Below are 127,876 nucleotides of genomic sequence, written 5' to 3' on the forward strand. Positions count from 1 at the left end.
TGCTGCGGTTTTTATATCAAAACCCTCCATGGTTTTCCTTTTCCAACGGCGTAATGCAATGCTAATCTTAACAAGTGTTTTAAATTTAAATTGGACTTTATTTTGTAATTGAAACTTTATGTACGAATTAATGTTGTTGTAGCTGATATTTGCAAATTTAGTAATTGTTTCTAATTCTACTGGCGCCTCTGCTATCTTTAATTTGAATACTAGATTTTTTATTTTTTCGAACGTGTTGTTTGCAGTGACACCATAGTGTTCAATCAAACATCTGCGAAACTTTTTATCACCCGGCTTTAATTTTTCTTCAATATCTTGTAGTCTTTTTTAATATTGTTTGATCTTAGGTAACATTTAAACGAGCATGTCGACTATTTTAAGGCAACGAAGGTAAATAATCGTGAAGGGGTATATTGAATACGAAGGTAAATAGGTAAATAATCGAAACGAACGAAGGTAAATAATCGTGAAGGGGTATATTGAATTGAATAGTTTTATTATTTTTTTTTTTTTATTTTTACGCGAGAAAAAAAAATTATTTGAGTAATTACAATTATAATTTAACCCTTACTCCTTAGCTCCTTAGTATGATTAAACCCAAAAATATTCTTAGTATGATTAACCCAATTCTATTTCACTACGCATATCCTACCTTACGGGGGGGAGGGGTCATTATCGTATTTCGCTGCTGCATTTGCCGTGCGATATTCTCGAATACTTCATACGTCGTCAACTGCTCTCGCCAAACGCCGTCCGCTGCTCTCGTTACTTTTCACGTTCCGCTGCTTCGTCACAACACACTTCTCGTACCGCTCGCTGATAATGTGATGCACTTCTCTTACTGTTCACTTCTCTCGTCGTACACTTCTCTTTCCGTTCACTGCTGTCGTCACACAGTATACTCCTGCCTTCAACCGCCGTCGTCGCACACTTCTCGTACTGTTCACTGCTGTCGTCACACAGTATACTCCTGCCGTCTACCGCCGTCGTCGCACACTTCTCATACTGTTCACTGGCCTCGTGGTACACTTCTCATATTGTGCACTGCACTCGCCGTACAGATCACTACTTTCGTCGCACACTTCTCGTACTGTTCACTGGCCTCGTGGTACACTGTACACTGCACTCGCCGTACAGATCACTACTTTCGTCGCACTCTTCTCATGCCTTCGACTGCTGATGATGATAGCAATCCACCACTCTCATTACGCCCGCTTTTACGCTATTAATTTTCTCACACTTCTATTCTCTCCGATTTTTGTCGATCACTATTTGCCGTGGTGTGCTATTCCCGTACGGTTCTTATTTTTTCTCTCGCTCTTGACACGCATGCGATTTCACCTGACCGCTTGGGAATCTAGTACTGATTCGACGTGATCCTCGGTCGTTGCTCCAAACGTCGGTCAATGTACTCTCAAGCACACTTGCTAGCTTCGGGTTAGCGTAGTCGAGGAATTACACACGTTACCGTTAGACTTAATTTTTTTTTTGTATACCGATGGGTTTTGTTGTTGGTATTCTGTGCACATCCCATTTGATATTGCGTGGATTTATCACAGATTCGTGTCGTCGTTGGATTTCACGATCACGGTCGCCATGTGGTATATCACTTCACTTTTATTGTACAATTGAAGAAAAGGGGTGTTTTGTTGGAACTATAACTTTTATTTTGTACTCTCTATATTTGGACAGAGTTTCCCCTTATAAAGTCTATCTTTTTATGTGACTATCCTAAATCCTATCCCGCTATTTATACTAAAATTTCCCTATCTAAATCTAGCTTAATTCATTTACTTCCTATGTATCCTTAATTCCGTCTTATGCCTAATTTCCTATGCTACCTATTCTATCCTTATCTTTTCGTATTAGCTATCCTATTCTAACCTATACTAACACACTTCTACCAATCACAACTATTCCTATAAATGATAGCTTACTATAATTTCTGCTATATAGCTTACTATAATTATATTCATTACGCCTATGTGTATGCGCTACACTTCAATCGGCCAGGAATCATTGATATCATCTTGGGAGCAACACACTTCTACGAGATCCTGAGGATCGGACGACTCTCCCTGGGTGACAGTATGCCAACCCTTCAGGAAACTGAATTTGGTTGGGTAGTCAGTGGCAGTGCTACCATCACCGAACCCATGTCACCGGTAATGTGTGCGGTGGCAACACACACGAACGAGCCGGACAATCTGATGAAGCAGTTTTTCGCCATCGAAGATCTGAGCAACACACCGAGCTGGAGCATCGAGGAACGAGCCTGTGAGGACCATTACACGGCAACCACCACACGAGAAGAGGATGGTAGGTATATGGTCCAGCTTCCACGCAAGCCAGGGAAGATTGGCAAGCTTGGCGCTTCAAGGACTATCGCACTTCGACGGTTCCTAGCACTAGAACGTCGACTTCAACGGGAACCCGACACCCAGCGTGCCTATGTGGACTTCATGGATGAGTACCTTCGCTTAGGTCATATGAGCAAGGTGGCAGCTTCTTCAAAAAACGATGAATCGTTTTATCTACCACATCATCTGACCGACCGGTTTTATCATCATCTTCAAGACCGACAGCACCACGACGAAGTGTCGAGTGGTGTTTGACGCATCGAATAAATCTTCAACGGGTGTGTCATTGAACGACACACTAATGGTCGGGCCGACCATTCAACAAGATGCCTCTTCTATTTTGCTGCGGTTCCGGACTCAACCAATCGCGCTTACCGCTGACGTCACAAAAATGTACCGGCAGGTTTGGATTCATCCAAAGGACCGGTCACTGCAACGCATAATTTGGCGGATTTCACCCAACGATCCGATTCAGGAGTACGAGCTCAACACGGTACATATGAGACAGCATCCGCTCTATTCCTGGCAGTGCGCTCGTTGCAACAAATCGTAGTGGACCACGGAGGAGTTTCCAGCCACCGCAGAACGGTTCTGTGACTTCTACGTAGATGACTTCGTTTCCGGCGGGCAATCATCTGAAGCGGCGCAGATGCTGCAGCTGCAAACTGAGCAACTTTACGCAAGTGCAGGATTCGAGCTGCGGAAGTGGGCGTCCAGCGACCCATTAGTACTCCAGAACGTGAACCAGGAGAAGTTAGCATCCAGCCCTTATACTACCAGTGGATCTTTTATGTTTGATACTTTTACTTTTTATTACACGTATTACAACATATGAAATAAATAATAAAACACAATGAACAAACGATTAACACTTTAAAATATACAAGTGCGGTCGCCGCGCACCAGCCGCACCGAGCGCCCCTGCCGAGAGCTCCTGCTCGATCGGCTCGCAAACACACTCTAATTGTGCGCTCGGCACACACTAAGCCTTGCGCTGCTTAGTGTGCGACAGTGTGTGTGACACACTGTCTTCCTCCTGGACGTTGACCAGTGGCAGCGCAACAGCCACGGCAAGTCCAGGGGTCGGCACCGCTGCCCACAACAGGATCGAAGGGACTTCTCGCCCCCCTCGGTTTGATTTGGGACCCAGCATCTGACACGTTGCAGTTTAAAATCAACACCCCATACGTGATTAGGGCAATCACCAAGAGAAAGGTGCTATCGTGCATCGCCAGGATCTATGATCCTTTGGGCATCGTCGATCCCGTGAAAGCCATGGCCAAGCAGTTCCTCCAACGCATCTGGACCCTGCAAATGGAGCAGCAACAGCCCTGGGGATGGAATGACGAGTTGCCATATCATCTACAAGGAGAATGGATCAACTTCCACAACCAGTTGATACATTTACAAAATCTACACATTCCTCGTGTAGCCATTAGGCCAGATTCGACATCAAGCCAGTTCCATTTTTTCTGCGATGCATCGGAAAAGGGATATGGCGTATGTTGCTACATCAGAATCCGAGATGACAACGGAAAAATCACGATGCAACTGTACGCGTCAAAACGCGTCGGTTACGAGCATCGCCAAATTGCTGGAAACCATTCGTCGCCAATCGCGTCTCCCAAGTGCAACACCTGACCCAAGGAAGTGTTTGGCGACACATCGCCGGAGTCGACAATCCAGCGGACTTAGCATCGCGTGGTTGCTTGAGCAAGGACCTTCTAGACTAGCGGTCGGCAAACTTTTGAGGCAAAGGACCAACTTTAGTAAATGATAGAGTGCCGCGGGCCAGGTGAATGCGGTATTTTTATTATCGTGCATCGCCTTCTTGAGGTGAATGGTGACAAGTGCAGTCCTGTGAATGTGTAGCTCCCGTTTGTGAACTGTGAAAACTTGTGAAATAGAGAGCTAAGTGTTATTTTGTTTTGTTCTACTTGTACTTAATGTTAGTGCTACCTGCGGTATCATTGTTTAGTATTTGTATTATTGTTTTGTGAATGTAAAACACGGGTGAAGTATCTCGGTCGGCAGCGTCACTGCGTTGTCGAAAGTGATTAATCTTTACTCAGTATGTGTTTGAATTCGTGCTAGACATACGTATCGTTGTCCGTTTGTCAAGACGTGTACACGAGTGTAAGCGTTTGATATCGCAGGCTGTAGTAGAGTAGTGTTTGTGTGCATTTGCTGTTTTCTTTTTTTCATGTCTGTGTGATATTTTTTTTAATTCTAAAACAGCTCGCCCGAATTTTGTTTTTACGGCATGGAGTGTTTAGCATGCTCCGCCGTAGTTTTAATAAACGATGACCCAATTTTGTGTGCGGGGAAATGTGGTGGCAACTTTCATCGTCGCTGTGTTACCCCCTCGCTCTCGAAAACAGCGGCCAAAATAATGAATGAGAATAAGAATGTGCTGTATATGTGTGATAGATGTTTAGAACACAAATCGGGCTTGGCGGGTATGGATGTAGATGTGAGTGGATCGTACGATTTACTCACACAATCCATAAAAAAATTGGAGTCGAATGTGAGTGTATGGATATCGAGTGCCTTGGAAAAGGGAATCGAGACTCTAAAAACTGAGCTCTGCGCACAAGTGGATCGCAAATTGGAGCAAACATTGCGTGAAAGCTTGAGTGCGGTAGAATGCTCAAATAAGGCAAAGGAAGCCTTGCGTGCAACCTTTGACGATACTAAGGCCAGAGAAACAGTAGAGGATGAAAGTTGGGCTACAGTGACTAAGAAAAGAAAAAGGACGAATAGTGGGAACAGTAATGTTCAAACCATTATTAATCGTTTTGACACGGGGAATGTTAATTCGACGCCCAAGATTTCTGACAAGGTTACTGGACCCATTTTAGCAAACAAAAATAAGAATAGTTAGACTCTGGTTATTGTACCAAAGTTGGGTCAATCTTGTGATAAGACAAGAGCTGACCTTCGCGCTAAGCTGGATCCAAGGAAGCAGCAGGTGTCGGAATTCCGTAACGGCAAGGACGGTCAGGTGTTTGTTCAATGTTCTGCTCAGGTTAAATTAGATGAACTCAGGAAGGAAGTAGAAAACATTTTGGGAGATGAGTATGCAACGGATTTACCATTGTCACGTGTAAAGATAATTGGGATGAGCGAAAAATACACTGACTCACATTTAGTAGACCTTTTAAAATCTCAAAATGAGGGAATACCCTGGAAACAGGTCAAGGTCATAGGAATGTTTGAAAATAAAATTTACAAGTACCAAAAATATAATGCGGTCTTGGAAATTGATTATGAGTCTGACCTATGTCTGGCAAAATTAGGAAAAATAAATGTGGGATTTTTTTTATACAGAAGGAACGGCTTTGGCCGTGTTGCTGAATGTGGGATTTGATTGTAAAATTTCGAAATCCGTGCATGTTATGAGGTGTTATGGTTGTGGTCAAATTAATCACAAGAGCACCGAGTGCAAGAATAAACAAGCTTGTTCAAAATGTGGTGATGAACACAAAACGTTTGAATGTACTTCATCTTCTTTAAAATGTGTGAATTGCGTGTTAGCAAACTCTGCTAGAAACCTTGAACTAGATGTAAGACAAGCGGCCAATGATTATAATTGTCCGATGTTTAAAAAACAGATAGAAAGGCGTATGCAACTTTCTCAATAGCAGGTAGGGGAGGAGTGAGGACGGTTCAGAGAGATTTTATATTTCAATGTAGCTGGTCTTTCGTCCAACTACGCCATGTTTCGTGAGACAGTAGAGAAAGTTCAACCGTTGCTGGTCTTAATCTCTGAAACTCATGTGATTGAGGAAGAAGCATTTCAGCAGTTTCATATTAATGGTTATAGGGTTGTGTCGTGTTTGTCCCACTCACGTCATACAGGAGGTGTAGCTGTTTATGCCAGGAGCGAAATTGTCCTAAAGGTGATTTTTAATGAATCATTGGAGGGTAATTGGTTTCTTGGTGTTGCAGTTTCTAAGGGAATGACAGCAGGCAATTACGGGATATTGTATCATTCGCCAAGTGCAAGTGACTCAAGGTTTGTTGACATTTTGGAAGAATGGTTAGATAGGTTCTTGAATTTTAGCAAACTTAACATTATCGTCGGTGATTTCAATATTGACTGGTTAAATGTTGAAAAATCTGCGAAGTTGAAAAGCTTAATGGATTCAGTAAACATGAAACAAAAGGTTGACGAATTCACACGAATTGCTAGGCAGAGCAGAACATTGATCGATCAGGTTTACAGTAGCACAGACTCAATCAAGGTCACTACTGATCCGTTATTAAAAATATCGGATCATGAAACACTTGTTTTGAATATAAACGTGAAACGTGGTGAAACGATTCAACGAAAATTTAAATGCTGGAATAGGTACTCGAAATTGGCTCTTTGCAATCATGTGTCACAAGGATTAAGGCAAGAAGCGCCGAGCTTCAACGAAGCTGCAGACTTGTTATGGAACACATTGAAAAAAGCTATGGGCACCTTGGTTGAAGAGAAGACAATCTTATCAAGAGAGACTAGTAGGTGGTATACTTTGGAACTTAGCCGTGCGAAACGGAAAAGAGACGAAGCATACCAACATTTTATTAGAACAAACTCAGGCTACGATTGGACTGAATACACTAGACTAAGGAATACATACAGCAGGAATCTCAAAACTACTCGTAGAAATTACTTTAGTGGTGAGATATCTAAGCATAAAGGAAATAGCAAGGAGTTGTGGAAAGTGCTTAAAAGTTTACTAAGGCCAGAGGAATCACGCGTTTCTGTTGTAAAATTTGATGGGTTGGTAGAATCGGAAGATTCAATAATATGCCAGAAATTCAATTTGTTTTTTGTAAACAGTGTTTTAGATATAAATCAAAACATAGCTGATGCGCCTGATTCTTTGTTTTGTAATGATGCTCCAGGAAACCAATTCAAATTTCAGAAAATTACAAAAGAGAAATTAAAAACTATTTGTTTCAGCCTGTCCAAAACAGCGGGCATAGGGAATGTTAACTGTAATACTATTCAGGATTGCTTCCATGTGCTAGGAGAGTCTCTTCTTATAGTGATCAATCAGTCGCTGGAGGAGGGTATTTTTCCGGAGACTTGGAAGGAATCATTGGTAATACCTATTCCTAAAGTGAGCGGAGCTGCCAGTGCGGAAGAGTTTCGTCCCATCAATATGTTGCATGTACTCGAAAAGGTGCTGGAATTGGTGGTTAAGGAGCAATTGGTCCAGTTTCTAACTCGAAATGACCTGTTGATTAGTGAACAATCAGGATATCGACAGGGACACTCTTGTGAAACTGCTTTAAATCTTGTACTGGCGAGGTGGAAGGTGTTGATGGATCGAAATGAATCGATAGTTGCCGTTTTCTTGGATCTAAAACGAGCATTTGAGACTATATCAAGACCGTTATTGCTGCAGACCTTAAGGCGTTTTGGTATTGGGGGGAAAGAGCTCAATTGGTTCGAAAATTATTTAAAAGACAGAACTCAGAGAACAGTTTTTGGAAACTCTATATCAGAGCCTATAGAAAATACCCTTGGAGTTCCGCAAGGAAGTGTTCTTGGACCAATTTTGTTTATAATGTATATCAATGACATGAAACAGGTTTTGAAGTCTTGTGAGATCAATCTTTTTGCCGATGATACTGTTTTGTTTATCTCGCACAAAGACATCAAGCAAGCAGAGTCTCTGATTAATTTCGATTTAAACGCTCTGGATGGTTGGCTTAGGTACAAAAAGCTAGCATTAAACGTTAAGAAGACTAGTTACATGATAATGACTGCTGGTGTATTAGACAGTCCCCCATTCATCGTGATAAATAAGGAACCAATCGAAAGAGTCCGTCAGGTTAAATATCTGGGGGTTATTTTAGACGACAGATTGAAGTTCAACACTCACATAGACTGGGTCATCGCTAAAGGGGCATCAAAGTGTGAGGTTATTAGTAGGCTGGCAAAAGATCTCGATTTTTTTGGGATAGTTAACCTCTATAAGTCACTGATTTCACCACATTTTGATTTTTGCTCGTCGATTCTGTTTCTTGGCAATAAGGGACATATTAAAAGGCTTCAGAGATTGCAAAATCGTATTATGCGGTTAGCTTTAGGGTGTGGCCGACGTACGTCGTCTTTTGTTATGCTTCAGTGGATGTCTGTAGAGCAGAGGATTGTGTATCAAACCATGACCTTTATATTTAAACTTTTGGGGGGCCTTTTTGGGGGTATTTAGGGGAACGCATTGTTCGATGATCTGATGTTCATCGGCACTGTACACGCAGAGCAAATGAGCCGAGGGTTCCCAACTTAATTTCACATGGTGCCAGAAACTCTTTGTTTTTCAAGGGGATTCAATTGTACAACAGATTACCCGGAGAAATCAAGAATGCGAGTAACTTGCCCGACTTCAAACGTAGGTGTGCGGCATATGTTAAAAAAACTGTGTAATGTCATATTTGTGTAGAAGTCCTATGTCACTATGTTATGTACAACTGCACTTGTCATCATGAGCTTGATGATGATGATAAGATTTTTCTTGATATATGAAATCAAATTAGAAAAAATATATAAGAAAGAGACAACATAAGTTTGAGACACGCGCGCGTACAAGTGGACAATCGGATTTAGTTTGGGAGAGCTTGCTGTCTGCATGTCTGGGAGGTCACAGCGAGATTCACTCATTGATGATTGTAAGTGGCCAATTCCAGATACACCAGCGGAACTGGCCATATGCATGTTGCAGTGTGCCCTGATAATTTCCAATACATTAGGTTCTGCTGCTTCGGAAGGTAGTGCCCCGGAGCCGGTGTGGTACAGTATCGGACATTAAGATAGGACCCTGGTTTTTTCAACGCACCGTGCACTTGTTTTGCCACGTTACTTGTGTTTGTGTGTGTGTGTGTGTGTGTGTGTGTGTGTGTGTGTGTGTGCGTGTGTGTGTATGTGTGGGTATGTGTGTGTTTTTGAGTGTGGGTATGTGTGTGTGTGTGTGTGTGTAGTAGAAAGAGAGTGTGCTTTTTAATGTGTATTTGCAAGTGCTCTGGTTTGTGTCTGAAAAACGTAGCTTGCCATTATGTCATATTGCGTTGAAAGCATTCTGATAATGTGTGTTATCATGTGAAACATCGTGCGTTTACACTTGGATAAAAGCTAAAGTTTGCATCGACAGTAGCTCTTGTTCCTCGGACGAAAACGCAGGTGTGCTGATTGATGAATGTGCATGCGCAGCGATGCAAAACGGACACGCGCACAATAGCAATGAACTCGGCATTCCCTCACAGGTGTTTCTCCAGTGCACGCCATTGAAAGGCCTTCGTGCATCTCTGCGTTGCACGTTGTGTGCGCATGGGAAACTTTTGTGCGTGCATTGATCTGCGCGCAGGTGTTCTTTTCAATGTGCGTTTTGTTTCATGAGCGCGGCCGTATTCTGTTCTCGATTTTGAAGGGAAGACGCTTACTCGCGTACTCGTTGATAGTTTTTATCCATGCGATGTTTTCGCTGCTCGACAACGATGTAATTCATCGCGTATAGAAGTAGAACGCAGGCAGAGCACGGGATCAGCCGTGTCCATGTTTTTAACCAGCGCGTTCTTGACGGTCCAAGCAAGCAATGTTAGTAACAATGGGTCGAGGTAAACATTTTACCGATTATCAGCGCCATATCATTAAGCGAATGGCGGCTGCTGGCATTAAGCGCAAAACGATCGAGTTCGTAATGGAACGATCGCGCACTTTTGTGGCAAACGCGCTTCGGACAACCGAAACGTGCTTAGACAACCGAAACGCGCTTGGACAACCGAAACGCGCAAGTCAACTGGACGTCTTCAGAAGACCACGGCCGTAAAATTGTTAATATATCGAAAAAACACTGATCGCGAGGGCAGTGGTCCTGCTTATTACATCAAAAACCTAACCAAAAACACAAAAAAACTACTAACAAAACTATCCGAAACGACCTACTTGTGAAACAAACACACACACCAATACACATTCAAACATACACACACACACACACACACACACACACACACACACACACACACACACACACACACACACACACACACACACACACACACACACACATGCATACACACACACATGTACACACACACATGTACACACACACATACACACACATGCACACACACACAAAAACACACAAACCACACATAAACCTGTCCCAACGGGTGCATGCTGCGTTGAAAACACTAGGGTCCTAACATTCTGTCCGATACTGTACCAGTGGAACTGGCCATATGCATCCCAAACGAGTGAAAATGTCACTTTTCGGCTGTTTTTTCGATTGATATTTCGTGCACGATTTGACAAACGAAACAGTGTACGAGATTCAGACTTTTTTCGGCACATAACCACAACAGCGTGCAATGGCATATTTGCTATCTTCATTGCACGTCTAGCGTTACACATTTTGAGGTTAAATAGTTTTTGAATTGTTGGTATTTATATGAATGATACGATACGAAAGAACACAACTGATGCAAACTAAACGTAATACACAAAAAGAAATACACATAACCTGCTTCAACGCTTGGCTTGGAGAGCGAAATGTTACGAATGGAAGAACCACACATACAATCATATATTGCTTGTCAAATTATGAGAGTGTATGAGTTATCGTCCGAAAATTTCCGCTTGAGATGTCGCAGTTATGTCCTGATGTGTTCGATGGAGTTGACCCGTTTTTTCTTGATGAAACTACGTCGGTCGTCTTGGGTGTGTGTATGACTTGGTGATTTCTTTTGAATGACGTCCGATGCCACCACTTGCTCGTAAATTTTTATTTTATTCAAAAACTACCTTAGAGTAATATTATCGTAAAGATCCGTCCTTCTCCAACCTGTGTTGGGGTAAGAGGTGGGATTTATCATCATCATCATCATCATTATTGCGCTAAAAATTATAACATTTTAATCTTTTACAAACAGTTTAGGTATTATTGTTATTTTTTCTGTAATTAAATCATCAAAATACGGTTAAAATTAATGATACCAGCTTTAAAAACGAATTGTAATCTTCGTCATTTGAGAATCAGCAATACATTACCAAAAATTTGATCAGTCAAAAAATAACAAAAAGGGATTAATATCGCTTCTTGAAGACCCCTCCTCGCACGCCGTAAAAAATATGGAATATATTCCGGGGATGATACAAAAGTCTGAACGGTTGAAAAATTATCGAAGCAAACATAGATTCAGTAATTATAAAAATGCTTTATGGACAAGTCAGATCTCATGCCAAGTCAGATCAATTGATAACTGATTCCGTATGAAAAAGCACTTTGACAATCGTTGTACTCGTAAACAGCAACAGTGTGGAATCGTCGTTCTCGTTAAAATAACAGGAGTTTTTAAATATTTGGTTTTGCTTTTAAATACGAATATCCCTAAAATAGTTCAAAGGGAAACCAACTGATTTTTGTGAAATTAAGAAAAAAAAAATAAAAAAAAATATCGCGTGAAAATGTATGGAGCTTTTTCACTATACAGTGAACTAGGCATGGGCAAAACGATTCTTTTCACCGAACGCGAACGAACTAGTTCGCTCACCAAAAAGAACCGAACGCGAACGACGATTCTTTCGTTCTTTGTTTCATGAGGTTTTTATTCACAAAGAACGGTCGTTATCTTTTTCATTTACCCACCATAGACGCATACTGTAGCCAAAGAAGTACTCATTCTGCGGTTGAAACCAATAATTTAAAAACATTAAACACTTGGCTGTCTGTTCAACACAATCCATCGCAAAACCGACTAAAAACTAGCATGTAAAAAACTAATACGAGCAAAAATGTCTCCTGCATATATTGTACCCCATGCCTTATACACACTCAAGGATTCTAAAAAACAAAATTATTTAAATATGGATCAACATGATGAGCCAAACAATGACTAATCCGTTTGAACGGGCTCGATCTATTGAATTGTATAGGTATAATTTCCATACCAACAGAACACAGATCGAACACCAGTTCGAACGCGTTCGATGAATTCAGTTGTGTAGGTACGATTTATACACCAACAGAACACAGATCGAACACCAGTTCGAACGCGTTCGATTGAATTCAGTTGTGTAGGTACGATTTATACACCAACAGAACACAGATCGAACACCAGTTCGAACGCGTTCGATGAATTCAGTTGTGTAGGTACGATTTATACACCAACAGAACACAGATCGAACACTAACGGATCAGATCGAAAGCGTTCGATGAATTCAGTTGTGTAGGTACGATTTACACACCAACAGAACACAGATCGAACACCCGTTCGAACGCGTTCGATGAATACAGTCGTATAGGTACGATTTCCACACCAACAGCACACGTATCGAACACTGCTGGACAAATTCGACGGCGTTCGAGGAATTGAGTTGTATAGGTACGATTTCAACACCAACAGGGTACATTTTGATCTCTGACGACCCGTTCGCACGGTGCGAAGAATGAGCGAGAAAGCAATATGATTTTGCACGTTTTATTCCCAAGTAGCAACCGAAGCTTTTTTCTCCCAGTTTCAACCCCCTCATGTCCACAAACTGCCTTCGCTTACTATTCCTATCCCGTTTCTACATTCTACAACGTTTGTTGCGTTCTCGCTCATCAGGGTGTTTGTCAATTCTCTCTTGCCACACGAAGAGAATTCTCCTGCACACTTCGTGTGTTGGATTCTACCCATCCCTGTTGAACACACGTCATTTTCTTCCATCGCACTCATCAGGGTGTTTGCTCTTTTCCATCCAAGCCAAAGAGCGACTTCAGTGTGCTCTGAACCGTGGATGTGAGAGTGTGTGTTTGTGTGCTGCGTGAACTATTTTTCCTGCGTGAAACACTTTCCATACTGCGCCATCCGCGGTGTTCTTTCTGCTTCATCGGAGGACGAACTTTTATCATCTAATTGTTTGGGTAAGTGTCTTTTTCTAAGTGTCTAGTGCTATGTGACATTTATTCTAATTCTAATATTATTCTAATATGCAATGTTTTGCACATTACAAGTTTCAGATGTGTGCTGCTACCGCTAGCTGTTCCTCAAACTACTTAAAAAGTGTGACACTGTGTGCACAGGCGTTCAAGTTTCAATTGATCCTCAAGCACAAAGGTAAGTTTGTCACATCTTTAAATGAAGTGTAATCTTTTTAACAAAGTGTGTCTATTAATTGTGTATTTTCATCAACAGCCTTCATACAACACCGCGGTTGAGGCGCGCCAAATCTGATGACATCTTTCCTGAACCAAGCAGGCTGAACACGCGCACCACCACGGGCTCCAGCGCGGTGTGAAGAGGGAAGAAGAAAAGGCAGAATTGGAAACAGCCGCACCAGGCTTCCAACCACCGTGTGTGTGTATGTAAGTATGTGAGAACACATGTGTGAATCCTCTTGTGGGAACTGCAAAAAGAAGAGAATAAAGAGTGTGAAGCAGCTAGACTGCCGCAACCAAATCAAGAGAGTGAATTCTCATTTCAATCCGAAAAACTGGGAGAGAGTGATGACATGCGAGAGAGAATAAAACTAGAAACACGAGAGAGGACACGAAGCGCTTTCGGGTTTTTTTTCGCCTTCGCGCACTTTTTGCTTTATGCGCGCGAAAAAGTGAGCCTTGATCAGCGCGATGGCTCCCATACAAAGGCCTTCGGCTTTGCTATCTGGGTTGCCACATTTATATGTGCCGTCGAACACTGAACGGTGTAGTCAGTTTCTTCCAAAAGTCCTGGTCGTTCTTTTTGTTAAGAACCTCGTTCGTTCGTGCACTTTACTGAACTGTTCGAACGGTGCGATTCTCGTTCATTTTACACATGCCTACAGTGAACCCTCTCTTATTTGACACCTCTCCAATTTGAGAAACCTCTCTTATTTGAACATTTTTCACAGTCCCTTGATTTCCAGTACATTTTTGTCCCTCTTATTTGGAAAACCTCTGAAATCTGTATCCCTCTTATTTGTGTATGGTGTTGCCATGGTTATTGAAAGATGTATGCTCGAATTGGCGATTCTGTTCGCAGTTTCCTATAGCAACAGTTAAGGCTGCATACTAAATGTTCTTTTTCTTTCTAGTTTGTATGGACCTTTCATTCACTTTCAACCTCTGTAATTTGAAAACCCCTCTTATTCGACAGTCCCATCGCCTCTCAAATAAGAGAGAGTTGACTGTATTTAAAATTTTGTATTGCATCTTTTGCGCTGGCGATAGTCTAATGCTCTCCCATCAAATGCAAGTCGCATGCAAATCTTTAGATAAATTTATTGTAACCAAGCTTTAGTATATCTCAGCAATATTAAATTTCGTGTGCGAATTCCTTCATTCCGAAAGTCTTATTATCGTGTTGAATCAATGTTAAAATTACATAACGGTTGCATGAACAAAATTGACAAATTCATGGATTTATCATGGGATTATCTTCACCGGCTCTAACAAAACGTTAATTGCACTTTAAATAGTAGTATCCCATGAGGCCACAGACAACCTCTATCAGTCTCCTTACCTTGACACCTCTATCAGTCGAACTCTAACCATGATGTCCAAACAAGTGACATCGTTCGGCGTTCATATTTCGTGAATTTCGGTAGAATTTCAACATGACACCATAGTCTGCAAACTGGAACAACATCCGTCACATGTGTTCCATCGAATTTTTCTGGACCAACATTATGCAAAAGCTCTAGTCTAACAATATTGTAGCGAGCACTTAGGATGTCTATAGGCATGTCTTCATCCATTATCCAGCCAGCCGAAAAAAGGCAATTTTTTCATGTAAACGTTACGGGGATATTGATCACGAGTTCAAACATACCGAACGATCGTTTCGAGAGTTCATCTGGCGTCCCTCAGAGCAGCAACTTGGGACCACAGCTGTTCTCGCTTTTTATTAACGACGTCACACTGGCCATTACGGAAGCAGATTGTTTGCTTTATGCGGATGATGTTAGGCTGTTTCGTATCGTACGGAACACTCGGCTGTTTCGTATCGTACGGAACACTTCCGACTCTCTTTCTCTGCAAAGATCGATTGATGTCTTCTCTGACTGGTGTATCAATAACGACCTGCTAATTTCTGTTGATAAGTGTACGTCAATGTCTTTCTTTAGAATAGCTAGTCCGATAAGGTCCGGTCTATAGCATATCAGGGACACAACTACCGCGGTGCAATACGGTCAGGTATTTAGGAGTCACCCTGGATCGCAAACTAGATTTCCGACAACAATACTGTGATATTTTAGACAAAGCTACCAAAATGCTAGGATTTATTCGTCGACATTCGAGAGAACTCAATGATCGACACTGCCTGTTAACTCTGTATAAGTCCTATGTTCGTTCCATCCTCGAGTTTAGTTCTACAGTTTGGTGTCCGTTCTCTAGTGCTAGTCAATAGAATAGAAGCTGTCCAAAAGAGAGTTACTCGTATTGTCCTACACTTCACTCCGTGGCGTAATGTAACCCCTCGTCCATCGTATCATACTCGTTGTTTGTTGTTTGGTCTGGACACACTTGCTAGGAGACATGATAATGCCCAATGTACGTTTTTGTCCAAACTTATTGTCGGTGTGATAGATTCGCCAAACTACTGGCTAGAGGCAACATAAATGTCCCTCCTAGAGTGTTCCGTAACTACAGACTAATAAGAACTGACCTTACAAGACGTGCATACAGCGAGAACAACCCAATGACTGCGATGGCCCGTAAATTTAATCAGCGTTACATGTTATTTGACTGGCACCTACCTACAAGATTCTGTTGATCCGTTTTGTCATTGTACACTGCGTTAGTTATTTAAGTTCTAGTTTTAATTCAGTGATAAGGCCGCTTGTTTGGCTAATCACTTAATACGATAAACAATACAATACAATACAACACACCCGCAAGTTAAGCAATGAATTAACAACGCCCATGCATAGGCAACACGCATTATATGTATTTTCCCATTAGACAGAAATCCCCTTTAAACCAGTTCAAACAGAATCCAGTTGGAATAGTGCCAACGCAACAAGAATTTAACAAGAAAATGTATGTATCCTAACGGAGCACACAGGCTCTTGATAAGAACACCCCAGAAATTATTAATAAATCGAGTTAGAATTCCAGTGTAATTAACTTAGTTCTTCCTCCAAATTTGTGAGCATTGCTCTTTTTGGAAAATTCGATACTCATTAAGAGTAGTAAGACCTCTTTGGTAAATTCCGTTGTTAGATTAGCGGAAGTTTTCATCAGGGTGCCAGCCTTTTTCAAGGCTTTTCTCGGGAGTACTGCTCCCCCAATTAATACAGTTCACGAGACGGAGTAGGCCGTAGAAACCAACAATCGGTTTAGCCCTATTTGAACCCTGCGGATGTTGGTTGGTGCGCTACTTTTCCAAACCGAGATACTATAAGTTGCCATGGGAAGAACTATTTGTTTATTGATCGCGATCTTGTTCTTGTAGCAAAGACGAGAGCCTCGATTCACTAGGGGATACAATTTTTTAAGCAAGACATTGATCCGAGTTGCCAGCTCTCGGGTATGGTGATGATAAAGCAGCTTGTTATCCATGATTAGACTCAGATACTTTACCCTTGATAACCAAGGGATTGTTGTTCCTCCCGCAGTCAGCTGGTAGCCAATCGGGTTTAGTAGCTGGTGTCTTAGCCGATGTGGGACAATCATGGTTTGTGTCTTTGCGTTGTTGATGCGGATTCTCCATTCAGCAGCATACCCTTGTAGTATGTCTAAGCAGCGCTGAGCGCCGCGTCTGAGTTCTGCTGGTGTTCTGCCCTTAGTAGCGACCGCCGTGCAAACAAAAACAACTGGGCACCGCTAGGAAGAGCAGGTAGGTCCGCCGTGAACAGCAGATACAGAAGTGGGTCTAGAACGCTGCCTTGAGGTACGCCCGCCGGTACATGCTGCACATTTGAAGTATATGGGCCGATGACAACACGGAAGGTGCGTTGCTGTAGGTAATTCTTGATCAGTTTGACGAAGAATAACGTTAGCTTGAACTGGTACAATTTATGGACAAGCCCATCATGCCACAAATTGTCGAATGCTTTTTCCACGTCGAGCATCACAACAGCAGTGGGTCTTGATACTCGTTTTTTTTTTTGCTGGATGGTGTTTTGCAGTCGTATCAGTTGGTGTGTTGTTGAGTGCCCGGACCGAAATCCAAACCGTTCTGCCAGAATAATTTGTAGATCGTTAACCGAATTTCTTAGTCGACGGTATATTATTTTTTCGAATAATTTGCTGAAGGTCCTTAGCAAGCTTATCGGGCAATAGCTGAATAGAAGGGTAGGATCCTTTCCAGGCTTCAGGATTGGGATCACCTTAGCGCTCTTCCAGACTTGCGGGAAGATGTTGAGTGAGAGGCAGCTATTAAAAATCGCAGCAAGCAGAGTCATAGCCCAATTTTGCAGGCGTTTGATGCAAATAATGAAGATTCCATCAAAGCCTGGGGCCTTCATGTTTTGTAGACATTTTATGGTACTTTCAACCTCCGCGACGGTGATGCGCTCTTTGGGTGGTAGAATTGGAGGTGCATTGTCAACCGTGATGTTGGTCGTTGACACTTCTACATCGTGAGGGCTAGTCATTGTAAAACCAAGGCGATATGCCTTAGCAAATTGATTGGCAAGTGCATTGGACTTTTCAAATGGGCGTAATGACTACCTGCGCTGGTAGGTTGCTCCTTAATGGAGGAATTAACCGGGGTTTGTCTTTTAGAATCTTCGCCATTTTCCAAAAGGCTGGCGAGTGGGGTGGAAGCTGCTCAACTTTGCTTGCAAAGTTAGTGTTGCGAATTTCTGCTACACGATCTGAGATGATGGGTGAAAGATTAGCCGCTTGTCGCTTTAACAGTTGATCACCGCTTCTCTGGTATTGGCGCCTTAGTGTGTTACGATGCTTGATTAAGTCTTGGGTATATTCGTCTAAGGTGACAATTTCCCCCTTAATACGCACCTAGGGAACGCATTCGAATACTGCAGCATTAATGGAGTCCTGCAACATTTTAATGGCTAAATCTATGGATTCTGGTGAAAGGAGTACTTCGGTCGACGATATGTCATCAACCGATACCGATCAAACGGGCCCAATTGGCTTTGTGGTTCCTGCGTTTTGCTGGTGGGGTTCTGTTCGGTTCAACACTTAACTAAGTATACACAGGAAAATGGTCTGAGTTAAGTTCGCCGATGGTGCATGGTTAAATTATCACTGTGTTATAGGTATATATGTTGGTTAATCAGGATAATCGATGATAAAGCTTCCGTGCTGTGCGATGTCGGCTAAGATTCTCCCGTTAGAGTTGCTACGAATGTTGTTCCACAGGGTATGTCGAGCGTTAATATCGCCGCCAACGATGGTCCGCATATTGAGATGCGTCAGTATATTAAGGTCTCTTCGGAAAGCCTGTGCTGTGATGTTGGTGCACTGTTTAAGGCAGTAGATCGCCAGAAGACAAACTGATCCCGAGCCTGTTGAAACTTGAATCCCCAATGATTCGATAATAGTAGTATCGAATCGCGGGAGTAATACCGTGGCTGCCAGAGTGATCCGGAGTAGTCCGGAGTGATCCGGAGTAATCCGAAGTGATCCGGAGTAATCCGGAGTGATTCGGAGCAATCCGGAGTGATCCGGAGTGATCCGGAGTAATCCGGAATGATCCGGAGTGATCCGGACTCGGAGTCGATGAGTCCGAGGGTTTTCCCGTACGCACCCCCCCCCCCCCCCCCCCCTTTTTGTATTTAAAAATTGTATTTACCCATCACTAATGGCTACTCCACCGCCTCTAGTACAAGTGCGATCATAAATCTTCAAGCGGTATTCTTTTAGTCCTTACAGACTGTGAATTCCATGTCACAACACGAAAATTACCCATTGAGCAAAAGAAGTTCTCCGATAACGGCGAGTTGTTCTGCCTTGTTGCGACATACAGTGGCCGGCAGAATAAAGTGGCCACTACTTACAATTTTACACTTTTTACATTTTTTCCGTGAAAAATGAAGTTATTGTACTGCTTTATTTTTTGAAACATTGTTCGTGATATGCTTAAGAATGCGCAGTACCATTGCATGACAAAAATGAGAAGTTTGATTCAAGAAAAAAAATTTTTTTTCCAAAATTGATCAAAATCACTGTGCCAAAATAAAGTACCCGCTTTACTCATTCTACAGAAAATTTTATTTTGAACAAATATAACAGCAAACTTATAATTTATACGCGTTCCTCTCGCATTCTTTACATGTTCGAGGATCGTTGGCGTATTTTTTTTCTAATTTTTAAAGGTTTATCTAGTTCTGCATCTAGTTTTTGCATCTGGTTCTTCTCAAGCGTTATTAAGAGCTTTAAATTTAAATTTATATGTGTGTGACACCAGTTTTATCCACCTTCGCACATAAAATCTGCCACAAATTCTCAATGGAACCAAGATTTAGACTTCATGGAGGACATGCAAGGTATTAAAATACGATACTAGTTGAGAAATAATTTTTGTATTGATTGTGTGTGTTGAGGTGTTAGCCTGTAGGAACATGTTTTTAGTTTTCAAACCCTATTTTTATAAAAGAAATATCCCAAAGTAGTGATGAAGAATGTTAAAAAAGGTATCAGCCATCGTTGTACTTTCGATTCACACCAGTTTTCCTGCTACTCCTAAAGGGAAACACCCCCTAGCTATCACAATGCAATTTTCGTAATTCACTGCCCGTTAGATGTAGCGTCCTTCAAGTTCCTCGCCCGAGCTACAGCAAGACTAACAAAGCCAATTGGCTTCAATATGATCAAGAACATGCAGATATATCGTTAGATTGATGAAAAACTGGTATTTGGACAGATGAGTCCAAATTAGAACTGATGTTCAAAAATAAGTAGACGCGATCCAACAAACCAATATGTATGAAGAGTGCAATGTGATGACCAGGGAGGGGATTTCTATACGAGAAGTGGGGAGCATGGTTTGAATCGACGGCATAATGAAAGCTATTACCTATACAAGCATCCTGTGTGAATTTATCTGTTTTCTGTGAAAAATACGGAGTTAGTAAATAAATTGATGTTACAACAGGAAGACGACTCAAGTTATACACGAAGAATTTTTTATTTTATTTTTTCAATCAAATAGAATAATTTTTTTTAATGGCTCCCAGTTATTCTTAATTTTAATTCAATCGCGATTTAGTGTGCAAATTTTAATGCAAATGTAGTGAAAATGACGTGATTAAGAAAAACAAAATATGTTAAAGCTCTGAAATACTCTTAGGAAGAACCAATGCCAAATATGTGCAGATAAAAACAAAATAAATTATGGCAAAAATCATCGAACATGTATAGAATGCGAGAGTAACGCATACAAATTATAAGTTTGCTGTTATATTTGTTCAGAAAAATATTTTCTGTAGAATGAATAAAGTGGGCACTTTATTTTGGCACAGTGATTTTGATCAATTTTGGAAAAAAATATTTTTTTCTTGAAGCAAACTTCTCATTTTTGTCATGCAATGGTGCTGCGCATTCTTAAGCATATCACGAACAATGTTTCAAAAAATAAAGCAGTACAATAACTTCATTTTTTACGGAAAAAATGTAAAAAGTGTAAAATCGTAAGTAGTGGCCACTTTATTCTGCCGGCCACTGTAGTCGAAGTTTCGACATCATCAACGAGTTACTTCTCGTGCTCAGCGATCACATCTATGACGTCATTGTTTTTACCGAAACGTGGCTAAACGAACAAATACCGTCTTCGCTCTTCTCGGGTAACAAATACAACATTTACCGTTGCGATCGCTCTCCTAATAACAGCCCATAGTCTCGTGGTGGTGGTGTATTAATTGCATGTGCAACGGATCTGATCACTGATTTGATTTCATCTCCAGCCAACATCGAGATGGTTTGGGTAAAGATTAGGATGCAGAGAGTATCTCTATTTATAGGCGGCATTTATATCCCGCCAGGTATGATAGCTTCTATTGTTTGGACGCCCATTGAAAACTATTATGTTTCAAGTAATGTACACTCATCAAGCAACGCTCAACATAATGTATTTTGCTACGTAATAACAGAGTGTAGTTTCCGTCAAATCTCAGGGATCAAAAACAGTCTGGGACTCTCAGGTGCTATCGGCTGTAGCACCTTTACTTAGACCAGATGATTATCATCCAGCTTTAGAATTCTCTCTCTCTGCAAATATTCAAAAGGCTCCGCGCTCAGTATCGTCAAATATTCGTAGATATAACTTAAAAAACATGGATTACTCTAAACTTTCAGCTATGCTTTCGAATATTAACTGGTCGTTCTTAGATACAGATATTTCAATTAATGATGCGGTTACTGCTTTTAATGCTAATATTATCTCGGCTCCTACTGTCCTACCTATAAACCTAACAACTCCCCTCCCTGGTCTGAATCTACAATCCGCTCCCTCAAAAGAGATCGCAATCGCACACTACGTAATTATCAAGACCAGCGAGATCTTCATCATAAGCGCATGTTCAAATACGCCTCTAATGCATATCGCATATATAACAGGGCTTGCTTTAGATCTTACGTCCACCGAGTGCAAGCACAGTTTAAAATTCATCCTAAAGCCTTTTGGGGATATGCTGATAAACGTCGTAATTCTAATGATATCCCTTCTCATCTGACTCTTGGCAATCTCTCTGCATCCGGTACTGGCGGATCTGTTCTGAACATTTTTCAAGTGTGCATTCTGAATCAATCAAAACCAAAGCATCAATCTCTAATAGCACTCATAACACGCCCACCGAAGTAATCAACGACAGTAATCTAAACTTACACCTTAGCACAGTTTTACATGCAATAAAAAATCTGAAACAGTCATATAATCCTGGTCCAGATGGCATTCCAGCAGCAGTATATAAGAAATGCAATACTGTGCTCGGTTCTCTCCTATTAAAACTGTACCGTATATCCATTAATTAATGTTCATTCCCGGACACATGGAAATTAGCTCATATTACTCCTATCCCTGAGAAAGGTAATCGTGCAAACGGTACCAATTATCGTGGAATCAGCATCCTCTGTGCAAGCTCCAAAATATTTGAATCTATAGTTCACTCACATATCCTCTTTATTGCAAGAAACTGCATTATACCTCAGCAACACGGTTTCATTCCTATACGCTCTACCTTGACAAACCTTATTTCCTTGACTTCCGTTATCACCTCTAGTTTAGACAGCGGTTCTCAGGTTGATATCATTTACACTAGTGTTGGGTAAAAGAGCACAATTAGGTGTGCTGTGCGCACACGCACGCACATCTCAGTGTGCGGTGCACATTTCGCACTGTGCGCGCACTCCGCATTGTGCGCGCACTCCGCACTGTGCGCGCACTCCGCACTTTTCGCACGCTTCGCACAGTGCGCGCACTTTTCGCACAGTCCGCACAGTGCGCGCACTTTTTGCACAGTGCGAGCACACTCCGCACTTCGCACAGTGGAAGCTTCATTTGCTTCAATTTGCACTGTGCGAGCACACTTCGTACTATATTATAGGAAGTCAGGTGGTGTAATACTGAGCATATTTTGACAAACCGCCTTTTGTCGTACAGGTTCTCAAACCAGGTTGTAAAATACGGGGTTTCTCTAACTAACTCAAGCTTCAACTGTAAGCTTCATTTCCAATTCGTAAAATCCCAATACAACATTGTCAAATGTATGTCGAACGTACACAAAGCAACTAATGACATATCATTAGAGAGAGAGAGAGAGAGAGAGAGAGAGAGAGAGAGAGAGAGAGTGAGAGAGAGAGAGAGAGAGAGAGAGAGAAAGAGAGAGAGATAGAGAGAGAGAGAGAGAGAAAGAGAGAGAGAGAGAAAGAGAGAGAAAGAGAGAGAGAGAGACTGCACTTCATTCCTCGCTCTTCTTTTCCACCCTTTTACGCATGGCAAAAGCGCAGAACGCTGAAACACGCACGCACTGCTGAAATCAATACAATTTAATCATCGTAGGCATTGGGTAGAGCGAGAAACAACATCATTCTTTGCAAGTGTGGATGGCCGGTGCACGAGCACACCGAAACCGCGCGGAGACATTTGCTGCGAGAATCGAATGCACAGAACGCTGCGCTTGACCACCATCGAAAATCCGTTACACTACCACATGCATACAACACACCCAGACAAAAATTTAAAAGCCCAGAAAACACAATATCAACACAGCGGTCCGTAGCCGGAGAAATTATCAGGAAAAATCGGCTGACACCAAGCACGCGTTTCTTTAAAACAACTATGAACTGTGAAGGTCGTAGGTAAACGGCGCTCCAATGGGTTGAGGTTTCTTGCAAGAATCGATCACTGGACTGTGCTCGCACTGTGCAAAAAGTGCGCGCACTGTGCGGAGTGTGCGAAAAGTGCGCGCACTGTGCGGAGTGTGCGAAAAGTGCGGCCACTGTGTGGAGTGTGCGAAAAGTGCGCGCACTGTGCGGAGTGTGCGAAAAGTGCGCGCACTGTGCGGAGTGTGCGAAAAGTGCGGAAAGTGCGGAGTGCGCACGCACTGTGCGAAAAGTGCGCGCACAGTGCGGAGTGCGCGCACTGTGCGAAGTGTGCTCGCACAGTACAAAGTGTGCTGTGCAGTGCGCACATTGAGGTGTGCTGTGCGCACAGTGCGCACTCGCGCACAATGCCCAACACTAATTTATACTGACTTTAAAGCAGCCTTTGACCGTATTCCTCACTCTATCCTTCTTGCGAAGCTATCCAAAATGGGTTTTCATTGACTCACACATTCGTTGGCTTGATTCGTTTCTCAGCAATCGCTCTTTTCGTGTTAAACTAAACTCCTGTTTTTCCAGATCCTTTTCATCCAAATCGGGAGTGCCTGAAGGTAGCGTGTTGAGTCCTTCATTGTTCGTTTTATTTATTAATGATGTTAACTCAGTCATTCCACACGATTGTTTTCTTTGTTATGCAGATGACCTAAAGATTTTTAAATCTATATCGTCTGTTGATGACTATCGCTCCAAAACACCCTACAACCGATTTGCATCATGGTGCTCATCGAACCAGCTAGTTCTATGCCCCGAAAAATGTCATGTTATGTCCTTCAGTCGTTCACGTTGTCCTGTTACGACTGCTTATAACTTCGAGGGTATAGCAATAAATCGTGTACTCTCGGTAAAAGATCTTGGTGTAACTTTCGATAGCAGGTTATCATTCCTCGATCACATTGACGTTACCGTTAATAAGGCTCGTAAAACAATCGGTATGATAAAACGTTTTTCAATCCGCATAACCGACCCTCTGTGTTTAACAGCGTTTTATTGTTCGTTAGTAAGACCGATTTTGGAATACTGTGTTGTTGTTTGGTGTCCCACCTCATTTACATCGATTGACCGCATAGAAAGAGTGCAAAGATCATTTACTCGGTATATTGTCAGCAAAATGCCCGGCTTCACGTCAGATACCCTACCGGACTATGAGCAAAGATGCCAGCTGTTGGGTCTGGACTCATAGAAGAAACGCCGTCACATTTCCCAAATAATGTTTGTTGCCTCGCTCATATCTAATGCTGTGGATTCACACATCATTCTTTCATCCATGCATTTCTATGTTCCAATTCGTTCCTTACGCCCTTGTGCTCCTTTATTTGTTCCAAATCGACGCACTTCAGTTGGTTTAAATGACCCTTTATTACGTGCTGTGAGATAGTTTAATTCCTGCGCACACCTGTTTGACCATCACATCTCCTTACCATCCTTCCGATCCATCCTCCGAGCAAATATTTAATAAGTTTGTTTAAAAGGTATGTTGTTAAGAATTCAATTCAGACAGCAGTTATCTAAAAAAATAAATCTTTGTGAAGATGCTAAAAAGCTCCTACATGGAAAAAAGATACGCTTCAGAAACTGGTGTTGGTGTGTCTGGGGCGTTCCGAGCATTTTCCAAACGCTGGACAAGGGTGATAAAGCCGGGTGGGGTATTTCTTTCAATGTTCAACAGTGCGGTTTGTCTGCTTTACTGTACTGTTGGGTGGTGTAACAGTATGGGACGATGTTGCGGGGGGGGGGGGGGGGGGGGGAGGACGCACCATCGGAGAAGCTGTTAATGAAGCCCTTTCCGTTTTAAGTTCGCAGGCTGAAATTTCAGCCTGTCAGCTATTTGCACTGTATAGCAGTTTATTAATTTAGAAGGCTGATTTTTATAGCTTCTGCTTCTGAATGAAGATTTTAAGAGTTTTTTGAGTATTTGTCAAGCCTCAAGAAAGCTCGTTGGAGCAAAAGTTTTCACTCGTTCTGCCAAAAAGTGATGTTCAAAATTGGTTATAAAAAAATGCTATGAGACCACCTGGACTACATAAACTTTGATTCTAGATTCCACCACCTGATCTCTTTAATGCATCTTGGGGTAAATGTAAACAACGCCGTGTTTTCGAGCAGGTACACTGGTGGACATAAAAATAGGAACATTTTTCTGTGACCGAAACACATAGTTCTTGTCGGAAATATTTGGTAGCCCTGAAAAGGACTGTTTAAGTGGTTGTTGGGAGGTGGTGTTGCGGTGTTCCACAGAGCGGAAACATATTCTAACGGTCAATGTGTTGACCGTTATTCGCTATCACTTCCTCACAGCGTAGGGTCATATCGCCGATGAGGTTACGGCATTCGCTTCTGTCTATGCGTTTCCACATAGCCTTGCAGCGTCTCCATAGCGAATCGGCAGAACGTGCATGCTTGTTCTTAAGCTGACGCTTGAGAGTTGACCACAGATTCTCAATCGGGTTGAGGTCTGGACTCAACGCAGGCCACGGTAGAACTTGCACATCCTCGTTTGCCAAAAAACATTTATCTAATCGCGATGTATGCTTTGAGTCGTTATCGTGCTGAAAGATGTAATGCTCTTCGTCTCCGAATTTTTGTCGGGCGTGTGGCAACATCTTACGACGTAGTATGTTTCTATACCCTTCCGAGTTCAGTGTCCCTTTGATACGGAACAAAGGACCCAGGCCGTGCCAGGAGAAGCAACCCCACATCATTACGTGGCCGCCTCCGTGCTTTAGGGTTTTTATAGTATTTTTTGGATGATACGCCTGTTTAGGAAGGCGCCAGACGTATTTAGTGCCGTCCGAACCATCCAGATTGATTCTGGACTGATCCGAAAAAATTATTTTGCTCCACCAAAAGATGGATGCAGCTAAATGCTCTTCGGCAAACCGAATGCGCGCTTCTACGTGGTGCGGCATTAGCTTACGAACCTTTCGTGGTTTCCGGGCACAGAACCCACCGGCGTGTAAACGGCGCGACACCGTTTTCGCCGAAACTTGCAATCTAAGCTCCTGCTTAATACGATTGCAAGTTTTGAAAGGGTCCGCCCTGATTATCTCAACCATCTGCGCGTCAACGTCAGCCGTTGTTTTTCGCGGACGACCTGTGGATTTATCCGTAGCCTCGCTACGAATGGCGTTGTCCACAAACGTCCGCGAACGGCCGAACGCCTTGCAGATGGTTTTGATAGGCACGTTCTCACGATACAAACCCTGAATATGTTTCCGCTCCTCTGGAGTGCAGTGTTTTCTGCGACCCATGATGAACTTGTGGAATTTTCAAATCGCAAACTTTCACCTTGACCACTGAATGAAGAATGAAGCGCAACACGGTTTGGATCTCTTTTTATACTACCGAAAAACGCTGCCGTTACTCAAAACTCAGATATGTAGCGCACCACAAATGCGAGTATAAAAGGCAAACAAACAGCGATTGCAAATTCAGTACGCCTCGAACGTTAGGCAAAAGAACTCCGCAGGAGCCAAAGCCTCTCTAAACCATACTAACAACAACATACGCCTCGATCTGTTGGCGATAAGAGGCCAACGAACTCCGCAGGAGCCAAAGCCTCTCTAAACCATACTAACATCAACAACAACTGTTGGCGATGACACACCTATTGCACGCAAAAAAAACACAACAATTTTTTTCCTATCTTTTTGTCCACCGGTGTACTCGAGTCTAATTCTAGCTTTGAAGCTAGAATAATCTAGACTGTAAATTGCAGGCTAGTTTTGTGTGTGGTTTTGTATGGAGTGTTTACATGATTTCAGCCTCCAACTGTCAAACTCCATACAAACAACTGACTAGAATCGTGAAGGGCCCTTTGGTTGGGTTGTCACCAGCACACTCATCATTCGTCAGTCGGTCCGCGGCTGTACCATCTATCTGCATACGACACCCCATTGGAGGAGACCATGCAGCGGTTCTGGGAGAGTGAAATCATAGCCGAAGATCCTGTGCTATCGGTTGAGGAGAATGCTTGCGAGAAGCATTTCGCAGCAACAACTGTTCGCCACTCAAGTGGAAGGTATGTCGTTAGTTTGCCATTTAACTCCGACCCTAATATCGTTTTAGGAGAGTCGAAGGAAATAGCCGATCGCAGACTGCGTTGTATCGAACGGCGGTTGAACACCAATGCTACAATGAAAGAAGAGTATGTAAAATTTATGAGAGAATATGAGCATTTGGGGCATATGAAGCGGCTTACCACTCCTGCAAACGATTCGGTAGAGCATTACTACCTCCCACCTCACGCTGTCGTTAAAGAGTCAAGCACAACCACTAAGGTGCGTGTCGTGTATTGAACGATAAACTCTTAGTGGGACCAGTCGATGAGTCGAAGATCTCTTATCCATCTTCCTTCGGTTTCGTTCTCGTGCCATTGCTCTTACTGCAGACGTAGAGAAGATGTATCGGCAAATTTTACATAGCCCTCATGACCTCAACTATCTGCGCATCCGGTGCAGATCCTATATCGGCATTTGAGCTACAAACGGTTACATACGGCACAGCCTCTGCTCCATTTTTGGCAACCAGGACCCTAGAACAGATTGCTTTTGACCACAAGGAAGAGTATCCTTTGGCAATGAACGCGGTCATGAACGATTTTTACGTAGATGCTAACAGGAATCGATGATTTGTCCGAAGTGATTGTCATACAAAGGCAAATCTCAGACATGCTAAATTCAGCTGGCTTCACACTGAAGAAATGGGCGTCGAACCGCACCGGAGCATTGCAGAACGTTCCTTCACAAGATGTGGCGGTACAACTCACGCACGAGTGGAAGAGCTCGAAACAAGTATCCACACTGTAGGCATCGTTTGGGGCCCGGAAACTGATACACTACGGTTTCGTATTGAGATACCACCTAAAACACCCAGCATAACGAAAAGGCTAATTTTGTTATATATCGCCAAGATATTTGATATTTGAAGATCTTCATGCAGCAACTATGAACTCTCAAGATTAATGGAAAGGCATATGACTGGCACAGCGAGCTACCATTGAACTTACACCATGAATGGTCGAAATTTCACTCTACACTATCTTCACTACACAATTTGATAGTACCACGGTGCATATCGCAAAGCACGGCAACAAATCTACAAATTCATATCTTTGCTGGCGCATGACAACTAGCATATGGTGGTTGCTGCTACATTCGGGCTGAAATCATGGGAGGAGTCACCGTTCAGCTGGTAACAGCCAAGTCAAAGGTCGTTGCGTTATCCAATTCACATTCCATAGCTAGATTGAAATTATGTGCAGCGCGACTAGCCACACTCCTATTCGAGAAAGTACAGCGATCACTGAAAATTTCTGCTACCACCATCTGTTGGACCGATTCCATGACTGTCCTGCACTGGCTGAATTCAGCACCAAATTGCTGGAAGCCCTTCGTTGCAAACAGGGTTGCAAAAATTCAGCAAACGTCCGGAATACAATGCTGATGACATTTCGTGAGGTTTAACTCCGGAAAAGTTGCTAGTATGTGAGCGCTGGTGGCACGGGCCACATTGGTTAGCACGTAACTCGGAAGAATGGCCACAGAACACTCCATCACCAAGCGAAGATGAGAGCGCAGAAGAAGAAAAGCTATCATCACGGGTTGCAAGCACAGCACTAATCTGCGAATTTCGAAACAGTTTGTTCTCACGATATTCGATCTACCATACCGCATACCAAGCTTGTTGTTGTTTCACATTGTTTGCAGTTGTTTCAAATTGTTTGCGCATTATACAAAATGCAAAGCGCCGCGTAGGAAACAAGGTGCATTCTAAAGACATACCAACTCTCACTGTAGACGAACTCAAGGCGACAGGAGTGGCGGAAAAAGGGTATCGGGGGCCCTAGGCGATAATACGAGTTCAGGCCCCCTTGTAAATGGTAAATGGTGCTCTGGGGGGGGGTTGGGGGCTTGGTAGCGGCACTAAACTTGCTGTTGGGAGATATAAGTTGGGAAGTTTAGAACATTAAACTTGAAATGCCGGCCCCTACGATCATCAGTCACAGGTTCCAACATCCACTGTCCGCACTACTAGCTGTTTTGATACACTTAAGTAAGCTGCATGCCGCACCACAACTGCTGTTAACAACACTACGCCAACGCTTTTGGATAATTGGCGGTCGTAATTTATGCAAGTCTGTGTACCATAGCTGCCACGCATGTTTTCAGGCCTAACCAACACTTATTAAACAAAGTATCGCCGATTTGCCAACATCACGAGTCACACCTACAAGACCATTTTCAGTATGCGGAGTAGATTATTGCGGACCAATATACATAAAATAAACAATACGCAACAGAAGTCCGATTAAAGCATACATCGCCATATTTGTATGTTTTTCAACAAGAGCGGTACACCTCGAACTGGTTGGCGATTTAACATCAACAGCATTTATCAATGCACTTCGTCGTTTGATTGCACGCCGTGGTCAAATCAGTGAACTGCATTCCGACAATGCAACCACCTTTAAGGGAGCGGCACATGAGCTGAATCGCGTCTACAAGATGCTAAAGTGCGACGAACAAGATCAAGCTGCTATATTTGTTTGGTGCGCGATGAATCAGATAAAGTGGAAGTTTATCCCACCAAGAGCACCACATTTTGGAGGTTTATGGAAGGCAGCGGTGAAGGCAGCTAAAAAGCATATAGTCAGAACAATAGGAACAACAAGCATCACACAGGAGAGCATGCTTACCTTACTTCCTATGTGTTTCAAGACACTGTACTGCCCACTTATCAGACCTCTGCTGGAATATGCTAGCATTTTTTGGTGGCCAGCATCTACTCGGGCAATTGCGCGGCTAGAGTCCATCCAACGGAAGGCAACGCGTTTCGTCCTTCGTGATTGGCCGCGTCGTCTCGACTACAGGACTAGGTGTTTGCTGCTGGGGATCCCGCCTCTCGCCGAACGTGTTGAGCACGCCAGACTGGCATTTATCACGGGAATCTTAAACGGAACCATCGACTGTCCCGAGCTGCTTTCAAGGATTCACCTCTATGTTCCTGCCAGAATACTCCGTCGCCGGCCAATGCTGGCAGTCGCTGAAACCCGAAGAACCTTTGGCTCTTGCAACCCCCTTCTTTGTATGTGCCGTCTACTAAATTCAGCTGACGATATCTATGAGCCTGGAATGACGATAACGGATATGATTTCACTTTTAAGTGTTCGGAATGCGTTCAACGATAACAATATATAAATGTTCTGTTCGTTATCTAATGTCTATTGTAAACACATTTTGACTCGAGAGGGCTTTAAAGTCCATCGATTAATAAACACTAAACTAAACTAAACTACTTGCCCAGGTAGAGCAATGTTTGAATTCGCGACCAATCACACCTCTATCCGATGAGCCGTCGGACACCGGGACACTTCCTCGTCGGTGGCAATTAGTGATGGGCAAAACGGCTCCGAAGCCAGAGCCTGCTCCGCACCAACGGCTCCGGAGCCGGCTCCACACCAAGGCTCCGCTCCAACGGCGCCGGTTTAACACAAAGGATCAAAAGAACACTTTCAATGAAGTTTCAATCGAGGAAATCCGTAAATAGCGGAGTAGGTCATGTTTAAAGGATGTTGGATTTTGAGATAGGCAGAACACACCCGCAAGTTAAGCAATGAAGTGAAATCAATACTGTTGTGATGACACAACGTCATGCATGTCAATACTGCGATCACATCGTGTGTTAGCTTCCACACGTGCGAGAATATATATTCGTTTTTTATTACGCTATCTTACAATGATGTCTCTATTGAACCGTTAGTCCGGAGCCGTTGGTCCGGAGCTGTTGGTCCGGAGCCGTTGATTCCGGAACGGTGGGCTCGAAGCCGGCTCCGCAGCTGTTGGAATGGAGCCGTGAGTGCAGAGCAGTTAGTCCGGAGCCGGCTACGGAGCCGTTGGTGCGGAGTCGGCTTCGGAGCCGTTGGTGCGGAGTCGGCTTCGGAGCCGTTGGTGCGGAGTCGGCTTCGGAGCCGTTGGTGCGGAGCCGGCTCCGGGAAAAAGTCGGATCCGACTCCGGAGCCGTTAGTCCGGAGCCGGCTCCGGAGTCGTTGGTGCGCTCCGAAACGCCCATCACTAGTGGCAATCTACAAGCGGTACCAATCATCGATTACACCGAGACACCGAGCAACTATTTGAGGGAATACCAGTTGGTACAAAAACATCTGCAAACCATTTGGGCTCGATGGTATCCGGAGAAACAGCAGCAGTTACAAGCTCGAGCCAAATATTGCAACGGGAAATCAGCGGTTCTGAAACAAAATCAACTGATGATTATTAAGGAAGACAATGTACATCCTAACTCGCGGCCGATGGAGCGCATCCCAGCTAGCAAAGGCGAAGGCCTTTGTATGGGAGCCATCGCGCTCATCAAGGCTCACTTTGTCGCGCGCATAAAGCAAAATGTGCGCGAAGGCGAAAAACCCCGAAAGCGCTTCGTGTGGCCCTCTCTCGTGTTTCTAGTTTTATTCTCTCTCGCATGTCATCACTCTCTCCCAGTTTTTCGGATTGAAATGAGAATTCACTCTCTTGATTTGGTTGCGGCAGTCTAGCTGCTTAACAGTCTTTATTCTTTTCTTTTTGCAGTTCGCACAAGAGGATTCACACATGTGTTCTCACATACTTAAATACACACACGGTGGTTGGAAGCCTGGCGCGGCTGTTTCCAATTCTGTCTTTTCTTCTTCCCTCTTCACACCGCGCTGGAGCCCGTGGTGGTGCGCGTGTTCAGCCTGCTTGGTTCAGGAAAGATGTCATCAGATTTGGCGCGCCTCAACCGCGGTGTTGTATGAAGGCTGTTGATGAAAATACACAATTAATAGACACACTTGGGTAAAAAGATTACACTTGATTTAAAGATGTGACAAACTTACCTTTGTGCTTGAGGATCAATTGAACCTTGAACGCCTGTGCACACAGTGTTGCAATTTGAAGAGGTTTGGAGAACAGCTAGCGTTTATGTTTATTTGTCTATCGATGGACAATAATGCCCTCTCGAACCATTTTTGCAATGTTTTACAATGAGTTCTTTACAATGGATTACAATAACATAGAACATAAAAATGTGCACTATGGAACCAAGTTTAACACAGAAACACGATCATTAAACTCAGTTGGCGAAATCCTCGGCTCAAAAGCGTCGCTGACTGCGTTGAAAGCACGGCACATGAGTAGGAACGGGTCAGAGGAGCCAAATTGCGTTCTACGGTCGTCGAGGGCCAACATTGCCCGAGTCCGGAGCGGCCTGGCCGGAACGTACAGGTTGATGGCAGCCAGTAGTGACGGAGAGTCAATACGGCCGTCGAGAAGTCCCGTGATGAACGACAACCTGGCTTTTCGTATACGCTCACTTAGGGTGGGTAGCCCGAGTAGTAAACACCTAGTCCGGTAATCGAGCCTTTGGTTCCATGAGCGAAGTGCAAATCGTGAAATTTTTCGCTGGATTGATTCCAATCGAGCTAACGGACGCGCTGCAGTTGGCCACCATACGATATTTGCATATTCCATTAACGACCGGATAAGTGAACAATAGAGAGCCTTGGTGCAAGGTGTATCATTAAGCTCGCGAGTCATATTGATAACTAGTCCTAGCATTCTATTGCTGGTGGCTACTACATGATCCAGCTGATCCTTAAATGATAGTTTTGTATCAAGCAAAACACCTAGATCCTTAACACATAGTTTTCGCACCAAGGACTGTCCCTCAAGCGCATATTCATACAATGATGGGCAGCGAGAACGACTGAAAGTGATGACTTCACATTTATGTGTGCATAGGGATAAAGCATTACGGTTGCACCAACACTGGAACTCATGCAAGGAAGTTTGCAGTCGGGCGTGGTCTTCTGGTTCACGAATAACACGAAAAATTTTCGCGTCATCTGCGTACAGTAGATGATTATCAGCCGGAAGGATCAATGTCGCGTCGTTGATGAAAAGAAGGAACAGCAAAGGACCCAGGTTGCTGCCCTGCGGGACTCCAGAAGATGCATGCACTGGACTTGACATGTACGGGCCTAACTTCACAGAATATTGACGATCTGTAAGGTACGATCTAAGCCACATTATCATAGGGTTTGGGAGACCAAGTAAGTCGAGTTTCGCTAGCAAGATGGAGTGCGATACACTGTCGAATGCTGCCTTGATATCCGTATAAATAGCATCTAGTTGTAAACCGTTATCGATAGATTTATGGCATTTGCTAACAAATTCTAGTAGATTAGTCGTTGTAGATCGCCTGGGTACAAAACCATGTTGATTCACACTAATATAGTTGCAGGCCGAGGCCAACAATGGCTCGTAGATTAGCATTTCGAACACCTTTGCACACACGCTGAGTGAGGTTATGCCACGATAGTTTACAGCATCATTCTTACAGCCCTTCTTGTAGATGGGTGTCATCCAGGAAGATTTCCAAGTGGCAGGAAAGGTTCCACACCTCAGGGACTCCTTAAAAATCTTCATCAGCGAGGGAGCAAGCGCAGAAGCACACCACTTTAGGATAACGGCCGGTATACCATCTGGGCCAGGGGTATATGAGGATTTGACACGTTTGATGGCAGAGATGATCGTATCGACAGTGATGACTGGTAGCATAGGGAGCAGTGCACCAACAGGTGTGTTAGAGAGAGCATCGGCCACATCTTCTGGACCAGTAGTTTGAGAAGCGAAGTTGTCCTTGAAGCGCAAGGCAAACAATTTACACATTTCTGGCAGGGAACAGGCACTGTCACCGTCATAACGTATAATGCTTGGTAGCCCAGCAGATTTTCGTTTTTTGTCCATATAACTCCAAAAGCGCCTAGGGTACTTGCAGAGGGAACGTGCAGTTTGTTTCAAATAACTTCGGTGACAGGATCTATTATATCGGCGATAGAGAGAATGAACTCTGTTGTAATAAAGACGTGACGTGCTGTTTCGTTCTGCTCGTTGATCAGAATAGGCTTTTCTTTTTTCTTTTTTTAATGCATTTAGTGTGCGATCAGCCCATGGTGGTCCACGACGAGGAATTTTAACAGGAGTGCATTCACATATAGCAGATCTCATGAACTCACAAAAAGCCTCTGTGGCATCGTCAATGGTTGAATAGTCCGAACAGTTAAAAGAATTGTCAAAAGATAAAATCAATCGCTCCAATTTTGGAAGGTCAACACGAGCATAATTCAGCCTTTTATCAGCATCAATGGCTGTAGCGATCGTAACTGGGGCTACGTTGTCCAAGTCAAAGTCAAGCGGAGGGTGGTGTTCGTCGATAGTAGTAAGGGAATATTCACAGACACGTATTGAAGAACATGTAGATGCAGCTGGCCAATTTGCGTAAATTAGGTCAAGTATTCGCCCCGATGAGTTAGTATTGGAGTTAAGCTGGTATAGTCCACTCTGATGCAAACCATCAACGAACTGGACACTGCGCGTGGAGCGTGCATGAGGCTCATAGAAATCAAAAGCAGCTCCATTTTCCTCTGATGCCGATGTCCACGATAGCGTAGACTGGTTGAAATCACCAATAAGCATGAACCTGTCTCTCGGACCAAGAGTAGTGCTGATATTAGCAACGAAGTCGATCAATGCACTTATTTTCTCCTCATTCATGCTATGGTTAGGAGGCAGGTAGGCAGCGGCAATAAACAAACGGTGGTCGCATAACTGAATACATACACAAGTGAGTTCTAACAGTTGCGGCAACGTAGGAAGCACATAAGAGAGAAGAGAAACGTTGCATGCAATTAAAACACCACCCCCACGAGAGTGAGAGCTGTTAGTGGCATCCCGGTCGCATCGGTAAACACGATACTCATCTCCTAGGAGGAGAGCGGTGGGAATACAGGGATCGAGCCAAGTTTCAGTGAGTACCAATACATCGTATTCCGTCTCAAGAACCGACAAACGGAACTCATCGGCTTTAGAACGCAGGCCACGCACATTCTGATAGTACACAGTGATACAAGCCGCTCGATCAGTGGGTGCTTGTTGCGTAGTGTTAGTAGGCGCTGTGGTGTTGCAATTGAGCGAGCTTATCGTAGAAGGTGAGTGTATTGTGTTTGTTGTCGAAGGATTTGCTCGAGCCGTATGCGCAAAATATGGGTGCGCTGCTGTAGTGCGGTTACTTCGGAAAAAATTGAACCAGTGTAGTTTGAAGTGTTTTAGAACGTGACGTGGACGGAAGAGTGGGTGAAGGGAGAGTGCAGTTCATATCGGTTGGTGATTGTTCGGTTTGTGTTCGTGCGGGTTCATGGATATGTGCAGGTGAGTATGGATTATTGTGGGGATTATTGTGTTGGGTACAAGGCTGCTGTGGTGCCGGTGAGTGTTGAGTGCGAGGTTGTTGTGGTGCCGGTGTCTGCTGAGTACGGGGTTGTTGCGGTATCGGTGTGTAAGTGTTCGTGTGTTGTGTTCGTGAATGTAGAGATCGCGGCGGGAGTGAAATGAACTCACGCACACCGAGCCCGACCGGCCAGGAGGCTGCGTTAAGTGCCTTACTACGAAGGGCAGCAGGGATTCTGACCTTGAACGATACAGCACTCAATGGGCTAGGAACCGTTCCTGCTTTTAGCAGACTAAAAGCAATTACGTCTGCAGTGTCCAACTGCAAACACACCAACGAGACAACTTGCTCTATGGTGACGGACGCAGCCAACCTTGAAAGATGCAGCCATAAATAATCGGTTCTTGGTGTCTGTGAAACGGTTGGTATTGAAGCGGAGGTTGTATTAGTACTTGTGATTATTGGTGGTAGTGAAGGACGATCGATTCGGTGAGTGTTGTTTGTATTTGTGACGTTTGATATTGCTGCACTGTCAACAAACACGGCATCTGAGGATGCAACTGCATCACGAAATAATCTTCGTCTTTTTCCGTTTGGTAGTGCATCTGGGAGCAATTGATTGCTATGCTGCAAGGATGCCGAATGGGCCGTGGCGATTCCGGCAAAGCCATCCCGAATCTCCTGTATTACCGGTGGGACCAAGCTAGCCTTCATGGCATCAACAGCAGCTGTGAGGGCTGCCTGAAACCCAACCTGCATACCCATGCCCTTGACCGCCTTGCTACGCGGATTCCCGATGGCGTTAGTACACCCAATGCAACTCCAGTGCAGGGAAGCCATCCGTTTCACTTCATCGATGACCGATATAGGCACCTTAGTGCACACCAGATGGTATGTACCCTCACAATATAGGCACGTAATTGACCCTTCAACCGGGCCCAATGCTTCAGAACATGCATAACACACATCCTCCATTTTAGATGCCGCTGCAGATGAACGTCGAAGCAGCCACAAATAAAAGCCAAATATATCGCGAACACGGTGGTTTTCGTCAGGAACACGATGGCAGGGTCACGAGACTACACTTATGGACACACTAAAACTGGTGTTGATTAGAGCAAAACCAGATTACACCAATAAAATAGCGGATAAATGCGGAGCGATAGCAGTAGACACGCTGTGTTGACAACTGTCAAATGTGATATGTGGTAGCAGCACACATCTGAAACTTGTAAAGTGCAATGTTTTAATTAGAATAAATGTCACATAGCACTAGACACTTAGAAAAGGACACTTACCGAAACAACTAGATGATACAAATTCGTCCTCCGATAAAGCAGAAAGAACACCGCGGATGGTCCAGTACGGAAAAGTGGTTTACGCAAGAAAAATAGTTCACGCAGCACACAAACAAACACTCTCATGTCCATGGTTCAGAGCACACTGAAGTCGCTCTTTGGCTTGGATGGAAAAGAGCAAACACCCAGATGAGTGCGATGGAAGAAAATGCCTTGTGTTCAACAGCGATGGGTAGAATCAAACACACGAAGTTTGCAGGAGAATTCTCTTCGTGTGGTAAGAGAGAATTGACTAACACCCTGATAAGCGAGAACGTTGTAGAATGTAGAAATGGGATAGGAATAGTGAGTGAAGGCAGTTTTTGGACATGAACTGAGGGGGTTGAAACTGGGAGAAAAAAGATTCGGTTGCTACTTGGGATCGTTGCAGTACACCATGGAAAGGACGATGTAGTTCGCGTCGTTACACTGCGCACTGCTTCAGGGAAGCAAATTGTTCACGCAGCTAATCGTCTAGCGGTTTTGCCTAATCCGGATGTAATTAGCAATTTAGAGCACAAGGAAACCACTGGCACTGAGTAAAGCGCAGCTGCAAGCCACGCGACACTAGCCGGCATCGCGAATAAATGAACACATTGTAACAGTCGTTTAAAGTTCATTTTGGTTCATTCCGAGTTCATTTGATGTTCATTGCTGTTTATATAAACGATCATCAAAACAGTAAACGACTGCTCGAAATGGCATATAGGCAAACACGGGGTAAAAATTCAAGCAGTATAATTAAACGACTGTTAATTTGTATCGCATACGCTCTTGACAGTCGTTTGTTTAACGACGGCATAGGACCAGTCGTTAAAATTAACAAATAAACTCGCGTTCACGATGCCAAATTCTAGCATTTTTTAACGACTCTGGTTAATTTTTAACGACTGTTAATTTAAAAACCATTTCGTTCGCGATGCCTTCGAAGCTATTAGCTGGCATCGCGAAAGAAATGGTTTAAAATTAACAGTCGTTAAAAATTAACCAGAGTCGTTAAAAATTGCTAGAATTTGGCATCGCGAACGTATTGAATTCATTTGTTAATTTTAACGAGTGGTCCTATGCCGTTGTTAAACAAATGATCGTCAAGAGCGTATGCGATACAAATTAACAGTAGTTTAATTATACTGCTTGAATTTTTTCCCCGTGTTTGCCTATATGCCATTTCGAGCAGTCGTTAACTGTTTTGACGATCGTTTATTTTAACAGGAATGAACAACAAATGCACTCGGTTAAACCAAAATGAACTTTAAACGACTGTTAAAATGTGTTCATTTATTCGCGATGCCGGCTATTGTTTACATTTCGCATTCATGGCAATCACAGAACAAGATACACGCAACACACATTCACACATCTACACCCACGAGCAGTATGATAGGAGATAAGCGTCAGGTTCAAGAGTCAAACTCTTTTATGAACTCATTTTTAAATTTATATTTAGCATGAAATTTCGAGAAGTTCTTCTTTGGTGGCCAGAATGTTTGAATTTGGATAATTATTTTCGAACTTAAATTTGAATTGTACATGAAACAAAGCGTTAGGAAACTACCCGCTGCGCAAAGCGACGGAAGAAATCAAGGCGTTCGGAGAATTTTCTCATGCCATCTTTTTCCCTCCAACGCAAGGACCGTAAATATAACAGGTCAAGTTATAAGCCCGTTTTGACAGCTAGGTGGAAGAAGAATCGACGAAGAAAACTGACAGTTAGTTATCCGCGTTTGGCGAACGTTTCAAGTTCTCCAAGGAATATTTTCATTGGAAATCACGGGCTGTGTTCTAATCAACTAAAATATTCACCCAAATTGATCTCCACCAAATATGGACCATGCAAAACGTAAAAAAACCCATCAATACATATACCAGCGGAAAACCATCTGTCAAAATCGGAGCCCAGGGGGGGGATCGCCAAAAGCGCTATAACTACACCTCGTTATACATTCCACCTTGCTCCAACGGCAAATTTGTCAAGCAGCTCGTCGAGCTTCCCGTCCCTGGCTCCACCTCATACCCCTCGCCTGAGCGATCTGTCGAAGGTTTGGATGTGTTGGTGCGTCAGACGGCCAATCGCTGTCAGCCGTCGTCCGTGCTTTTTCCCTCCATAGCGCCATCTCTTTCTCGCGTGTGGTCAATGCTCGCGAGCTGTTGTGGCGCTTAAAAAATGCCGTTAACAAAAATTGCGGCGATGAAGTTGCATTTTCACAAATCAAACCAAAAAAGCGCAATGAGTTCAAACACTGCAATATAAAAATGACTAAGGTATCGCTAGTTTACGCAGGAGGGTTTGCTGTGCAACGCGCTGAACTCTAATTCGCATTGACACGTTCAGCCCGGCGCTGATTTTCATCAACTTTCCGTTCCGACAGCATCAAGAACGCAAGCTGATTGTGAAACCAGCATTCTGGAAAGTTCACTGGTAGTCCCTGGGACATGTCATCGTGCTGAACGTGTTAAGCATTAAGCATAACTTTGTTACCCTAAGCTTTTGCTTTCGTATGCAGTAGACTACATAGATATCCTGAGCCATCTGCGCGTGGGTGTGAGCGTGCGTGTGTGTGCAACACTTTCGCCAAATGTGTTTTCTTCCGGAATGTTATGATCCATCGGTCAAAGAAAGGAAGGTGTTTATGAAAGGCGGAAAGACGAATTGAGGCCCCTGTAAATGGTAACTGATGACCGGGAGCAGGGGGTACTGGCACACAGCTGTTGGAAGATTGAACGGTATACTTAAATTGCCGGCGGATGGGGGGGAGGGGGGGTGGCCATGGGACCCCTATGATCATCGGTCACAGGCCCTTAAATTGTAGTAGCCATGGGGGAAGGGGAGGTGCAAATGGTTCTTCAGCCACGGAGCCCCAACGACCATCTTTCCGGGGGCCCTTATCGCTAATACTCTGTCCAATTGTAGACATACGGCATACTACAGACTAGAGATCATCGGCGACCGCCTAGTCCGCCTACCGTTAGGTTCGCCGCTGGTTCATGACGGTGTTATTTTTTATCGTGGAGGTGCATCCTTCTCCCTGCCTGCAGTGTATGCATCGAGCAGGAGACAGTGTGGCAGTATGGAAGTTACCCGCTGGATAGGAACGGTCGCGCGGCAACGCCATCATTCCGCACATATGCATGCCCGTCGTGGGTTCTAACCGCGTATAAACCGTCCGCCGTAGCAAGAGGTGACTATCCGGCTACGTGGTACTCAAGTCCTGAAAAGGCCAGCATGATCGCGTAGGCCATTACGCCAATAATGATAATAATAATAATAAGAAGAACTTAGCATAGCAGTCCACACCCGGGGAAGGTTTTTGTTTTGACTTTGGTGCTGCCGGGTCTACCGCTGTGGCGCGACAAATACACGGAATGCACTCGACCAAAACATGAACCTACCGATCCGAACCCATTCCAAGGCATTGCCGGTCAACCGGAGTCATGATAACTACTCCAAACCAACAAGCCACCAGATTCTGGACGGACAGGTGCAGCACCATACGCGCACCGTAATAAACAAATCCAGAATCCTCTTTTGTATGGATTCAATTCAAAATGTTGTTTCCACTTGCGTCCGCTAGCTGAATTGGAAATAAATGTGCAACATATCACACGCACGTTTGCTTCGATCGTGTGTCTTTTGATACCCCCAACAGCAGAGCCGGTCGCAAAGATGGTGCTGTCAATCCAATGGTTGTGTTGTCTCTCAGGTAGCGAGATCGAAAATGTATGGACTTTGTAGTCGCAACGGATGAAAATGTACGCATCAGAATCAAACAGTTTTGGGGTTTCCGCACGCACGCATACACACACACATACGCACGCACGCATACACGTACGCGCGCACGCGAGCACGCACCCACGAAAGCGCGAACGCGACCACGCACTGCATGGACCAACAAAACAACATGAAAAGTGTTTTATAATAAACTTTTTGTTTCTTAAAATGACACCAGAAAAAACGCTTCACTCTGTCGTTTCAACTGTTAAAATAAGCTTAAACTCTGGTATATCGCTTGCTCTTTAAGCCAGTTTTAAGCCTGATCTTTAAGCTTCCAGCAACTCGAAAAACGCTAACTATCTGCTCGAAAATGTCACTTGGGTTCCCAGCGTTTTTTTCTGGTGCCATTTTAAGAATTGTCATCACGTTGTGCACAAGCTACCAAACTTGAAGAAAACATTCGTACTCTTCAAGCCATATCAAACAAAAAGTTTATTATAAAACACTTTTCATGTTGTTTTGTTGGTCCATGCGTTTCCCCGCTATTCTGATACTCCCGGGATCGTGTTTTGGTTGTTGTACACCAAGGACGAAACTAGAAGCTTCTTGTTTGTCTGGCCTCTACCGAAGTTCTGACATAAACTTCAACGCTTGAACACATCATTGTTCACTCACACAGCCATGTTTTCAAGCGTTTATATGAGGCAATGGGTTAAATCGAGCTGTTCAAGAGGAGTTTAAGCTAAAAATGTAGAACAGTTGTCACCTGGGAACACAACCATTGGATTGACACCACCATCTTTGCGACCGGATCTACTGTTGGGGGTATCAAAAGACACACGATCGAAGCAAACGTGCATGTGATATGCAGAAAATTTCTTTCCAATTCAGGTAGGTTAGTGGAAACAAAACTTGAATTGAATTCATACAAAAGAGGATTCTGGATTTGTTTATTATGGCGAGCGTATGGTGCTGCACCTGTCCGTCCAGAATCTGGCGGCTTGTTGGCTTAGAGTCGGTATCATGACGCCGATTGACCGTCAATGCCTTGGAATGGGTTCGGCTCGGTAGGTTCATGTCCTTTGGTCTAGTGTATTCCGTGCATTAGTCGCGCCACGGCGCTTCAAAGTTCTTTTTCTTATTATTCTTGTCATTACGGCCTACGCGATCATGTTGGCCTTTTCAGGACTTGACTTAGTTTACTTAGGGTACTTAGGGGAACTTAGTTCTTGCTACGGCGGACGGTTCTATTGGAAGTAGTGAAGTCAACCAGCTTGGTGTACGGTTAGAAACAGAATGAATTGTATTTCATACCAAAACTTATAACTACACAAATTCATAGATTACTATGATTAAATTACTCATAACCCAAATACGGCTTACTATAATTTCAATACTCCTACTTAAGCCGATTGTTGTGTAATTCCCATAGATCGTCGATTACGTTCTTGTTTGATTCGTTGTAATGCTTTTGTAAGACCATCTGCAACTTGTTCTTCAGTGTTAATGTAATGGAGATTCACAACATTTCGATCCAAAGCATCCCTGATGTAATGATGTCTTATATCGATATGCTTCGTTCGTCATTTTTTGCAATACAGATAGTGCTCTGGTTATCACAAAATATCTGAATCGATTGCTTCTTACCAAATTGTTATAACAATCCTTTCCACCACGATGCTTCTTGTACCGTTGCTGACAATGCCATGTATTCCGCCTCGCAGGTTGATAATGCAACAGTTGGTTGTCGTTTGCAACACCATGACACCGCTCCTCCTTGCATCAAGAAAATATATCCACTGGTGGATTTCCTATCTTCTGTATCAGCGGCCCAATCAGCATCTGAATATCCAGTTATTTGTTCGTTACCTTTTCTGTAATATTTGAGTTTCATCAATGCCGTTCCTCTTAAATATCGCATAAGATGTTTTACAGCTTGCCAGTGACGCGATCCAGGATTATTGTTGTATCGGCTCAGCTGATTAACTGCAAACAGGATATCTGGTCTGGTGCATTGAGCTAGGTACATCAGGCAACCTACAGCCTCTTGAAAAGGCACCGCTGACATCTCTTCCTTTTCTTCTTCTGTCTGTGGCGACATTTCCTTAGTTAGCTTTATGGAAGAGTTCATAGGAGTAGCAACAGCTTTGCAGTCTTGCATTTTGAACCGGGATAGGATAGTTTCTATGTAGGCTTCCTGGTTAAGTGCAATTCCGTCATTTAAATAATTCACACGAATCCCTAAACAATGTTTAGCTGGTCCCAAATCCTTCATCCGGAACATGCTGCTCAATTTCGTCTTCAGCTGATTCTTCATTTCTTCATTATTACTAAAAATCATTAAATCGTCCACATAAATGGCTACAAACAGCATATTTTCATTGCCATTATAGAAATATAAACATGAATCATACTTCGATTGCTCCAAACCCAGTTGTTTCAGTACTGCACCTAGCTTCGTATTCCAGACACGACTTGATTGTTTTAGTCCGTACAACGCTTTGTTCAATCGACATACCATGTTTTGCTTGCCAGGCTGCTCAAAACACGGTGGTTGCTCCATGTATATCTCCTCTTCCAAATCTCCTTGTAGAAAAGCAGTTATCGCATCCATCTGATCCACCAAAAGATTATCTCTGGCCGCTAGAGCAAATAAATATCTCAGGGAACTATGACGAACTACGGGTGAATATGTTTCGTTATAATCTACCCCCTTTCGCTGAGAATATCCCTTTATCACCAATCGCGCCTTGTAGCGGTTGACTTTTCCAGCCGCATCGTGTTTTGTCTTAAACACCCATTTACATTTGATTGCTTTCCTACCTTCTGGAAGAGTTGTCAATCTCCATGTGCTGTTGTCAATCAACGCTTGATATTCTTCTTGCATCGCTACTTTCCAACGTTCTGAATCGCTACGCGACATTGCATCCTGGTGTGTGATTGGATCCTCGCTTGAATTGCTGCACATGATCTTTGAACTGGTAACATTGCTGAAAAGACCAGAGCCATGTGGGATTATAAAATCATTATACCTCTCTGGGATTTTACGCGTCCGACTGCTTCGCCTCAGGATTTGCGATTGAGTTGGTATAACGATAGGTTCGCTGTTCACAGCTGCATCATTATCGACCACTGTTTCGTCAAATTCGTTACTAGTTCCATCGGTATCTTCAGAAGTTTCATTGTTCGCGTCCGTGAAGTATTCGCTGTCGCTGTCCTCGTCCTCATTTTCACTCAAAACTGCCTCCATTTGTGATGTAGCATTCGGTGAAAGAGAAACTGTCTCTTCATGTTCAAGGAGAATCATATGCCTTCTGCTTGATTTTTCTTGGATAGGAACAGCAACACCTTCATTAATGAAATTTACTTCACGACTGACTGTTACTTTCTTCGATCTGATGTTGTACAATCTATACCCTTTGGTAAACTCATCGAAACCGGTCAGAATGCACTCTTCTGATTTAGCGTCCCACTTCTTGCGATATTGCTTCGGAATAAATTTCATCGCTCTAGTACCAAAGATCAGAATATGGGACAAGTTAGGTTTCTTACCAGACCACGCTTCCTGCGGAGTAACATTATGGCCTTTGGTTGGAGAACGATTCAGAAGGTACACAGCAGCAGCCACAGCTTCCGCCCAAAAACTTTTAGAAAGTTTTGCCATGTGTAACATGCACCTTGCACGCTCCACAATCGACCTATTCGCTCGTTCGGCCATGCCATTTTGTTCCGGAGTGTATGCGTTGGATGTTTGATGAACAATGCCGTGCTTCTTTAAGTAGATTGTGAACCCTGTGTTGACATATTCTTTTCCATTGTCTGTTCTGAGTACCTTCAATTTTCGTCCAGATTGCCGTTCTACCATCTTGTGAAAATCCTGGAAAATTTTGTTTACCTCAGCTTCCGACTTGGATTTCATGAAATATGTCCACATCCGGCGTGATTTGTCATCCACAAATACAATATAATATCGGCTTCCTCCTAGAGATTTGACTTCCATCGGCCCGCAAATGTCAGAATGAACCAAATCGAGTATTTCAGCCGCCCGCGATCCTATCTTGCTAAAAGGTTGACGGCTATGTTTGCCCATTGGACATTCTTTGCAATCGGCCATGGTATCTCCAACAATATTCACGCCAGTCACTATTCCATTCGCAAGGCTTCGGACACCGTTGATGTTAAGATGGCCCATACTTTGATGCCATAGTTCCAAGCTCCCTGGTGAAGAAACTGTCAACGCGGTTTTCTCACCTTCTTTACGTTCGTCAAGCTTGAACAGATCGTTGTCATGGCTACCAGTAGCAATGATATCGCCGTTTCGGTTAACCACTTCGCATCCTTCATTGGTGAACGTAACGGAGTAGCCTTTTTTCACAATTTGATTTACCGATAAAAGGTTCACGGATAGATTCGGGATTAGCTGCACGTCATCAACGGGAATTTCACCTTTTTGGCACGAAGGTTTCAAAACACAGGATCCCTTCGCGGTGATTTGCATGTTCTCCCCGTTGGCTGCTACCACAGTTCCACTAGATGTTTTCGCATGCATCAAAAAATCGCTATTGTTCGTCATGTGGACACTTGCTTCGGAATCGAAATACCATTTTCCGTATTCCTTCGATCCACACGTAGAAAGCACTACACAGAACGAATCGTTTCCCTTCGTGCTGTAGCAATCCTTCGCTATATGGCCAAATTTCGAACATTTTCGACATTTCGAAAATGTATTTCGACCCTTAGCTGTATTCGATTTTTTAGTTTGCTTACCAGCATTAACGTGCTTCGTCCTTGCCGCAAACGCAGGTTCAACTGATGTGGGAGGAACCTCTTGTAGAAGTTTCGTTTTCATGATGTCCCCAGTGATGACAATACCGGAGTTTTCAAGGGCCATGATCATTGGGCGATACTGTTCTGTTAATCCAGCCAGTAATAGATTTCCGACCCACTCCTCTGAAATCGGGAAACCAATTCCATTCAGTTGATGAGCCGTTGATACAATACGATTAACATAATCCGACATAGAATCGCATAATTCTAGATCTGTCTTGATTAATTTATGCAACAATCCGACTCGTCTTGTGAGGCCAGAGTCTTCGAAAGCCTTTTCTAGTTTGGACCAAACTTCTTTCGCTGTTGTCGCTTCCTTCACATGAACGTAGTTCACTGGTTCAAGAAGTAAGATGATTTTCGCTCGTGCCTTTCGATCCTTTGCTGTATCGACGGATTCGTAGCTTCCATCGTCGTTTTTCTTCGGCTTTACTGCACACCAGAGATCTTCAAGTTCCAGGAACGTTTGCACGGCAAACTTCCATGTTTCCCAATTTTCTCTCCCGATGAGTCGTTCTATGCCAGGAAGACTTGATGTTGAAATGCTACTACCTGCAGCGCTTGAGGATCCAGTGGAGTTCGGGTTCATCTTAAAACTTCTTCGGAATAACGGCGAAAAGATTCTGCTTCAATCACTGTACGCTTCTGGGTTCTGGGCCCATAACCTATTGGAAGTAGTGAAGTCAACCAGCTTGGTGTACGGTTAGAAACAGAATGAATTGTATTTCATACCAAAACTTATAACTACACAAATTCATAGGTTACTATGATTATATTACTCATAACCCAAATACGGCTTACTATAATTTCAATAGGTTCATACGCGGTTAGAACCCACGACGGACATGCAGATGTGCGGAATGATGGCGGTGACGCGGGCCCGCTCCTATCCAGCGTGCAACTTGCTTACTGCCACACTGTCTGCTGCCCGGTGCATACGCAGCAGGCAGGAGGAAGGATGCACCTCCTCAACAACAAAACACCATCATGAACCAGCGGCGGATCTAACGATAGACGGACTAGGTGGTCGCCGAAGATCTTTAGTCTATAGTATGCCGTATGTCTACAAGTGAACAGAGTATTAGCGACAAGGGCCCCCGGAAAGATGGTTGCTGGGCCCCATTTCCACCGCCTCCCTCCCCCCCCCCCCCCTTCACCTATGTTGGCAAAAATTTTAGGGCCTATGACCGATGATCGTAAGTTTGGATGGCCACCCCTTCCTCCGCTGGCAATTAAAGTATACTGTTCAATCTCCCAACAGCTGTGTGCCACTACCCCCTCCTCCCAGTCATCAGTTACCATTTACAGGGACCTCAACTCGTCTTTCCGCCTAGGGCCCCCGATTCCCCTAGTCCGCCTTTGTCATGAACACGTTCTTTTCTTTGACCGATGGATCATAACATTCCGGAAGAAATTGCATTTGGCGAAAGTGTTGCACACACACGCACGCTTACACCGGTGCGCAGATGGCTCAGCATATCTGTGTAATCTACTTCATACGAAAGCAAAAAAGTTTAGTGTAACAAAGTTATGCTTAATGCTTTACACGTTCAGTTCGATGGCAGGCCCCAGGGACTGCCAGTGAACTTTCCAGTGTGCCGGTTTCACAATCAGCTTGCGTTCTTGATGCCGACGGAACGGAAAGCTGATGAAACTCAGCGCCAAGATGAACGTGTTAATGCGAATTAGAGTTCGGCGCGTGAGCTGGCGATTCCTTAGTCATTTTTACGTGGCAGCGTTTGAACTCATTGCGCTTTTTTGGTTTGATTTGTGAAAATTCAAATGCATCACTCCAATGTGTGTTAACGGTTTTTTAAGCGCCATAACAGCTCGCGAGCATTGACCACACGCGGGAAAGAGATAGCGCTATGGAGGGAAAAAGCACGGACGACGGCTGACAGCGATTGGCCGTCTGACGCACCAACACATCCAAACCTTCGACAGATCGCTCAGGCGAGGGGTATGAAGCGGAGCAAGGGACGGGTAGCTCGACGAGCTGCTTGACAAATTTGCCGTTGGAGGGAAAAAGATGGCATGAGAAAATTCTCAGAACGCCATGATTTCTTCCGTCGCTTTGCACAGCGGGAGATTTTGGTACATTTCCTGCGCAGGAAACTGCTCGAATTTGCGCAGCGGGCAGTTGCAAACCGACCAGCGATAGAGGTGTACACTTTCTTATTCAAATTTCCACCAAATATCGCAGCCAGCCCCTTTTCGTGAATATATTTCACACCTGTATATAAGTGACAATATTTAAACACATCTTTCGAGATGTTGCAATCAAAATCAAACACTAATATTCTTGCACAAAAAAAAAGCCCTGACACACAACATTTCTTCTCAAATCAATCACCACGCCTCGCCCGTGAATGATGTACGCAGGCCTTCAATACAGAACCGTTTTTGCGCCAAATAAGAATAAGAAATATATTAAGTGCAAAATGTGTAATGAGCATAAATGTTAGTGTTGCAAATGCAACTCCGTCGGCTCCTCGACGGCTGCGAACAAAATATAACGACCGTTTCACTAACGTACTAATCTTCAATATATTTAAAAACGGACCAACCGATTATAAAAAGACAAGCTTAGATTTCAGTAGTTTTAAAAAAACGCGATCTATCGTTCGCTAACTTTTAAAGAGACCGTTTGTTCTGCGCACGGTGTATTTATCCCTTTTTTCCGGCGATGGCCGTTGCGCCATCGCGTTACGCAGCGAACGTTGCCCTTTCTTAAATGTTCGAAATTCGAAGATCGATCTTGTCACCCTATCTAAATGTCTAAACCTATCTCCTGTCATTTAGCTTATTTACATTCCGCATGCCATAATAAAGGACACGCGGTTTGTCGGCACGGTTACTCATAACAGTTAGAGGTGGCGTTGCTGCAGGATAAGGTTCAGGCATTTCAACAGAAAGTGTAGATATAGCATGTTCAAGGATTAAAAGAGAAACAAAGGTTGAATAAGAGGATAGAGTGTTTTTAGGTAGAACTATTATTTTAAACTTTAAATTTTAATCACCTTCCCTTATCCGGAATGGATAAGCCTTTTTCTCAGTGTATTGTTGCACCATAAGGCATCTTCTCTCCAAATTTCAGCAAAATCGGTAGGGTGCTTCATTTTTAACAAAATATTCACATCAATATATCTTGATGAAACTGTCAAAAAAAGTGAAAGGGTAGCGGAAGAAGGGGATGTAGGGGTTAAAGGAGCACAAAAAATCATATCCTATACTACTATAAACTGTCTATGTAGCTTAATTGGCTCAAATCAACGTTTTAGTTATATCTTAATGTAAAACATACAGTACATACAGACAAATACGATACAAAAAAGCCTTTCATTTTTATTGATAAGAAGAAGATAAGAAGATGAATTTAATTCTTCATCTTGTATTTGGAGTAACGTCTTACGCGGACATGCCGGACTATATAGGCTTGCGAGACTTAATTCATTATCACGCAGCCGGATAGTCAATCCTTGCTACGGAAGGACGGTATATTCTAGGCTTGAACCCATGACGGTCATATTGAGTCGTTCGAGTTAACGATTGTACCATTGAAGCGCTCCGATGAAGTTGAAGGATGAAATTAAATAACATATTAATTTGAAATAACGGAAAATTAAACCCAATCGTTCAGGTGCCGTTCAACACGGTGATACAATTAATAAATTCTGCTACATGCCTTTTATCTATAGTATTCAACACGTGTCAAAAATATGTGATTTTTTTAAACATTGAAAGGCGAGGCCGTATTGCTTAACCAATTAATTTATTGAAAGCTATAATTTAATGAATTTTAATTAAGCTGTAATTGCAATTGTTCATTGACATTTGAATGATCAAACCCATAGTTGAAACAAGAACTGAAACCTTAAACCTTCGAGTAATTTACATTCAATAGTTAATTTATTCTTAAATATGTTATCTCAGCAATCTGAAACGAATCATTAAATAATTTTGATAGCAAACAAAAGACAAAAATTACGACAAAAATACGCTTTTTCAGGCTAATCGAAGACTAATCCTTACCCAACTACAAAATAGATCAAAATAAATTGTGATGAGAAAAAAAACAATTGTTTAACTATGAATTCACAACCGGTATCGCGAAGCAATAGACACATTTTACACCGTTTTCGGGCCTAAATAAACAATGTTAAGTCGCTTTTGAACATTAGCCGACATCGCGAAAAAATGACACATATTAACATTCTTTTAAGGTTCATTTTGCTTTAACAGAGTTCATTAGTTGTTCATTCATGCGTTTGTTTTTGCAAACATTTAACCACTGCTCAATATCGTGGCAAACATTTAACATTTGCAAATATTTAACCACTGCTCAACGACACATAAAAAAAAAACACAGGGAATAAATTCGAGCATTATAATTAAACGACTGTTAATTAGTATCGCATACACTCTTAGTGATCGTTTATTTAACAACGGTCTAGACTCGAAAAAATTAACAAAAGAACTCAATGCGTTCGTGATGCCAAATTCGAGCAATTTTAACGACTCTGGTTAATTTTTAACGATTGTTAATTTTTCGCGATTGTGTAAGGGCCATCTTTTTCGCGGCAATAGGTTAAACAAAGTCGAGCAGCACAAAAAACGACTATTCATTTGTATCACGTACGCCAGCGGTCGAAAAGTCTGACCCACCGCGACATTCAATCTGGACCGCGAAAAATAAATGCCAGATAGAAGATTTTGAAAGATAGAAAGAACCTATTACTATAAAACATACTGAACATCTTTTAATATGATATTTCATACCGTCGAATTCTTCCAAATTTAACTATCGATTGACGGACTAATCAAAATGATGGAACTCAAGGTTAAATTTCCTGTATATTTCATTACAGGGTTTCGAATCATATAAGGGAATAGTTCAACCACTTAGGGGAATGTTCCAAATCGGTAGGGGAATGTTGCAAGCAAGCTGTGGATGTTTGCAATCACTTAGGGGAGTTGTGCAATCGATTAGGGGAATGTTGCAAGCGTACTGTGGAGCTGTCATCAGACTGTGGGTGCCGGTGTAAAAAGCTACGAATTGATACCGATGATGTTTTTTTTTTTTTTTTAACATCGTTTGGAGTTGTTTTCGTGTGGGATTCTGCTGTACACATGATAAACTAAATAAATCCTGCTGCGGAGCCATAATTAAACATGATAAGTTAGTAAGATTGACGAAAATATTTTAAGGTATTTACAGCGGCACCCACAGTCTGGCACGCTTGCAACATTCCCCTAATCGATTGCACAACTCCCCTAAGTGATTGCAAACATCCACAGCTTGCATGCAATATTCCCCTACCGATTTGCAACATTCCCCTAAGTGATTTAACTATTCCCTTATATGATTCGAAACCCTGTAACATTGTTTCTACATGACAATGGTCCTTTCCATTTTAAAATTGGAACGATTATTAAAATAAAAAAAAATTGTTGTTTTTACGAGTACAACGCTTTCTAAGAGTACAACCATGTTCAAGAAGTATGTTTTGAAAGGTATCAGATATTAATCAGTTTGTCTGGCATGGCATTAGTTATTCGTAAAGCATTAAATAGTTTTTGGTGCTTGGTGAAATGTTGGTGAATTTGTCAAGTACGTTAGCCTCAATATTTTTTCGACCGTAAAGGGTTTTATATCATCCCCAAAATATCCCCAATTATTTTGTAGTATATGAGGAACGGTTCATCAAGAAGCGACATTACTCTTGCTTTGTTGTTTTGATCGTTTAAATATGAATTATTTTGTTTCAAAAATGTTACAAATTCATAATATCGTTGTAAAAATCCTGTATTCTCCTGGCCAACAGCTTTCGATGATTAAATAAATTTGGCCCTCCACCACAACAGTTTGCCGATCGCTGATATTCACTGTTAACGATCGTTTGTTTAACGAAGGTCTAGGACTAGTCCTTAAAATTAACAAATGAACTCAATGCATTCGCGATGCCAATGTCCAGCAATTTTAAAGACTGTTAATTTTTAACCATTTCTTTCGAGATGCTGGCTAATATTGCACTATAGACTACATAGTTTCGATGGTTCTGTACTGGTTGGTGTAATAAGCTCCAAGGGATTTCGGTTGGATGGAAAACTGATCGGGGCTGCTATCGGTGTTAATCCCGTACCACCCTCCATCAGACTATCGAAGTTAAACAGTCCACTCGATGGTGTCGACATTCCAACCGATCCTCCAGCGTCAATTCTAGCGATTAATGGATATTGTGCAGCTGACTTTACATCTAAGCTATCTGGACGTGTAGGGCGACTACCACTTGCTTCATTTGATGGTTTGGTACCAGCGAAACTAACGCCTACGAGGGGAATGAAGCCACTGCTAGTCGGTGTCGGCGTTTCAAGACTCTCGGTGTGTGTATTTGAAATTTTTAGTCTGAAAATAAGAAAAGAATTATTCGTTATTACTCAATATTGCAATGTACGTTTGACGGATCAGTGCTGTACTATTGGCTAGCAATATATCAGCTTTTGAACAAGACAATATAACTATCCAAATCGAGTTTATAATAAAAAATAATAACCATTGAAAGAATATAACGCAAAAGTTCTTTGTCAGCGGTTTAGTCATTAAACCCCTGCACATCAATAATATACAATTGAGTATTGAATTTAATCACAAGGCTACGAATCGCAGAGGAATGAAGTTTATGCTAATATAAGCCGGCATCGCGAATAAAATAACACATATTACAAGTCGTATAAAGTTCATTTTGCTTTAACCGACTTCATTTGTTGTTCATTCTTGTTAAAATAATCGATCGTCAAAACAGTTAACGACTGCTCGATAGCGTATATAAGCAAACACAGCGAATAAATTCGATAAGTATAAATAAAAGACTGTTAATTCACATACATCACATACACTCTTGAAGATCGTTGGTTTAACGACGGCCTAGGACCAGTCGTTAAAATTAACAAATGTACTCGATGCGTTCGCGATGCCAAATTGGAGACATTTATAACGACTCCGATGAATATTTAGCAACTATTAATGTTTAACCATTTCGTTCGCGATCCTAGTTATAACTTTGATAGCCATTGTCATAGTAACATGCACACAATCAAGACAAATAGGACGCGAGAAGAAAAAAATTATCCTATTTGGCTGACTGTGTCATCTGTCCCTTGTCTTAGATCATACATTGCCTGCAATATGTTCTAAGGAAAATGAAGGATTCCTTAGTTTAAATCAATAACCATTCGCAGGAAGAACATTCAACAAATATTTTGCAGTGAATTACAAACATCTGTAACGAATAAAAAACTGAAATCAATAAAAAAAATGATTACACGCGTTTGTGACAGGACACAAACAAAGTATATAAATACATTATGGACACGTTAAATTTTCATAAGGATTATAATGATGAAGATGACCCACCTCTGACCCCTACAAAGGATAAAAATGTTTGAGGTATCATACGATAATTTGATAAAGCTACAAATATTCAAACGAGTAGATGTTGGAGAGCTTTATACATGTTGGAAAGCGCCTACCACAACTATATGGACAGTCGTTTTTCGCAATTTGCGGGAAATCCGAAATGTCGAAGAGAGATAGATAAAAATAGTGAATGTATTAGTAGCGCAGAATACTATTTCACATCTTTGTATATTTTATTAAATTTTTTAACATTTCCACACGCCTTTTTATGAAATATCAATTTATGGTCGTACCATAACTATAAAGACACTTCGAAAAGCAGGTTTTGTGAGCTAACTAACGCATTTGAAATTTGTTAAAAAATATTAATAACATATACTAGAAAGACTTTACAGAAACTTATTTTTAACTATGTTTAAAAAGAATTTGTATAACTTTATTAGGGTTTTTAGAGTTTTATAAAAATAATTATTTAAATGTACTTTTTAACACCTCAAAAGTTTCTAAAAAATATTTTTTCTTTGCATATAGGGTTAACGTAGGTGGTATATATAGTGGTGCTAGTACCAATAGTGGTGGTATTGTACTAAAATGCGTCTCATACGAAAAATTAACAGTTGTTACAGTCGTTGCCGCTAAATTTTGACTCTAACTCACATATTTTTGTCTTCAAGGCACCGATTTTTGACAGCGCCAATCAATTTTTGTCTCTAAGGCATCAATTTTTGACAGTGCGCATCAATTTTTGACTCTAACGCACCAATTTTTGACAGTGCGCATCAATTTTTGACTCGAACGCATCGATGTTTGACTCGAAGTCATCAATTTTTGTAACATGGCATCAAGGTTTATACTTTATGATAAAAATATACATAAATTTGATTCATTAACACAAATAAATAACGTAAATCAATTAATGTCAAAGAAAAAGAAGTTCTATATAATTCAATTAACTTATAAACTAAATAACATAAGTATTTCACAACAGTAATAGTTCTATCTTTACAACTGTGTTACTAATCTTCAATTACTTCTTCATTCTGGCAACGCGGTAGATAATTAAACAGGTTTCTGAAATGATTTTCACAATCCGTTCTTGTAATCATATCACTTCCGTTGTCTATCATGTCAATTAACATTTCCTCATTTACCGGATTTCCTCGTTTAACAATATTCTTCCATTTGCTGAACATGTTCTCTATGTTCTCTAGGGTTCAAAAATGGAGAATAAGGAGGAAGAAACAATATTTTGAACCCTACTTGAGCTTCGATCAGTTCTTTCTTTCTAACGGAATGATGGAATCGAACATTGTCCATTACTAGCACGCCAGTTGTTATATTTTTTTGTGCCAATGTGTCAAAAAGTTCCTCCAAGAACGTTACAAATGAATCTGTGTTAAATGGGAAAGGTTGGGATGAATAGGCAACAATCTCATGCTTGTTTATGGCACAACAAATTGAAATATTCCTGGATCGCAAATACGGTACCCTTTGAACCGCAGGCCTTCCTACCAAAGCTCTACCGTATCCGGATCGCATAGATACGCTGAACCCAACATCATCTATGAAAATTATGTTAGCTTCAGGCATCGCAGCTAAGTGAGCCATATACTCCAGAGCATATGTTTTCCTTATGCTAATCGTAGAGTTACAGTTTCTCCTTTCAGGTATTCTTGATGTGCGTTTGAAAGAAAAATTGAAACCTTTCATCGATCGCTGTATAGTAGCGGTGCTAACTAAAAGGTTGCATTCATTATAAAGCTTAATTTTGATATCCTTTAAGGATAAGCAGCAATCCTCATCCAACCATCTCTTTATAAATTCCTGTGCCTCTTCGCTTACTTTAGACTTGGATGGATTACCCCTTTTCTCTTTGGCGACATTTCCCTTTTCACGATATTTTTTCACAATAGCTAAAACTGTAGTATGTTTAATGTTTAAGATTTCGGAAATTTCTTTGGGGAGCTTTCCGCTGTTATGCAAATGGCACACACGTTCTCTGTCTGCATCTGTTGTAATGTTATTTTTCCTTTTCGTGCCTTCATTAAAGTCCATTTTACTCAACGCAAATTAAAAATGATAAACTGATGTAGGTATTGATAGATGTGAAGAATTTTTCGATGCCAATTTATGCTGGAAGTAAGGTTACATATATTAGAATCGAAGCCCAAATTGAAGAGTTTTTGATACACTTACCAATCACCAAAACCATGCCAATAAAATTGTACGAAATTTCGATAGTTTGTGGTCTATAAAAGTATTAACGTTTTCTCCTTTTCGGCGTGGTTTGTTTGGACTAAAATTTTACTCAAAATATCAACACTGACATTTGACACATACAGTACGTGCTTTTTAATTGCGACTCTTTTAAAATAAAAATATGTTTAAGCTTTGGGGAGTATCTTCATTTTATTCAAGTCGCGTCACGTAATTCTATAAAACTATAATTCTTGATTGTTATTGATTTCTTTGCATCTTGCTATCAATCTAGAGAAATTAGTTGTTTATGAACTGAGCGAAAAAACTTTAGAGCTTTAAACACGTACACATTAAGATACACACAAAAGCACCTACTGTTTATTCGTGGTCCTTTATAATTCGGTTTATAGCTAGCGCGTTGAAAGCTTGAAAACAAGATGCTAAAAAGATATACGTAGACATGCATGATGGTATGATACATAGAAACAAAAAATAAATATACAGGGTATTACAAGTCAGAATAGAATGTCAGCAAAACAATTTCAGAAGCTCAAGATGCAGTTTAGCTGTCAAAAGTTGTTGTTTCACCGCACCGATGCTATTTTCAATAGCGCAATTTGATTTTTAAATCGCTCAAATTGTTTTTTTTAGAGGCCTTTCGCATCGTTTTGCAAATTCAAACACGAATTTTGAGATTATTTGTATACAAATCAATTATTTAGTGCATTTCTAGCGTTATATTTATGAAACATTACGTATTTATTGTAAAAAATGAGTGTTTCTGTGCAAAAAGCTACGAGCACTTGCGTATGTAAACATGTACAATGTTTATGTAGCTTTTTGCGCAGAAAATCGCCATTTTTACCATAAATACGTAGTATTTCATAAATATAATGCTTAAATGAATAAAAGCATTGATCTCAATCATATAATCTAAAAATGAGTGTTTGAATTTGCAAAACGATGCGAAAGGCCTCTAAAAAAACAACTTGAGCGATTTAAAAATCAAATTGCGCTATTGAAAATAGCATCGGTGCGGTGAAACAACAACGTTTGACAGCTAAAGTGAATCTTGAGCTTCTGAAATTGTTTTGCTGACATTCTATTCTGACTTGTAAAACCCTGTAATTATTTTACAGGTGCTTACATAAATATTAACTAACTTATTTTGTTGCAATAATTGCGCTTTTGCTCATAAACATTAATTTATCCAACTTAATCCTCTAAAAAAAGTGAATTTGTCTCGTTTTTCTTATGTCAAAAATAGATGCCATAGAGTCAAAAATACATGACTTAGAGTCAAAAATTGGTGCGTTAGAGTCAAAAATTGATGCACACTGTCAAAAATTGATTCCTTAGAGTCAAAAATTGATGCGCACTGTCAAAAATTGATGCCTTCGAGCCAAAAATTGATGCGCACTGTCAAAAATTGATGCCTTAGAGCCAAAATTTGGTGGCAACGACTGTAAGTTATTTATGATAGTGTGTAAGGTTCGCTAGCCTTTTAAAAGGATTTAAAAATGAAATGGTGCCATTCTGTTTCTTAGTGACCGAAAAATCCATTATTTTGTGAAAGGTATCAACATTTTTCCAAAATCCTTAGGATTTCATAACGATACTCATGTTTGCTAACGTTCTAAATGACCACATAACAACGCAATTATAAGGTTTTTATCATAATTGTTATCAAATGATATTAGCTGGCATCGCGAAAGAAATGGTTTAAAATTAACAGTCGTTAAAAATTAACCAGAGTCGTTAAAAATTGCTAGAATTTGGCATCGCGATCGCATTGAGTTCATTTGTTAAGTTTAACACCTGATCCTATGCCGTCGTTAAACAAACGACTGCCACGAGCGTATGCGGTACAAATTAACAGTCGTTTAATTATACAGCTCGATTTTTTCCCCGTGTTTGCCTATATGCGATATCGAGCAGTCGTGAACTGTTTTGACGATCGTTTATTTTAACAGGAATGAACAACAAGTGAACTCAGTTAAAACAAAATGAACTTTAAACGGCTGTTAAAAAGAGTTCATTTATTCGCGATGCCGGCTATTGTTTTATTCAAATTCATTGGCTTTTGACCATATTTACGTATTTTTAAGTGTTTTTACGATAGTGCCTTTATAGGTACACCAAACAGGCATGTTCCTTTAGTGGCCCTAAATCAATAAAAACAGGTAATTTTGGTTTTTTTTCGACGACATTTTGGACATGTACTGTGTTTATTAAAATAAGCAACAAATATGAGTTTTCTGTAAGTAATTTACCAAACGAAGGCCAAAATTCGCTTATTTGGCTGAGTGAAAAATGGACTTCAAATCAAGCAAACTCTTCTGGGACAGGTGTTATTCAGTATTTTAGTCAATATTTTCATCAACCAATTTCATACATTTTTTACGATCAAATTACGAAAGAAATCTGTATTATGGCAATAATCCTTGCTATTCACACGAAAACAGCTTCAAAACTAAGTTATACTGCGACACAAAAACCTCGACAACGATTTTTTAACATAATCTAAATATTTGCAGTTATTACATACAAAGTTAAGGAATGTACTACTAGCCTGATATTTTTTTCCTCCCACCATCCACTTCAACATCGACGTTCTCACATATCGCTACAAAGTCGCAGGTCAATATTTTGAAAAAAGTGCAGACTCGTATTCTTACTTTCCTCGTATTCTTACTTTCCTCGTATTCTTACCGGCATAACAAATACTCAACTAATACATGTAAATGTAATGTAATGTAATAGTAATGTGGTAACTAATTCACAGTCCTTATTTAGGCTCATAAATAACCTTACAATTTCACGACCAAATTTTACAAGCAGACGGCTACAGGCGACTTAGTAGTGGTCTAAGATGGTGAAGCGGTTGGTGGGAGGAAAAAAATATCAGGTTACGATTACATTCGTTAACTATGTTAACAACAGCAAATATTTATTATTTATTATTCAGAAAGAACGGCTTCGGCCGTATTGTTTAATGTAAGGGTATAATCATACAATTCAAATGATTGCGAGACATTTCCTTCTCGCAATTATGGAAGGACACCTTATTCCGGATATACTCGGACAGTGAATATATTATCCAATCCTAGTCCTTCTCGAATGGCCTAATTTTTCGTAGCAGGGGTCGAGATAGTGCAATTCGTCGTCGTCCAATCCAGTTTGTTTTGTGAAGTTCATTCGTGGCAGGGGTCGAGATCGTGTTGTACGTTGTCATCCGACGTACTTGTCCGGGTTATCATATGGATTGTCTTGAAGTATCCGAAATATCCATTGCAGGTTCGATCTAATCCGTTTTGAATGATCCAGTAAGCGTAGCAGGGGTCTTTATCAGGTTTAGCTTCCAACGCTTTCGAGTGCATCTAGCATGTTTTTAGAGATCCTTTTTTACGAAGAACCTTATCCTTGCCCTTGGCGAGGATCTATATGCCGGGATCGAGGGTTAAAATCTTTGCAAGGACCTCATCCATGCAAAGATCTTCTGTCTCAAGCCGTGCCTGAACCTCCAGCCATACACATCACGCACATTTATTTATACATTCACACATACAGTCATTCATCACAAGCAAACTAGCGATTTACAACATGTAGCACAAGGACAAACAAATGGAGTATGAATGGGAAACATGACTCTTCCGGCCAACCAACCAATGCAAGCCGTCCGACGATGATACACGTTGGCACCCGACGGCACAAGCGCATGCCAACACAGACGACCGACCACCGCACAGCCAGCCACAAGAGTCTTGCCATAGGGATGTCACACAGTTAAACCGTTAGCTCTGCAGAACCCAAAGATAATCCCTAAGAGGCTCCAGTCCGACCCAGCTAGTATATCCCGGATGGGGATACCAGGAGATCTTCCCAGTTTCTCGACTGCATCCAACAAAGTGGGTCGTGCAGCGTCGTATTCCTCGCAAGACCATAGAAGATGGTCTATGTCGTGAAATCCAAGGCCGCAGCCACATGCTTTCGTGTCGACCTGTCCTATACGCTGGAGATGTGCGCCCAATGCGAAATGATTACAAGTCTAGACATCATTCGAATGAATGCACGATCCCCACAGACGTCGCGGAACTATGGTTTCAAAAAAAAACTCTAGGAGAGATCGAGTACAGGAACCTCCCAAGTTCATCCGTGTCCCACAAGCCCTGCCGGCATGTAATACAGAAAGCTTGTGGGGCCCGTAAGAACTCGTGAGGGAGGATAGGTCTATCGTAAAAAGACCCTTCCGAAGCACCCTGGCACTTGGCCAAATGGTCTGTATTCTCGTTTCCTAAGATGCCGCAATGAGCAGGCAACCATACTAGGGATATTCGAAACGATTTTTCAAACAGGGAGCTTAGGACTTTTAGAATTTCTGTTACAAAATAGTCTGGGCTCTTAATAGCCTTCACGGATTTTAATGCTTCAAGAGCACTTAGGCTGTCTGAAAAAATTACATACTGATCCGGAGGGCATGCACTTATCAACAGTAAGGCATACAAGATTGCGGCGAGTTCCGCTACATAAACTGAGTATGGTTGGCGTAATTTAAAATATGCTGTGTTGTATACACCAAACCACGAGTTGTATACATCAAAACCAATGCCCTGCTCTGATGAGGATCCGTCATTGTAAAAATGGTTTACATTTGGATGGCCATGCCTTTCCACAAAAATGTTAGGAATTGTCATCCAGCGAAGCTTATCGGGGATAGTTTTAATTACCTCCTTCAACGAGATATCTACACTTAAAATGGAACTGTAGGACTCTGATAAGCTGGCACAGATTGTATTTGGAGATGTACTAGGGTGCACCTGTAGAGAAACAAAATCACTATAGACCTCCATGATTTTGCATTTAAACCCTATCTTTTGCAGTTTTTCAAAGTTCTCGATTATTAAGGGATTTGATACTGTAGGGCGGACGAAGAGTCGAAGCGAAAGTAGCTCAAAACGCAGCTTTAGCGGCATCACTCCGTAAATCACTTCGAGTGACATGTTGTGAGTCGACTTCATGCTACCTAGTGCGATTCTAAGACAGCGATACTGAATCCTCTCAAGTCGGATTAAATGCAACTTGGCTGCCCAGTGGAAGCATATGCAACCATACTCCAAGACGGACAGTATCGTTGTCTCATATAGGTTAAGGACGTCTTTGGGATGGGCCTCCCACCAGAGTCCGATAATCGTTCTGAGAAAATTGATTCTTCTTGAACATTTCTGTACCAGATAGTCAATATGTTTCTTCCATACAGTTTTGCTATCAAACTAAACCCCTAGGTATCGAAATGATCTGGCAATAGATATCTTTTTATCATGTAAAAAGATATCGACCTTTGGGTTAACCAAATTTAAGCGTCTATTACTCTCAGTGTTGTAAAAGAAAGAGAATATCAGCATTTCCGTTTTCTCTGGATGAAACTCGATATCTAGGTTTGTGGCCCACACTTCTAAATTATTGAGTGAGGTTTGCAAAGGACTTTGAAGGTCCTTTTCGCCATACTCTGAAGCTCCATTAGCGAAGTGGAAGGCTTGAGATTTTTGACATACCTCGGCCAGTATGACCTTTTTTTTGCTTTAAGCAAGTTTTTGCACCTACGCTCCAGGCCTCTATAATGGATGTATAGATCCATGGAACTGGTGTCTCTATACCTGGCAAAAGCCTTCCGCTTCGCTGAGGGTGCCGCTTTACAATCCGCGTCCCGCCAAGGAGTGGGTGGTTTTTTTAGGCGCACTTGTTTATCGCCATAACGAGATTTGTATACTCCTCATTTACGGAGAAACTGGGTTCTACGCGGTTTAGCAAAGCAGTCATTTGGTCGCCGTATTTCGTCCAGTCGATGTTCCTCGTTAAGTCACAATAAACGGGGACTTGATCGGCTGTACGACTCCTCTTGATAAAGGAGATCTTTATTGGCAGATGGCCGCTGCCAAGCGGGTCTTGGATTACCTTCCACATAGAATCCAGCCCCAAGGACGATGAACAAAGAGATGGGTCTATTGCGCTGGGTCGTGCTATAGGTGAGGGCCCCCTAGTTGCTTCACCTGGGTTTAGAATTGTCAAACTGTGTGTGTCGCAGATATCCCTAATGATTGGTGCACGATTATCGTCTGCGTGCAACCCCAATCTGATCCATGGGCGTTAAAGTCGCCCAGGATGAAAAACGGTTTTGGTAGTACCGTTACTAGGATTTCAAGATCATCCTACGCTCATCATCATCCTTGTTGATCTTCTTTGGTTCCAGATTGGCTCCCAGTGGGATATAAATTGAAGCAATATAAACGTCAAGATCCCCTAGCTTTGCCTGGATTACGACGTATTCGATTCCCTCGGGTGTGGGGAGGGGTATTGGAGGCATTAATCATCCAAGCGGACCATCATACTTAGACATGGCCATTTTGATAACCATTGCCTGACCATTCCTCGTCGGAAAGGAAATGCCAAAGGGATCAGCCCGGAAAGGGGTTCCGCGAGGGAAAGGGAGTCTAGAAGGGATTGCATAATCTCTGTCAGGCTTGGGAGGGATTGCCTGGAGAAGGATATGGGTTCACTGGGGAAAGCCAGATTGCTAGGATTGGGTGGGTTACGGGAAGGTGGACGAGAACGAGCATCACGTGGGGGCATGGGACCCTCGGATTGGCGTTGGGTCGCATCAACGTGACGTCGAAGTGCCTTTATAAGGGGAACAATTTTGTTTTTCCGGATCCCTTTGATTGACACCCTCGGTGTAATCGATCTTTTAACTCCTGTTAGAGGGGCCAGATTGGGCAACGGTTCATTACCCTCGAGAAGTTATCGGTTATACAACGGTTATCGAACGGATTCACTTCTGAGGTTATCTTAAAACATCGGCGAATGACCTCTTTGAATTATAAAGGACGGCTTTTTATGCTCGGCCTGCATTTTGCAGTATACTGAGCAAGTAGACACCTCGTGCCATTCCTGTTTGCAATGGACGCACTTTTAGGTGTCAGCCTTGCATTCTGTCGTAGAATGCGGTCCTTTGCACTTACCGCACCTAACAGCGTTGGTACAGTAGGACTCAGAATACCCAATCTGGCTGCATTTAGATCAGGTTGCCACCTTTGTAACAAAGGGTCGACGGATGGGTACCCGCAGACCCTCGAAGTACAACGTGTTCAGCAGTACAGTTCCCTCAAAAGTGATCCGGAGTGAGGAGGTCTCACGGAACACTTTCTTTCCGTCAACAAATTTAGAAGCGTACAATTTTTTCACTTCGAGAACCTTGACACGAGGCGAGGAGTGGTAATGGAATGACACTTGTCCGTACTTAAGAATATCCTCTAAGGGGTATTCAAAGTCATCTACTACACCGAAGACTTCCACCAATCCACCGGGAATATACACCCGGTAATCCTCCCCATAGTCCGGATCAGCCACTGGCCTGCACCCGGTCCTTTGAGATGACACGCAACTTTTTTGGATGCAGTCGAATAACGTCCAATACACTCGGGAATTTATTGTAGATCGATGCAGTGATCGATCTAACATCAAGCGGCTTGTTACGGGGCATGAAGAACACACAATGTGCTCCGTTAAAAGAAGTGTGGTACGCTTTTGCCCTTGATTTTACTTCCTTTTTGGAGGAAGCATATCGCGATGTTGAGGCTAAAGGTTCATTAGAAACCTTTTTCTTCGCTATCTGCCCTGGGTCGGAACTTTTGCGCTTCACTGTAATGAAGCCTTCATCGGATTCATCTATGGGATCCGCTTCCATGGGAGAGCCCGAGCCAACAATTCAACTGCGTGGAGGACAATGATAGTAGGATAAGAGAGGATCACTTACCAAACACAGGACAAACGAGAGGAGAGCGCGCGAGATGCGAACGCACAAAATGTGAGCACGCACAAAGAGTGCGTGCCGTACGCACGTGTATTGTCGCTCAACACTCTCAAACGAGTAACACACGGACAATCACATACACTACACACACTTTACACAGTACACTACGCACTGTACACTTATTACGCACAGCAAGCACAGATCGCTTCACGTTCAACTAAGCGTACGTAAATCTTCGTGGTGTCTATGGTGGGGTCTGTGGCTTGACGCTGGCCGTAATCATCCACCTGGAGTGCGTATAGAGAACGTCCGATTCGCTTCGTGGTTGGCGACAGAATGACAGCTAATATTTAGATTATGCTAAAAAATCGTTGTTGAGGTTTTTGTGTTTTGTGTATCATTTATGGGTATCAATGAATCATTCTATTTAAAAAAAACCCCAAAATTTGCCAAAACTGCTTACATTACAAAGTTAGTTAACATTTGTTGATCTTTTTGTTGACCTCCACCTCCAGATTTTTCCAACTGCTGATTTGCTGATGCTATACCTGCGAGCAACATCTCGATGTGATTCCCCGTTTCAAACATCACGAACAACTAATTTTTGGACAGCCAGAGGAATTTGTTTTGTGTTGTTTTCCATTTCGTGCAACTGAACCAAATTGTCCAAGATTATTAAACGAATCAACTTAAATAGGAAATGCTAATGCATGCAACCGGTCGCTTGGCTAATCACCTCCTGTCAACATAAATAAAACTGTCGAAACAAAACAAATGTACAAATGTAAAAATGTAAGTAGTGGGCACTTTATTTTGCCAGCCCCTGTAACGGTAAGCAAAGTAAGCAATTGCATGGGGGCCCGTCGATGAGGGGCTCCGCGTATCTTTAGTTCAGCATCCTTAACAGTTGATGTAATATGGCACTGTATTAGCAAGGAGGGCCCCGTGGATGATGGACGTTGGGACTCCGTGCTAGACAAACCCTAAGCACATTATTTCATTTCATTTCATTTATTAATTTCAATATGTCTGCCTCTGGTGTTGAACATATAATTGTTTAAAACCTAGTTGGCCCTATTGGAACTAAACTAACTGTAACTTAACTAAACTATGGGGGAAATAGAAAAGGATGTAACAGAATGGAAATCCATAGTGAAAGGAAAATAAGCAGCAGATAAGAATATTTAAAACAAAGAAGAAATTAAGAATAAAAGAGACATATTTAGAAAGAATAACAAACAGCCGGAACATAAAATTAGAAATTAAAATCGCGGTAATGTTCATTGTATTGACGCAAACAAATTGGCCACGGGTCGTTAATGCCAAACGCTGTATTGCGGAAAGGTATTGCAAGAGCAGTCCAATTTCTTAAACACCTGGAAGGAACATACCAACTAAGTTGGAAAAGCAAGTCTGGAGTATCTATATTCCCTCGCTACAAATTGCTGATAAATTACACACATGCTTTAGTTCGTCTAGATTCGAGGGTGTCAAGATTGAATAATATGCAACGATCACTGTATGACGGTAATGTGGTGGTGGAATTTCCAAAGTGGCGACGATATAAGCACCTAGTGAAGCGCTTTTGCACGCTTCGAGTTTCGAAGTTTGTTAGTTTGTCGAGTTTGTTATTCCAACCTGCCCTGTGACAACAATACAATGCCTTAAGGCACCTCAAATCGGTGAAGCCTGAAGTCATGCGAAAAATAAGGCCAAGGTTTGAATAAACTTTACCGATGACCAATTCAAGATGACTATCGAATGATGGTCTTTCGTCTAACATAACACCTAAATCGCGAACAAGTGACACCCTGTTGATAACAGTGTTATTAAGAACATAATTGTGAATAAGAGGGGAATGACGACGACAAAAAGAGATGACGCTACATTTACTAGAACAGAGCTCTAAGAAGTTTGACGCACACCAGGAAGATAGGTAGTTAAGAAGAGATTGGAGTACGCTGCAATCATCCTCTTGCATCACTGGAACAAATGTCATCTGCATATAGAAGGAGGTTAGGAGATAGGAGAATAAAACTAATGTCATTTATGAATAACAGAAACAAGAGGGGACTTAGTACACTTCCTTGAGGGACACCAGAAGAATTGGAAAACGGTAAAGAAAAGGACGATCCATAACTTACATGAAGATTTCTATTAGAGAGGTAAGACCCAATCCAGTGAACGAAAGACGTAGATAAGCCTAATTTAGAGAACTTCATCAACAATAGTTTATGAGATACTCTATCAAAAGCAGATTTAATATCAGTATACACTGTATCAACTTGATAACCTGTATCCAAGTACTGTATCCAACAATTTGGATATGAACGACATAAGGCTAGAGGTAGTGGAACGTTTTGGCATAAATCAATGCTGATTAAACGTTATATACTGCTTCGATAAAAACAAAAGCTCAGAATGAACGATGATTTCCAATACCTTGCCACTAGCGAGAAGTAGGGAAATACCACGATAGTTGCTTACTTCAGATTTACTGGCTTTTTTAAAAATAGGACGTATTGAAGACGCATGCCGGTTACTCCCCGGTAATCAAGTACAGAGGACCTCAAAAATTCTTACTGCATAGGGCACCCGACACTGTACACCCGCCACTACCCAGGAATAATAACTGGGATCACTATGGGATAGAAGGAAATGCAATACGTCAAAATGCTCAAAGATTTTAGTTATGCTTTTTCAATGCGTGGTGGGATCTGACGCTCTCAACACTTCTGGAGGACCTGCCGAATGGAAAACTTGGTAGCTGCCGACGAAATTTGTAACAAGAGGCGCAGGAGTTTAAAGAACAGGATCTGCGACAAGACCTTGTAGGTGGCATTGAGGACTATGATGGTACGAAAACTCGAGCATCTGAACATTGCGAGGGATTTGAACAGATATTCTTGCTTGAAATTGCTTGCAAGTATTGATCATTGTCATCGATCCCACATAAATCATGTTTATTCTTTTGAAATTCCTTAGGAAGTGCACATATTCTTTTTTATTTTAGATTTTTCTAAAATAAATAATAGATTTTAGATAGAATAAATTTTAGATGCTGTTAAAAATGATCGCGCGGTGCTATAATTTTAACTGCTAATTTTATGGGAAAAACTACTTGCCCTCACAGGCTGCTTTATAACTCCAGCGAGGACACTGGAGCTATAAAATTGTATGGAGGGCAAGACCGCATCCCATAAATGTGACATTTGCTCGAAATTATTTTTCCATATCTGTTCGACTAGTACTCGATACGCCTTAAATTGTGGATTTGTCTATGATCAAGTGTGTTGAATGCGCCAAGATTATGTGTATTCGTAAATTAGACGTTCTTCTATCGATAGACGATGGTGTCAAACCTATTTAACATTCAATGATTATGGTTTTGTTGGCAAAAAAATGGCAAATTTTTTGTAACATTATTTTGAAAAATTTAGGTATTTTTTAAGTGTAAAATGACTACGTCAACATTTATAACGATAGGAAACTTCATTTCCAGGCGAATACACTAGAAATCGACGAAAAAATCGCACCCCAATTGACATTTTCGAGTTCTAAAATCGGGGTTTTGAGCAATTTCCCTTAAACTGGCACCATAAACTCCCCTTACACTGCACCAGTTTAAGGGACTTTTAGAACAAGCCCTTTAAAATCGACTGTGCAGTGTATTTTTCGATGTTTTCTTCTTTATTCTTTGGGAAAAAAACGTTTCCAATTCATATTACTGGTTGTGTAATCTTGTTATACAAAAAATAATCGGAATAATAATTTTCACCATTTTTTCTGGCATTTCGATGGTAAGCCTCTCCGGTTCCATCTTGAAATGCTCGGCCGCCAGCACATCGCTGCCAACAGACTTACCAATAAGTCCTTATCGTCTATATCAGATCTCTCGAGGAAAACAAGAGATAAAGAGATGTTTAGTTTTTCCTGATATTTACAACCAGTGCTGCAAAATGTCACTATCAATGTCATAAAAAAATCTGACTGAAACAAAATCCATATCAGCGTCACGTACTCAATTGTGACAATCAGAGGTGATACTCAGAACGATTGGTGTGACTAATACATGCTCATGACATGTTTGCGACCATCGCTTGGTCAGTCACTATATCACGACTTTTTTTTTTTTGCTGTGATCAATTTTGCAAAATGTCACTGACATAGTCATGACAAATTCTGGCTGAAACAAAATCATCTCAGCGTAACGAGCTCTACTGCGTAGATCAGAGGCTAGCCTCAAACAGTTGGTGCGACCATCGCATGGTTGGTAACATTGTGTGCAACCAACTCGTGTTCAATCACTTGGTCGCGACAGTCGACAGTCGGTGATCATCGCGATGGTCACGGGAGATATGCATTGCGTGCGAGTGGTTCCAAGAAACAAAATGAGCATGTTTTCTCGCTCTGTTTGACCCGACAGATAATCAAAACAGATAGAGGGAGAAAGCATGCTCATTTTGTTGCTAGAGCCTACGCGCCAAGTATATTCCAAGAATGTCGCGATTATCGCCGACAACAATGTCGTGACCAAGAGAGTGATCAAAAGTTGGGTGCTAAACTAAATGTCATCAAGCATGTGATTGATTTTCCAACTGTTTGAGTATAGTCACTGATCATCTCAGTTGTGTACGTGATCTGATTTGAGCTTCGTTTCAGTCATGAGTGTTGATGATTGAAACATTTAGCAGCACTGTTCACAGCCAGAAAAAAATCATGATAATGCTTGCGTCGGCATTAAGCTAAGCTTGTCAGTCAGAGTATCGCGTTGGACTCAAGAATTCACATGTCGTGTTCAGCATGTCATGGCGCACTTTTATTGACTATCAGCAATGAGCATCAAGCTACCACGGATATGTTCATTGTTTTCGTTGGTGAACATCTCGTGATGCTCATGATAGTTTGCAGCACTGTTTACAACATTGATATTCATTGACATTTACATAAAAACAAGACGTACTATTTACAGAACGTTATCAAAAGCCATTTAAAGCCATGATCTAAAATATTTATTTGGATTTTTGTTTGTTTTTGCTTTCAACAAGATTCAGCTCCGGCACATAAGGCTTCAATCGTTCAGAATTGGCGAAATATTTCCTGGTGATGGAACATATAGTCATGAAATACAACGAGAATTAACTTACTTTTTAGAAACTGTGCTGTGTTCAGAAGCATCGTTGTCGAGATGATCCTGCATCTGCGTTGCACGTAGATTCTGCCGCTGAAGAATAAATTCTTCATCTGGTTCGGTTTTAATTTTTGGCAATACAAAGGTTGCAATGTTCTCGAGCTCAGTAGGTTTTAAGTCAATGGGACTGTGACGAGCCTGTAGGCGACAGTGCGCACGATGCGATTCAAGCAAAAACTCAAGATCATCCTTCTCTTGTTGTAGTTGTTGGATTTCCTGAGCTAATGATTGGCGCTTCTTCTCTAGTTGATCCGTTTCATCAACAAGTTCGTTTGTGTGGTCCTCGCGACGCCTACGACACCGGGCTGCTGCTTGTTTATTTCGCTCTCGTCTAATTCGTCGTTTTTCCTCTTCTTCTGGAGTGAGATTTGAGGGCTTGTGTGGACGTCGACCACCAACATTTCGTCGTCCTCCGCTACCATTTCGCGCAGAAGGGCCAGAGGTCCGCCTAGTTGTAGTCCCGATTGCGAATGAATTCACTGCGTCCAAAAGCCCCGTCTCCAATTTCACATTATCATCTGAATTACTCGTAGCAAAAGTAGATCGGGAGGCTCGCGTACCGAAAGATGGTTGGTCCATTGATGCAGAAGATTTTGAGTCCAAATCATCACCGTTAAACCCATGTGATCCAGAAACGTGCCACGAGCCGTTGGAGGTTGAGCTGAGTGATTCCTGACTTACACCGCCATCCTGGCTATGATCTTCCATTGGGTAAGAAGGTGGCACGAATCCTGCTTGGTATGGTAAATTAATTTGTGTGGCATTCGTTGCTTCTATGAACGTTTGTTCAATGTTTTTTAAGGTGGTGGGTGTCAATGTTGGCGTAGTACGTGTCGGCACACCACTGTGCACACCGATACCATCAAATGAAGCAAACTGCAAATAAAAAAAGAAAAAAAACTTACATGAAATAGAAGCTTTGCAGAACCAACCAATTCAATGCTTTGATAACAGATGTGACAACCACGGAGCCCCTATATCGACGAGACCACTTATTCCCGTTTAACGTAAATGCACAATACATGAACGTGAATTGAGTTGGATGGAAATCAAATTGTGGGCGTAGGACCAGTCACCATTTTTCAATTTCAATTTCAATTTATACAATATAATTCTCTACTTATATTTCTTAGGCGACGGAATCTCATGCTAGTCTAAGTATAGTAATCATAGTCATATAAAATCGCAAAAAAAAATCAACTTTTTTAATTAAAATGTGATTCCAGCTGATAAAGAATCTTTACTGACAATGTAAGCGTGCTTCAGACACTTAAATCTGTAACTACCTGTGACCCAAACATCAAACAGCTTAGCAATATAGGGGAAAGCGGGGCAAAATGGGCATGTGGGGCAAAATGGGCACCCTCAATTTAAGCATTATTTGACTACAAAGATACTTTCCAATGCTCAAAATGTATTCAATAGAGTGTTCTATGAACACCATGTAAGTTTCATAATCATTGCATAAAAAACAACCAACAAAAATGCAAAATAAGGTTTAGTAGCAAATTTATGTAATTTTTGTCACTTCGAAAATAAGCTTATTTACTGTCACAGGGATGCGTTGAAGTTTTGCATTGTTTATTTTTAAAGATATGATAATTCTATACAACTTGTCTGGAGAAATCAAGGCGATTGAATGCGTTTTTTTACTAATATAACAAAAAAATGCTACACGTGGGGCAAAATGGGCAATTACTCTTGGGGCAAAATGGGCAGATGCTTTTGACATACGGCACTTGGTGAGGCTTTGGTGTTGTATTTGTCGCCTCAATATTTTACATTGTTTTCATGATTTTAAGTTGTTTTCATCTTGTTTGGCAATTTTAATCCATAGATAAAGGGTGGAGGCATACAATAATGAAAGAAAAATTGTGTTTTGTGAGATATTCAAAGGAATATTCAGTAATCTGCTTAACATGCCCATTTTGCAACGCTTTCCTCTACTGCATTCACCTCAAATCACCCTTTAATGGATTCCTGCTCACACAAGTATTTCTTCTTCTTGTTCTTCGGCTCAACAACCGTAGTCGGTCAAGTTCTGCCTGTATCACTTGTGGGGTTGGCTGTCAATGACTTATGGATAACCCTACATAGCAGGATAGTCAGTCCTACGTACAGCGGCACGATCTATTTGAGGCTTAAACCCAGGACGGGCATGTAGTTGAGTTGTACGAGTTGACGACTATACCACGAGACCGGCTTACACAAGTACTAACGGACACAAAATAGCGACAAGCCATTGTAGGACGTAACAACCGGTCTGCTACCAAAACACCCTTTCACGTCGTGGCTTTATTGACTTAGGAAACTTAGCTTTAAAGAATAGATTTGATTTACTTATTGATGCGTATTTTTGATGATAATTTGCTCAAAATCTCTATGAAAAAAAAAATCGATTCAATAATAACACGTTCTTAAAATCGGCGAACCCAACTATATAAGAAGTCCTCATGCTACATACAATAGATCGTAACTGTATACTCTATCCTAACGCGATGTAGGCGTTGGTCTTAAGTTCCATTCGTGTATTTTTTTCATAAGACATAAGACATACGATATAAGGTATTTGAAATAATACTAAAAACCAGAAACAGATAAGTGTAAATATCTTGTTTACACAGACAACAACACACAAATTGAAGACATGATTCATTATAAAATGATACCTAGAATGAAACGATATAGGATATTTGAAAATCTTAACAATAAACATGAAAGGCTTTTTTGTATCGTATTTGTCTGTGTGTACAGTTTTGCATTAAGATATAACTAAAACGTTGATTTGAGCCAATTAAGCTACATAGACAATTTATAGTACAGGATATGATTTTTTGTGCTCCTTTAACCCCTACATCCCCTTCTTCCGCTTCGCTTTCACTTTTCTTGACAGTTTCATCAAGATAAAATGATGTGAATATTTTGTTTAAAATGAAGCACCCTACCGATTTTGCTGAAATTTTAGAGAAGATGCCTTATGGTGCAACAATACACTGAGAAAAAGGCTTATCCATTCCGGATAAGGGGAGGTGATTAAAATTTAAAGTTTAAAATAATAGTTCTACCTAAAAACACTCTATCCTCTTATTCATCTACATCTACACCTATATCTACACTTTCTGTTGAAATGCCTGAACCTTATCCTGCAGCAACGCCACCTCTAACATTTATGCTCATTACACATTTTGCACTTAATATATTTCTTATTCTTATTTGGCGCAAAAACGGTTCTGTATTGAAGGCCTGCGTACATCATTCACGGGCGAGGCGTGGTGATTGATTTGAGTAGAAATGTTGTGTGTCAGGGTATTGTTTTTTTGGCAGAATATTAGTGTTTGATTTTGATTGCAACATCTCGAAAGATGTGGATCAAAAATTGAGTGGGATCGCGAATGGAAGTCGTCGAAATAAACGACGGTTAAAAAAGACATCTGCTCGATTGCAATATTTCATCGTTAAATTAACAATCGTAGCAGGCTAAGAGTAGTTTGTTTTCCAGTTAAATTGAAGTGTGTCTAGTGTGCATTTGTGTACTTATGAATGTGTTTTTATGGGTTAGCATATTCCAAACGAACAACATGCAAGTCATGGGTACAAGAACCGGATGGACCGTGCCTCCATACGTATTCCTTTCCCCACACGGACTTTCCTGCAATGGTTAAAAAATATGTCGCTGAAAGACAAGCCCACTAGTGGTAGAGGCAGGACTTGACCAGCGACAGTTATTGTACCAAAGAAGAGGAAGGAAAAGAAGAAACGATTGTTGAAAGAAATGTTGTACAAAGCTGTAACCGTTACGCAGCCAATTATCTGTAGCCTATTTGCCCACTTTCTTCGTCCAGAGTTACAACTACTGCGCGGTCTTGACCTGTTGCAAGAGTGTCTCAAAACTACACCACCAGACTCCATTTTGACCTATCATCTTAAGCCTTCTTCTTCTTTTTGGCACAACAACCGCTGCCGGTCAAGGCCTGCCTGTACCCACTAGTGAAGTGAGCTTGGCTTTCAGTGACTTATTGTTACCATAGCAGGATAGTCAGTCCTACGTATGGGGGCACGGTCTATTCGGGGCTTGAACCCGTGACGGGCATGTTATTAAGTCGTTTCGAGTTGACGTCTGTACCATCAGACCAGCCCCTTGTCTTACTTGTAAGAATATACTACTTTGAGAAAGATTTATTTTTCCATTCATATGTGCATTATTTTTAAAAAAATAAATCGTTTATAAAAGCGAACTAAGATGTGATGTGGATGTTTAGCTTGGGCCCTCCTTTATTCCGGGAGAAAATCCCCCTCTGCTTACAATAGTTTCCAACTAATACTACCACTATTGCTATTCCAAAATCATTAATTTTCATTAATTAATTTAATTAACCTATAACCACATACGCGGGTATGTTTTGTTGCAATGTGTGTACTTGTATTCATAGATTCTTGTCCAAAAGTTTACTAGCTCCAAATATGATTCTAATGTCATATAGACAGGGTTTTACAAGTCAGGATCGAATGTCAGCAAAACAATTTCAGAAGCTCAAGATTCAGTTTAGAACTGTCAAAAGTTATTGTTTCACCGCACCGATGCTATTTTCAAAAGCGCAATTTGATTTTTAAATCGCTCAAGTTGTATTTTTAGAGGCCTTTCGCATCGTTATGCAAATTCAATCACGCATTTTCAGATTATTTGTATACAAATCAATTATTTAGTGCGTTTCTAGCGTTATATTTATGAAATAATACGTATTTATTGTAATAAATAAGATTTTCTGGGCAAAAAGCTACGAGCACTAGCCTATGTAAACATGCACAATGTTTATATAGCCTTTTGCTGAGAAAATCACAATTTTTAGTATAAATGCATAATATTTCATAAATATGATTGAATTTATGAAATATTAGCTAAACTGAATCTTGAGCCTCTGAAATTGTTTTGCTGACATTCGATTCTGACTTGTAAAACCCTGTATAGAAATACTTGACCCAATAGTCAGGATAACATGGCGGTCTATAAACTATTTATTGCGCCTTAAATTTATTTAACTAAAACCCATGCATCTTTAAGTTATTATAGAAAAATGAGTAAAATAATAAGAATATGTTGAAGCAGCGGCACTAACTGCAAAAATGTTTAATTGATAGCAGTTGATAAGAACTATTTTTGACTCGCATTATCTCACCCATTCAGCTCAAAATGATTGCATACCACGATGATGCAGATGACAAACAGAGTCAAAAAGTAACACCAAGATACAAAGAGAAAAAAAACAAGTGCCGAATAGAGAGAGAAAAATAAATGCTAAGAGACGCATGAGAGAGAGGAAAAGTTGAAAAGACCGATCGACAAAAATGCGAAAAAAACGAGATACAGATAACAAAGTTGAGTTGGTGTTCGGTTATTCGTGTACTTACGATTTTTTGTATAGGTGTCAACGGTGTGATTGGTGGATTGGTATTATACACGTTAAAATAAACATCATTTATTACAAGCACATCATCATCCCTCGTCATTTGGTCGGCTGGCTATGTCTCACAGGATACGTAGCCTCAAAGATTAATAAACCCGCACCACACCACTAAACAATTAACAATACAGTTACACACAAAGAACTAGGGGATATTTATCTTTTAACAAAAAAACAACTAAGCGGTTCGTACAGCACTGACGTCACGTAAACTGGTTTTCTCGTGTAAATGATAACGTAAGCAAGATTAAAAAAAAAACCTATACGTCGGTTCTATTGCCAGAACGTAATAATCTATACTTTCGACTTCGTCTTTGCCACATCAAGAAAAACACACGCTCACAAGTTGTTAGCCACAAACACACAAACTTAGATTTTTTCAAGCAAAATAGTTTGCTTGCTCAATTTGATTGATGTATTTTTACCGTAGTTTTGAAAGTGTTTTCAAACTAGTATTGCAGTGCGTCACTCGGATTTTTGCGAACGCTGGTTAGTTACTCTGATTATAGGGACGCTACAAGTCATTTACAGTATAAGTCAAGTCCCCCAAAATGTTTGCGAACTTTTTTTTATTTGTTTTTATAGATAGTACTGAACCTACTATTTAGCTGTATTAACTGCAAACTAAACTGTACCGATGTTTTGACCGCGTATATATATGAAGAACTCACGCGCAGCGTTCGCTCTGAGACCTACATATACTGAATGTCTATGGGGAATAAGTTGCCAAGGTGCGAACTAACATGAGCGAACACGATCGAACAAAGCTAGCCCAACCCTCTCGCTGATTCTCTCATTTTTGTGTTTCACGCCACCCCTTGCCGATACTTTGGACTATACGGGGACTCATACATTTGTAAGACGTTCCCTACGCAGAACGTTTCCTATACCTTCATTAGCAATTGGGAGAGAGCAATTTGATACGAATGTGCTCTACTTCATTTGCTCTCACTGAAAATGATAGGGGCACTCAGCAAAAGTGAGTGACTCTCAGTTGAGTTACCTTTTTCCACTTCTGTTCTGCCTCATTAGGTGGGAACAGAATTGGAACCAAATGTTACCAGTTTTTTATGGAAAAGTTTTATGTGTAGGGAACGTGTCACAAGTGTACGGGGACGGATACGTAGCAAAACATACCACTCTTAAATATGAGAGAAATCAAAGAGAATGATGCGCGAAAGAGAGTTCACTACGTGTTATGCATATCGTACCGGTTTCCAATTTCAATGGGAAACCCAACAATCCGCGGATCGGATTTTGTCCAATTGTTTAAATAAAGACGTGGAGTAAATGCATCGATAGTTCATCAGTTTAATCAATTATTTTAATGAAATCGGGAAAAAGGTAGGTCCTGTCCTTTTTATCTTTCAATTGGTAGAGTAGTTTTACGAGACCAGCCATCTTTTTAATGGGAATGTGAAAGCAGGCGGCAGAAATAATTTTAACACTCCATTCAAAACCTCAAACCAGCTAACTAGTCTCAGATTTACAGCCTAGATTGTTTCAATCGAGAAGGGCGCTCATGAGTTTTTTTATTAGTTAAAAATAATATTTAGTTGAAAAATGGTTCAAGACTATTTGATTGGATAATTTTAGATGTATTAAAAGTATTGTTACTCATTTCTAACAGAAAAAAAAAAACAATAACAAATAAAATGATGAACATTATTTCACTGACAAGCTGGAATTTCAGCTACCTAATGCAGTTGTAGCACAATTTAATTAACCAGTCTTAGCCACAGGAGGATGGTCCATTCTAGCCTTAACCCACGACGGGTAGATTGTTCTACCTCTATTGTTCTAAGGTCAAAGAGGAAGAATAAAATTGTGGGACTCAATGACAAAAAGCGTACGGGAGCAGAAGCTTGAAATGGGAAGATCCAAGTCGCACTAACCGAAAAAGGCGTTAAAATGATGTAGACAAGATATAAATGAAAAACAACTTACACATCTAGCACGCCACGATGACGAAGCGATTGAAAGACGGAGGCGTAGAGATCTGAAAGGCACATATATAGGTATGCGGAAAAGAAAGAAAGGAGAATAATGTTTCACAGAAAATGTCCTCCAATGCAAATAGCAGGAGCTCTAGTGCGACGAATTTAGATTCATTTTCTTTGTCAACATAAATGCATAGTTTTCGATTTTTTTAAACAAATACCTCTCTTAACGAGTAGAATCCCGCTTTGCACGAGCCATGTAGTGCACAAAACAGATTGCACGAATCATTTTTTTCACTGACCAGTGAAGTAGTGAAAACCGAAAGGTAATGTTACAATATAATAAACCTCTTCAGCATCTAACCCTTCATGGTGTCCATCTTTCCCACATCAAGTGTCTGTTTTACATCAAAGTTAGATTTAAAAAACTACATTTTCAATTGATAACAAATCCAATGAATTTGAAAGAAACTAAAATAATGTTATAAGATCTGCACTATTTATGGTCGCTGTATTTAAACACCTCTAGATCTTTAACATTGTCCTTAACGTGTCCATCTTTGCCAACCTTCCCCTAAAGGATACTCGTTTTGACGGGTTTCATTGTACATAGATTCTAGCAGACCTTATTTCATAAAAAAAGAAATAAAAAACAACACAAACAACCAGCCAAAACCATCTGAGAAATAACGATGACGCATCATGGTAAGCAAGCAGCGTTGTGAGTGCCTCAAATATACTCATTCACAAAACTCCATAAAATGCCTGAAATGAGCGGCACGACCATTACAATACATAAAAAAACTCATCCAAGAGAAATCGAATTCTCGGAAAGCAATGCTTACGTAGCTGTAGTTAAAGAAGCCCCCTTGTGAACATATGGTTGAACCAATGGCAAACGAGTATGACGATATGACGCACTCAGGGATACACGAAGACAGCTGTGCACGAGCGATTTACCCACTATGATTTCATACGCTCGTAAGTCGTGTGGCCTTGATTTTTGCCGGACCTACAACGAAACCATTTAAATTCAAACAAGATAAGCACCCAAGCACCAAAGCATCATCCTTGCTCGCTCTCTCTGCTTTGATGGTCTGTTGAATCGAACAAGAAAGCATGTTGCTTTTGTTGCTTGAACATATACTAAGTTATCACGACAGTTGTACTTAAATTTTACTTTAGTTCTGTACATAATACTGAAGTGATGTGTAATTAACAGCCAAATGTTTTCTAGAACAAAAAAAATAAACATCACAGTACGCTGTTAAGGTTGAAATTGCGCCAAAAACCTTTCGTCTACTAACTGATTTAGAACAGCGGTCGACAAAGTCCGGCCCGCGGGCCAAATTCGGCCCGTGAAAGGTTTTGAATTTGTTTTCATTTTGAAACATGGGAAGAAACTATTCGTATACAAATTACTGAATATCTTTTAGAATAACATCTTATACAGTAGAACGTCGATTATCCGGGCAGCTCGGGACCGCACAGTTGCCGGTTAATCGATTTGCACGGATAATCGTCCGAGAAATGTCAAATTCATATAAAAAATATAAAATTCACCAGTTTTATGATTAATTTACCATGAATTTATCAATTAATCGTTAGTAGAATATTATTTTAATCAATAACAATAGGTTTAACAACTTTTCACGAACAAAACTGAATTTCAAAAATACCACTAGACACTACAGAGCTGCACAAAAAACTGGTTGCTCACTTGACTATCGCTGCAAATGTTCGCTGTACGTTTGAACAGCTGTCACATTTATGCGCACGGTTAAGCCGCCCGCCGGTTAATCCGCCCCCGGATAATCGACGTTCTACTGTACCATCGTACACTTTCAACTTTGATTAAAGTACTGTAGAATGACGGATCGTTCGGTATGTCCGAACTCGTGATCGATATCCCCGTAACGTTTACATGAAAAAAGCCCTTTTTTCTGCTGGCTGTAAAAAAAACTAAGAGACATAATTTCTGTACATGTACATCATTTGAAAGGTAATTATTTAAGCTTCCTTGGACAAATAAATTTAAGACTTTGGGAGTTGCCTTTCATCAGTTATCGCCGGAATTTTCGCCATGATGGACGAAGACATGCCTATAGGCATCCTAAGTTTTCGCAACATCGTTTTGTTAGAGTAGAGTTTTTGCATCAGGTTGGTCCAGAAAAAATCGATGGAACACATGTGACGGATGTTGTACCAGTTTGCGGACTAGGGTGTCATGTCGAAATTCGGCCGAAATTCACCCAATATGATCGCGTTGAGTTTTGTTTGCCATTGCGAAGCCAGTGGACGCGATTTCTGCCTCCTGATATGTGTGTTCATGTTTATCAAGCACTATTTCACTGTTTGGTGGATATCCGGCCCAGATAACCCAGTAATGTAGCCACTTGTACCTCTGTTTTCATTTTTAGCTTCTTTTGGAACCTCAAAAATGAACCTGGGCTCTCTGGCGGTGGTTTGACTGTTACAGGGTGGCCACTCGAATCAGGATTTTAAATTCCCGGTTTTTTCCCGGTTTTTCCCGGATTTTTTGGAGTTTTCCCGGTACACTATGCTTCGCCTGCCGGTTTTATCGATACTTCAATTCCAAATTAGTATGTCATAGGTTTTCAAAAATCGTTATCTAGAAGATGGTAAGTAAACACGGGCATTACGGGAAAGGTGGACACTTGTCATAAAAAACTGGATAAAAGTTATTTGTGAATTATTCAACAATATTATATTCAATCTGGAGGTGTGACAACACATTTGAGAACCATTTTTGGCATGATTTCTATCAAATTTGTACAAAGAAAATTTCAATCGTGCACTCGTTTGTGGATCAAATTTGGCTACTATGGATCTTAAGCTATTTAAATATGAATTTCTGTATATTTTCGGAAGTTTTATATGAGCAAAATACTGATGAAACAATTAAAAAAAAGCTTTACAAATATTACTTTTTGGTGGTTTAGCATCATGACAATAACGTGTAAAGACCCCGTGGCATAGATATTTTTCATCTGCTATCAATTGTTGATTAACAGATGTCATCACACAACCTTAAAAAAGGTAAACCGGAAGTCATGGACCAACCAGCCACTGGAGAAAGCATACAAATCTGCAAAGAACGGATTTCCTGTTTAACAGCAGCCATGCATTATGCTGTTACTCGCACGACGCTGATGATGCATCTCACGAATAGATGCAGGAGATTTCAGTGGGTTTTTCTTCATTTTGGGACACTTTCTTGAATATGTTTTACGGGAAGTGTACTTTATGTGATAATAAAACAAAGTAGTAACGATCGAACTGCAGAAGCGACGCCACCTGAATCATCAGTGCCAGCCAGTGTGGGAACCCAGTCACCCGGGCGGAATGAAGCTACAGGGCCGGAACCAAAATGCAAAATGCCAATGTACAGGCGATGTGTGATTGGGTAACCTTGAAATTCGTAAAAAGTACAAAAATTATCAGTTATGTTCAAAATTTGGGATCGCCCACTAAATTCACCGTTAAATTCGACATGACTGCAACTTCACGAGAGATGAAAAACAAAAGACGAGTGCAAGGTAGATCGAATAGGCACACCATACCCGAAACATGCAAGAACCGATATCGGTGAATGTAAGTATTGCACCAGTGCGAATGAGAAGTATAGTACATCTATTGAGTACCATATGTGAGAAACGGAAAATGTTGTCCTTACACATTGGTGTGATGTTGCTGGCCTGTGGTAAGGTAACGGTTAGAACCTCACCGCATGCGATTTTGCCGCATGGGGCAAGAAAAGAGTTTTCTCAATTTTCTAGTTTTTCAAGGTATTATTGATATTTTGTTGTTTCTTTATAAAGATAATCATTATTTTATATGATTTTAGACATTTGACATCTGAAACAAAATCGCATGCGACGATGCGGCAATATCAAATGATTTTGATTTTGCCGCATCGCCACATGCGGCAGATTCGCAAGTGCTGTCATTGACGTCAAATCCCATACAAAAGCTTGCGGCAAAATCGCATGCGGCTAGGTTCTGACCGCTGCCTAAGTTGGGAACAATATACAAAACATCCCATTAATTGAAAATGCACTTAGTACAATTGGTTAACAGTGATAGCCAAAGTTTGTGATAATTTCCCGGTTTTTTTGCAGAATTTCCCGGTTTTTCCCGGTTTTTCCCGGAAAAATAAAATTCCCGGCTAATTCCCGGTTTTCCCGGTTTTCCCGGTTGAGTGGCCACCCTGCTGTTACCTAATAGTGCCTAGATGTTGGCGACCAAACCGCAGAAACGTTCTCATGCGACGACAAACTTCTGTACGTAGTCCATTTAAGACGCTACGAGATGTCATTCGTTGATCGCGCACGCTTCAAAGTTGGTTGGTTCTCTTTTTTTGTCATCATGGTGTCATAAAGATTGACTGATAGAGGTGTTTAGGTGAGGTGACTGGAAGAGGTTGTCTGTTGTCTCATGGGATACTACTACTCAAAGTGCAATTAACGTTTTGTTTGAGCGGGTTAAGATAATCCCATGATAAACCCATGAATATGTCGATTTTGTTAATGCAACCGTTATGTAATGTTAAAAGCCGGCATCGCGAATAAATGAACACATTTTAACAGTCGTTTAAAGTTCATTTTGGTTTAACCGAGTTCATTTTTTGTTCATTCCTGTTAAAATAAACGACCGTCAAAACAGTTAACGACTGCTCGAAATGGCATATAGGCAAACACGGGGTAAAAATTCAAGAAGTTCAATTAAACGACTGTTAATTTGTATCGCATACGCTCTTGACAGTCGTTTGTTTAACGACGGCATAGGATCAGTCGTTAAAATTAACAAATGAACTCAATGCGATCGCAATGCCAAATTCTAGCAATTTTTAACAACTCTGGTTAATTTTTAACGACTGTTAATTTTAAACCAATTATTTCGCGATACCAGCTATTATCTCAAAGCAATGAACACATTTTAACAGCCGTTTTAAATTCATTTTGATTCAGCCGAGCTCATTTGTTGTTCATTCCTTAAAATGAACGATCGTTAAAACAGTTGTGGGCTGTTCGTTATCTTATATATAAATCAAATTCTAGGAACAACTAACGGTACGTTACTGCTGGGCTTCTTAGACCGTTTCACTTGAAAGCAACGACTGTTGTTGCAAGTGCAATTTAAGAAACAGAAGAGCAAGCCCCCAAACCAGACTACTTTGGTCATGTTACAGTCAGAATTGATTAGTTGAACGCTTTTTAGTTGACATGCTTTAGTTGAGCGCTGAATAGTTTGCTGACAGTTCAATCAATAAAATGGACAGGAAATAAATAAGTATGAATAGATTTTGATACCAACTGAGTTCAGGAAAACAAGATGTCCCATTAAGTGAATAAGAACTGTAAACATAATTGTTACCAGAATACTAACAGGGTTTTCCGATAGAACTCTAGACCGCGGGACACTTTGAAAAATCAGCGGGAGTCAATCGCAAGACTGTGGAACGACACTTGAAAACGTTGACGATACCAGGATCTGCGAATTTGTATCGCAAGACACTTTTACGGGCACATTATCATCTCCCAGGGACATACCGCAGGAAGTTTTTAATTTCAAATTTTGAGCACCCACTGTTAGGGTTTCACAAAATCAAACTGCGGGGGCGGTAACAATATCGTTCAGCTATTTTACATGGAGTTTAACACTTGACGACTGAAATCATGTCAACACTCCATACAAATCCAAACGCAAAACTAGCCTCCGTATTGCAGTCGAGATTATTCCATGCTATCTATAAACATATATGTATATGCAAATATAAGGAATATGTAAACAAAAGCCGATTCGTCCCGGGCGCGATCAGATTTGCTCATGAATGATTGATTATTTTCCCAAAGATAAATATTGGGCAAAGAAAGGTTAAAAATTGCTCGGATCGATTTATTTAAGCTAAATAACTACAGCTGATTTCAAAGAGAACAAAACAGATAGTTCAAAGAGAACAAAACAATTTTTGAATGCATCTTTGCTTGTACACAATTGCTGAACTCCAATATGACGGACCGTAACTGTCACATGGATAAAACGCCGATGAATATTGTTCACAGCAGAAGCGATAAAAATCAGCCTTCTAAATTCATACACCTTGGGATAAGCCCACATATTATACCCTCTATATTATACTATAGAGTATATTTTATAGTATATTATACCCACTTAGATAGCTGCTCGAAAACTGCTATACAATGCAAACAACTAACAGGCTGAAATTTCAGCCTACGAACTTAAAACGGAATGGGCCCCTCAAGTGGAAATGCATTGATAATTATCTTGTTTTGTCCTCACACAACTAACTCCACTAACAAACAATTTCATCCTGCGCACTTCCGTCGCGCTCCGTGATTTTTCAATAATTTTCTTGTGTTTTCTGCGTCGCATCGCATTGTTGCCTATTCTACGGACTATTAAACTGCTTCACATCATCGTTGCGTCTTGGCGAATTGTTTCGTTGCTCCGCAACTGTGGTTTCCTGCTGTTTTTTCCTGCTCGGCTTAGCAGTGTTGTGCTGTGGTTACGCGTGATTTCGCGATGGCGGCTATTTGCTTCTCGTGTGCTGAACCGCTAGAGGCCACCGGCTGCATCATCAGTTGTGCATATTGTGACGCTACGTTCCACCGCGGCTGGAGCTGCATTGGCTGCACTAACATGCTTAAAAATCCGCGCTGCCGTTCGGTAAAAGAAATAGGCGCCCAGGTCGGTTTCTAAGCCGCCCTCACCTCAGCCGTAGCAGCTATCGGCACGCTCGTTGAGTCTATTGTCGCCGAAGTTCGCAGTGCCCTCCCCTTTTACTCTCCTTCAAACTGCATCCACGCCTCACATTCGGAATCCTGATCCTCGACCGGCTACTGGTAGATAGCGGAGGTGCGTAATCGAGGATTCGGCATCTCCTGGTGTAAACAGAATTCTAAACAGTCGCGGTAACATATTTTGTGCCGCGTCATCGCCAAACGCATACACCAATACCACGATTGCCGTCCAGCCGGCACCTACACAACCGCATGAACTGGTGGGAACCGATCCGTTATCATCACCGCTTCAAGCTGCACCTCGTGAGCCATTCACAGGTAGGATCTGGATCCGCCTATCCCGCTTATCAACGGCCGTCACTGTGGAACAAGTGGTCGCTTCTGTAAAGCGTCGCTTAGCCACCGATGACGTTATTACGTATTGCCTGCTGAGAAGAGGGGTTAGTGTGGACAGCATGAATTGGCTTTCATTTCTCATCTCCTATAGCCACCCGAAACCGCTTTACAACACGCACACCAGCTACTAGTACTGATCACCGCTACACCACACGCACACCAACAACGACTCACCGTTTAGCCGCACACACGTCTACTCCACCTGGTCCTGAAACAACATCATCACAACAGTGTCACCCCCCGGTGAATGATACCCTGGAAGCACCCAACTCAACACTTGTTTCTGGACCGCCCCAAAACCACCGCGCTACATCTCCACACCTGCACCAGTCTACAATCGATCGCTTTTTTCTCAACTAGACGAAGTTCCGCTCATTGCACGCAACAAACACGCCAAGCCTCATGCTCTGACAACGCAGCTCAATTGACTTACCGTATACCCGCTTTATCCAACCGCCACAATGACAACGCTACCGCTGAATATTTAAGCTGCTATTATCAAAACTTTAGAGGTTTGCGCACTAAAACAAATAAATTTCACCTAGCTGTATCGGAGGCTGACTTCGACCTCATCGCCCTCACGGAAACTTGGCTTGTTGACAACATTCCATCTGCTCTTCTCTTCAACAACAACTTCTCTGTTTACCGCTGTGATCGCTCTCTCAGCGGCTCTAGCTCTCGCGGTGGTGATGTTTTGCTAGCCGTTTCTAACGCATACGAGTCGATATAATTACCTTCCCGTGATCGTTCTCTCGAGTATATTTGTGTGCGCGTCACCTGCAATAACGCACATCTGTACGTCATGGTAGTATACATTCCACCGTAGCTTAGCTCCGAGATATCGACTCTTCGCTCTCTACATGATTGTATCAGCAGCTTCACTCTCACACTGAACCCTTCGGGTCTGCTGTTTGTATTGGCGATTTCAATCAGCCTAGCATAAGCTGGTCCACAGCTGATCCTTCGTCCTCGCCAGCATACTCATCAATCACGCACTATGAACCAACTGCGCGCTCACTGGCCAACAACACCTTTGTGGATGGATTTAAATTTAACGGATTAGTGCAACTTAATCACATCAATAATTCGCACGGACGCATGCTTGACCAGCTCTACGCTAACAATGCTGCAGCTAAATTGTGTTCGCCTGTCTTTCCAAGTGTTGTTCCGCTTGTACCTCTTGACTCCTACCATCCGGCGTTTGACTTCAATATACGTATTAACTCGTCGACCCGACGCAATTCGACGACTCGACAAAACTCGACGACAACCGCATTTTATCGTTATAACTTTGCTTAAGCTGACTATGTGAAACTGAACGACATGATATCAATGTTTAACAATAGCTTTCATTGTTCCAATTTTATTTCACTTGACGAAGCAGTATGTTCATTCTCGTCCTTCATGCTGCAAGCCTTTGTTGTATGCGTCCCAGTTCAGCGTCCTAAACCTAACCCCCCCTGGGCGGACCGCACACTCAAACGACTCAAACGTGTAAAAAGAGCTGCTTATCGTCACTACCAAACGCGCCGCTGCCAAAGATCTCGCTCGATCTACTTTGACACGCACTCTTTAAACTGCAGTTATAACAGGTTTCGATATGGCAGATATTTGAGTAAAATTCAACGTAACCTCTGCAGGTGGCCTGACTCGTTTTGGCGCTTCTACAACAGCAAAACAAAATCCACGCATACACCGAAATCCATTACGTACAAAGGAGCAACAAGTGCCAACACTAATGAAATGTGCAATCTCTTCGCGGATCGCTTCGCAGATTGCTTTTCACCGGCCATGAATGATACCGATACCATTGATGCTGCTCTCGTCAACACTCCGGCTGGCGCAATTAACATGAGCACTCCTTTCATCGACAGTGAGATCGTTTTATCAGCCCTAACGCAACTAAAGCCTTCCTTCGCTCCTGGACCCGACGGAATTCCTTCTACCGTGCTGAAACGCTGCCAAACGACAGTAGCACCTATCCTTGCAAAAATGTGTAATGCATCGCTAGCCAATGGCTACTTTCCCGGAACATGGAGGAAATCTTGGATGGTTCCTATTTACAAAAAGAGCGACAGGACAGATGCCATCAACTACCGGGGTATTACATCTTTGTGTGCCATTGCCAAGTTGTTCGAACTAGTGATTTACAAAAATCTGCTACATGCATGCCGCAGCTACCCGTATCAACATGGATTCGTGCCAAAAAAAAGTCGACTACCACGAACCTGGTTGAATTTGTAACCTATTGCACTAGTCAAATTGATGCCGGAGCTCAAGTCGATGCAATATATACAGATCTGAAAGCAGCATTCGACTCTCTTCCGCACGCAATTCTTCTCGCTAAACTCGATAAACTAGGAGTTCCTAGCTCGCTCGTACAGTGGCTTAAGTCTTACCTAATTAATCGCACATACATCGTGAAAATTGATAAGCACATGTCCAAAGAAATAGTCAGCAGCTCGGGTGTGCCACAAGGAAGCAATATTGGCCCGCTTCTCTTCATATTGTTCATCAACGATGTTACCCTCGCTCTACCTCCCGACAGTATCAGTCTGTTTGCCGACGACGCAAAAAAATTGCGCCTATTCACAACACAGGTGATTGTACATTCCTGCAAGACTGCATGGAAATTTTCTGTTCGTGGTGCAAGCGTAACGGACTGACTATCTGCATCGAGAAATGCTACTGTGTGTCTTTTAATCGATGCAGGAGCCCAGTCACTGGTACACCGGTGGACAAAAAGATAGGAAAAAAATTTGTTGTGTGTTTTTTTGCGTGCAATAGGTGTGTCTTCGCCAACAGTTGTTGTTGTTGTTAGTATGGTTTAGAGAGGCTTTGGCTCCTGCGGAGTTCGTTGGCCTCTTATCGCCAACAGATCGAGGCGTATGTTGTTGTTAGTATGGTTTAGAGAGGCTGTGGCTCCTGCGGAGTTCTTTCGCCTAACGTTCGAGGCGTACTGAATTTGCAATCGCTGTTTGTTTGCCTTTTATATTCGCATTTGTGATGCGCTACTTATCTGAGTTTTGAGTAACGGCAGCGTTTTTCGGTATAAAAAGATATCCAAACCGTGTTGCGCTTCATTCTTCATTCAGTGGTCAAGGTGAAAGTTTGTGATTTGAAAATTCCACAAGTTCATCATGGGTCGCGGAAAGCACTGCACTCCAGAGGAGCGGAAACATATTCAGGGTTTGTATCGTGAGAACGTGCCTATCAAAACCATCTGCAAGGCGTTCGGCCGTTCGCGGACGTTTGTGGACAACGCCATTCGTAGCGAGGCTACGGGTAAATCCACAGGTCATCCGCGAAAAACAACGGCTGACGTTGACGTGCAGATGGTTGAGATAATCAGGGCGGACCCTTTCAAAACTTGCAATCGTATTAAGCAGGAGCTTAGATTGCAAGTTTCGGCGAAAACGGTGTCGCGCCGTTTACACGCCAGTGGGTTCTGTCCCCGGAAACCACGAAAGGTTCGTAAGCTAATGCCGCACCACGTAGAAGCGCGCATTCGGTTTGCCGAAGAGCATTTAGCTGCATCTATCTTTTGGTGGAGCAAAATATTTTTTTCAGATGAGTCCAGAATCAATCTGGATGGTTCGGACGGCACTAAATACGTCAGGCGCCTTCCTAAACAGGCGTATCATCCAAAAAATACTATAAAAACCCTAAAGCACGGAGGCGGCCACGTAATGATGTGGGGTTGCTTCTCCTGGCACGGCCCGGGTCCTTTGTTCCGTATCAAAGGGACACTGAACTCGGAAGGGTATAGAAACATACTACGTCGTAAGATGTTGCCACACGCCCGACACAAATTCGGAGACGAAGAGCATTACATCTTTCAGCACGATAATGACTCAAAGCATACATCGCGATTAGTTAAATGTTTTTTGGCAAACGAGGATGTGCAAGTTCTACCGTGGCCTGCGTTGAGTCCAGACCTCAACCCGATTGAGAATTTGTGGTCAACTCTCAAGCGTCAGCTTAAGAACAAGCATGCAACACCACCTCCCAACAACCACTTAAACAGTCCTTTTCAGGGCTACCAAATATTTCCGACAAGAACTATGTTTTTCGGTCACAGAAAAAAGTTCCTATTTTTATGTCCACCAGTGTACCTACTTCACGGACGGCACTGCAGTTAATCGACAAAGTCATGCCAAAGAACTGGGCGTTCTGCTTGGCTCTAGTTTGAACTTTAAACAGCATATCGATGACGTTGTAGCTAGAGGAAATCAATTACTTGGCGTGGTTATCCGGACAAATAGTGAGTTCCACAACCCCATGTGCATCAAAGCTGTCTACAACAGTATTGTTCGTTCGGTTCTGGAATATTCGTGCGTAGTCTGGAGCCCAACTACCGCTTCTTCAATTGCTCGACTTGAGGCGATTCAACGTAAACTCACGCGATATGCCCTACGTTTACTTCCCTGGCAGGATCGCAATAATCTTCCTCCGTATGATGCGCGGTGCCGTCTTCTAGGCCTTGAACCTCTTTAGGTTAGAAGACGCAATGCACAGTGTTCTTTCATCGCTGGTTTGCTAAATGGCTCTATCGAATCATCGCCTTTGTTGCATCGAGTCGATATCTATGTACCATCCCGAACACTTAGATCTAGAGAAACTCTACGGCTCGCTCAACCCCGTTCCAGCGCTGGTCGGTCTGACCCTATGTTCCGCATGTCGGCTGTCTTCAATACTGTCTCGGATTGCTTCGACTTCGACATCTCGACTCAGTTACTGTTAATGAACTGTTACATCTTTATTAGGCCATACGGCCCGTTGAAGATTAAATAAATAATAATAATAATAAAAATAAAAGTTATTCGCATTTACAAAAATTCATAAAAAAAGGTTTTAGGTTCTATTAAATTTTTTGTATGGAGTTTCCAATTTTTCAAATGCAATTGCTGTTGTGTGGACAACAGAGTTATAATTAGTGTTTTACAGCAATATAAACTTACCGCACGGGACATACGAAAACTTGAAAACGGTTGAACGGGAGCGTTGATAGTAAGATCGAGACTTGCAGGTTGATCGTTGTTGTTCCCTCCTACATGATCTTTACCAGCAACTACCGTTAATGAAGGCATTTGGTGATCAGCCTCAGCGTGACTTGTGCTGATAACGCTGTCATGAATATTTCCACTACAACTGTTATTACTAACATCACTATCTAATTGCGAGTTTTCATCGCATGAGCGTGATGCAACATTGTTGTGACTCTTCATATTGGCGTATTCACTCCTTCGGAAATCGTTGACGTTGATGTTGGAGGCAGTCTAATAGAGGCAGCGTAAATCTGAGAATGACATTTAGGTGGTATGTTAGTATTGGTTTGGAAAATAATTATACCATGACTTATTTTTTCAGAAAATATTAATGATCCAATGAAACAATATTGTAGGGAAACAGGACAAATATGGCTTATTAGACAGTTGTGTATTTCGAACCAAAAACCAATTATTCTTAATTTATTCTATGTTTTTACTGTTTATGTATGGATTAAAAATTACCTCATTGTCACAAGCACAAGCCCTAAATTAGTGTGAAAACGCACATTTGCGACAAATTTCTTTTCATGAGATTCCGGATGTTTCATGTTTTGACGTTCAAGTGTTCGTTAACTGAGAATCACTCCAGTTAGCGAACCTCCAGTTAAATAGCAATCCAGTTAAAACACATCCAGTTAGCGGTCACCTATACCTAGTGGTATTCCCCGCGTTACGACCTCCTCGAGTTATGACGATTCGCAGATACGACGATTTTGATTTTGACAGTTAAACGTAGTCATTGAGAATAAATTCATATATATATATATATATATATATATATATATATATATATATATATATATATATATATATATATATATATATATATATATATATATATATATATATATATATATATATATATATATATATATATATATATATATATTTTTTTTTTAATTTCTTGCTGATAACCGTTACATACACATATACAAAGATTCCAAAAGTACCCGCTCTTGAATATCTGTATCGTTTTTGGAATAAAATTAATATATTATCGAACATTGTTTTAAATAAAATAAACGATATCATAGATATCGACCTCTCAACATCGGTTATAAACTTTCGACATACAATTAATTCGATCAACGCAACCAAATACAGTCGTATATCGGGGGTCACCAGAATTTATCTATGATTTCGTGAAAAAATAGCCATTTTAATTTATTGTGGATTTCTTAATCTTATTGTTTGTAAAATGTTTCACTGGTGCAAAATAGTCATTCCAGCTTGTGACAAAATTGTCTTCATTTCATTTTTTGTTATGAGCAACGTGATGGAGCTGTGATATAGGTTAAGATCGCTACAGTAAATTAGTTTTTCATAAATAAAACTGTATTGTAAGTATGTTATGTTTAATTTTTGGTAGGACGTGCCGCTGTACAAACGTACCGTAGTAAAATGTACCACAGGCAAAGTAGAAAGAAACAGAGGGAGACAAGAGTGAGACAGTGATAAGCAAGCGACCAACAAAATGGGTATAAAAGGAGGTGGAATTGGAATAAAATGACAGAATTGTTTTGGCTACAAGAGGAACAAGTGTCTCTGTTGAGCGTTTCTACTTTTCCGTTTTTTTTTACGATTCTTTACATGTATACTATATCGACAAGCAAATTACAGCATTCCAGCATCCATATTCTTCGATTTTACTAGATAATTCAACAAAACACCTAAATACTAAATTGTGATCTCTATGTAGTGACAATTCTACCAAGATGCAGGAGCTTAAACCAAAGCCTAAATTCGAATATTGCGGTCAATTTTGACCCTATGTTTTGATGTAATTTGACATTTCGTGTAAGACCATTATACCCCATAGAAAGACCATTTTACCCCGTACAATACATTTAGACGACTTGTGTCGTTGATTTTCATTTTAAAAATTTAAATTTGTTTGTAATGCATAAAGTTCTGATTGTTGTTCATGAATAAGATGAAGAAATATCGATTGCCGTCAAAATAACAGTGTAAAGTAGTTTAACCCATCAGATACAGACCAAAATCCTTAACAGATCCATTTTGCCCCGCTTTCCCCTAATACTTAAATAAAGGAATCCCCCCAAGCTCCCGACCACACTGGTTTTCGCAGATCTTTTCGGGGATAATGCATTAACGAATTATCCCCGGAAACATCAACGATATGCAGACCATTTTCGGGGATAGTGAACACACGTGAAGAATGAATCCATGCAAAAAAGAGCTAAAAATAGAAATGAATATTCGGATTCACTCCCTCCCCTCATGTTCCAATTCATGCTTATGCTTCATCCTTAATGCTACCAACCACATCGCTAATTCTACTTCGAATCGCTTTGCCAGTTGCGCCACCATATTATTATTCATGGTCGTACTATTTGCTGGTTTTTTGTATGAAGGGGTACTGATACTAAATGAATTAAAAGAAATAATTTAAAAAAAAACAAAAAAAAAATTGAATATAACATATGCATTTCTAACAATGAGTAAAAAGGTCTGAAGTTATTGGAGCTGGATGTTTTAAAAATAGAATAAAACTTTAAATCATCAAATAAAAACAATAAAAAGAGGATTGAACTCAGATCAACCATGGTACAAACATAACACCATTACCATTCGACCATAACTACTTCATGAACATGAATCGTTATCTTTCAGTTTAAACCCCTTCACCGTAGCAATAGACGATGCGCAATCTCAGATTGCGCATATATTTATCTGTCAAACGGGTCGGTTTGATATATTTATCTGTCAAAAAAAATTTATATATCTCGGACTTATAATATTGAAAATATATGCGCAATCTTGGCGCAATCTGAAAATGTATGGAAATGACGTTTAAAGCTCAGGGTTGACTACGCGAAATGACTTATGTTTTGATAAAACGAATATATGCGCAATCTGGGATTGCGCATCGTGTATTAATACGGTCAAATATGGCACAATGAAATAACCGTATCAATAAATGATGCGCAATATCAGATTTATCTGTCAAACGGATCGGATTAATATATTTATCTGTCAAAAAAAATATATATATCTCGGACATATAATCTTGAAAATATAAGCGCAATCTTGGCGCAATCTGAAATTGTATGGAAATGACGTTTGCACGTCACGATTGCGCCAAGATTGCGCATAAATTTTCAAGATCATATGTCCGAGATATATAATTTTTTTGACAGATAAATATATTAAACCGATCCGTTTGACTGATAAATATAAGCGCAATCTGAGATGGCGCATCGTCTATTGGTATGGTACGAGATGTGTTCAAGGGTGCAAAAGTTTATCGTTGCGTGTGAGAGAATAGGGCTGAAGAATAGAAAGAGATGTCATGATTTTGTGTTCAATATCCCCGAAAAAATTCGCTTGGGCCATTTATATGCGTTTTATCCTTGCGTCAAATCAAACCCTGAACAGATTGATTTTTTGTTTTCGTTTTTTAATATCTCTAAGGAAATATGACTGAGGTGTAGAGTATAAAATATTAAGGTTAATTGGATAATTATAAAACACATGCATTAATTAAGTAAGTAAAAAGCAGTCGTAATTGTTCCTTTGAAAGTATAGTGCCTCGAACGAAAAACCGGACAAATGATGCTTAAGTTCAATGAAGTTTTGTCCGGTTTTCCGATCGGAGCACTGTATTGGCAAACCCTATTTGAAACCTTTTTTTCATTATTTTTAATTCATTGCACCGATTACGGACGAGCTTATACAGCGTTTGGACTGAAACATAAATTGTGACAAAACAACCGTATAAAAATTCATAAACAAATGTGAACGATATAGACACACATTGTAGCTACATTATTGCTTTTACATTTTGTAAATTTAACAGTTTTTTAAAAAGGTAATTAGCTGTATTCCAATACATCTTCTATGTAACAATTGTTGTGCTATGTGTTCCAAATGTTGTGCTTTAGACCAATTGTGCTAGTCCAAAAAATGTGCTACGATTGTTTGATCTAACAAAATTGATTTTTAAAACTGAGGTGAATGTTTTTAAGGAATTTACAATTACAAAATTTGATAACAAGATGTTAAAAATCAATAAAATCAAACATTTTTAACCTAAGGTTTAGAATGCCAATTTTGTACGATTTTCCATGCGAAATGACACAACTGTTTTTTGCTATCTGATAGCAAAACTTGCAGACATGAGCACAGCACAACAATTGGTAAATGGCCTTTTTTTTGCACCAATTGTTGTGCTATTTTTCAACTCGATAAAATAATTATTTCACATTATCAAACGATCAAAAACTGTGCTATTTCAGTGTTAAGGCATCATAATCGATTTTTTAACATCATTTGGCATAGTTTCTGCGCTCTAGTTTTCGTTTAAATTGGGATTGAATGTTGGGCGGTTTGTTTTGCTCGTCGATAAGCTGTGGTTGAGTTTTGGACGGTGATCATAATTATAATGTTTATTTGATTAGTTGACTTTGAATAATTTTAAAAGTTGTTAGAAAACAAGGAAATACGAGAATTTACACGAATACATTGATATGAAACCGCAAAAAACACAATCTTTCCTTAATTTCAATCTTTTTGTAGATAACACAACAATTGGTACACCCTATTTCAATGTTTACAAATGTATTTAGCTACCAACGAAACTCGGCTACCGAAAATGTTTCAATTGGTTAAATCGAATGATTATAATGTCCAAAAGATCAATCATCAAAGGATATTGGAGATAATTAAATACACCATGCCTCATAAATATATTTTAAGTAATATTTCACAAGAATCCATAAGTTATCATTAAGTTTCTTTGTTAAGCTGTCCGTCCAAGAACATCGAAAAAGTTGTATCACGATGTGTTAATATTCTATCATGTGCATTACTAACATTTTCAAAGCTACCGCAGTAAGGTAATTGATTTAACACCAGCGATCACTATTTAACCTTTCACAATTTCGGAGCAGATAAAATGTATATTATACAAGCGAAAGAAAAAGACCTCTAAGAACTAATTTAAAAAAAAAAAACTATAGTCACACAAATGCACTGCGCATCATATCGCTTTCAACACACTTTCGTCTAATGAAATGAATGCATAGTCTAAAGGCTGTCTAGAAACGAGGTTATGTAAAAAGCTGAGCCCAGCCCAAGATCTATGTTGATAAAAGTTCTGATTGGTCGGCGCTCTGACAGCCATCTAAGGCGGCGCTCTGGGACCAATCGAACGAGAAAAACAAACACGACTCTGTTCGATAGGTGCTCTGTCAGCTGTTCGATGTCTTATAGACCTGTCATGATGTACTGCAATACGCCTTTCTTTTCGTCTCGAAAATGAAGCATTTTCATAGTTTAAATGAACATCCACCTACAGGGAGAACATTTAACTCATAATTTACTAATTATTCACATCTATAATAACATAGAAATCATTCAAATTTAATATTGAAAAATGTAAACAAACGTCCATGCCAAAACACATACATACAAACAGTGCATACACATCCCGGCAAACAATGCGAGGGTTGGTGAGGTACCTCTCGCTCTAATTTCTCTAGTCTAGTCTAGTTGCCTCGCTTCCTCCTATAGCGATTCTGTTGAGCTGAGCTTTCACGTCCCTCACCACCGATCTCCTTCCTACCCCTCGCCTAAGATCGTCTGACGTCTTGCCTGACACCTTTCGTTGTGTTGGTGCTCTGCGGCTGCTGTCACTGTAGAAGTTAGGTTGTGTGTGTGTAAAAAACGTAAACAGTGTTGTTGGCTGATCAAGTGCGGTAAGTTTTTTAATAATTAAGTTCTTAATTTTACGTAAGTAAGTGCCATTTTAGCAAAAGTAAGTAGTTGAAGTCCTCCCCAATGCGTGCTGGCTCCGTCGGAAGCGGTACGTGCATGTACCGGCATAGAAAAGTGGTGTGGTGGACAACACAGCACAAGACAGCGGGTAAGTGTTATCCAGCGATTATCATGATAAAGAAACACTTTTTTAATAGACTATGCCCTCTTTTAACTTGCAGACAAAATGCAGAAACGATATGGGCCTGCCGCGGGTGTTTGCCACTGTACGTTGCATTGTATATGTGATGCGGTATGTTCGGTATGTAAGCGGACCACGAAAGAAGAAGAAGATTGTTTGGCGAAGCTAGGGATTAGGATGCTAATCATGGTGTTTTTTCCTTTTTTTGCAGCCAATTTTCCTCTATCCTGGAACGTGGGCTTACGATGAACCATTAAAGAACATCCTCCGGGAGCTGTACGGCGACGAATCGGGCTCTACCAGCACAACCCGCTAGAGACCCAGCCGGCACCGGGTGCCCCGATTGCGCCGTCAGACGGTGTCGAGCGCGCTCGTTCACAACGTTCGGGGCAGGAATTCTACCCTTCGGATCTGCATTATCCGCTGCCCCACAATAGCTGGAGCAGCACAGCAACAGGACCGAACCGACCGCACTACTGATTGCGGTCAAATTTCCTGGCAGGAGAAAAAAACCCCACAAGTGAGTTCCTTCTAGATGCACTATTGCTACATCTAAATCTGTTGTTTTATCTTCCCTCTAAAACAAATGTTTTATATTCCCTCAGGTGTATCGATTGCATCGACGGTCGCTCGCTGACGGCACCAACATGCCACTGAATAACCCCGGAAAGGCGACAAACATCACGACATCACGTTAATAGTGTTATTGAGTTAATTGAACAAACTTGATGTTAACGAGTTAAGTTTAATTTTAAGTGCGCTTTAAGGCATAAATCGATATGCCTTATTTTAAGTTATGTGTTTTGACAAGCGCGTGTGTGTCAAGGGGCGGAATAAGCGCTAAGCTAATTAAGCGGCCGCGTCGGGCCCCGTGGTCTTGAGGGGCCCCAAAAAAGGAACCCATCTCACCCTCCCCCCCCCCGCTCGCAAGTTAAATTGCTACTAAATCCTTCTTTAGTTTAGAATATTTCCCTGCTAGACGCTTAAACCAAGCCTACATTTGTGTGACTGCTTAGGGCCTCCACTCGTATGTGCGGCTTTTACACATCATTTAAGATAAATAAATCTAGATTATATTCTCATAAATCACTACGCATTTTTAAAGGGGGAATAAACATGATGACATATATTTAGTTTGTTAGAAGGTTCCTATGCACGTTCACTAGTTGATTTTGTCTGGATGTTTGCGGACTGCATTTTGATTGCGCAAGTCGTTTTGCCTCGTCTTGTGTTTTACAATCCCAACAGCAAGGATGCTGCCATCATTACATTGAATTAAGCTGGTACCAGATCCACCAACTTGTAGCGCACCATACTCGCGATGGGTAGGCCATGTCATACCCCTGGTACTGAACGATCCAGCCCTTAGTCGTTCGCAAGGACAGACAAAAGGAAGCTGTTCATGGTGTGTCAAATAATGTGTAGCAGATGGTAGAAGATGCGTACCTGCGGGTTAGAGAGTCCGTTTCTAACGTTTTACTATCAGTTGGTGACACGTTCAAAAGGATGTGCGCAGATCACGGCCCGATCCTGAGGGCTCACCGTTGAAAAAGGCGCTGTCAGCGTGTGATATCCTCAATGAGGATCTTGACACGGAACCGAGAGTGGTCAGAGTGGTCAGGATACATACAGTGGCGGATTAAGGGTATCGGGGTTTAAGGGCGGATTAAGGGCCCTTGGCGGTAAGACGAGTTGAGGCCCCCTGTAAATGGTAAATGGTGGTCCGGGAGAATGGGGGGGGGAGGGTGTTAGCGGCATTAAACTGGCTGTTGAGAGTTTGAACGCCGTCGGGGGGCCCTACGATCATCAGTCACAGGCTCTAAAATTGATTCGCCAGCCTCGGGGCCCCAACGTCCATCCTTCCGGGGGCCGTTGTCGCTGGTACTCTGTCCATACGGCATACTATAGAATGGCGATCTACGGGGCCCCTTAATCGGCGGGGCCCCAGACGACCGCCTAGTCCGCCTACCGTTAGATCCGCCTCTGGATACATAAAGGATAATAATATCATGCCCGTCATAGGTTTAAGCCTGATATAGACGGTCCCCTCGTAGTAAGGACTGGCCAGCCGAGTGTGTGGTACTAAAAAAACACGCTAAAGCTTGCATTGGCTGGCATTACCAGGTAGATGGGTACGGCAAATAGAAGAAGAAGAAACAGGAAAATGGAAAGCAGCAGTCTGTAGAAGCTTCGGTTGGGACCTTTGCTGTTAAAGAAGAGGGAAATGTCGTTGCATGTGGATGGAATGATGAGGTTGTGGGTGGTTCGGGTGATGAATGGTTGGGAGCGGAGATGAATGAATTGGCGAAGCCAGTTTACCTCTTTACATGCGTTGTATGAGGAATCAATGAAAATAGTCAAATCGTATTGAATTATGGGTCAATTTTCGGGAAAATCAGGAAAGAAAAAAAAGCGACATTTTTTTAACACATGAGTACATTATCTCATATGGCCGTTAAAACCAGCTTACATCGGGTTGAGATCACCATTGGAGTATCACACTTGATAAAAAATCAAATTTCCGGTACGGAATTATTCCTTCACTTTCGCTCGTTTGAAATTGGCTTCATAACCGTTGATCGACATGGCGATCAAATGGCCACATCAGAAACGGCACGGAACGGCAACCACCAGCATAGCACAAATATTGCTTCAACACCAGAATTGATCGGCTCTCGCATCGTCAAGGTCACAGGTAAAACCAAATACACTACATATATATGTACCAATCGCCAATTCAAGATACAACTACAACCCTACCATATACCAGTACCAGCTGATGAGCTATCGCACACAAGCGAGCGGCGCGCGCAAATAAGAGGAAGGGGCCTGAAGGAAGAGAGAACAGGGGAAGGCAGCGGGAGAGAAAGTGTGTGTGGTCAAAATTTTTGGCCATTTAAATTTTGTCCACCAACACCGTTGCATTTCGGAGCTTTTTTCTTGCCAGAAAGAGATAGCCATACACTTGACATACAGCTGTCTCGCTCATATGACACTTCCAAGGCTCGCAAGCTCTTTAATGCGAGGGCTCTGGAGCAGTGAACTTGTATGGCGTGCGAGCCCTCGCGCGCCCTCGCAAATCGCTGTCACTTGCACTGCGGGATGGATTATGTACACACAATAGTTTAATACGTTTCAATCCTTTATATTTTATGTTATAATTGATTGAAAAGTTTAACAATAATTATTGATAGCTATTTTAAATATTTTGTACGCAATTTTAACGAGAAAAAGAGACAAACTACGTAAACAAACTTAAAAATGTCCCGAATTGAATTCTATAAGCGAAAGGCCACGGGAGTGACAAAATGCTGACAATTTTTTTCAAAATGTGAGCTTTTGTCACTTTTTTGAGCTTTTGTCAAAATTTTGTGACCTGGAGCAGCCAGGAAAAAAGTTGACAAAATTTGACAAAATTTGACGTTCGTGAAAAAGCGTAAACAAACAGCTATTTGGCGCAGTTGTGACCCATTGTTATGATAATAATGCTAAAATGCATGATTCTAATTGATTTATGCACCTATTTCGTGCTTCTTAAACAAAATATAGATTATATCTAGATGTTGGAGCTTTTTGTCGCTCTTGTGTATGTTTTTGGTGAGGCCACGAGAAAAGCTCTTTTTTGCAGTTGACAAGCAATTTTGACAAAGTTGAAAATTTTTTCAACATTTTTTCAGCTCCGTGGCCATGCGCTATATCTACTGTAGCTGTGAAGCGTTTGACAGCCAAGGTACTCACAGCACAGGTGGGTATCGAACATCACAGACAGAATCAACTGACATGTTCGACTCGACGTTTATCTTGTTTGTTTGTTTGTGTCTCACAGTGCACCTCCATATGATTATATGGGTTTGTTCGTGTCGGATGTCGTGTTCGATTGCTGCTAGAGCGCCGCCTCAGTTTGACAACAGCCCTCGATATAGCACGTCGCCACGGAGCTGAAAAAATGTTGAAAATTTTTTCAACTTTGTCAAAATTGCTTGTCTACTGCAAAAAAGAGCTTTTCTCGTGGCCGCACCAAAAACATACACAAGAGCGACAAAAAGCTCCAACATCTGAATATCATCGATATTTAGTTTAAGAAGCACTAACTAGGTACATAAATCAATTAGAATCATGCATTTTAGCATTATTATCATAACAATGGGTCACAACTGCGCCAAATAGCTGTTTTTTTGCGCTTTTTTCACGAACGTCAAATTTTGTCAACTTTTTTTCCTGGCTGCTCCAGGTCACAAAATTTTGACAAAAGCTCAAAAAAGTGACAAAAGCTCACATTTTGAAAAATTTGTCAGCATTTTGTCACTCCCGTGGCCTTTCGCTTATATTTGTTTACAGGCAGCAGCTGCAATATAACGTGTAAAATGCCGATTTATGGAGTGTGGATGCAAAATACATTTTTTAGTGCTAAACAAATGTTTATCAAACGAAAACAATTCATTTATGATATCCAAATACCAGCAGCATTCGTCGCATTTGACAACTGCCGTCGATCCTGGTTTTGTGCTTTTTTCTAAAGCCTCGATGCCCAATTGTTCTACATGACGACATCTCCTTTCTACCCACTTTGCTGTAAACAAATATCGACGGCTGTTGTCAAACTGAATCTCAAAATGGCAACATGCCAAACGCTAAGAAGACACCTCCTCTATATTCCACCTTGGTTTCTTCTTCTTCTTCTTTGGGTGATGGGGTTTGTCCACCTATGATGTTGTGGGACACCATAATCAGAGGTTGACCATCTTGATCAAAGTGGGTTTATTATACAGGTGGGCTTATCCCGAACAAAATGACAGCCGTACTGTAGAAAAATGAAAACGAAATGACAGGAGGGGATTCGATCATTTGTTGATGTATGCGTGTGAATTCCAATGGCTATTTTGGATGATGTGCCGTAGTGTGGGTGAAAAACTACGTATCACAATCGAATCCCCTCCTGTCATTCGTTCGTCCAATATGGCCTTCCCGCCAAACCTATAAGCCCACCTAGTCCCTATACCCACTTTGATCTTGATCAAGGTCTGTTGAAATACCAGGTCACATATTAACCCCGTTTTCACAGCTAAGCTGAAGAAGAATCAGCTAAGAAAAGTGACGTCTGGATTACCGCGTGTATGTACAAGGGTTGTGATTGTATGTGTGCGACGCTAGTTGCCAATGTTTACGATCTGAATGATGCGAAACAACAAGAAGGAAATTAAGTTAACATTTTCCGTAAATTTAAGATAAAATCATTGTTCAGTGATTTGTGATCACATAAATTATTCATCGCGCAATATCTGTACTATTACAATCTAATGTTCGTGGCTCATTTTATCATCTGGAAAGTGGTAAAGATACGTGGTCATATGTGATATGATATTTGATAAACTCAGTTCCTTGTGATATGTTAGTCTATAATAATATAAACATCATCTCATACTATATTTTAGGTGCCTCCTAGACTAGACCGTATATATCAAACCCAATTCGATGAAATTGAATAAACGCGCCAACAGTGAGTTTGGTCACCCGTCCTAATTATATGTAGCCATTTGATTGTGGTTTCCGTGTCGGATGGTGGCATATGGTTCTTGTACACATGGCGGAAGCAAAATCACTTGTTATGATTCTATTATTTGGCGCTTCCAGATTCCATCCATCCAGATCCAGAAAAACATTACAGAACCAACGTGATTTAGTTTTTGAGCTAGCGTTATATACAATTCCGGAAGTGATGTTTTCGACGTAGGGTATGATACAGGGTTTACCAAGTCACTTTGCGATGTGAGCTGCACAATTCATCTCATTTGAGACGTATTTCTATTCTGACGTGCTACTTCATTTGGCCCGAAATAATTTTCTATTCCGCCGCATTCATTTTCATCCATTATATGAAGTCTTTTCACAGGGGATGTTAGCTGGAGCCGTCCGCGATGTTTACATTTTTTTCAAAAATAAATTTTTGGGCTTTTGGTGCTGATTTGTGATACAACTATGTTGTTTAACAAAGAATAGAGGTTTATCTTTGCTCCGCTGTAGCATTCTAGCCGAAACATGGGTTATTCGTTGAGTTATTAGCAGATTTGACTGAGCAGGTTCAACTGCTAATATCTCAACGAATAAACCATGTTTCGGCTAGAATGCTACAGCGGAGCAAAGATAAACCTCTATTCTTTGTTAAACAACATAGTTGTATCACAAATCAGCACTAAAAGCCCAAAAATTTATTTTTGAAAAAAATGTAAACATCGCGGACGGCTCCAGCTAACATCCCCTGTGAAAAGACTTCATATAATGGATGAAAATGAATGCGGCGGAAAAGAAAATTATTTCGGGCCAAATGAAGTAGCACGTCAGAATAGAAATACGTCTCAAATGAGATGAATTGTGCAGCTCACATCGCAAAGTGACTTGGTAAACCCTGTATTTGGTTTTACGGATGTATTGATTTTACTAAATTTATTTTGTCTTTTAGGGTCCGAACTACTCAATCCTGATATGGGTTGTATAAGCAAATTACACTACTCTTACAAGCTGAACCAAACATATTTTATAAACATTATTCGTGCGACTTAATGCAAAAATAGAACAGCTACAGTTAGTGAGTGAAACGATATCACTATCAACAGTTTAATCATCTCTTAAAACATTTAAAATGAAATTCTACATCACAGTTCATGTATTTTACGCTTAAGCACATGTACGCATTACTAAAGAACGTATATAGATTAATTAGATAATATTTAACATGTAGAAAAATTGGTCGCACAGCTTTGATATGTTGAGAAATTTAAGGTTAATTGTTAATAGCAGTTTCATCGTTGCTCTCGTCTTTTTTTTTTTTTTTTTTTTTTTTTTTTTTTTTTTATCGCGGAGTGAAACCTTCAAAAGGCACCCACGACTTCCATACCAACCGTCCATGTCGTGGGTAGTGTGGGGTTCATTGATCGTAACCCATCTGTATTACAGATTAGCTTACGATCAATGCGACCGCACTAAAACACTCCGCGTACCTTTTATCTTCCTTTAGGCGTTTGTGTGATGGCCCATCTTGATCCTTAGTATGTCCTCCACGCTGATATCTAGAAAAGAAATAGTAAGAAAAGAAAAGAAAAAGAAAAAAAAAGACAAAAAGAAGCTGGCTGCCATCCGGGATAAGTTGCTCTGTCACGGTTGAGGCTTCTGGTTATCCATCACTCATCATTAGGTTCATTTTAAATCGTTTTTCGGCTGCTAGTTTCAGTGGGCTTTCCTCATTATTTTCGTTAGATGAGAAGGACATATATGTTCGGATACTTGTAGGATATTCTTTTCTATACACCTATTCGACAGATTTAGCGTCATTAGATTGGTCTGACGTTAAGACATTCCAGTTGCCTGGAATGCCTGCCCCCCTCTTGGTTGGCCATGTACCATCATCCGCCCAAGGGGTTGGGACTTTGCCCGTCTACCCAAGCTTGGATATACGATGATACATGTTACCACTGCACGAAACGGACGTCGCAGGATAGGAGTTGAGTAAGAGAGCCTATATTATCCTTCAAGGAGGTGTCGGATCTTACCCCATTTGCAGATAATTTGGTGGTATAGTGCGTTTAGTTTATTATCCTTCTCATCTTTTTTATTCCTTTTGGATCTTGCTGTTGCGATTTTCTTTTGCGGCTAGTTGTGCCATTAGCTTCAAAGCTGGCTTTCATGTTCAAATATCGCATGCGAACTATCACTCTCTGTTTTGCGAATGATTTAACTATCTCTGAGGGTAATTCGACTTGTTTCTGTATATTAACCGCTAATCTCCGTACGATTAATGTTTTCTTATTAAATTTACCATTCTTGTGTAATTTTTGGAATATTTTTTTCCATTTTCTTTCCAATGTTCATAAACTCTTCACTGGGTTTGTGTAGTCCACCCAGCGACAAATGGTCCACAAATGTTGGTGGTTGGCAATAGCTATGCTCATTAAAAATTTTAAATGTTTGTATTCCTAGGTTTAAGCTGGGATACTTTTCGTTAATTTTTTTTGCGAGGTAATGTATTGCAATCCATCTTCTTCTTGTTCTGTCATTATTAAAGGATTACTGCTCGCCGTACTGATAATATCACTATCTTCGGAGCTTATTAATCCATTAGCTTTTTCCATGCGTTGCATGTCTGGGAAGTTTGGTACTATTTCGGCTCCTGAAAACACCGTTGCAGCTATATATTCCTCCGGCTCTTCATTTAAATTACTTTCTTCAACGTTAGGTTCCACTGTCGTCAAATATTCATCCGGTTCTTGGTTGTTTTGTTGTCCGGTATGAGTTTGATTCCGTAATATGGTTGAGGATTTTCCAAGTACAGGCGGTCCCCGAGATACACGGTACCTCTTATACGCGGATTCGGAGATACGCGGTTTCTAAATTTGACAATTCTTTGAGCAAATTGTACTGATTTGACACATCAATTGCAAATTGCAAAATAATTTCCGTTTTGATTGAATGTTCAAAACTATTTCAAAAGGTTTAAAACAGTTATATTCAGTCAGAATCATATCAAATAATTCATAAAGTGACTAAAACCGCCCCCTACTTGCAAAATTACACGAAAATTTGTGATATTTTAGCTGGAAATCACGAGATTCGACTTACGCGGAAATTCGAGATACGCGGTATTTTGCGGCCGTTTTCGGTCCCCATTAACCGTGTATCACGGGGACCGCCTGTATCATTATTCTTATACGGTAAAGACAACTCATCGGCGATGGGTGATCATTCACCCCTCCTTTTTGTCTTACTTGCGTGAAGAAGTTCTCTAGTACATCTTGGTTAAGCTGTTAAAGAAAATTATAATACGAAGATAGAATTGATTATTTTAAACATTTAAAATAACTATACAGCATTACACGATGTACAATAAATTTGGTCCAACATTTGCTGCTTTTTACAATGCATAACTACTTGCCTTATATGTTGATATGAATTTGACTGCGTTTTTATGCTTTTCCTTCATGTCGTCAAACAGCATTTGTAGAGCAGTTGTTTGCATAATCACAGATTTTTGAAATGTTTGTAACGAAGATTTTCCCAACGCAATGGAATTCTCCATTAACTCGCGCATATCGTTGAGGGCCTTTCGCTGCATTTCGTTACCATTATACGATTTTTTGTAGTCTTCTTTTGCAAATGGTGAATACGAATTTGAGACACTGAACCATAAATCATTTTTTTCTATAAAATCTGCCAAATCACTTGCTTCTGTAGTGTCATCGTATCTCCGTAATGAAATTGCCACTGTACGCGATAGAAGTTGCGCTGCTTTCCGAACATTTTGTTTTTCTTGGCTAGTCATTCTTATGTGTCCTGTGTTTATTTTAAATATGAGTGTAATTTCTGCAGCCATTCTACCTTCAAGAATTTTTTTGAGTGGTTCAAGTGTAATATTTTTTTCTTTATACTTAAATCCATGGTCCACTAGCCAGTTTCTCGTTAACTTCAGCAAATGCGGCACATCAGGAACAACGTACACATTTTTTTTTGTGACGGGATGCGGAAAGAATGGGTTATAATAATCTGCTCCCAGTTCTTTCCAACAGCTCGTATTTGCTGGGCAATTATCACTCACTATTGCAACAACATTTATATTAATCTCGCTCAGTCTGTTTATGATACTTAGAATTATGTCTTTTGTCATACTTTGATCAAATCCGATGTATATTGGCTGCTTCCAGTTGTTGAATAATCCTCTAGCGATTACCACTTGCATGTAATTGTGAGGTCCCAATATTTCATCTGCAGCCGGATCATATCCCATGACGCTTTCTACCTTCATCTCATCGAAGCTTAAGACACATTCCTTGTCTCTTTCGGTAAACGTTTTTGTTACGGTCGCGATTAAATTAATGATAACATCTAAAATGCCTTGTTTAAGATTAATTCTTTGGGAATATTTTTCCAATGTTGACGGCGCTGGCATTGGAATTTTCATATTATTTCCGAGATATCCATACGCTCGTTTGGAAAAGTATCTTACTGTGAAAGCCTTGCTTATTTCTTCCTTTGTCCATCTGACTCGCTTCTTTCTCTTCGTTATTAAATCGATTTGATTGCTAGTTAATGTATCTCCTAGCACCTTTTTCATTTCAGGAACAAAATCTTCTTTTTGTATGCTTGTACTTTTTACGAGTTTAAGATCGTTTTCCAGGCACGTGTTTTGTTCCTTGAGAGCTGTATTTTCTTTTACAGCGGAATCCAGATGCTCCTTCAGAATCAAGTTAGCATCTTTTAATTTTTTTGCTTCATCCAATCGAGCTGTAAGAATACATATTTGTAGCTCTAGCTGTTTGATGGTTTTGTCTTTCTGGTCACAGTTTTTACATTCGTTTTCATTATTATTGTACAGCACACGACGACGTTCCTCAATCATAAGCTGTTCATTATTCTCATCATTATTATTTGCGTCGTTTGAAGTTTGAAGTAATATTGATGGAATAGCTTTTAAAAAGAGTCACAATGTACAAAACACATAATTAATAATCATCCAAATTTCAAATAGTAAGGCAGAACCTCACATTTCACATGACAAATAGCTGTTCGCTCTGATAGATCATGCGATTAACTTAATGACACGACCCGGAGCAGGTACGCGCGTACCGGAATCGTTTCCCACTAAATCCAATCCGTGGGTGCAACGCGTTCTAGTGGACCAGAATCTCTCTTCTTTAGGCTTAACAACCGTTGTCGGTCAAGGCCTGCCTGTAACACTTGTGGACTTGGCTTTCAGTGACTAATTGATTTTTCCCCCTAGCAGGACAGTCAGTCCTACGTATGGCGGCACGATCCATTTGGGGCTTGAACCCATGACGGGCATCCAAACTCACTTCATTAACTTCATCACTTCATCAATCATTTATGCCAACGGGCTTATGTTTCCTTACACCTACCGCAATTGTTACACCTACTGAACCTACTTGTACCTTACTGGTTGTCCCCAATGATACCGAGTTGCTTACGGATGGCTCCGACTCAGCAGGTGTGGGTCGATCCGCATAAACTTAAGCGATAGTAATTATACTATGATAGAAAAGTTTGAATGCCCGTCATAAGTTCATGCCTCAAATGGACCGTGCCTCCATACGTAGGATTGACTATCCTGCTATGTTAACAATAAGTCACTGAAAGCCAAGCTCACTTTACCGACAGCGGTTGTTGTGCCAAAAAAGAAGAAGGACCGTTTGAATGTGAATCAAATCACTTGCCGCCTTTGCAGGAAAAAAAATCTCAAAACCTCTCAACAAAATCTTGTGTATCCCATCTCTTTACTTTAGTAACGACACACAATTAATTTAAAATTTTTAATTAAAAACTTCACGCGTTCTTTCTGAATAAAAAAAAAATACTTCCCGCGTTACTCTGCGTGTAGAACTGTGATAAACTAGAACTAAACTAGATAAACTAGAAACTAGAAAATAAAGGATAAACTATGTGTATCTGTCGTTACGTGTCCTTAGTTACCGTTACGTGCGCTTGCTCGTTCGCTGAACACAACAGCATCAACACGTTTCATCCAGATGCATTTGCATGACGCACACAATGCATCCGGTCATAGAAACATGACTTCGGTGCTGCCAGCCAGCCAGCCAGTGAGCTGAGTAATTGGTGCTCTTAGGAATAGTTAAGAAAAAATATGCACTACGCGAACTAAACGGATCCTGGGAAACCAAGGGAATACACACTAACACTCGCTCTTTATCCACAACTTCGCTCACTATTAAATTATCATTTTGATCTGTTTCCCGCTTAAATTTCCTTGAGAAACTTTACTACACGACACTCAGTGGCGGATTAAGGGTATCAGGGGCCCTAGGCGGTAAGACTAGTTGAGGCCCCCTGTAAATGCTAAATGATGGGGAAGGGGGGGTTTGTACTGGCACTGAACTTGCTGTTGGGAAATTGAACAGTAAACTTGAAATGCCGTCGAGGGGGCCCTACGATCATCAGTCACAGGCTAAGACAAAGTCTGGCAGGGGGGGGGGGGGGAATGATTCGCCAACCTCGGAGCCCCAAACGTCCATCCTTCCATGGGCCCTTTTCGCTAGTACTATGTCCATACAGCGTACTATAGACTAGCGATCTACAGGGCCCAGGCGACCGCCTAGTCTGCTTACCGTTAGATCCGCCACTGACGACACTTAAATATTTTCGGCAATCCTGATTTCGTATTACAAATGAACTGAAGTTTATGTTTAAATAGTACATGAGATGTAATTTATGTAATATTGCTTAACACTACTTGTTGTGTCCGCACAAAACAAACATGAGACGGTGGTGTACGGCACAAACAGAATATATTATATTATCACTATCTTTGGTATCGTTTACAATAACACGTATATAAATAATATAAGCGCAACACACACGCAATGCGGGGAGAGGACGACTGGTCCTGCTCGCGCCGCGATCCTCACTGAGGACGTCACAGGATGACAGCCCTGCTGTCAACAGTGAGCCCTCAGGATGAGGCAGCGGTCTGTCCACAACACTACTATAATAACAATATAAATATTCATTTACTTACCGCCACAGTTGAGCTTCCGCAATTGTCCATTTTTCATTAAGGGAGCATGATGCAGCTGGTAATCCTCTGGCTGAAAATGAGAAGAGCAAATAACAGAACAATTAGTAGGTTCCCAATCCTCACCACGATTGCAAAATTTCTTCCAGGCACTGCGCAACACAGTTTCTTTCGGAAATTTATGAAATGCCGTATTTGTTCCCTGTTGTTTCACTTTGCAACGATTGTTGCTACAACAAAATACAGAACACGAGATCGGCATGATGAAAAAAAAGATTCCTGAATAGGATGAATGGATAAAAATCGCTTTTAGGCAGAGAAGTATCCCAAGATGCGGATTGTTTATGCAATGCATGAACAAAAGTGTGATGAAATGGCAATAAACCGCCAAAAGAGATTCCTGAGAATTTTTGAACAATCGAAACGTAAACAAGACACCAATACATGTACAAGAGGTATTCTTGCCGTCAAAATCGGTGCCCAAGATGGTACCTGTCAAATGGGCTAATATGTGATCTGATATCTCAACAGACCTTGATCTTGATTGTTACCGTAGCAATAGACGATGCGCAATCTCAGATTGCGCATATATTTATCTGTCAAACGGGTCGGTTTGATATATTTATCTGTCAAAAAATATGTATATATCTCGGACATATAATCTTGAAAATTTATGCGCAATCTTGGCGCAATCTGAAATTGTATGGAAATGACGTTTATAGCTCAGGGTTGGCTACGCGAAATGACATATATTTTGATAAAACGAATATATGCGCAATCTGAGATTGCGCATCGTCTATTGCTACGGTTAGAGAGACCTTGCAGTCTATTTCTCTTTATTTTTTTTTTCTCTTCTTTCAGTCTTTGGTTGTCACATCGTTTATTTCACGGGGTTTGATACTCAGATTGTTTTGTGTTGTCTGTTGGGTGTTGTTTTTGTGTCCGTTTTTTTGAATTTGGTGTGTATGTGTGTGTGGGTAACTATACAGGCGGTCCCCGAGATACACGGTACCTCTTATACGCGGATTCGGAGATATGCGGTTTTCTAAATTTGACAATTCTTTGAGCAAATTGTACTGATTTGACACATCAATTTCAAATTGCCAAATAATTTCCGTTTTGATTGAATGTTAAAAACTATTTCAAAAGGTTTAAAACAGTTATATTCAGTCAGAATCATATCAAATAATTCATAAAGTGACTAAAACCGCCCCCTACTTGCAAAATTACACGAAAATTTGTGATATTTTAGCAGGAAATCACGAGATTCGACTTACGCGGAAATTCGAGATACGCGGTATTTTGCGGCCGTTTTCGTTCCCCATTAACCGTGTATCTCGGGGACCGCCTGTACTGGGTTTTGAAAACAAAATTCAGTTAGTTTCCATCTGTTTGTGTTGTACCATTTATTTCTCTAGTTAATTATAGTTATCTATGCTATTGTTTTTTTTCTCTAGTTTGTTTGTTTGTTTGTTTGTTTTTATTTTTTGGGGTTTTAGGGAGATTTTTTTTCTTTAAATGATCTTCCATTGCAGGAAGAGATAAAAGATGTTTCTCCTTTTCCTCTCATTCTTTTCATATTTCTATGTGATTTTGTTTTATGAAATTTATAATTTGCTTTATTGTTTTTCCAGAGGGTTCTCTCCATGTTTTTCGGAAATCTTCAAATTTTGTTCTATTGTTATTGTTATTGTTATTATTATTGTATTTGGGACAGTCAAAGATCATGTGCCATCCTGTATTTGATTTTCTGCAATTTTCACATTCACCTTTTTGGGTTATTTTCATTTTGGCTAGCCAGTAATCTGAATAGTCATACCCGGATAATATTCTGTTCATTATTTTTATTTGTTTCCCGCTAATTTTTATGTTTTTGTGCCAAATTTCAGTTTTGAATTCAGTTTAGAAATTTAGGAATTTCTGTCCTTTAGTAATGGACTCATTTATGTACCATTCTGTAGCCTGTTTTTCCATTTCCTTACGGTACAAATCTTTGGCATCAGTAAACCTTATTTTATTGTCTAATTCTGCACTTGTTAAGCATCCTTTCTTCGCTAATTCGTCTGTGACTTCGTTTCCGTTTATAACTACGTGCGACGGTATCCAAACAATTTGTGTGTTAGTGTTGGTGCATCTTTGTAATATGTTATATATAATTCCTTCTATTTGTGGTTCTTTTTGTGCTTTTTTTAGGATGTTGCATGAGGTCAGGCTATCAGTATATAGGATTATGTTTTTCATCTTATATTTTTTAGCTATCTCCAGAGCTTTTTCGATGGCTATCAGTTCTATTGTTGCTATTGATGCTATGTTTTTAATTTTATATTCTTTGTATATGTTATGTTTTCTATCTTTTATGTAAATTCCTATTCCCGCCTGATTATCTTTTAAGCTACCATCCGTAAAAATTGTTGGTCCATTATTGTTGTAGTGTTTCATCTTTTCTAAGGTTATTGATTTAATCGTCTCTTTATTTTTGTTTGCTTTGGTACCTATTTCTTTATTAAGTGTTGTGTCTATGTTTATTTTTGTTGCAATGTTGTTCATTTGGCTAATGGATAGATGTTTTAAAATGTTGTAGTCTTCTTCATATATTTTCTCTTGGTATGATTTTGACTTATTATTGTAGTTATTATCTTTTATCTTATTTATTTGTTTTCTTAATATGTGTGAATATACTATTATTTTTGCTAGTTCTTTACGTGCTATGAATTTAGATCTGAATTGGAATGGGATCTCGGCTGCAATAGCGTGCAAGGTGTTGATGGGTGTCGTTTTTGTGCATCCTGTAGCTTTGCGTATCGCTTGGTTAATTGTTGTATTTATTTTTTTCCTATTGCTTTTGTTGCTATTGTTTAAGTATGATGAGCCCGTTTCAAATATGCTTCGCATAGTTGACCTGTATACTATTAGAGCTTTTTGTGGGTCTAGATTGTTATTTTTTGCGCAAAGTATTTTTAAAATGTTTAGTCTATCTATGGCTTTATTTCTCAGGTATTCTATGTGTTTATGAAATTTAAGCTTATTGTCTATTATGGTGCCGAGGTATTTGTATGTGTTGGTTATTTCTATTTGTGTGTTTCGTATGTTGAGGTTGAAATTTTGGTTTTTATTGTTAAATATCATATATTTAGTTTTGTCCGTGTTTATGGGGAGATTTAGTTCTTCTTTTTCGTTTATGAATGAATTTAAAGATGTTTGAAGATTGGTCTTCAGTTCGTTTTGGTCCTTTCCTCTGGCAATTATCACAAAATCATCTGCATATTGTATTAATTTTGTGTTTTCATTTGTTATTTTATTGTGTATATCTTTGGTACATAGATTGAATAGAGTTGGGGATATTACATCTCCCTGGGGTAATCCGTTAGTGACTAGCATTTTGATCTTTGTGTTACTTTCTATCTCTACTGTTCTATTTTTAAGGAAATTAGTAACCCATAGAGTTATTTGGTTTGGTGTGTTAGCGTCTATTGATTTTTGTATCAGTGTTTTGGTTATGACTTTGTTATATGCCTTTTCTAAGTCTATAAATATTGCATCGGTCATATTATTTTTCCTTTTGTTTTGGTATACTTGATTTGTTAGGTAATTTATGCATTGATTTATTGTTTTGTGTTTTCTAAATCCAAAAGAGGTTTCTGGTAGAATCTTTCTTAATTCTATGTGCCTATTTAGTTTGAGGAGTACTGCAGAGTTTAGAATTTTTGTAGGAGTCGGAATGAGTGCGATTGGTCTATAATTGTTTATATTGTTTGGATCTTTTTCTGGTTTTTTTCTTTCATCCACATATTGTTTGCATCTTTTATGATGATCTTGAGTGTTTCTTCGTTTATGCTACGAAGCATTTCGTAAGTTATTTTGTCTATTCCTGGTGCTGTATTTTTCTTGTTTTTTAGTAATTCCGTCCATATTTCCTTATTAATTAATTCCATGTCTATTTGGGTTGCATTGTTTGTATCTGGTCTAAATTTGGATATTTTTTTTTTAAGTTTAAATCTAAAAAGTCTTTGGCTATTTTATTATCATTGTGTATAATGTTCGATTCTTTGGCATGATTTTTGTTATTGTTAATATTGTGTACCAAGTCCCATAGTTCTTTGATATTAGTTTGGGAGTTTATACTATCTAGAGTGTGGTAAAATAGTTCTCTTTTATGTTTTTTTTTAATTTTGTAAATCAGGATAGCTTTGGGCCGGTCTGGTGGTACAGTCGTCAACTCGTACGACGTAACAACATGCCCGTAATGGGTTCACGTCCCGAATAGCCCGTACCCCCATACGTAGGACTGACTATCCTGCTATGGTAACAAAAAGTCAAAGAAAGCCAAGCTCACTTCACTAGTGGGTACAGGCAGGCCTTGACCGACAACGGTTGTTGTGCCAAAGAAGAAGAAGAAGAAATCAGGATAGCTGTTCTTTTCTTGCATTCCATTGAGTTTTTAATAGAGCGTGAATTTTTAGGCCGCGGGGCCATGGGGGTTCTCAACACTCATTTTCTCAAGCACTCATGAGTGCTTTTGAGAAATCCTCGTTCTCAGCGTTTGTCGAATCGGAACAAAATCAGTTTTGAGAATCTTTGAGAATCTTTGAGAAAGTTGCCGATGCAGCGATCGGTTAACTGAAATATGGAGAATTGTGCTATTTGTTTATCGGAAATCACTTTGGAAAATGTATTCAATGTTTATAAATGAAAACGTTAAAAAAATATGCGATTAAAAACTGTTTTTCTATTTAAAGTTCTAAATAAAGCTTGAGTGTCTATATGAGTTTCTCAGAGTGAGAAAAACTGACGACGGTCACGGGCTTGAGTCTGAGAACAAGTTTTGAGTGCTTGAGAAACTTAAATGAGTGCTTGAGAACGTTTTCTCAGCTTGAGAAAGCCCCGTGGCCCCGCGGCCTAAAGCTCCAAATAAAATTTGAGTGGCTTTATCAGTTTCTCAGAGTGAGAAAAATTGACAACGGCCAAGAGCTCGCGTCTGAGAACAAGTTTTGAGTGCTTGAGAAACTTAAATGAGTGTTTGAGAATGTTTTCTCAGCTTGAGAAAGCCCCATGGCCCCGCGGCCTATCAGTTTCTCAAAGTGAGAAAAACTGACGACGGCCACGGGCTTGAGTCTGAGAACAAGTTTTGAGTGCTTGAGGAACTTAAATGAGTGCTTGAGAACGTTTTCTCAGCTTGAGAAAGCCCCGTGGCCCCGCGGCCTTAAAGGAAGTTCTGGCTATGTTTCGATTATTAAAGCCAGTTTTTAATTCTTCATTCCACCATACTTTTAGTTTTTGTTTTGTTCGGTGAGTATTATTTTTAGTTATCTGTTTAATTTTATAGATGCATTGTTTTATTGTGTTAATTTTTGTGTGATCTAGTTCATTTATTTGTTTATATGTTTTATTTTTATTTATAACGAATGTGGGTGAGCAGCTGTTTTTAATTTTTATAGTAATTTTTATTACTTTGTGGTTGCTGCCTCCTATATGATAGTCTGTGATTTGTTTGTTTGTTTCTAGGAATATATCTTTTGATATTATTCATAGGTCTATTGAAGTTTTTCTTTTGTTTTTGTCTGTTGGAATGCATGTGCATGTACTGTTATGTAGGATTATTAGTTCTGAATTTTCAAATTCTTCCAGGATGATTTCACCTTTTTTATCGGTTTTATCATGTCCCCAATATCTGTAGTGCGCATTGAAATCGCCCACTATTAAAACTTTTTTCATGTCTTTGGTATTGTGTATTATTTGGGCTATTGTATTTTTTATCTCTATATTGCTTGCCTGTGGTGCTATGTATATTGATATAATAGTCATTTTTGTTTTGAATGTTACTATTGCTGTGGTTTGAATTGTTTCTACTTGATTTGTGATGTTGATTTCTTTGTATTTTATTCCTTTTTTTATAAGGATACAGCTTCCTCCATAGCCATCTGACCTATCTGTTTTAATGGTGTTGTATCCTGGTATTTTAATATTCTTATTTTTTTTGGTCCATGTCTCTTGTAGGCATATTCCATGAATGTCTTGTGTTTGCGTGAGATGTTTAAGATCTTCTTTGTTTTTTCTCAGTGATTGTATGTTTGCTTGGATAATATTGAAAAAAATTATTTTTCCTGCTCACACCTTGTCAAATCAAATTATTAATTATTTGGTGGGGTTAACTCTTCTGCTGCATTTAAGTATCTAGAATTTTCAGTGTCACTTTGGTATACTTCTGATTCACTCAGATATACCTCTGTGTCACTGAAATTTATTGTTTCGCATCTTGTTCTTTTTCTTATTGTTTGTTCATTTTCTTGGTAGTTGTTTGTTATGTAATTTTCATTTTCTGTGTTATTTTCTGTTCTGTTTACAATGTATTTTGTTGTTATGTGATCCGTTTCGTTTTGTTCGATCGATTGTATTGATTTTTGGTTCCTTGGAGTCTGTGTTACTTTTTCTATGATTATTCTTTGGTTGTTTTGTTCTTCTTCGTTTTCTGGTTCTGGTTGGTTGTTAGTTGTTGTGTTGGTATGTTCTCTATTATTTCTAGCTATTGTATTCGCGAAAGTTTCTTTTAGGTACGTCCTAGGAATTGCAGGCACTGCGTCTCTGCGTATTTTTCGAGCCTCTCTGAGTGTGATTCTGTTTATAGTTTGTATTCTTTTTATTTCATATTCATCTTTAAATATCGGGCACTCTTTGTCTAGGGTAGAGTGGTTGCCTCCACATTCTGCACATTTGGGGGGATTGTTACATGTCTCGTGAAAATTTTCGTTGCACTTGGCACATTTTTTTTCCCTAAAACATTTCGCTTTAATGTGACCGAGTCGCATGCATTTCATGCATCTCATTGGTAGAGGGATGTATAATTCCACTTTTTCCTTAAAATATCCTATGTGTATATCCTTGGGTGGTTTAGTTTTTTCGAATGTTATGATGGCTGTTCTTGTATTAGCAAGTTCACCATTAAAGTTTTTCCTTTTGAAAATATATACGTCTGACACATGATCGTTGATTAATCCCTCTTTCAATTCTTTTTCCGTCATAAATTTGAAGGCATCACATCTCACTATACCCTTGCAAGAATTAAGGGTTTTGTGTTCTTCTACTTTTACTTGTATTTCCGTTTTTCCCCAACTAAGCTTTATTTTTTTTTTAATTTTTCTGCATCTTTTCTGTTTTTCACCTTGATGAGAATCTTCCCATCTCTAAGTAATGTAGTTTGCAATGGCGCATTTCCAATGGCGTTTTCTGTCGCCTTTGCAAAAAGAAAAGGGTTGTATGTGGCTAAGCTTTTGCCTTTTGTTACACTTTCCACGATTAAGAAGATTTCTTCCGGTTCATATGAATCGTTTATAATAATTCGCTCACCTCTGTTATTTTTTCCGTTTTTTTGTTTTACCGGAATCCTCACCAAGGATTCCATAGTAGGATCCGAAAATCCTACTCCCCCCGGGGGGGTCCCCCCCCATCTTCATCACTTATGTTCTTTCTTACCACCTTATTTTCTGTATATTTAATATTTTCGAAATATTGGAACTGTGTGTAATTTGTGTAGTGTTTAAATGTTCGTGTATATTTGTGTCACTTCGTATCAAACTCACTGTGAGAAAAAGAGATGATCCTTCAACCACTGTTAGAATGAGACACCATGGTTTACAGGCAGCAGCTGCATTATGACATGTAAAATGCCGATTTATGGAGTGTGGATGCAAAATACATTTTTTAGTGCTAAACAAATGTTTATCAAACGAAAACAATTCATTTATGATTTCCAAATACCAGCAGCATTCGTCGCATTTGACAACTGCCGTCGATCCTGGTTTTGTGCTTTTTTCTAAAGCCTCGATGCCCAATTGTTCTACATGACGACACCTCCTTTCTACCCACTTTGGCGCGCAACAACATTACCGTATTAATCAAGGTCTATTGAGGATAGAGGTCGAAGCACAAGGTGTGTTTATTAAGGAGGTGAATTGTTAGCGCGTTTTCCGGGCGCCATCATTGAGTATTGTTATGTGAAATCGCATACAATTTTCTATACCCCCCTCCAGCCCTCCCCGATTTTAATACCGGAGCCCCCAGTATTGTTATGTCAAGTCGTGAAATGTCAATTTGCTCTGAAGCACTTCACCTCCTAATATCCATACATCTTGGTCGAAGCATAGCTTGTTTCTGTTCCGACATTTTGAAGCTGCGTTTGACACTTCGATTAGAAAGTGTTTACAAACAACTCACGCAGCAATCTGCAGAACCGAGTGGAACATAATGGATACCTTTACTGCAAAAGAACAAGCAAACAAGAGATATGTAGCATAATTTTAAACTGCGTTCAATACGGAAACAATATTTCTCAACAACGTTCTTTCATACAGGTGCTGAAAACAACTTTATACAGCATTCTTCCCACAGGAATTTACGTCTCACAACTTGCCTTCCAGTGAGTTTGGTGAAGGTTTTCGGTATATATGCGAAGAAATAAGAAATGCTTGCAATGTTTAATGAGGTACGTATTCTCCATAAGTAGAAACTACAAGATGCAACTTAAAACAATTAGCTTTTTTATCATTTTGTAGGTAGATATTCTTTTGAATGAAGCATGTTCAAACCAGCTTTTTTGTTGTACAATCCAACGATCCGGCTGCTGCTCTTATCAAATAATGCTTCAAATATTGCAGCGTTTGTTTTACGGTAGCTGAGCAACACTTTTAAACTAGCTTATAGATTGCAAGCACCAACTCGCAGTGTATAACTGGAACCAACTGTGGTATCCTAGAGTACAGCTAAGAGAGTGTGAGGGGGTCAGTCAGTGTCGGACAACGAATAAAGCTGGATGTGCGTCCCTGTACAGGAGGAGAAAGCTTGTGGTTGGATTAGAAGATATCACACCAACCACAGAACCTTTCTCGCATAAGATCGTCGTCTAAACATGCTCAACAATGGAATACGGTGATAATCTATGAAGCGCGGCGTGCAAACAACACACAACTCCCAGCCAATCGCTAGCGATTTCTTATTTTCATTCTGTTTTCTGAATGTTTGTGATGGTGATCACTCAATGCTTCATTCTCAACTCAACTCAACTCAATTCCAGGTTTTTGTGGAGCACCTGGACAGGAACGTGCACAACGTGCCCTGAAGATGCAGCTAGTCGGCTTAAGGAAGGATTATATTTGGGGCCCGCGAATGGGGAGGGATATATTTGTATCGTCAGCATAAACAAAGTGGTTTCCTGGAGCAAACACCCCAAATACGTCATACAAAGAGTACAATGAAATGTCGATCAACGTTGCTTCCTTGTGACATACCCAACGAAGCGATGGTACGGTGCAAAGTGTAGTGTCCAGGCCAACAGCTGTTCCGGCAGTCTGTGAGTTCGGAGTTTGACGAGTAGTAAGGAACGTGGAACAGTGGCGGATTAAGAATCGGGGGCTCTAGGCGGTAAGACTAGTTGAGGCCCCCTGTAAATGGTAAATGGTGTTCTAGGGGGTCAGTCGATAATCATTGGCTCTAAAATTTTTGCTGGCCACGGGAAGGGGGGGGGGGGGGGGGGGGTGCAAATGATTCGCCAGCCTCGGGGGCCCTTGCCACTATTACTCTGTCCAAGGCATACTATAGACTAGAGAACTACGGGGCCCCTAAATCGGCGGGGACCCAGGCGACCGCCTAGTCCGCCTACCGTTAGATCCGCCACTGATGTGCAACACTATCGAAAGCAGCCTTGGCCGATTTGAAGCATCGATAGTGTCAGCCGAGTGATTCGTGCGTTGTGATCGCTGCCTTCTGATTTCCGGCCAGCATCTACAACTGTACGATGACAAACCTTACCTGTAGCAGCTCGTTTGTACGTCCGGCCAACAGCTACACCGCATAGACCTGAACAGTAGCATTAATAGTGCTATGGCAAAAGTTAAAGGCGATTCGGACTGAAGAAGTTTGAGACTGCACAAGGTACCATGAGCAAATCGACATTTGAGCAGGTGCGCAGATGCGATGCCGTTCGGTACAAAATCGGTACAAAACTATACAAATCATGAGCGGAAAGTTTCCTTCTCGTCCATTTTAGCAGACGTAGTTACGGAAGCTAGAGGTTTTAGGTTTGGAGTTTTAAAGTGTGCGAAGGTTCCTTATAGATCTACGACCAAGGCATCGCAAGCCGACGCACTTTATAGACTATTATACTTCATTTCAACTATTTTACTGCAGAAAAGACTCCATTAATTATAGTGGCTATCAAGAAATTCACATAAAAAATGTATTTCATACTAATATCTTTCTTTACAAAGTTCTGTATTATTAGTTATATTTACAGGATACAAGCTTAATAGTCGATATACTGTATATCATGAATAAACTATGTACATAAACAGATTCATAGCTCTACTTGATAAAGCGCAATCATTAACTGAAATTCCTTAAATGCAAAGCGCATTCCTTGAATTCATTAGCTTTCCTAACTTACTAATCTTAACAAGTAAAAGGATGAGTATTTCATACTATAGCTACATATTACAAGATAACTTGCCTATTTTTGCCTATCACTATTACCACTATTACACTATTACTGTAATATTCAAAGGAACACAATCAATAAACAGTAATCATTAAGATTTCATTTTAACACACAAAGAAAAAAAATCGTATCAGTACGTCCCAAAATTATAATTATGTACATTAATTTTACATAAATAACATACGTATCGATGTGCTACGTTGATCATGATGTTAAGTAATGTAGCGATTATTGAATGATTGATGATACTTTTTTAACGAAATGAAGATAAGCAAAGATGATCCGGCATGAAGAAGAACAGAATCGCTATTTTACAAGCGGGTGCAATTAAAAGACTGAAACAACTAATTAAATTGTAACACATTCAAATTGAAACTTATGATTGGATTCAGGATCAATTACAAATATAATTGAATTGAATTGGTAACCTTTTTAATGAAGAATGGGCCATGCAATCTAAAAATGAAAAATATTATTAAATTAATAAATAAATAAGTTAATAAATAGGTGAATAAATAACTACATGTGTAATACCTTAAGTAAGTACATAAATAACTATAATCACGTAGATAACGTTCGAAACTAGGACAGCAATACACTCCGAATAAATAAGTTAACAATTGATTAATAAATAAATAAATAAACAAATAAACTACTACTAAATTGTTATAAATACATTTGAATTGAACTATGCACAACTTGAACAATTATATAAACTATAAATAAATTGCAAAATGCCTTATCACATTTAAATAATCAAATCAATAAGTTATAAATAAATATAAATATCACAATAAATTAATAATAGGCATATGAATAAATAACCCATTAATTAATAATTTTTTTCATTTTTTTGTTGCTTTTGAATGCGGATCAGGGTATTTCCGCTTGCGTCTCAATTGATTCTCGGAACTCCTTTTCATGTTAAGAAAACGCATTCTAACAATGACTCGTTGTTTTGCAAACGTTTTTATGATTTCAAACGGCAGTTCCGGAATTTTTTTCTGAATGGTCATTGCAATTTTAGCCACAATCCCCTTCATTTTAGAAAGATTACCATTCTTATTGATTTTGTTGAACACCTGTTCCATTTAACACCCGAGGGTTAAAAATGTTTGGGATGGTTCAAACAAGCCACCTACTGATAAATGCCTGACAAATGTTGGAGGTTGGTGGGCGTCTCGATCCCTATTTATAAACATAAGACACACACCACTATACTAGCATAAGGCATAGATGCCGAACGACGAAGGAGCACGAAGTAGGAAATAAAATATAGTTAGTAAAATCTCAACCACTAAACCATAAAGAGTTAAAGCATTACCATAATACGATCATCCGAAACCCATCGCGAAAGATTAACCTCCCAAACTGTTGACCCCGACGTGATTCGAACAGTGCAGTGCCGCGATAATATCCTAAAGCGTTCCTTTTCCGTTTTTTAATTGGAAAGTTAAACATGACTACCCCACCCGTCGAGTGCAAGGAAGAAGGACAGGAGATAGCGTCGTCAATTTCGCGAATGTGGTGCCCGCCGTTTGATGCAGAAGACGTGGAGACGTGGTTCGTGTGTCTCAAGGCTGCATTCTGCATGAACGCGGTTAAACTCGACAAGCACATGTTTAACGCGGTTATCGTAGCACTGGGTACCCAAGCCAAACATTTTCATTCTGCCATTGCGAAGTGTAACACCGCAACGACGAGTGACAGATACCTGGTCATAAAAAAGGCGGTCATTGACCATTTTAAACCTTCAGAGAGTGAGAGGCTAACCAGCTTGCTATCCGGTGTTTCTCTTGGCGATCAAAAACCGAGTCAACTTTTGTCGCAGATGCGCCGAATGGGTGGAGACAGGTGTTCCGACGCGGTTCTCTCCAACATTTGGCTTCGAGCCCTAACACCAACGGTTCGGTCCATCATCGCTGCGATTCCTTCCGCTTCTTTAGATGAACAAGCTGTGGTTGCCGACAAGATTATGGAAGTGCCGAACGGAGAAGTATCAGCAGTTCGCACCAGGGCCGCCGAAAATTGTTCTTCGCAGGCAAACCAAATCGCCGCACTAGAAGGGAAAGTTGAGGCGCTTACACAGCGGCTCGAGGAGGTGCTGGCAGTGCATCGACCCGCATCATTCGATCGGCGACCGAGGCAACGGTCGAGAACGAGAGAGTCCTGGGGTAGGCGCTCATCTGAAACACGTAAAAAATCACCTCGCAGATGGATATGCTGGTTCCATTACCGCTATGGCAACAAAGCTGAGAGATGCGAGAGGGATCACCCGAGCGATCGCAATACGCAGTGTATTTTTTTCGACGAGCAGAGTCCCTTACACCAAAAAAAAATAGTCCGTTTTACACTTCCGCACCGAGAAACTCTGTCATCCACACCAAGATTCTCAGCCAATCACTCACCACATCACTACGCAGAACCCAACACTCCTGAAACACTCAGATCCACCTCCGGCAGTCACTTACTATATTCACCACACCACCGCTCAGAACACACCACTTCACAAGAGCACACATCTATAATTGCGCCACGTAAAAACACAACACAAGAGCACACTACTACCACTTCATCACACATCTGCCGCATACACATTACCGATAATATGTCCCATCACCGCTTTTTGATCGACACTGGGGCCGAAATATCGGTTTTACCACCAAATCCAAAAGAAAGGCTAACCCCTTCACCATCGCGTAGCCTTGTAGCTGCTAACGGTACTAAAATAGCCACATACGGTCAAAAAACACTAAACGTGGATTTAGGTTTGAAAAGGAAATTCCCATGGGCGTTTATCGTAGCCGACGTTAGCACACCCATAATCGGTGCAGATTTCCTTAAACATTATGATTTGTTGGTTGGTTCGAAGAGGAAAAGACTAATTGACAACACAGAGATGCTGCATATACAAAGCACCAACGGTTGTAACAAACCCACTATTTCCACTATCTGCGTAACGAAACCATTCGCTGAAATAATCGAACGCTACAAAGATCTAACAACACTGAACACTCTGCACAAACCTGCGAAAACAGTTGAACACCAAATACACACCACCGGTCCACCGATCTTTTGCCATCCGAGAAGATTGCCACTGAATAAACTGCGAGAAGCCCAAGCCGAGTTCCGATATATGACCGAGCAGGGCATTTGCCAACCATCAAAAAGCAGCTGGGCTAGCCCGTTGCATATGGTTAAAAAACCAAACGGCAAATGGAGACCTTGCGGCGACTATAGAGGCTTAAACGCTATTACCGAACCAGACCGATACCCTATACCACACATACAAGACGTGAGTAACATTCTACACGGCACACACATCTTCACTTGTATTGACCTGCAGCGCGCTTATCACCAAATACCCGTAGCAAAGCAGGATATTCCAAAAACCGCTATCACGACACCTTTTGGCTTGTATGAGTTTAATTATATGTCTTTCGGTTTGAGAAACGCTGGACAAACCTTGCAGCGCTATCTACACGCAATATTTGGAGACCTTTCATTTGTATTTCCATACATAGATGACTTATGTATTGCGTCATCCAGCGTAGAAGAGCACAAAAAACACCTAGAAACGGTGTTCAAACGACTAAGAGAAAACGGATTAGCAATTAATGCCGAAAAATGGCAAATAGGAAAATCATCAGTGATATTTCCCGGTCACGTGATAACACCGCAAGGGATCAAACCCAACCCAGCGAAGGTGCAAGCCATCATAGATTTTCCGAGGCCGAAGGTTGCCAAACAACTGAAAACATTTTTGGGCACGATAAATTTCTATCGCCGTTTTATCCCACATGCAGCAAAAAACCAAACGACATTACAAACAATGATCACCGGAAACGTGCGTAATGACAATACCCCTCTCGTATGGGACCAACAGAAAAATGACGCGTTCGAAAACTGTTCTCTAGCTCACAACCAATTCACTTTCGGATCGATCGGTTCACTTCCAAACATCGCGGTGGTTACGTTAAGACTAATTTATTATACATATTTACAATTCACTAACACCTTAATCCTATGCTAATCCTAAGTCTATCACCAATATATACACATTTTAGATCCGTCTAGCGGATTGCCTACTCATAGGCGCAAACAAAAACTGTAAAAGGGAATTAGTCGGCGCTACGTTGCTCGCACACCCGTCACCACTCGCCAAACTTTGCCTGTATACCGACGCGTCGAATGTAGCCGTTGGAGGAGCACTTCATCAAATAACGAACGAGGGCCTTCAGCCTCTGGCGTTTTTTTCAAAAAAACTGTGTCCTAGTATGCTGAAAGCAAGCACATACGACCGAAAACTATACGCTGTATATGAGTCCGTTAAATACTTCCGTGACTTCCTCGAGGGCCGAACTTTCAGCATTTACACCGATCACAAGCCTTTAGTCACGGCATTTAAGCAGCGACCAGAACGAGCAAGCCCCACACAACTACGCCGACTTGCTTTCATCAGTGAATATTCGACAGATATTCGCCACATCCCGGGGAACAACAACAACGTTGCAGATATGCTCAGCAGAATAGAAACCATAGCTTCCGATCCAATCGATTATGACAAAATGGCAGAACTGCAAAGGTTGGATACGGATATACAGGCTTTTGTAAACAAACCGCCTGCTGCCAGCACAATAGTTTTGAAGGAGTTGGAGCTACCATCAAAAAAGGGCACTCTGTATTGCGACGTGTCCACTTCAACAATCCGACCTTTAGTTCCGACAGCACTTCGTCAACGAATTATCGGAAAGATGCACGGTACGTCACACCCGGGCATTCGCGGTACAACACACCTTGTTACGCAGCGCTATGTATGGCCATCTATAAGAAAGGACTGCAAGGAGTTTGTATCGAGCTGTTTGGAATGTCAAAAAACCAAAGTAACGAGGCACAACATCACCAAAGCGGAACATATCACAGTACCACAACAAAGATTCCAGCACGTGCACATCGACCTCATCGGCCCACTACCTCCATCGGAAGGAAACTTGTATTGTCTAACATTGATAGATAAATTCACCCGTTGGCCGGAAGTAATCCCTCTGCCTAACATGACGGCAGAAACTGTGGCACGAGCGTTTATCGCTAATTGGATTACAAGGTTCGGCGTACCAACTAAAATCACCACTGACCGCGGAAGACAATTCGAAAGTGAACTTTTTAAAAAACTCTCACAAACACTAGGTATTGTCCATCTAAAAACCACTCCTTATCATCCACAGGCTAACGGTCACATTGAGCGCGTACACCGGCAACTAAAAGCAGCACTAATGTGTCACGATCGAACCAGGTGGACAGAGATATTACCATTCGTGTTGTTAGGGATGCGATCAACTCTAAAAGAAGATTTAGGAGCAACCGTTGCCGAACTAACCTACGGTACTAGTTTACGACTACCAGGAGAGTTTTTTGATCACAGTAGACAGATTACCAATGCAACGCCCGAATTTGTAAACAACCTGAGAACGATCATGCGTAAGTTACAACCCATACAAACTTCGGATCACAATACAAAGAAAGAGGCTTACGTGAATCGTGGATTAGCGTCGTGTACCCATGTATTTGTGCGGGTAGATAGTGTCAGGCCATCGTTAACACCACCGTACGACGGACCATATAGAGTAATAGCAAAGGACAAAAAAACCTACACACTTGAAGTAAAGGGAAAAAAATCGACAATTTCTATAGACCGTTTAAAGCCTGTTTATGTGAGCGCGACAAATCAAACGAGCATACCAGATAACGTTTCATATCCTCAGAAGGATACAGTAACCGACAGAAAACCGATACACCAAACGCGTTATGGTAGAAATATTTTCCGTCCACGGAAAATTTAAAGAAAGGGGGAAGTGATGTAGCGGGCGTCTCGATCCCTATTTATAAACATAAGACACACACCACTATACTAGCATAAGGTTAGATGCCGAACGACGAAGGAGCACGAAGTAGGAAATAAAATATAGTTAGTAAGATCTCAACCACTAAACCATAAAGAGTTAAAGCATTACCATAATACGATCATCCGAAACCCATCGCGAAAGATTAACCTCCCAAACTCAGAATTAATTTTAAATGTTTGACAGCCTAAGTTTAATTGAGGATATTTGGAATTATACTTATTAGCTATATAACCCATAATATATTGCAGTCCATCAATTTCTTGCTGTGATTGCATAACAACGCTGCTACCAACAGTACTGACTGAGTCTGAATCACTGCTATTGTCCTCCACTGCCTGGCAAATATCATTGGTTTTTTCCATTTCTTCCATATCAGGAAGGGATTGTGGAATATCCACTCTAGCGAAAACCGTTGCGGATAAAAATTCTTCAACGTGCTCATGACTAGCTTCTTCTTCGATATTTTTTTGGCTTGTATGGTTTTTTAATATTGTAGGTGATTTGCCAAGAATAATTATTCTTATTCTATAGATGCAACTTAATGGAGACGGATGATCATACACCCCTCCAATTTGGCGTAGTTATGAAAAAAAGTTTTCTAGCACGTCCTGATTGAGCTGAAATTGTAATTAAATTAAAGTTATCCAATACATATATTTAAATATAATCATCTTATATAATAATTACCTTATAAGTTGAAATGAATGTGACACGATATTAGAGATGGGTTCTGCGGATCGCACCCACGGTTCCGCTCCGGTTCCGGCAATTATGATTCCGATTCCGATTCCAGAGAGAAGGAATCGCTAGTTCCACCGGAATCGTCCGGAATCGTCCGGAATCGTCGGAATCGTCCGGAATTGTCCGGAATCGTCTGAAATCGTCTGGAATCGTGCGGAATCGTGCGGAATCGTCTTAATCGTCCGGAATCGTCGGAACAGTCGAAATTGACCGGAATTGGCTGGAATCGCCCGGAATCGACCGGAATCGTGCGGAATCGTAGTCAATCGATAGTAGTGAATAGTAGAGCCGATTCCGGTCGATTCCGAATGTTCCGACGATTCCAGACGATTCAAGTTCACGTTCCGGTCGCCGCGCATATGTCAATGCTGTCTGTCGTACATTTAAGCCAGGATTGTCGCGCTCTGATTTCCTCAATATCGTTCGATATGGACGCTAGCATCTGGTGTTACTATTTGTATCTATTTGTATTAGGATATGCACTGAAAAAATGACATGAAATGAAATGGAATTCCGACGATTACAGACGATTCCGGGCGATTCCGGGTGATTCCGGGCGATTCCGGGCAATTCCGGGCGATTCCGGGCGATTCCGGGCAATTCCGGGCGATTCCGAGCGATTCCGAGCGATTCCCGTCGATTCCAGACGATTCCGGAAAGTTCCTACGACTCCGCACGATTCCGACGATTCCGACGATTCCAGACGATTCCGGACGATTCCAGGCGGTTCCGGCTTGTCGGATTGAACCTACCCTTCGGAACTGGGTCCGAAATTTGTTGGAATCGTCCGGACCCAGTTCCGCTTTTTTGTGCGTTTTGCCCAACTCTACACGATATCCGTACTTCCTTTTCATATCTCCAAAAAGCAACTGAAGCGATGAGATATGCATCAGGACAGATTTCTGGAATACCTGCATTCCTTTCTTTCCAATTGCCCTCATATTTAACATTAAATCAAACATGTCTTTTAATGCTCCTGTTTGGTTTTCATTGCCATTACATGATTTTTTAAAATCTAATTTAGCCTTTGGAGAGTATGAATTTGCTATATTAAACCAAAGATCTACCTTTTCGATGAATGATGCCAGTTCTTTTGCATCACTATCTTCTGGGTAGTATCTTTGCAGAGCAATTGCAGTGGTTCTGGACAAAAGTTCTGCGGCTTTCCGAACATTTTGGCGTTCTTGTGGTGTCATATTCAAATGATTGTCTGTAAGTTTAAATATTGGAGTCATTTCAGCCACGTTTCTATTTCTTATCAGTTCAATCAACTTGTCTAGTTTAATTATTTTACCATTGTACTCAAATCCAGTGTCTAACAACCAGTTCCGTATTAGTTTTAAAATTTGAGGTGCATCAGGAAAAACATAAATATTGCAATTTGTAATAGGATGATTAAAATATGGACGAGAGTAGTCATGAGCGCCAAGATCCTTCCAGCATCCAACATTTGATTGGCAATTATCGCTTACTATACCCACGACATTTATATTTATATGATGTAACCGTCTAATAATTTCATGGAGAATATCTTTTGTCATCTGTTGATCGAATCCAATAAAGACTGGTTGTTTCCAGTTTTTAAAAAGCCCTCTTGCCATAACCACTTGCAAATAATTATGCGGTCCAAGAACTTCATCAGCGGCCGGATCATACTCCAAAGTTTTGCTTACTTTCATTTCATCAAACGATAATATACATTCACGTTCGTTATCATTCATTTCGAAGGTAATGTTATTTAATAAAATTAGCACATCATTTAAAATACCTTGCTTGAGGTCAAGTTTACTTGAGTACCGTTGTAATGTACATGGGGCTGCTACAGGAAAATACATATCCTTTCCAAGATACTGATACGATCTTAATCCAAAATAGCGTAACGTAAAAAATTTACTAATTTCTTCTTTAGTCCATCGAACTTTTTTTCGTTTCCCTGTTATTAAATCTATCTGATTTGAGCTTAAGGTTTTCTTTAAAACATTTTTCATTTTTTTTTCAAACTGGGAGGGCGACAAAACAGTTTCTTTAAATTTATTAAAACTAACTCGCTGAAGTTCGACCTGCTTTTTGGAGTTTTGTAGCTCTTTGGAGACAGATTCCAATTGCTTGGATAAAAATTCAATTTCTTCCAGCAATTGACGACATTTCTCCTGAGCCTTATTTCGTTCTGCAGTAAGTAATTTGATATAATTTTCTTTTTTATCGCAGAAAACACACGTCGGCTGGGTGATATTATCACTGGATAGCTCAAAACACTCGGTAGTGTTTGCTATCGTATGAGATTCAGAGTCATCATGATTAACGTCTCGTGGCGGAGTAAAGCAAACTGTATGGCATTCAATATTTTCTTGTATTTCATCATTGCCATTTAAATTAGGTTTAACAATTGTTGGAAATGCTAGAAGAACAACGTCGAAATAATAATAGAGTAAAGTTAGAATAACTAAGAATAATTCATTCATCAATTAGTCCATCGTCCACAGCGGCTTCGGTCATATAAATGCTTATACAAAAGTTACAGCCAGAATTCAATAGTTGAACGCTTTCTAGTTGGCATGCTTTTTAGCTGGACGTCCGTTAGTTGGCTTACAGTTTGACTAAAAAGCATGCGTTTGTATAGAAAACACGAGTTTTGAAAAGTTCTCAAAAATATCACGGCTTTCCGAGAAAAATTAAAGATTTTTTTTTTTTAATTAGCCTATTAGCCTAGAATAGCCAAAATCAAGTTAAGGGGGGGGAGGCTGGTGCATTCGCAAAGAAAATAATAGAAATTACAAGCAGTATTACAAAGGAAACGCATAAGGAAAAGGAAAGTGCTTTGGAAGCTGAGGAAACAATTAATCTGAATGATTATTTAAATTGATGATTCAAATTCATAAAAAGGAATCACTTAAGCCAACTATCCAACAAGCAACTAAAAACCGTGCCAACTAGAAAACCTTTAACAAATGACTTCTGGCTTCCTTTTTTCACACAGAAGATGGTTTTTTATGATAGCTTAACAAGTTGCAAATCGGCTCTGGTCAAGCACAGACGTACTTCCAGATAGCTCCGAATAACAAAACTAATACGTACAAACGCACAAAATCGCAAAGTATACGAAGGTACGCACATACTCTTCTCTCGCAATGGGAGGAAGAGGAAGAAGGGGCAGAAAGCCCAAAGCACCACCAAGACAACTACACATAGACAAAACCGATACGCGCAGTCGTTCGGATCTATCCGAAAACAGTTTCGCTCTGCTTAGCGACAACGAAGAAGAGCCACCTAATCAGCAGAGTAAGAGATCTCAGCCAGTGACCAACACTAATACGTCAAATACACCAAGCAGTGATACCGGTAGACTACCACCAATAGTGGTTAAAAGTTCATCAGAGGGTTTTGTACACAAAGCCGTAATAGCAGCAGGAGTAGTACGTTACAACACGAAAGCAACGTATAACGGCACGATCGTTCAGGTCACCAATACAAGTGATTTTAGATCAGTAGTAAATCACTTCAAAAAAACAAATATCCCTTTTCACACGTACCAACTGGAAGAGGACAAAACGACTAAAATCGTTCTTTATGGTTTACATGAACTACCAGATGAAGAAGTAGAAAAACTGTTAAAAGAGGAAAACCTAGTTCCTAAAAGTGTAAAAAAGCTTGCACTAAGACAAAAACGCTATGATGAACACGCAGTATACCTAATCCACTTTAGTGTGGGTAGCGTGTCTATGCAACTACTACGAACTATCACCGCTCTAGACCACTGTGTGGTAAAGTGGGGATATTATTCCAAAAAAGCCGGACCCATGCAATGCAAAAGATGTCAACTATACGGTCACGGAGCAATGAACTGCAACCGCGTAGAAAGATGTAATAAATGCGCCGATGAACACGCATCATCGGTATGTCCTCTTACCGCGGGGACATCGGCGAGTGATGGTAAAGTACCAGAACATAAACTGAAATGTGCCAATTGCGAAGGAAACCACACAGCGGGTTATATGCCCAAAACCGCACGTTCCTGCCCAAAACGTCCCGTCGTAGCAAAACGCATTACCAACACTACGAAAGGCTATCGACCGAACTTAGGAGACTTTCCTACACTTCCTCAACCTAAACCGATACCGGGTTGGAAAGTAAATTCACGAGTAGAAAAACCTACGCAACACACATCTAATTCGATACCAACGCGCATAGGTCAGGGTGAAAGATTTAAGGCTCATGAGGAGCTGTTTAGCGCAGAACAAATAATTCCCATTGTTCAGGAAGTATTCATAAAGCTGGAGCAATGCAGAAGCAAACAAGACCAGATAACA

The 127,876-nt window shown here is 40.8% G+C and overlaps 2 protein-coding genes and 3 long non-coding RNA genes across 9 annotated transcripts; 4 read left to right on the forward strand and 1 right to left on the reverse strand.

Annotated features, from left to right (window-relative positions):
- Positions 1-12,837: 12,837 nt before the first annotated feature.
- On the forward strand, positions 12,838-13,799 carry LOC133391737 (uncharacterized). The gene is made up of 2 exons (XR_009765189.1): positions 12,838-13,457; positions 13,536-13,799. It is a non-coding gene; the product is annotated as an uncharacterized LOC133391737 (long non-coding RNA).
- A 22,694-nt stretch (positions 13,800-36,493) lies between these two features.
- LOC133391726 (uncharacterized) lies at positions 36,494-37,040 on the forward strand. Its single transcript, XM_061647745.1, has 2 exons — positions 36,494-36,760; positions 36,850-37,040. Exons 1-2 carry the CDS (start codon positions 36,494-36,496, stop codon positions 36,967-36,969), a joined length of 387 nt encoding a protein of 128 aa, XP_061503729.1. The 3' UTR covers positions 36,970-37,040.
- An 11,227-nt stretch (positions 37,041-48,267) lies between these two features.
- Positions 48,268-93,063, reverse strand: LOC1278707 (transcription factor kayak). Of its 4 annotated transcripts, none has more exons than XM_061647690.1 (5): positions 92,827-93,042; positions 88,453-88,667; positions 87,901-88,238; positions 68,316-69,235; positions 48,268-52,151 (listed from the first exon to the last, which is right to left on the reverse strand). In XM_061647690.1, exons 3-5 carry the CDS (start codon positions 88,165-88,167, stop codon positions 51,779-51,781), a joined length of 1,560 nt encoding a protein of 519 aa, XP_061503674.1. In that variant the 5' UTR covers positions 88,168-88,238; positions 88,453-88,667; positions 92,827-93,042; the 3' UTR covers positions 48,268-51,778. The 4 variants fall into 4 exon arrangements, with proteins under 4 accessions (XP_061503674.1, XP_061503670.1, XP_318333.6 ...); XM_061647686.1 differs by having other exon boundaries at positions 88,453-88,670; XM_318333.6 differs by lacking the exon at positions 88,453-88,667 and having other exon boundaries at positions 92,827-93,063.
- Positions 93,064-98,550: 5,487 nt separating this feature from the next.
- Positions 98,551-100,651, forward strand: LOC133391729 (uncharacterized). Of its 2 annotated transcripts, XR_009765183.1 has the most exons (5): positions 98,551-98,662; positions 98,930-99,240; positions 99,343-99,407; positions 99,542-99,642; positions 100,368-100,526. It is a non-coding gene; the product is annotated as an uncharacterized LOC133391729 (long non-coding RNA). The 2 variants fall into 2 exon arrangements; XR_009765182.1 differs by having other exon boundaries at positions 99,343-99,642; positions 100,368-100,651.
- Positions 100,652-114,622: 13,971 nt separating this feature from the next.
- On the forward strand, positions 114,623-115,940 carry LOC133391730 (uncharacterized). Its single transcript, XR_009765186.1, has 3 exons — positions 114,623-114,918; positions 114,989-115,361; positions 115,507-115,940. It is a non-coding gene; the product is annotated as an uncharacterized LOC133391730 (long non-coding RNA).
- Positions 115,941-127,876: the final 11,936 nt, after the last annotated feature.

This window comes from Anopheles gambiae, chromosome X (assembly GCF_943734735.2).
Source record: "Anopheles gambiae chromosome X, idAnoGambNW_F1_1, whole genome shotgun sequence".
Lineage (NCBI taxonomy): Eukaryota > Metazoa > Arthropoda > Insecta > Diptera > Culicidae > Anopheles > Anopheles gambiae.

Bases quoted from the DNA above. Each gene is read 5' to 3' on its own strand.
- LOC133391726 (XM_061647745.1), top strand. From the start codon at position 36,494: ATGCTGCAAGGATGCCGAATGGGCCGTGGCGATTCCGGCAAAGCCATC. The intron at 36,761-36,849 runs GTATGTACCCTC...CCTCCATTTTAG, and splicing joins ACCTTAGTGCACACCAGATG to ATGCCGCTGCAGATGAACGT.
- LOC1278707 (XM_318333.6), bottom strand. From the start codon at position 88,167: ATGAAGAGTCACAACAATGTTGCATCACGCTCATGCGATGAAAACTCG. The intron at 69,236-87,900 runs GTAAGTTTATAT...TTTTATTTGCAG, and splicing joins GTTTTCGTATGTCCCGTGCG to TTTGCTTCATTTGATGGTAT. The intron at 52,152-68,315 runs GTAAGTTAATTC...TCTTATTTTCAG, and splicing joins CACAGCACAGTTTCTAAAAA to ACTAAAAATTTCAAATACAC.